The sequence below is a fragment of the Periplaneta americana genome, chromosome 7 (genome assembly GCF_040183065.1).
Source record: "Periplaneta americana isolate PAMFEO1 chromosome 7, P.americana_PAMFEO1_priV1, whole genome shotgun sequence".
In the NCBI taxonomy this organism is placed as follows: Eukaryota; Metazoa; Arthropoda; class Insecta; order Blattodea; family Blattidae; genus Periplaneta; species Periplaneta americana.
The window spans coordinates 162,382,332-162,496,581 of NC_091123.1; the positions used below are offsets into that span (position 1 = coordinate 162,382,332).

The 114,250-nt window shown below is 34.5% G+C and overlaps 1 protein-coding gene and 1 long non-coding RNA gene across 3 annotated transcripts; both read right to left on the reverse strand.

Moving 5' to 3' along the window:
* Positions 1 to 16,985: 16,985 nt before the first annotated feature.
* LOC138702747 (uncharacterized) lies at positions 16,986 to 38,477 on the reverse strand. Its single transcript, XR_011332894.1, has 6 exons — positions 38,435 to 38,477; positions 34,954 to 35,029; positions 33,355 to 33,407; positions 27,225 to 27,260; positions 17,314 to 17,419; positions 16,986 to 17,207 (listed from the first exon to the last, which is right to left on the reverse strand). It is a non-coding gene; the product is annotated as an uncharacterized lncRNA (long non-coding RNA).
* Positions 38,478 to 45,705: 7,228 nt separating this feature from the next.
* Positions 45,706 to 109,422, reverse strand: LOC138703659 (15-hydroxyprostaglandin dehydrogenase [NAD(+)]-like). Of its 2 annotated transcripts, XR_011333227.1 has the most exons (10): positions 109,218 to 109,422; positions 108,730 to 108,853; positions 104,911 to 105,017; positions 100,038 to 100,211; positions 96,255 to 96,409; positions 57,739 to 57,814; positions 51,796 to 51,848; positions 49,950 to 49,985; positions 46,058 to 46,163; positions 45,706 to 45,927 (listed from the first exon to the last, which is right to left on the reverse strand). XR_011333227.1 is itself a non-coding variant. In XM_069831721.1 (6 exons), the coding sequence occupies exons 1-6, from the start codon at positions 109,308 to 109,310 to the stop codon at positions 92,992 to 92,994; spliced, it is 768 nt and encodes a 255-aa protein (XP_069687822.1). In that variant the 5' UTR covers positions 109,311 to 109,419; the 3' UTR covers positions 92,534 to 92,991. The 2 variants fall into 2 exon arrangements, 1 of the variants encoding a protein (XP_069687822.1); XM_069831721.1 differs by lacking the exons at positions 45,706 to 45,927; positions 46,058 to 46,163; positions 49,950 to 49,985; positions 51,796 to 51,848; positions 57,739 to 57,814 and adding an exon at positions 92,534 to 93,106 and having other exon boundaries at positions 109,218 to 109,419.
* Between the last annotated feature and the right edge of the window lie 4,828 nt (positions 109,423 to 114,250).

Here is a 114,250-nt window from a genome sequence, read left to right on the forward strand (position 1 = left end):
AGAGAGAACATAAATCATCCCTATTGATTAAATTTAAGAAATACACAAAATAAGCTGTGTTTTCATCCCACAATCAACTGATAATAACAAAGCTTCTTATAATCACTACAGAATGCCTCGTAATTAGATGAATTTTGTTTTATCCCATGCACTGTTCTGATCGAAATGTCAAATTCTTGAGGGATGGCTCTGATTGATTCACCTTTTCTAAACCGTTCCAGTATTTGTAACTTCTGCTTCAACATAAGTACTCATTTTTTGTTCCCTGCCTCGCTGCCAACGTGTACCAGTATCTGCACACTACTGCACTGGTTCAACTGGTCAGCCCTGTGCAGCACGGGACAGGATGCGTTGACTTGCCTTGTATCGTGAAGTATACGAGAGTGAGCGTCTATTTGTGGAGTTCCACTGTACCTCAGGCGATGTATACCCATTGCGTAAATCATAGACAATCTCGCTATTGTTGATGTTTGTAAAAATGTTGAAAGTACTAACAGCTTTCTCTCATTACTACAGAAGTTGTAAGTTTTTATGTAAGGATCAGCCACGCATTCCCTTTTTATTAAAGTTCAGCATGAAATGAGAAAATCTGTTATAAACTGAAAGCTCTGAGTGAGAGGAGGTGGATTTGCCAAGCTGCAGCCTGCGAAGCTACGAAGAAAATAGTTCTTCACCAAATCCTACTCTCTTAAATTGACTGAGCATATTGGGAATTAAATCAATGGTTTTCCCAGAACACGACCTTTAGCTTGCTGAACTTCGCATTTCATTTCCTAGTATGTTCCACGTAATACCAAGTCACTAACAAAATCGTCTATCGATTCACGAAATGGAGTGTCATTTTATGTTTTTGTTTCAAATAAATAATCATTATTTTTTTAATGAAATTATTATGTTTTATGTAATTATTCACTCTCGAAAAAATTAATTTGTAGGTACTGAATACTGACAAAATCAGATCAATCTTTTCAAGGAACCACTATACACCTAGACCAGCGGTGACCAAAGCGGGTGTCGTGATTACATCGTGTAATCACAGACATTCAAACGGGTACGAGGAGTTTCCTGTACATTGCTGTGTGTTTCATTCACGTACTGAAGGAAGCAGTGGCGGTATCATGTCGCTCTATAAACTCTGTTTCTACAAGCAGTAAGATGTGGTTTCGTAAAGAATGAGGAGAACTTTTTTGTTGTTCTGTCGGACAAAACGTAATATGTTTACTTTGCTCAACGGTTCAATTAGGAGTATATAGAAACATTAATTCCCATGCTGAATAATTTATTATTATTATTACTATTATTATGATTATTATTATTGTTACTATTATCATTATCATTATCATTATCATTATTATTATTATTATTATTATTATTATTATTATTATTACTGACCACTAAGTAGGCCTATGTATTTCTATAATTCTTTTGTACGTGCATGAATATTAATATTTTTAGATCTTCTCCCTAGAAGTATAAAATAATTAGGTTTCATCTCAATTTTAATCTTCTTAATCTCTAGATGAGGGTAACTATTTATTAGTTATTCATTTAATAATAATATTGTAGAAAAACTGATTCAATATTATGTGCCAACGGAATATTAAACGCCAGGAATTGACATGTCTTAAATCCTAGCTAGAAAGAGAAAGATGACATAAATAAATGTAAGGAAGTCAGCTACCTAATGGGGTTTGAAATATCTCGTGCTCTAAAGCCTTTTAATACAACAGAATTCCTCAAAAGAGTAATAATTAAAATAGCTTAAATAACTTTTCCCTAAGAAGCTTTTAATTTTGGAAAACTACGAATTTCTCGACCAAGTACCGAGAGAAGAATTCAGAAAATTCCTGATTATATTCAAAAGGAAGGTTAAAAAAGAAGCAAGAAAAATCGTATATTATTCACTGGCTCTTGATGACAGCAGTGACATTACTGATACAGCAAAGCTTGAGATTTTTATCCGCAGGATTGATCAAGATGTCAGTACAGGAACCACCACTGGTTGTAGTTTTCATGCCAAGTACCTTTCCTCCGTCTCCTTACTTCATAGGCTGTCTGTCGCATGTAATCACTGCAGCTCGAGTTTTGGTCACCGCTGACCTAGACAAACAGATGATATTATGACCAAAGCTCGGAACTTGGGGACTTGTGTGTCGTGTGCATGGGTAAGGTTACAGGTACAACGTACACACAGCTCACGCTGCAAGCGCTCAGGGACAGTCGTGTGTACTAAGAAGTGGTCACATCGAATGACAGGAAGACGGACGAGGAAACTGTGTCGTGTCGAAAACAATGACATTCAGATAATTAATTAGAGGTAAACGGTATGTTTGAAAATAAGAAAATACGTATTATTCGAATGAGTATTGTATACGTTTGAAAATATATTTCTTAAAATTTAGGTACAGAATTTCGTGGAGGAATTCTGAGGAGATACATTATTTTCTTCGAATGGAGAGTTTATATTTTGTAACTTGTGTCAAACACAAACTAGAGATTGGAAACGGGCATTCATTGAAATATATTGCAGTCCCTTAAATCGGTGGAAAGTTTGTCCATAGCCATGGATCAAGTCGTAGTGGAACCTTCCCTAGTAATGACATAGAAATTGAAAACTATTTTCGAGACAAATTTAGGATACTTATCTTTCTCAGATACGAGATCAGCTAGCAACTACTGAAAATCGAACAGGAAACAGTGACAGTGAAAACATTCAATACTTTATTTCGGTCTAAGACTTTATAATACAATTACAAACCATTTTCCAAATTTGAAATTTTTTGAAATTGAAGCTTTAAAAAAATAAATTTGTAAAATTATCCACGATATAATATAATATTAACAAATGTATTTTTTACCTTTTATTTCTGTCTACTATATTCTTGTTTTTATTGAATATCACTGGCTTCTGTCGAATTGTCAATTTATATTAAATGTGTATTTTTCTCTCTTTTTCTCTTTCTTCTTTATTCTTGCTCTTGTGTTGTATTTATTGGTTTGAGTTAAGTTGCTTACTGTATTTAGTAAACTGTCCTTGTAAATTTTATGTTATATCATTGACTAAGACCACACCGTACACGAGCCTGGCTCTTACGGTAGTGGGTAGAAACATTTTTGTTTTATAAATGTAATTTGTATTCAGTAGGTAGCTAGTTAAAATAAATAAAATACAAAAATTAATTTTGCTCCGACACTTCATGTGACGTTGAAATAAGTTTCTTTCGTTTCAAATCATGTTTAACTAACAGACGAAGAAGGTATGGGTTCGAAAAATCTTCGAATGTATGTGGTCATACACTGTAATGAAATGTACAGAGCAGAACTGTAAATTTGATATATTTTGCATGTTTATTTATATATATGCTATAAAATTACGTGTTTCAACCTACCATAATATTATCAATATGTTGCTCCAGCCAGTAACCACTTTTATAGCAGACCTGACAGTACCTCCGTGCTGGAAGCGGGAGTTTGTTGACATTGAAGTCCGGTCGCTTAGCCACGTTCAAAGACACAAGTCCCCAAGTTCCCAGCTTTGATTATGACCAATATCACTTATATTTCCAGGAAAATCTCTAATTCCATTTTTTGCATCATCGCAATACTTTAATGGTCGTTTCAATCGTGAGAATCTTGAGTTGTGTTCCGAGACTGGTTTTCCTACAGCACGTAGAACTACAGCACAACTCCCACAATGCATTCAGCCGTTGACTGGTCCGTATGACTTCAACCTCTGTAACCAAATTCACCACAAATTGTAGCTGTGAGTGACACTTGTGGTCTAGTTCCTGTCTGCTGTGCGGGACTTCGTAAAATGGATCCGCAACGCTCTCAACTTCATTACTGAGATCTGGATCAGACTAGCAACGAGCGTCTCCAGGGTTGCCACACGTACGACTATTTTGACTAACTTAATTGTACGAGATATGACCGCACCACAGTCTACTATATACAGTCGCGAAGCTCAATATGTACTAAAAATTCAAACATGGATAGTTGCCCACCACTAGGATCGCTACTATCGCCTCATCATCGCAGATCTCTCTCCTAGCAGACGACAAAATATGTTACACTTTCGTTGTGCTCTTTTGGAAAAATTAACACCTTCCTTCCATTATTGAAATATTAAATGCATAAAGTTAATTTATTATTTTAATTAAGTATATTAAATTTCACCATAAACTCGAAGATACCTGCAAGAAATAGGTTAATATTATTTTTGTTTGTGCAAAACGAACTGAAATTTACTATAATCGCTTCACTCATTCAAGATTATAGCGATAATTAACTATGAAACCAATAAATATTAATTTGAATTTCCCTTTACAACAATAATAATGGAAATATGAATTAATGGAGTAACTTACGTGTACCGGTACTTGTAGTGTAGGCTTACGTAGTTAACAAAGTGGGATGAGGTTAAGCAATAATAATCACACCAGAATTGGAAATAAAACGTGATCAATAAATTTTATTGTAACAGACTTTTTCTACGTCTCTAATGAAGTAACAAATAAAAATAACAACAAAATTAACAGCTATAATTAAAAACATATCCTTTGAAAAAAAAAAAGTAGGCGTAAGCAATAATAATCCCACCAGAATTGAAAATAAAACGTGATCAATAAATTTCATTAAAACAAACTTAATTTTTCTACGTCTCTAGTAAAATATTATTATTCCAATTATTGTATTTTAGCCATTAACATTTTCATTACAACCAATAACGAACATTTCACAAGCATCAATGTGAAACACGCAACGAGCTAGCACTGGATGGAAATACGATTCAGTCCAATGTCGACCCTGGACAGTCTATTGTTTCTAGTTGCTAACCGCTTGGAGCGCTTTATCACGAGATTTGCAAAAAATCACCTCAAGCTTCGCGACTTTATATAGTAGACTGTGACCGCACTCTATGTCATACGCAATTTTGTACTCAAGGGAAAATGTATTTCGGAACTTATATTTGTTTATAATTAAAATAAAATTAACGGTTAATTCCTCATTTTTAGACCATTTCTCTCTATTAATTCAGTATGTCCTTGACTAACATGAAAGAAACATGATTTTAAGGGTAGATAAATATTTCGAAAATCGATATGGTGACTACGCTTGTCATGCAAGCGATAATAGTTCAGTCCTAGTCAATATTTTACATTCAAGAAAACGGCATTTGAGTTCATTAACCGTAGAAATTTTCATTCCCTAGTTCTCCTTTTCCAAGTCCTTCACACTTCTACACCTACCTACCTTGCCTCCGCTTCAGTTACCTATCATCGTATCATAACACATAATACATCATCGTATTCATCATCATACACAATGTCGCTATCACGCTTGTGAAATACTCTACCCAGTGACATTAGAGACTGTCGGAAATTAACAGTGTTCAAAAACAAACTCATTAAGCATTTTCTTACTGCGTAGAATGCAATGCAGTAAACTGAATATTCTAACTTATTGCAAATATTTAGAAATTGTTACCGTTTTATTCCATTTATATTTGCACAATCAGCTACTTCTAGATATTTAATCATTTTTCTTAATCGTTAATATATTAGGTAGACAATACATTGTATTAGTATCTTTTGTGCCCATTTTGATCTTATCTTCCTACTAGCATTTATTTATTTATTTACTTATTTATTTATTTATTCATTCATTCATTCATTTATTTACTTCAATAACAATGAAAATTAAAAAAAAAAACAAGAGGGAATTATTTCAGAAACTTGTTACGAAACTTAAATAACAAGGTGTCCATAACATTAACGTAGAAGTGGTTCGCAAAAAGATGAAAAAAAAAACTAAAAGAAACTTATTTTATTTTATTTATAAGAGCTTCCTCAAATTAGAGGCTGCCATTAGACAAAGCATACAAAACAATACAAGAACAAATAGATGATGAGAGCTAAAAGACTAAGGAAAAAGGCAAACAAATACACAAACAAACAATGGCAGTTTACAGAAGAAAAAAAAATTTCAAGTAAATAATCAATGAAAGCTAAGAAAGAAAAAGAAAAACGATAATGGTGCGTCAGTTTTTTCCATACACTGAATTAGAGTCCATATACGTGGTTCCGTAAAAGTTTGACTGACTCTCTAATTATGAGGAGGGCCAGTTCATTCAGAAAAGATTTGTGCAGTCCTAGGGTCTTACAGAATTGAGAAGAGAAGTTGGGTATCGTTCCTCTTGCTCCAAACATCAATCCCGTAACACTGATATCGTGAAGTTGGTATTTATCTTTATAATACGGGATGGTTGGAACGTAGATTGCTCGTTTCTCCTCATGTACGTCTTCGGGCTGTCCTTTGTACGTTTCAAACCTGATGGTGGGGTCGATTATCATACCCTGAGACAGGAATTCTCTAATGGCGATTATGTCAATTCGTCTGTTACTGCCATTGTACCTCGAAGCATACAGTATTCAGAGCGCATTTTTTACGTGTGGAATATGGTTTCAAGTTTAGTGTCTCCGTGTGATCACAATATGGTGTCAAGTTTAGAGGCTTCAAGCACTTGACTCCTATAAACTACCCCCGTGTAAATCAGGTATAAACCACGCGTGAGCCAGCTGGAATCTTCAGCGAAGTAATACAGCTTCGGGACAAGAACAGCGACGATAGTGTGGATTACCACTTCAAAGTCTACTACCAAAACTTCAGACTCAAAAGTAATATTGACATACGGACATTTTGTTTTAAGAAAATCGAAAAAGTTTATAATACCTCAATACGTGGCATGTCTCTTTTCGGGCATTAAACAAAATACTAGTGGAATATAATGCTTATTGAAAATAGCATGAATACTTTAACAATGAAAAGCTATAGCAAAAATGTTGTACGATATCTAAGTTAAATGTTCATGAATCTACTGATTCAAACATTTCACGTTTAACTGCAAGGAAGCGCTGCATTTCCTGGTTCTGAAAAGCTTTATCCTGTTACAATTTTATTTCCATACTTTGCAATTTACTTACGGCTTCATGCCAGTGCAGATTCTTCCATTCTTCTTTCACACACGAAGTCACTCATGTCTCTATTCCCGCGCCACTATTCCGAAGACAATGTCGCTTATCACTGCACGAAATTACACTGTTCACCTGAACCGTATACACTTTACTAGCATTACAAGTTTTAACTGTACTGCATTTCCAAGACGTTTCACTACTTATTAATTTCTTTTTCATACAATAACTGTAGCAATAAATGAATTAACAAGACCTGTCCAGTTTCAGACACGCGATGCTTCACTTCTATGATGGCACTGACTAGAAAACGAAGGTAAAAAACAAGGAGGTATAAGAAATCATAGAGAGTAGGGTAGTCCGGGCGAGGGGAAGTTCCCCTCCCTTACAACTGCTTGCGCCCGCTTTGCTTTGTGAGTCTGAATGTAAACAAAAAGAATTTAATTTCGTCATATACAGAGTATTCGGGTGAGTGTGGACAGATTTTGAGATGTGGTGTATGGTGTCAAATGAATCAACATTTGCTTATAAACTCATATCCGGCAAAGCTACGTACCGTTGACGGCAGCGAGTTTCTCCCATGACAGTTTCGACTCGTCCCTTTTCTGCATTAAATGCCTGGAATTACAGTAACCTGTTTAACGTATCTCCATTTTTGGTTGCGTAATACTAAAGTATTTCAGTTAGGTTTACCATCCGTCCGGCAAAAGGAGGACATGTCCTTTTTAAAATCATGTTATCCTGTCCGGCAGGCATTTAAAAAAATTGAAATGTCCGGCATTTCGCATTTCAACTAGTCTACAATTAATATGAATGTTGAATAATGTGCGATATTATGCATAGAATATCTAAACAAATAGTGAAAACTATGAAATAATTTAACTGCTTTCAATGGTTGAAACTGAAGCACATAAAAAAAAACATAAAATATTATGACTAGGCTTCGTAATTCAGCTACCTATAAACTGGAATGAGGTTGCCTGATACGAAGTATATGTGACGTCACAGCGCAGGTACAGGTACGTTCGTACACACCAGTGGCCGGCAGATGCTGCAGTTATGACGTAAGAGCCAGTCAGACCTCAAGAGCTTGGAAGAGCGAGCAGTTGAGTTGTATTACTGTTATCACGCACCAGCGCAGTGGCGTCAGTGCAGCAATGATACGACAGTTCTTGGAGATAAATTGATGGAATCACATTCCTGTATTTTGCTAGGGAATAACTACTCTGCGGTCATGATGGCAACATTCTTGGAAAATTCCCCTTCATTAAAAGAACGCATGTTCTTTGCAATGGCTAGTGAAATCCTATATCTTAAGCCTTAAGCTTACCATTGATTCACTGACAGTGTGTTCCCTAGCTTCACTTAACAATTTATCTTTCAATTGCTGCACTAGTACTTGTCGATATTCTCCCCCATATTTGTCATAATCATTTGTGTGGCATAGAGAATAATGGCATTGTATATTGAATTTCTTTACATGCTGAAACAGCTTGCCACAAATCAAACACTTCGCCATTCCTCCATACTCCATAACACAGTTTGATCTCGACAAAGCATTTAACTTGGGCACGGTAGTAATACAAAGTGATGGTGTGTTTCAAAAGTTGAAATATACTTCGCATACTACTCACCAAGTTAGGGCCTATATAGTTCAATCTGTATATTGTGTAGGAAAATGTCTGTTAAAAACACTTGAACTGTTTTCAAGTTTCCGAGTAGACAAAATGTTGTAGTACTGCTTAAATTATTTATTCCTGTTAAAAACACTTGAACTGTTTTCAAGTTTCCGAGTAGACAAAGTGTTGTAGTACTGCTTAAATTATTTATTTCTATATTTGTATATTTATAGCAGTTTCGGAGCCTCATTTACATAATGCGAACGCTTCTGCAGCTGGCTGTATTATGAATTTCATATTATTATAAGTACATTAAATTTGATTACAAACCAAAATATTTTGTTACATTGATTTATCACGGATGTACAGTTTTGTTTTCGTACAAATGTATTGTAATTGTGCTGTTCCCATACTATCTCAGACGAATGGATCGCGCTCTGTCATTGCATAGGCGCCGTACCACCACTGTTCAGTTGAACCTTCTCTCCTCGCTGTGCTCAGTATGCAGAGATTGCCGAGCAAAGAGCGTGGCGGCTCCGTGGTATGACGTCACTGGTATACACATCCTCTGTCCTCTTCCTCTAGAAAGTCAAAATCGGAACGCAGTCATAGTGAGTAGTCTTATCGATGACTGCTCATACTAGTCGTATTATTTAAATAACTACATCTTTGTGGCTGATTGAAGGTTCACAGCAGAGGTAAAATGCCTTAGATAAGACGCTCAAGCATGTAATATTGCAGGGCATAGTTGAGAATATTTCAACTAATATTTTCACTATCAATATAGACAACATTACATATAAAAGTATAAAGTAAACGTAAAAGTGACAAAAACAGTGCACTGCAAGACAATGCAATACCAAGAGACACAGAAAGTGTGTTTGAACGTAATCTAAAAGAACCAGTATCATCAAAATCTGAAAATTATGAAGATATTAACTCGACGTTTAGCATGGATTTGTGTAGCCTACCATGATGTTCAGTACCAACATCCCAATTAATAAATTGTGTAATCAAGATGTATAATAAATTTAATAATCTACATTTTAGGAAATTTCTAGAAAAGTACATAGAAAATTAGTGAGTTTTTAGTGATAAGCGATATATGCAATATAGTAATGAAATACGAAAAAATATCAGACAATAGGAATATCTTATACTATATCATGTACCAATATATGCGACATTAAAAAAATCTGATCCCACTAATCGATAGTGATCGATAATTTGTTGATGTAAGTATAGCTTCTTTAGTCATTACTTCTATGAATAGATGACGATGATAATAGTCGTACATAAATAAACGCGCATTATAGAATTCAATTTTTCATACCACTTTACTCATTGTAAAACAGTTGTAAACTGCTGATATTGTCAATTAAGAGAATAATGTATGCTTAATCTACATAATAATTTCCCCTAGCACCTTTTTAACGAGCCCAATAATGGTGCCACCTATTGAGAACTAGCGGAACTCTTTCAAAGTTTGTCAGTTTTTTTCTATCTTTGGTTCTGACATCCCGTGGTTGGAAAATTCGCTTAAACAATCACAAAATCGTTGGTCAGATATCTTTGATCGCAAGTTATTGAAAGAATTTCTTGCAATATAAAATCATTTCAAGTAACACCCGCATATGCTGAAGTTCCGTAACTTACGAATGCACGTTATTATTCACTGCAAAGATCACGACGAAAATGAACATCACGGCTCAAACATGAATTTACTAGCATAGCTTCAGAATGTCGGGAGTTGACTGTACTCCACGAACACGCAGCGACGACCTGTTTGTTTATATCTTTATCCGTTGCATTACCTGTGTTCAGCGTATACCCAATGTGTCCTTAACTTCAGCCTTTAGGTAGCTGGAATACGAAGCCTAATCATTATTATAAATATCCTCATTTGAAATTGTCACAAATTTTACATAGAGCTAAATATCCGTAATGTTTATCCAATGTTTTTTTTATCTTGTTTGCTACATTTTTTTCCTGTTTCGTGTTCCAAACTACTCGTATTCAGTTTCGTCACAATATCATTGACTGTATGCTATTTTATGTCTGTAGAAAATACACCTAATATCACATTGACAAGTATCAGCCTCATTATTTCACTATGTTAATATGATAGTGTATTACGTTTTTGTTTTACATAATTTTTCATTTCATATGTTGTTGCAGTGAATAACAAACCACATTTTCAAATTTTCAAAGGAGAATGATTGCCTGTTGCTAGAAAACACAGCCTTATATCACAGTCTACTATATACAGTCGCGAAGCTTGAGGTGATTTTTTTGCAAATCTCGTGATAAAACGCTCCAAGCGGTTAGCAACTAGAAACAATAGTCTGTCCACGGTCGACTTTGGACTGTGTCGTATTTCCATCGAGTGCTAGCTCATTGCGTATTTCACATTGATGCTTGTGAAATGTTCGTTATTGGTTGTAATGAAAATGTTAATGGCTAAAATACAATAATTGGAATAATAATATTTTACTAGAGACGTAGAAAAATTAAGTTTGATTTAATGAAATTTATTGATCACGTTTTATTTTCAATTCTGGTGGGATTATTATTGCTTAGGCATACTTTTTTTTTTTTTCAAGGGATATGTTTTTAATTATAGCTGTTAATTTTGTTGTTATTTTTATTTGTTACTTTATTAGAGACGTAGAAAAAGTCTGTTACAATAAAATTTATTGATCACGTTTTATTTCTATTCTGGTGATATTATTATTGCTTAACCTCATCCCACTTTGTTAACTACGTAAGCCTACACTACAAGTACCGGTACACGTAAGTTACTCCATTAATTCATATTTCCATTATTATTGTTGTAAAGGAAAATGAAAATTAATATTTATTGGTTTCATCGTTAATTATCGCTATAATCACAGTCTACTATATACAGTCGCGAAGCTTGAGGTGTTTTTTTGCAAATCTCGTGATAAAGCGCTCCAAGCGGTTAGCAACTAGAAACAATAGACTGTCCATGGTCGACTTTGGACTGTGTCGTATTTCTATCGAGTGTTAGCTCGTTGCGTATTTCACATTGATGCTTGTGAAATGTTCGTTATTGGTTGTAATGAAAATGTTAATGGCTAAAATATAATATAATAATTGTAATAATAATATGAGACAAGGAGGAGACGTTTGTAGTGCTATAAATTGTAGCAACAGTAAGAGAAAGAGGCCAGAGTTATCCCTTGTCCGATTTCCGAAAGATTCCACAAGAATGCTGTACAGAAACAAAACTCTTAATTTTGAAGTTCTTTGTGACTTTTAGAATACATTATATCCTTAAATTTCACAATGAAATGTTTCAGTCTAACCGAAAGGACATTAGATACCGGTTAAAATTCCGTCACTTAGGCTGCTAAATTTCCAGAGAAATAAAGATTAGGTCTACTTTTTTTTTTTCAGAGGATATATTTTTAATTGTAGCTATTAATTTTGTTATTATTTTTATGTTATTTTACTAAAGACGTAGAAAAATTAAGTTCGTTTTAATGAAATTTATTGATCACGTTTTATTTTCAATTCTGGTGGGATTATTATTGCTTAGGCCTATTTTTTTCAAAGGATATGTTTTTAATTATAGCTGTTAATTTTGTTGTTATTTTTATTTGTTGTCTTTACTAGAGACGTAGAAAAAGTCTGTTACAATAAAATTTATTGATCACGTTTTATTTCCAATTCTGGTGTGATTATTATTGCTTAACCTCATCCCACTTTAACTACGTAAGCCTACACTACAAGTACCGGTACGCGTAAATTACTCCATTAATTCATATTTCCATTATTATTGTTGTAAAGGGAAATGTAAATCAATATATTTATTGGTTTCATAGTTAATTATCGCTATAATCTTGAATGAGTGAAGCGATTATAGTAAATTTCAGTTCGTTTTGCACAAGCAAAAATAATATTAACTTATTTCTTGCAGGTGTCTTCGAGTTTATGGTGGAATTTAATATACTTCATTAAAATAATAAATTAACTTTATGCATTTAATATTTCAATAATGGAAGGAAGGTATTAATTTTTCCAAAAGAACACAACGAAAGTGTAACATATTTTGTCGTCTGCTAGGAGAGAGATCTGCGATGATGAGGCGATAGTAGCGATCCTAGTGGTGGGCAACTACCCATGTTTGCATTTTTACTACATATTGAGCTTCGCGACTGTATATAGTAGACTGTGCTTATATCTAGAGAAACTTCGTTCCACTTCTGCAGAAACAATAAGGACATATTTGAGATATTTTACACAAGCATTATTTATCTCAAAATCTGTATCATTATTACAAATTTTCTCATTTGAAATTGAAATTAAGTCTCAAATTCCGTCCTCGGCATCTTGCTATTATTCTTCTTTACAGACGTTGAATGTCGCCTGTTACGAGTAGCAGTATTCGGTCGTAATGTAACCGATCAACTGAAGTTCACTGCTGAACGAAACACACTGAAATCCGCCACCCAACTCAATTACGTACTGGTACCTGAAGTGAGAGGTGCATGAAGTGCAATGTAACGGCATACAATTCTTAGCCATAGTCATTAACAGGCTTAGAGACTTTAGACCCGATAGATGAAAACAGTGCGATTTCAAGTTGGATACCTGGACGGTAGTGGGTGGGGGCAGTGATGGTAGCGACCTACCTGTCGTCCCATGTGCTTTATTTACTCAGTCATAGTCATAAGGCAGGGAGAGGAAGTACTATTCTGATAATAAAAACAGTCCCGTACACCTAGTTCACTTTATCAGAAGAGAGGACAGAAGATAGCTAGTAGTCTAGTTTTGATCTGTACGTGTGGTTATGTATGTGATTAGTCTAAGAATATATGCGATATTCTGTGACATAAAAGACATGCTAGCAGGGAAGAAGTCTACGGACACTGCTGTGGAGCGAAGATAGATTTCAATGACTTAGTGTTTTTTTCGTTTTGCATTCATTACATCATCCACACCGTGGAGTAACGGTTACCGCGTCTGGCCGCGAAACCAGGTGGCCCGGGTTCGATTCCCAGTCGGGGCAAGTTACCTGGTTGAGGTTCTTTCCGGGCTTTTCCCCCCTCAACCCAATATGAACACTGGGTAACTTTCGGTGCTGGACCCCGGACTCATTTCACTGGCATTATCATCTTCATCTCATTCACACGCTAAATCACGTAAGATGTTGATAAAGCGTCGTAAAATAACCTACTAAAATAAATCCATTACATCATGTGATGTAGAGCGGAGCTTCTCCCAATATAAACTTTGTCTTGCCGACTACCGAAGAAAGTTTAGTTTTGAGACCTTCAGAATGTGTGTTGTAGTAGGCTACATTGTAACAGTACCATGCATTGTACTTCATAATTTGTGCAGAATTATTCTGTACGTTGAGTAAGTATTGCACTTGTGCTTATGACAGAAGCCAAAAGGAAATGCATATTAATTAATTTTGAAAATTTCGCATGATAGATTTTTCTATTTTAATCTATGTAAAAATTAATTTTTTGGTCCTGTAGAATTTTTCTCCTCTAACAATCATTTTATTTTAATGTTTGATAAATTAGTTGCCTTTTTTTGGAACGTCACTTTACAGTACCAGCAGACTGGACTGAACTTGGTTTCATGTACACATGTCTCTTCTTCTGCCGACTCCAACACAATGAAAAAGCTGCCTATAGTACGGACGTAGTAAACTTATTCTATCGGGTCCAAAATCTCGATGTCTGGTCATTAATAAACCGCGGGAGTGCGGGCCTTTTACCGTCAAGTTAAGTATGACTGGAGCGTTCCGTGGCGAGTGTACTGAACTCTCAGGTAAGCAACTCACTGTTCGTGCTTCAGAAGTACAGTCTTGAGTATATGAATTGCATACATACAATAATCATACATTTCGTACTTATGTAATTGATGCGATGTCGACGGAATTTTGCAGTCCGTGCGCCAGACAAGTTAAATGCACCATGTTGGAATACCGCTCTTTAAGTTGTTTCGCTGCCTTAACAATATATGGAGCTGCATCAGTGACAAAAAGAAGTACATTATTATATTTAATCCTTTCCGGCCATAAAAGGCGCACAGCCTTATAAAAAACTTGGACAATAGATGCATGGTTTACCTTTTCCAGTTTCTCTTAGCACAAATTTCTTTCCTACACATTTATCGGAAAGTATACCGACCACCACAGTTGCCACATATCTACCACTTACGTCTGTAGACTCATCAACTGAAACCCATATATTTTCTGATCGTTCACGCTTTCTCGAATTTTAGCAATCGTATTCTGGTACGAAATTGGTAAATATTCTTTACGTATTGTTGCTTCTAGAATATATTGATTTGTGTATTTTACCAGAAATGATCTAAAGTGGGGATTGTCCAAAGTTCTGAATGGAATGTTTGTGTGTACCAGGTTACATAAAACTATATTGAATTGTGACCCACTATTTTAACTCGATTGGTTTTTGTTTGAATTGCGTTCAACATTTTCCTTGTGTGTTTTACTATTACAGTGTCTTTCAAAATAGTAGTTCTTAGTTCGTAATAATCTGAAATTACACACGACACATACAACACATTCTCCTTCTATAATAGCCTAAATATATCGCGTCCGAATTGTTCCACTAAATTATTTAGTATTGCACTTCGTGAACGAGTTGTTTTAGGCATTGTAATATGCGTCATTTCACACCCACGCAACTCTTCAGTATGACAGCTAAACACACTCTGAATGTTTGCAATCGCCGTATCAGGGCCCACACTCCCGCGGTCTAGTCATTAATAATATAAAACATACATGTCATTAAATTTATTTCATTCTCAGTTATACACAATAATTTAAATGATAACCAATTCCTTAAAAATCTAAATATAATAACATATACATTTCACTCAATTACAGAGACCCTATGAATCCCCTTCGACTTGTTTTATTCGAAAGGTTATCAAGGGTGAAAGTGAAGGCGTAAAAATTAAGAAAAGGGAATGAAAATTATTAGGTGCCTATGTGTGGCATAATTCTAAACCCGATACTGCTGAGATTCCAAGTACATCGATTGTGGTCGATAGTTGAAAATGTCCGTAGTTCGAATTTTATAATCAACAGTAATCTCACCAGACGTTTTGATTTATCTAGAGAAAATCAAAACTCGAGTGGGATTTAATTGACAATTACACGATTAGAAGAAAGTATATAAAGATTAGAAGTAACGAAGTACTCCAATACAATAAAATATTAATTGACTTACGAAAATACAACTGTCTTCAAATGTATTATTGTACCATCTCAACATTACAAATATTACGCTAGATGCATGCTAGATGGCAGTAGTGAGCAGTGCCTTCTCGTCGAGAAGTTGTCGATCTATATACACGATGGCAATGTTACTAGTCAAGACGGCTTTGCTGATTCAGTTTCATTTTTATTAAAATGCAACATTCCACTTCAATTATCCGAATCCCAGTAATCAACGTCACTTGACAGATGATTTTCAATAAATCTTAATATTAAACAATCTCTGATACGTGACTATCCATAATATCATATAGCAGAAGCTATAACATAACCTAATACACTGTACACAAGTGTTAGAAAAGTTTTAATTAACGACGATGACATAAAAAATAAACATGAATAATTTTAAAAGCAATAATTATTGAATGTACAATTTTCAAATTTGAATGTGGTTGGTGGTTCAATTGATGTTATATTGGACGTGTGCGTAATAGAAGTGGAACTCGTTGATTTAGGCCTACATGGTGTATTCAACTTATTCAGAATTTCCGAATGAATAATTTTAAAAGGAATAATTATTGAATGTACAATTTTCAAATTTGAATGTAGTTGGTGGTTCAAATGATGTTATATTGGACGTGTGCGTAATAGAAGTGGAACTCGTTGATTCAGGCCTACATGGTGTATTCAACTTATTCAGGATTTCCGAATGGTGCTCTTCATTTATTTGTAAATCGGATTTCAGAAGATGCATAGGTATGATCAGTGATTTTTATTAATTCTTGTTCTTGAATGCCAATGCGAGTCATATTTGAAACTCCTGTGCATCGACTGGAGTGGTGTGTAATTTTATATATATATATATATATATATATATATATATATATATATATATATATTTTTTTTTTTTTTTTTTTTTTTTTTTTTTACTTCCAGACCAGCGCAGTTTCAAATGTTGGCAAACAAAGAAACAAATGCTAGGTACGCGATAAAATTAAACAAATGCTAGGGACGCGATAAAATTAAACAAATGCTAGGGACGCGATAAAATTGTGCGATAAGCAGCCATTATTGGTTGAAATACGTCCTTTCGTACGGTTTTATTGGTCAAAAGTAGTATGACGTAGTAGGAGTGTAATAGTCGCAATAAAAGTGTTTCCAACTATTGATAAGACTTACAGAGTTTATTGTGAACATTGCAGTGCAAATCATACAAGAAACGTCAAAGTTCCCCCTAAATAAGGAACCTTTTAATGACACAATTGTCCGTGTGCGTATAACAAATAAATTATGGAACTTATATGCCACATTTCAACTATACTCGTTTGGAATGAGTTATGAAGCACTTCCAGAGCTTCGCGCCGGTTTCACAGAGGTTATCCCCGTCTCTCACTGTAAAGAAATAATTGTTTTATATTTTCGTAAGGAATATTTTCACATATCGATAAAATATGAGCCTATATCAGAACCATTTGCATTCAATCGTTCATAAACTTACCATATCGACGACACACATTATAAAAACATCCAGATTCTTGTTTATTCCAACCGAAACTCTCGCCTCCTCTTTCACTACTTTCCTTCGTAAGCTTGCCATTTTTCAACTGAAATTGAAAAAAGTAAGTTGTCATAATTACTATACTGAACATTATTTTACTTTCATGTGGCTGACCACTTTACTTTTTAACTTCGCTTTAGAATATGCCATTAGGAAAGTTCAGGATAACAGGCAGGGTTTGGAATTGAACGGGTTACATCAGCTTCTTGTCTATGCGGATGACGTGAATATGTTAGGAGAAAATACACAAACGATTAGGGAAAACACGGAAATTTTACTTGAAGCAAGTAAAGCGATCGGTTTGGAAGTAAATCCCGAAAAGATAAAGTATATGATTATGTCTCGTGACCAGAATATTGTACGAAATGGAAATATAAAAATTGGAGATTTATCCTTCGAAGAGGTGGAAAAATTCAAATATCTTGGAGCAACAGTAACAAATATAAATGACACTCGGGAGGAAATTAAACGCAGAATAAACATGGGAAATGCGTGTTATTATTCGGTTGAGAAGCTTTTATCATCCAGTCTGCTGTCAAAAAATCTGAAAGTTAGAATTTATAAAACAGTTATATTACCGGTTGTTCTGTATGGTTGTGAAACTTGGAATCTCACTCTGAGACAGGAACATAGGTTAAGGGTGTTTGAGAATAAGGTGCTTAGGAAAATATTTGGGGCTAAGCGGGATGAGGTTACAGGAGAATGGAGAAAGTTACACAACGCAGAACTGCACGCATTGTACTCTTCGCCTAACATAATTAGGAACGTTAAATCCAGACGTTTGAGATGGACAGGGCATGTAGCACGTATGGGCGAATCCAGAAATGCATATAGAGTGTTAGTTGGGAGACCGGAGGGAAAAAGACCTTTAGGGAGGCCGAGACGTAGATGGGAGGATAATATTAAAATGGATTTGAGGGAGATGGGATATGATGATGAGACTGGATTAATCTTGCACAAGATAGGGACCGATGGCGGGCTTATGTGAGGGCGGCAATGAACCTTCGGGTGTCTTAAAAGCCATTTGTAAGTAAGTAAGTGGCTGACCAGTGACAATCTACTTGCATTACATTAGAAAGTCGGGGGAAGTGTGGGGGACGTTGCAGATGAACTACTCCCCAGTATCGGAGAACAACATTAAACCAATGAAGCTAATTTTTCGCAGTAATGAATACTGTATATCAGCCGTGGCGAAAATGTAATCGTGCGCCGAGCCACTGTGCAACCTGCAACGTGCATAGCACCTATGGAGGGAGGCGGACACCGGAAGGGGAAGTGAAGCAACTGTCTGACTAATTTACGAATTTTCATTTTCCTTACGTCAAGCACTTAAATATAATTTTATACAGTACAAGGCTTCAAACTAATGTTTAGTACGTGTAACGAAGAAAGAAATGAATAATAAATGAACAATGTCAGAACTTAAAATTAACTGTCTTCAGAATGTCTCTGCGACAGAGTTTCAAAATCAGGAATTGTGTCACTTACTGCCAGTCGTAGTTGATCACGAAGGTATTCGTCTGTCAGTCGTGATCTAAATTTGGTTTTTACTATTTTCATTGTTGAAAATATTTTTTCACAAACGTAAGTTGTAGCGAACATGGCTTCAACAGAGCAAGCGAAAGAACGAAGCTTCGGATATTTATTTTTTGGCTAAGATTTGAAAGTTCAACATTAGTCAAGTCCTTACATCTAGCTTTCATTTGACATCACATAGTAAATCAGTGAGTTCAAATTGAAGAGCTAACCCTATCATTCGTACATCTGCTGAAAAAGGGTCGACGTACACTTAACCGTTTAATGTTTCATGAGTGACATGTAGTATAATGCCGTTTTGTGTTATACAACCGTTTTCCTCGTAATACTCGTGAACAAATCATACATTTAATATTCTCATCATATTGGCAGCAAAAAAATACGTCCTCTCATCCTACTTGAAACTTTCGTACATGGTTTCGAGAGAGACATGGGGATTGAAGGTTGGGGGAGGTTAGAAGCAAGAGAAATACAGGGACATCATTTTATTTTTACTAACATTTTTAATATTAACCTGTCTATACCTTTAGAAAACCGGAAACACATTTTGCTATCCCCTTCCACGACTGTAGTTCGATGATACTGGCGTAAAACACAAACAAATCACTCTACTAGGTAGAGGAAGGAAGAAAAGTAGTTCATCCATTTACGTAAACTAGGAAATATCGCAGTTTTGAGTTTCATAATTTTCATTAGGTTTTTGTTTAATCAAAGTACAGTACTGTATTAAGAATAAGTGTTTTTACTCACGAACTGAGTTATCCATGCGAACGTATTCATTATGCAGTGTATATTATACTGTCTACAGCACATTAGCGTACAATATAGAGAATGAAGTTAAATTGAAAAATAATCATAATATGAATATTTAAACACAAGTTTGAAAATGGTAGCCGTTCATTTCAATACACGCTTCAGTTCTTTTGTGCATATCATCGCACTATAGACTACTGCATCTAATTCCAATTGGCAGTTTCGTCCTTCGTACTAGTAACTCATGTTGAAATAATTCTGTTCCTACTCTACGTACTGTAAATTCAATCTTCACTTCTGCCGGACCCGAAAATATAAAATTACTCAGACATGCTGTCTACTGTCCGTCCAAGTGATTATGCCGCAGGATTGTAGAAAGGGGGGAAATCACATGACAGTTAATTACTTAACGAGGCCCTTTTATTTAAGTTAAATTAAACAGCTGTATAATATTACGTAAACGTCCAATTCCAAACAGAAATTAATGTTTCCAGAAAAGATCTAAGACAGCCCAGCTATTACAGAGGGGCCAGCAGAAACAGGTGGGAGAAATCGGGATGCGACGTAGGCAAACGTACAGTACCTGTGCGAAAATATGATTCAATATTGAAAGCTCTTTCGTCACTGGAAAACGCGAACATATTTTTGGAACGTACTATACTCACTCAGTACTGCTTTCTATCTGCGGTCTTGGTTCTGTGTGGAGTTGGAACTTCATTAATAGAAGGGGTGGGAGTGAAGTACATTCAAAAAGTCAGGTACAATAAAAATTGAAGTAAAAATAAAATGATGTCCCTGTACATAGCTTTCATTGCGAGCCACAATGTCTCGCGAGTCACATTTTCGCCACGGCTGCTGTATATACACAGATAGTGGACGGGCGGTAAATCCCCTCCTAGCTCATAATTTTCCTCTGGAAGATTTCATGTACGAAAGTCATTTCATAAGTCATGGCAACTATGTTATATCTTCCGAATGACAGAAAATGTGGTTAGTTCAGTATATACGTTTGAAAACCTGTTGTACACTGTACGGGATGCCACCGTCAGATTGTATATATGTGTATTGGTGGCTAGTTGATAACGCACGAAAAAGTTAGTATTCTATCGACTGTGGTCCAAGACGGATGTAAGTAACAGTGGCCTTACGTGAAAATTGCAGTTCTTCGTAGCAGAAATTCTCGTCAGTGTCATTCTGAGCTACGAGAAGCATTGGGGTGATAGTGCGTTGGAACACACTCTCTACTCGCCTGATCTCAGTCAATGCGACTTGGATCTCATTCCGCAATTGGAGAAGCCGCTGCATGGGAAGCGGTTTGCAAACAGGGAGGACATCTTAACAGCGTTCCGAAGAGAGGTCGTACACATAGACGAATTGCACACAGCCGATGGTATTCAACGCCTGCAACATCGTTGGCAAAGATGTGTGGAAGCCTTGGGGGATTATTTTGAAGGGTGTTAGCTGTGAGTAATGTACAGGGACATCATTTTATTTTTACTTCAATTTTATTGTACCTGAGTTTTTGAACGTACTTCACTCCCACCCCTTCTATTAATGAAGTTCCAACTCCACACAGAACCAAGACCGCGGATAGTAAGCAGTACTGAGTTACTGAGTATAGTACGTTCCAGAAATATGTTCGCGTTTTCCAGTGACGAAAGAGTTTTCAATATTGAATCATATTTTCGCACGGGTACTGTCTGTTTGCCTACGTCGCATCCCGATTTCCCCACCTGCTTCTGCTCGCCCCTCTGTAAAAGCTGGGCTGTCTTAGCTCTTTTCTGAAAACATTAATTTCTCTTAGGAATTGGACGTTTACGTAATATTATACAGCTGTTTAATTTAACTTAAATAAAAGGGCCTCGTTAAGTAATTAACTGTCACGTGATTTCCTCCCTTTCTACAATCCTGCGGCATAACCACTTGGACGGACAGTAAATAGCATGTCTGAGTAATTTTATATTTTCGGGTCGGGCAGAAGTAAAGATTGAATTTACAGTACGTAGAGTAGGTACAGAATTATTTCAACATGAGTTAGAGCCTGTATCGAAATGAACGGCCACCATTTTCAAAATTGTGTTTAAATATTCATATTATGATTATTTTTCAATTTAACTTCTTTCTCTATATTGTACGCTAATGTGCTGTAGACAGTATAATATACACCGCATAATGAATACGTTAGCATGGATAACTCACTTCGTGAGTAAAAACACTTATTCTTAATACAGTACTGTACTTTTATTAAAGAAAAAGCTAATGAAAATTATCAAACTCAAAATCGCGATATTTCCTAGTTTACGTAAATGGATGAACTACTTTTCTTCCTTCCTATACCTAGTAGAGTGATTTGTTTTTTTACGCCAGTATCATCGAACTCCAGTCTTGGAGGGGGCAGCAAGCGGTGTTTCCGGTTCTCTAAAGGTATAGACAGGTTAATATTTAAAATGTTAGTAAAAATAAAATGATGTCCCTGTACTTTGCTTCCTTTTCTGCATAAGAAAACAATTATTTCTATTGACGTATCTTTTAATTTTCCTTATCTATTGCCTCCTGTACCTGGACTCAATTTGGTACCAGCATTACGAAGCACATTCCAGTGACCTTCAAACGCATATAGTGAATTTCTATTCCTGCAGCTTTATTGACTGATATAGGCCTAATATAGTTTCCAAGACTTATGAAATAACTCTCGTACATCTAAATTGTTTTACTTTAATTTAAAGCCGTATATAAAGATTGTTGAATTTAAACACCTAGATTTAAAAACGAATTAATCCGTTGTCTTTATTTTATAATAATATTATCGTACAACAATCTTTGATGGGCGATCATGAGAGTACAAGTCAAAAAAACTTATTTTACAGGAGAGCAAAAAATCTGTTTAACATCGTACATGATTTTGAAGATACGGTTATGTGCATCAGAGAATGCGGCGTTGTACAGCAGGTTTTGACTTGTACTCTTTTTACCAGACATAGATATCGAGCTGATGATGACGAAAGTGTACATAATCTCAATTTCGCCAAAAATTGACTTGTACTCTTATGATCGCCCATCAAAGATTTGGGGTGTAGAAAAGGGAGCATCTTCTGCGGACATTTGGAAAAAGAACTAAGGAAGACTAGTGAAGTGCTTTGTGTGGATTGTAACATTGTATGGACCAGAAATATGGACATTACAACGAAGTATAGAGAAGTGACTAGAAGTATTTGAAATGTGGATATGGAAAAGAATGGAGCGTGTGAACTTTACAGACAGATTGAGAAATGAAGCTGTGTTGGGTAGAGTGGGTGAAGAAAGAATGATGATAAAACTGATCAGAAAGAGAAAAAGGAATTGGCTGGGTCACTGGCTGAGAAGAAACTGCTTACTGAAGGATACTGTGGCAGTAATGATGAACGGGAGATCAGTTTGGGGCAGAAGAGATATCAGATGATAGGCGACATTAAGATATATGGATCATATGCTGAAGCTAAGAAAATAGGAAAGACTGGAGAATGGTGGGTTTGCAGTAAAAGACCTACCCTTGGCCAGAACTCTCTCCAAGCTTTTTAAAGGAAAAGCCTGCGCGCTAGTTGCCACACTATGCCGTCAGAAGTCAGCAGTAAGAAATATGGCGTTCAATAAACCTGAGCAGTAATTTTGTGTGTTGGAGTACCCAAGAACCTCGTCCGTTATGAGTGTGCAGCGACGATTTCGAACAGAATTCCAAAAGACAGCATCTGTTTTCAACAGAGTCAAGAAATGATATGAGAAATTTCGGATTTGCAAAACTGGCCGATGCCACAGCTGAATGAGGACAGATTACATATTTTCAGCAAAACGGCTGTCCGGCTCATTATCACAAAGACGTGCGAAGGTATCTCAATCAAAATTTGTCAGAAAGGTGACTAGAACGTACAGGACAAGAAGATGACGCGTTAATGCAATGGTCACCCCGCTCCCCGGATTTAATCCCTTGTGTTTTTTTTTTGTGGAGGTTTGTGAAGGACATTGTCTTTGTGCCTCCACTTCCTGCTAATCTGCACGACCTTCGCCGCTGTTGTGGCTCTGGTCGATCGTGATATACTGACATGCACATGAGACGAAATGGATTATCACACAGATGTCTGCTGCATTTTCAGAGCTGGACGTATTGACCATTTGTAAAATATGTTAAAAAGAAACTTGTTGAGTTTGTCTCTAAGTCATTAAAATAAAATTTGGTGTAAGTTGCGTAGTTTATTTCTGGTAATTTTTTTTAATGTTTCACGGACTTACTAACAATTTTGTTGAGTTATGATATATTGAATCTCTAACACTACCTCTGCTATGTACTATTATAGATTATATTGCTTAATTTAGTCATTTACAGCGCCTTCTTCTCCTCCACATAATTGATTACTACTGTTTTTCTTAGTTGGTTATTTAACGATGCTTTATCAACTACTAGGTTATTTAGCGTCGATGAAATTAGTGATAACCAAAGAGAGCAGATGGGATGCGTTATCAGTGGACACAAGTTTACTATACCGAGCTTTGATTACGTCACGAGGTGGGGGAAGGGGTCTTACCTACAAGGTACAGTCCTTGTACGCGCAGAGCCCTCTGATATTACACGTGCTGTCTTAGATAGTTTTCAATACCTGTGCATTTCCTGAGGTATTTGAATTTCCTGTTTTCTGCATATTCTACTTTATTGGTCCTTCTACACTATTTCCTGTATTCACTTTTTTCCTATCGCAGTCCTAATTAGTTCTATTTGTGTTTACCGTAAGTGCAAAGCATTTGTTTGCCTTTACATTACAACATAGTTTACGATATGCCGAAAGAAAAGAAGCCTCGGCATGTACAGGGACATCATTTTATTTTTACTTGCATTTTTATTGTACCTGCATTTCTGAATGTACTTCACTCTCACCCCTTCACTAATGTCCTTGCTCCCGTCAGACACACAAACTTACGGTCGCTGTTGCATTCGAAGTCTTCAAGCAATGAAGTAAACACTGCAGTGTATAGTGTGTTTCATAAATATGATTGCGTTTTCTATAGAAGAAAGAACCTATATTAATAATATCGTACTAAAAAATTATATTCAAGAAACGATAAATTCAATTTCATAGAATATGCTTCAAAATTTTTTTAATAATATGGGTACTGAATTGAAGCCTGCATTGTAATGAACGGCAACCATTTTCAGCAACTTGTTTAAAAATTCAGATTAGCTTTTTTTTTTAATTGAGGTGGCTAGAACCAAAGGAATGCTAGTGACATTTGTAATAACATGAGTTAAGTGCATCCAGTGTAAGAAAAAGTATCTAAAATTTTAGTGGCATCACACATTAAAATTTAAATAAAAATTTCACCGATTTTACGAAATCTTAAATATTTAAACCCCATTTTCTCAAAAGTAACTTAAGTGCACTTACAGCCCTTTACTTATGAGCCCCTCAATTTAAATGCACTCTCTATATTGTATTTTTTTTATTTTATTGGGTTATTTTACGACGCTGTATCAACATCTAGGTTATTTAGCGTCTGAATGAAATGAAGGTGATAATGCCGATGAGTCCAGGGTCCAGCACCGAAAGTTACCCAGCATTTGCTCGTATTGGGTTGAGGGAAAACCCCGGAAAAAAACCTCAACCAGGTAACTTGCCCCAACCGGGAATCGAACCCGGGCCACCTGGTTTCGCGGCCAGACGCGCTGACCGTTACTCCACAGGTGTGGACTCTCTATATTGTATGTTAACACCAATAATTAATATGCTAAATGAAGTAGACATTACATAACGAACATAGCCGCCTGAAAAGTTGAGTTTTTGAGACTGTATTTTGATAAATTCCGTAAAAGTGATGATCAAACTGAAAATCCTAATATCGTATTTCCCTACAACATAAATGGATACACTACTTTTCTCTCCTCCTATACCTAGTAGAATGATTTGTTTACATATTGCACTAGTAACATCAAACTCCTGTAATGGAAGGGGGTAACAGTGTTTCCGAGTATAGCCAGGTTAATGTTAAAAATGTTGGTAAAAATAAAGTGATGTCCCTGTACAATTGCAGCGATTTGTTGAGGAGTTCGGATCGCAGCACTTTCCTACAGATGGTGAAAAACTTACATGCAAGGTATGTAGAGTCGATCTACTGAGGAACAAGAGACACCATGTACAAAAACACTACAACTCTAAAAGGCACAAGGAATGCTTTAAGTTGTTGAATTCGAAAAAAATCGAAGCTATTCCCACGAGTTCAAATGTGGAATGTGATTTTTACCAATACTTGTGCCACATGTTCGTTAGGGTAAATATTCCATTTAAAAAACTGGAACACCCATATGTCAGATCATTTTTGCTAAAATATACAGGTAGAACACTACCCCAACAATTTACTCTGCGTACGGGTTATTTAGCAAAATGTTATGAAGATGTCTTACGTGAAATTAGAGAAACCTTAAAAGATGAAAAATTGTGGATATCTATAGACGAAACGACAAATATTGCAAACAGATCTGTTGCTAATGTTATTGTTGGGGCACTTCAAACTGAAGGTATGGGCAAAAAGTTTCTATTGACATTCGAAGAGGTAGAGAAAGTAGATCGTGCTACCATTGCAGCTCTGTTTGAAAAATCAATGCGATTATTGTGGTCTGACGAAATGAAAGCAGAAAAGCTTAATGAAGTATATTGTTGTGCACTGTAACAATTAATGTAGTCAAGAAGAAGAGCCAAGTAGTACAAAACAAAATACTATGTTTTATATGTTGTATTTTTATACAATATACTGTTCTTATGTAGCTACATTAATATGATGTAACACAGAACTATGTATGTTGTAATTAAATGCACAATATAAACAATAGGTTATTTAATATTACAAAGTGAAATTACTGAATAGTAAAGATAAATTGCTGCAGGAACTGTACTCCAGTCGTTGTTATTGTAGTGACACGATGACATTCACCCCCTCCCTTCCTTGCTCTCTAATACATCGCGATATAGTGCATGTAGAAGTTAACTTGACAGGAGTGGATCAGGACAGCACGTTTGCACATCTCCTTTTTATGTTAGGTTAGGTTCTTTTCAAACTGAAATGACGAGTGAAACGTACAGTTAAAATTACTCTAACCTAACCTAACCTAACCTAATCTAACCTATCCTAACCTAACTTAACATAAAAAGGTTAGGTTAGGTTAGGTTAGGTTAGGTTAGGTTAGGTTAGGTTAGGTTAGGTTAGAGTAATTTTAACTGTCCTACGCTTCACTCGTCATTTCAGTTTGAAAAGAACCTAACCTAACATAAAAAGGAGATGTGCAAACGTGCTGTCCTGATCCATTCCTAACTTAACGGTTTACATACACCAAATGCTCTCTCTGGTGATAACGAGGTGGTATTAGGCGATTTGAGGCCGAAGATTCGCCACAGATTACCTGGCATTAGCATTACGGCAAAACCTCGAAAAAAACCAACCCTGTAAACAACCCAAGCGGGAATCGAACGCACGGATAGGTAGGCAAGGATTGCTATTGCGATATGTACGAAATTAAATGAAGTTAGCATGCTGTATTTACTTACAAAGTCAACTCTCTCGAATATGCATCCTATGAAACACTGTAAAAATAAAAAGAAACAAGAATTAAGTTAGTAGGCCTATATTATAATATTACGTTTCTTTTCAAACATACTGTTTAAGAACCCATAGTTCAACCATTCGAAAATTAATTAGCTACGTCCATGAATGAACGATACACTAGGCCACATTTATCAAGTATTTTTTCGTGAAGTCACTAAAAAAATTCTGCTCAAAATGTTACAAATGATCGACTTACACATAACGGTCTTACTAATAAACCATGTATAAATTGTATAGGCCTACAGATTGGGGAATAGGAACCAAGTGTTTTTAAAATAATCATAAAACAGTTAGTTTTTGTTTTCAACACATTTTATTCGTAGAACAACGTTTGTGAGAACATACCATTTCAATTATGAGCGGAAAATTGCATCTGGCATGTGATGTCCGTCTGTGTTGGCGCATTGTTTAAGGCGCTGACGAAAATTCACCTCTATTCTTTCCAGGGGATCTCTGTTGATTTGGGTGATGTGTTGACGTACTGTGTCCTTTAATTCATCTAATATTCCGGGCTTATCTTCGTAAACACGTGCCTTTAGGTACTCAGATAGAAAAAAATCACGTGGACAGGTCAGGGGACCGAGGGAGCCATGGAACATCACCAAATCTCGAAATGAGACGATTGGAAAACAGGTCGCAAAGAACTGCCATTGACGCTCTGGAGATATGCGCCGTGGCCCCATCTTGCTAAAACCACCCATCTTGTATGGGTGTAAATGTAAATCGCTTTGCAAAATCCTCTTACCGTACGATTGCTGATTCCAAGTACAGCTGAATGTCTTCGAGCAAAGCGGCCTGGGCTGCGCAGTATCGCTTGTCTGACTGAAAATTTTCTGAGTACGCACTCTGTGTTGGGGGGCGGGCGATTTATTCTTCAGTATTGCGCCTATTTTTTTTTAAGATTTTTAACCCAACATAAGATTGTGTCCCGCACGGGAACAGAATCATTGCAATTAATATTGAATCTGTAGCAAAACTCGCGCCGTATCGAGCTCACCGACTCGCCATTTCTAACAAAACAATCATACGCAAATATGCGTCCACTGCTCCATGATGCCGACTGCAGGTGAAATGCTATGAGCCACGGAATGGAATGTCACATGCCGCACGTCTCTCCCTTTCATAATGACCGAGTACAAGCCATTCCAAAAACACTTGGTTCCCATGCCCCACCCTGTATAAAACTTATGTAGAGTTGGGACACAAAACTTTAAGCGATGGATGTATAAGCAGCGTGTACTATCACTGAAATTGATTCGCAGTAGTTGAGCGATCGAAAGTCCCTGTTTAAATATTATATATAGAGAAAAAAATGGCCGCCTTTTAACAGCTGTTCGTATCGATTGTCATTTTGTTTTGATGTTTGCCTTGTAGCCACTGAAGAACAAAACAAAGAGCACAGAATAATTAGAATAATATTGCTGTAGCTGTACTCTTTGATCAAAATATAGCGTGGTAATCGATCAGTCCCAGATGTACTATCGATACTTAGTGCGGCACACTAGCTCACACTATCGAGTACAATAGAAAATCTAAGTTATTCTGTTACCTTTTGTAATGAAATGACGAAACTATGACGTAGCTATGTAACAATTGTATTGTTATACACGACGTATGTAGTGATTATTAGTCAGAAATTTATACATGACTTACAAACGAGCTATTTGCTGACTTTTTATTGGTAAGACCGTTAATGCAGAAGTTAAAATTCATTCAGCGGCTTATCTTGCTACCAAACTTCTCCATCATTACCATATTGAAGCACCTCACGTTGTTAGGCCTAATAAGTCCTTATGTTAAAAGCATAGGTAGGCATGTAGGGATACGGCCCATAATTTACATTTACTCAGTGGCGGCTCCTGCGTATTTCTTAAGAGGAGGAAAGAAATTAACAGCACTAAATGACACTTTCTTGAATGAAACATGCTACAAATTAGCCTACATACATACATGTAAGACCAGGTAGTGTTGGGGTTGGCCTTCCCTTCTGTATAGCAATAATCTGTTCTTGTAAACTGAGTTTCCAAAATTGTCCAAAATATATTATGATTTCACTTCCATTCATTGTTGAATAATTGCACAAATTAACAATTACAAGGAAATTCACAACCTCGTAGCATTTTTCGAGCACACTACAGCATCACACGTGTTGGAAGAGACTAGCTACTAACTCGTAACCGGAACCGTTTTACGGAAAAATGGAAATGGGAAATAGTCTGAGGAAAGAGAGAACACCGCACCCACCCACGTGGTCTGTATTGCCACATGTACATATTACAAGTTCAGTATCACATACTTTTGAAGAACGTCAGTTCTTGTAAAGTCATACTACCATTATTGTTCAAAGTTGCCGGTGGCCGATTAATTTTTTTATGTTAAAAATTATGTAGTTTGGAGTACCTACTTTCAGTTTCAAATATATTTGTACAAAACTGACAACTTGGCTGTTGCCCTGTCTAGTAAACAATGAATAGAAGTGAATTTCAGGGGCCAACTACGTAAAACTACTTCCTCTTTGTTTTACATAAACCCGACTTTAACTTTCAAATATCCACGAAAGTTTCAAAGCATGAATAGTAGCCTATATAAAATGCAATGAATAATATTTTTGATTTATAATTAAAAAAAAAAGTTACATGGTGTCTTTCATAGCATTGCGTTAAAACTGTTTTTGTTGTGTCTCCTCCTAGATGTGTTATAGTCCGGTTGGATGCAACATCGTTAGGTGGCAGCGGTAGCGAGCTTGCTGCACGACCAGTCGATTTCTATTTCCCGCCCATGACTGATTCAGAGGAGGATCTCCTCCCTCTCCGTTCATTTACTTGCTTTAAAACTCTGCTTCTTTCTCTGGCCGCTAGTGCACTGTTGTCTGTGTGTGTTAACTGCAGTAGAGGAGGAATGGAGTGCCTTTCCTCTACACAGACAATCTCGCATCTTTCTCACAGTTTTCTAGCAGCACATGAGCGCGCGTCGTTTAAAACTCTATCAACCGAGTTTTTCTTATAGCTGTGAACTTAAAAATTATCGAATCTTCCTCCAATTTCAAGGCACATATTTTATTTGGTATTTACTTTCAAAAGAAGAAAATGTGAGGAGGACGTTCCTCCCTTCCCTCCCCCAAGGAACCGCCACTGCATTTACTACAAGCCTTAATGAGTGTTTTGTTTCTTATTGTAGTTCACTGTGTAGAGAATGTTGCAAGTCATTGCCACATTGTAACTGGAATGGGGAAGATTGTACAGGATATTATTGTAAGTATTTATTGAAACTTCAATATTCTTTCACACCACACACGGGACTGATGTCCGATTTGCGCTACCTTATTTCATAAACAAATGAAAGTAAGACATGGAATTACTTTACAAATGTACACGCAGCACACATTAAGTTTTAATTATTTTAATTTATTTTTATTCATTTTCGTAAACAATGATGCACAATGAGACCAACACAAAAAATTATCTTCGTACACAATTCAATCTATGGTTTGGAGTGATTTATTAAACAATATATTCAAGACTAATTTAGAAATATATTAAAGGAATTATTCTTACACCATATGCTCTCTGGACCGAATGATCCTATTTTAATTATTTTGATACAATGGCAATTAATAAACATGTTAAATGAATTATTCTTGCAGCAAAATGTATGCTACCTGGACCAAAATGAACATACGTATATTAATCATTTGGATACATTTAAGAAACACATTGAAGGAAATATTCTAGCACCAAAATGTATGATCCTTGGACCAATCGTATTTTAATTATTTGGATAGAATAGCAATTAAAAACATATATTAAAGGAATAAAATTGTCCTTGCACCAAAATATATGTTCCCTGGATCAAAATTATCGTATTATAATTATTTGAATACAAATTAAATTTTCACCCGGTATTTTATGACCGAGATAACTATTGTCAATAAGTTTACATTTATAATAATAGGCCCAAGAGGGCTTCTTTTGAGTCTGATTGAGTAGATAAGTAGGCTATTGCACTTGTGTTCAATTTTCGTACAAGCAACTATACTGGAATCCTATGAATTTCCACGCTCTATCATAGACTGTTCAACACATAGACTGTACTTCATTTTTAATGTTTTACTTACATAACAGTTTATACATGCATAATATTTTATCGATGTTTTAAATTTTTAAATAAAAAATTACATTTGTATTGACACACAGATGCTTGCATTTGGTATAATTTTAATACTCATTTCACATTTCATTGGATCACACACATGTACATATATATTTAAATACTAGCCGTACCCGTGCGCTCCGCTGCACCCGTTAGAAATAAATATAAAGTAATTACATAATTAAAATAGGACATTTGATCCAGGGAACATTCGTGTTTGATAGAAGGATAAATCGTTTAATATGTTACTTAATTTAAATTGCATTCAAATAATTAAAATGCGATCATTTTGGTCCAGAGACACTCATTTGGTGCAATGACAATCCCTTTAACATGTTTCTTAATTTTTATTACATGCAACCATAGTTTAATGAAGATTGACATCATTTAGATTTAATGTGTATATTTTATTTTACTTGTTATAGGTTTCCATTGAATTACGGTAATAACTTAATTTTAACCCTTGTTTTCTACGTATTCAGTAAATGGCGCTTGGCCCACTATGGTTCTGAACCCTTCAAATAACTTAAATTATATTATATAATATTACATATTATATTATATTATATTATATTATATTATATTATATTATATTATATTATATTATATTATATTATATTATATTATAGTATATTATATTATATTATATTATATTATATTATATTATATTATATTATATTATATTATATTATATTATATTATATTATATTATATTATATTATATTATATTATATTATATTATATTATATTATATTATATTATATTATATTATATTATATCAGAAGTTACTGTAATAACATTATAGCATTATGTCCATCTAGAGAAACTACACTTTCCAACGGTGAAATAATAATTAATTATACAAATCGGTTAATTTAGCTTCCGATATTACTTCATACAAACACAGAAACATTCTCTGTAGGCAATCTTTCATAGCTTTCGATTGTTGCTGTCCAAGGCCCCTTATAGACGAAGTCATTTGTTTTTTAATTCATTACACGGCCTCAGATGGCAGTTATTTTAATTTTAGAACTCATTTATCTCATTAAATATTAGTCCTATGAAAATTTTTCAAGGAATAAAACTTATCGCAAATTATTTTTAAAGAAACGTTTGTTATGTAATATTTTTCACAGAAATCAATAATAAACGAGATATTTCGATTTATTTAATTCAGGCCCCCTTATAACCCCCCTTTTAAATAATGTATTTTGAATGCGATATAGCCTAAAATCTAAGTTACAACGAACTTAATTTATATTCTAATTTTCATCGAAATACGTTCAGCCATTATCGCGTGAAAAGGTAACAAACATACAGACAGACAGACAGACAGACATACAAACAAAAATTTCGAAAAAGCGATTTTCGGTTTCAGGCTGGTTAATTATATATGTTAGGACCAATTATTTTTGGAAAATCGAAAATTACCAGAAAAATTTCGGCTACAGATTTATTATTAGTATTGATATTTATGTATTCACTGGTACAATTTGTGAAGATGACTCAGTTAAGTCGAAAACGTTAAATATTCATTAAACAAAATATGTACAAATAACTTCTAATTAATTGTTCCAAACAGATAAGAATAGACGGATATTGTGTATAACTTAATTAATCGCACAACAATGATATCAATAATGATTTGTTTTTGTGAAAAAGTATCTTTTAAAATAGGCTATACTATTTGATGTATCCGAGCGTTTTTTCGAAAAACATTTCCATTTATTTGTAGCATAAAATATTCGTGAATTTTGAAACGCATTATATAACTTTCTCAGTAATCACATCGTGTCTTTAGAGTGGTGCGTAACAATTGTGAGGTTACGTCCAATGAATTAATCAGTTTCTTTCTCCTGTGTTTTATGTGGAAGAATATCGAAGTTTCACCAGTTTTGAGATAGTTAATTTGAGGAAACTTACTTTTCCTGCTGGAGTAGTTGGATCACTTCTTGATAGGAAAAATTGGACTTCATCTGTGAACATGTATATTATATCAAATTAGGAACAGATGTATCATAGGGGCCACCATCCTGATTGGTTGAATGGCATGAGTATCTACTGACGTTACAATCGATATAGCCTCTAAATTCACCGATAGTTTGCGTAGAAATGTCATATTATATTACTGGTCAAGGGACTAGTCTTCTTTTACGAGTAAAATACGAGTGTTTTGTAAACGACGAGTATTTTCTCTGAACTAAAAGTGCTATACGAAGAATATAAAAATTAAATTTATTTATCTATCTATCTATCTATCTATCTATCTATCTATCTATCTATCTATCTATCTATCTATCTATCTATCTATCTATCTATCTATCTATCTATCTATCTATCTATCTATCTATCTATCTATCTATCTATCTATCTATCTATCTATCTATCTATCTATCTATCTATCTATCTATCTATCTATCTATCTATCTATCTATCTATCTATCTATCTATCTATCTATCTATCTATCTATCTATCTATCTATCTATCTATCTATCTATCTATCTATCTATCTATCTATCTATCTATCTATCTATCTATCTATCTATCTATCTATCTATCTATCTATCTATCTATCTATCTATCTATCTATCTATCTATCTATCTATCTATCTATCTATCTATCTATCTATCTATCTATCTATCTATCTATCTATCTATCTATCTATCTATCTATCTATCTATCTATCTATCTATCTATCTATCTATCTATCTATCTATCTATCTATCTATCTATCTATCTATCTATCTATCTATCTATCTATCTATCTATCTATCTATCTATCTATCTATCTATCTATCTATCTATCTATCTATCTATCTATCTATCTATCTATCTATCTATCTATCTATCTATCTATCTATCTATCTATCTATCTATCTATCTATCTATCTATCTATCTATCTATCTATCTATTTATTTATTTATTTATTTATTACATCTTATCGATAAACGATTACAGCTTATCGAATAGCCTACTAAAAACACCAACTTCTGCTGATCTGTGGTGATGAATGGCTCCTATTATTTATGTATCAAGGGTTATTAACAAACTCGTACAAAATGGATGAATGTAATATTCCTCAAGAAGGTTGTGAATTGGCTATTGAAGCTGAAAACAAATTATTACCTGACTGATTCGTATTTCATTTTATTCATCTCTGTATTTTGTATTTTGTTCAGATTCAGAAATTGTATAAATTTAAAACAATACTCTCTTGCAATGGCTTGTAACCATAGCAAACTGTATAGGCCCGTGGTCAAATTATAAATCCCTAATGAACCCGAGGGCGTAATGTACTGCCTTATTATATATTATCCAAGAAGTAAAACTATTACAGTATAATGTATAAGTAAGACAAAATACATCTGTTCTACATCAATATACTTGTCGATAAAAGTATCTTATGTTCATATTAATTAATTTATTTATTTTAACACGTAGCATGTCTTCTCTGTCAGCCATTTTTATAATAAATTACAAAAATATACACACATGAGTATAATAGGTATATTTATTTACCTTTTGTTTGTATTCCAGCATCGATAGCACAATATTTGACAATATCATCAAATTCTTCTTCAGTAAGACGTCCACCCTGTTAACATTACAAGTGAAAATATCAGAAAAATACATATAGGCCTAATTAATTTCCTTAAAATGATTTTCTAATATAATGCGAATAAATCCACGCACCCCAAGCGATTTTAAGTCAAACTTAATTTTTAGTTCTTGCACGTGAGACATGAAATATACAGGAACATCATTTCATTTTTACTAACGTTTTTAATATTAACCAGGCTATACCTTTAGAGAACCGGAAACATCGTCTGCTACCCCCTTCCACGAACTGAAGTTCGATGATACTGGCGTAAAACACAAACAAATCACTTTACTAGGTATAGGAGGGAAGAAAAGAAGTTCATCCATTTACGTAGACTAGGAAATATCTCAATTTTGAGTTCGATAATTTTCATTAGGTTTTTGTTTAATCAAAATGCAGTACTGTATTAAGAATAAGTGTTTTTACTCACGAACTGAATTATCCATGCGAACGTGTTCATTATTCAGTGTAAATGTATTATACTGTCTACAGCACATTAGCGTACAATATAGAGAATGAAGTTAAATTGAAAAATAATCATAATTTGGATATTTAAACACATTTTTGGAAATAGTGGCCGTTCATTTCGATACAGGCTTCAGTTCTTTTGTGCATATTATCGCACTATAGACTATTGCATCTAATTCCAATTACCAGTTTCGTCCTTCGTACTAGTAACTCATGTTGAAATAATTCTGTACCTACTCTGTAAAAGGGTACCTTACGATTCAATCTTCACTTCTGCCCAACCCGCACAGATAAAATTACTCAGACATGCTATCTACTGTCCGTCCAAGTGGTTATGTCGCAGGATCGTAGAAAGGGGGGAAATCACGTGACAATTAATTACTTAACGAGGCCCTTTTATTTAAGTTATTTTAAACAGTTGTATAATATTACGTAAACGTCCAATTCCTTACAAATTAATGTTTTCAGAAAAGAGCTAAGACAGCCCAGCTATTACAGAGGGGCGAGCAGAAGCAGGTGGGGGAAATCGGGATGCGACGTAGGCAAACGGACAGTACCTGTGCGAAAATATGATTCAATATTGAAAGCTCTGTCGTCACTGGAAAACGCGAATATATTTCTGGAACGTACTATGCTCACTAACTTAGTGCTGTTTACTATATGCGGCCTTGGTTCTGTGTGGAGGACAGTTGGAACTTCATTAGTAGAAGGGGTGGGAGTGAAGTACATTCAAAAACTCAGGTACAACAAAAATTGAAGTAAAAATAAAATGATGTCCCTGTACTTTATTCTGAATGTAAAATGTAGATTGATTATATTTGAAGAAAATGAAGTCTAAAATACAGCATTTGGAGAGAAATGTAAGACAGACAGATATGAGCGTATCATTTCATTTGTTAAACGATAACTTATTGACTACTGAAATATAGCAGTCGCACATGTCTATATTATAGGCCTAGGAACAACTGGATAATACCCACGGCAGAGCAATGTCGATAGTCCACGTTACTCGCTGGCCACTAGTCACCAGGCCGTACCGAGCCGTGCCAAACAAAACACAATCGAAATGGTGGTAGTAAAATTCTCGACTATATTCTTAAATAATTCACTGCATTAGTCAAGTGCAAGACTTCTGGCTTCTGATGCATTCAAACAATTATAAAATACGATAATTTGGTCCAGGGAGCATCCGTTTTTGATGCAAAGATAATTTGTTTGGTTTGTTTATTAAATAAAATTACGAAATGGCGTTCCTGTGCTTAACATTTAATAAAAAAAAGAAATATAGCAAAACTGTTTTGTCTCGAAACTCTCATCTAAGTCACGTTATAAGTGACGTAATCTACTTCAATATATTTGCGCAAATATATCTTGTAGCTAACAGTGGTGCTATCTCTCAGTAATGTTCAGAACGAAGGAGGTAGAGAGAGAAAAGAAACCAATTTCTCCCTCCAACGACGCCACACACCAACGTCGTGTTCTTATGTTGGCAAGATTGTGTATTTACTTAAATTTGGTGCTAAACGTAACGGCACGGTTCAAAGATACAGTGGGAATTCTCCAGTTTAGCGTAGGCCCTATATAGGAAACAAAAATCATAAGAGATACCATTCTTTATAATTACCTATTTATACACAGAATAGATATTGACATGTAAGTCTTATGTAGTTTCACTTTCAATGCCGTGAAGTCCGATGAAAGATTAGTTACTTTATTTAGAATATAATTTTTTAAATGCTATATAAATAAACAGAAGAAAAAATATTTAGTGAAATATTACAATATTGTTTTTTAACAATAATGTGTTTTCTCGTCGTTACAGAAAATGGCCGTCACGATTGAAAGTTGATTTTATTGAATTCAGAGTTGCCAACCCAGATAAGTTGAAATATTACAACTGCTCTAGAGTTGTAATGAAAACCACTGCCTTCTATAAATGCTACAATCCTACAATGGTTACGGCACCAATTTAACCGGAAAAAGCGTCCTCTTCGATCGAGGCAGTGCGTATTTCTTAATTGCTACGAGATCTTAGAGACTCAATGTAGGCTATTAATAACTAATTGATGAACTAGTGGACTTACTCATGTTAAATATGAAATATTTGTCCGGCTTACAGTTGTTTCAGTGCTTCACGCACCATCATCAGAGCCTACTAGATCGCGGCGACATCTCGAACTTCTCTGCCTGTTAGGAGGGTGTGTTTTATTGCTGGAAGGTGTTGAATTGTGGAGTCGAATAGTGTGTGTGTACTGAAATTGATCTGTGTGTTGAGGACTTGATCGGGGTGTACTTTAGTGTGTTTGTATATTTCATATTGTTCCAGTGTGTTGAGTTTTTGGTTCTTGGGTTATTGTGTGTAGGATTTCCATGTCCGTATTTATGTTATTGTATGTATGGTTAGCATTGGTTATGTGATCGGCGTATGTAGATGTATTGTGTCCTCTGGTTATAGCTGTGGTCGTATTTATTTGTTTGTGTTTTTTGTGTGTTGAGATGTCTTTGTAGTGTGTTTTCTGTTCTGTATGTTATGTTATATTTCTGTTTTCTGAATGAAGATGCGATCTTATGTGTGCTTTTGTTTTCATATGTTAGTGTGATGTATTTCTTGTGCTCTTGTGTTTGTGTTGTGTTTTGTGTATTTTTGTGTTTGTTAAGTTTTTGTTTTGTCTTCCTTATGATATTGTCTATTATATTTGGATTGTATCCGTTTTCTTGTGCTATGTATTTGATTGTGTTCACTTCTTCATTGTAGTGTTGTTGGTTCATGGATATGTTGAGTAATCTGTGTACCATTGTCCTGAATGCAGCATAACTAATTAATTAAGATTCATTTTTCTTTGTAACATAATTTTCTTAATGTAGCCTATCCTATGCCAATTTTGTATACTCTGCCTCATAATAAATCTGTAGGAATTGCATAAAACTTACCGCTGCTGAAGCAGAGATGGCTACAAGCAATATCAGGATGTGCTTCATATTGTAATTTGACATTCATTGGTTATGTATTTATATATAATGTTGTTATGATAAAAAATGCCTGACTCATCCCAAACACCTGTTTAATGCAGTTTTAAATTCAGTTACATAATTTCATAAGAACTATATTTTTCCACTGTGAAATATAAAAAAATTGGTTCTTCCGTTTTTGAAGCCTAGGCTATATTTATAATAATTATGATTTCGTAACCATGAGCTTTCAACATACTAGTAGTCACATTATCACAAGGGTAACTTAGAGGATGTGATTTCATATTTCCATTTAAATTGCAATTAACTTGACCATTATATATTTACGAGGCAGCTATTAGAATCATATTACAACTCTTACGTTAAAAATCACTTCACTGTATGGCGTAAATAATGCTTGATGATTAGACCGCGGAAGTCCTTGCAATTGCTTCAATTTAAAAGCCGATCATGTGTTATAGATTAATAGTACATAATGCAACGAGCCTATAATGGTAGTAATTAAGACGCGAGTATGTTTATGAAACGAGCGCAAGCGAGTTTCATAATTTTCATACAAGCGTCTTAATTACCATTATAGTCAAGTTTCATACGACTTTTTATGCTCGACCATATTGATTTTTTCCGGCAATTGGTGAAATGAATTTGCGGGAATGTGCTTTGTGAATGGCTGGAAGATGACGGTGAATTGATGTTAATTTGTGTGTTGTTTGTTTCGACTGAGTTTAATATTGTCTAATCTCGAGCTAGTTGTCTTTCGATTGCATATCCGAGAATAATCGATATTTGCGCTTTCATATTGCTACAATGGTATTTTTTGATTGGTGGAACACCTGAACTTTAATGAACAAGTGTACTTTAATGAGGTCCATTAAAGGGCTGCTACCAGGTATATAATTACTACATTTCGGCATGGTCGAGCATCAAATAAAGTTATGAAGAAGTTGTATATTTTGCATGTATTAACGTTGTTTGGCATAAATGCATATTTTAATTTATTTTGCATAATTAGGAGCATGTATATTGAGCGTTTTAGTCATTCGATCAATTTTTTTTTCCTTCTCGGAAGGCAAGGCGAGGCAATTGCTTCAATATTTCGTCGGGTATTGAAATCCTTTATTTGGGAAGTTGCGAACAATTGGGGACATTTTTAAATGGAGATTGTAATATTATTAGTGACATACAAACGTCAGTTCGTACAAAAATTTGCCAATCACTTCCTACGATGTTAAGAGAGCTTTCTCAGCATATACTGGGAAATTAGTTTTTATTGGCAAACAGAGGCACTCCACAATGGAAACCTCGAAAGTACATTAGTTGTATAGCCTACTGTCACACCAACTGCAGTTCTTCAAAAGTTGAGTCATAGGCCATTCATTACCTCATGAAAACTACCTCCGCGTGAGGGCAAGAAGAAAGTGGGAATTTTGTTGGATTGTTGAAATGCGTTTTTTTTTCTTTTGGTTGCAGGGTGAATTTTGGTAAATTTGAAATCTGACAGTGAAGGAGATATGGACATCTCAGGAGATGGCACAATGTGTATAATGATTTATCGATACACGATCACATACACAGGTGCAACGTCACGTCCGGACCCAATATTGAAGAAAACAGCCATCACGACCAATAATCCAGGAATAATAATAATAATAATAATAATAATAATAATAATAATAATAATAATAATGTTTGATTTTCGCTGGCAGAGTTAAGGCCATAAGGCCTTCTCTTCCACTCAACCAGCCTTAATCAATACAATACATAAATTTAAATTACAAATATTTACACTACACTTAAAAGGTTCTCCAGCAATATTCTTCACTACACATTTATTTAAATTTAGATAAACCTATAAGGTAAAGTAGTAACTTAATTTATGAGCTAATTTAATTCAATGAATTATAATTAATTTAATATTTGAGATAGCTAGTAAAATGATGAAAATTAATTTAATATAACCTTACTAGGACTATGTTACAGGGAGAATATACATATTTCTATTTCTATAATGAGAATATTAATGTAATTGCCATTAGAGGTTTTGTAAATCTATTTAGAAAAATTAATGATAATAATAATAATAAGAATGGACAGATGTTAGTTAGGAATGTTACCGACAATTTATGGAGACTGAGAATGTATATGTATTATTAGTCTATTATGTGCAATAATGAAAGATTTTTAATTTATAACCAGGTTTTACCATTGTAATAATTAAATAATTAAGGGTGACATTAGTACATTATGCAAGAGCCTATAATGATAGTAATTAAGACGCAAGTATGTTTGTCTATGAAACGAGCGCAAGCGAGTTTCATAATTTTCATACGAGCGTCTTAATTACCATTATAGGCAAGTTTCATACGACTTTTTATGCTCGACCATATTTCTAACTTGAAATTATTCAGAAGTATTTATTTTATTTGTATCTGACAGAAGATCGGAAGTGACCTTGTTCATAGCTCGTGAATTGTGAGATGTGCGCAGACGCGAAAGTATTGATTTTTTCCGAGGAACAATAATGTCATTGACCTTGATCTAATGCAGAGACTGTATAACCTGGATATTGATTTAGAATTGAAAAACGAGATGACAAATTGAATTTATTTGAATATTATTTACAATTAACGCTAATTATTATAGTAACAGAACATAACCTTCTGCGACAGTATTGGATTTCCAGCCTCCGTGACGTTTCCCTCGTCTTTCGATTGCATATCCGAGAATAATCGAAAACCTGAACTTTAATGAATAGGTGTACTTTAATGACATGCATTAAAAGACTGCTACCAGGTGTATAATTACTACATTTCGGCATGGTCGAGGATAAAATTATTAATACAACTATTGTTTTTAATATGTTTGATTTTAAATCTTGTTTAATTGTTAATCATTCACTTGTATATGCTAATATTTACACTTGTTTTCATGTACTATATTAGATATTGAATCCATTCCTGAAGTCGGCCTGGGTGGTGCAGTCAGAATAGCGCTGGCCTTCTGTGCTCGAGGTTGCGGGTTCGATCGCAGCCCAGGTCGATGGCATTTAAACTTCCATATCTCGCTATGCTTCCACTTGTAGCTAGCTAACTCACTTACCCCCACCATAATGTTCCTCTATTAAAACAGAGATGCAGAACTGAGAGAGAGAGAGAGAGAGAGAGAGAGAGAGAGAGAGAGAGAGAGAGAGAGGTGGAAGTATGGAGAAAGCAGCCCAGGTCGATGGCATTTAAGTGCGTTTAAATGCAACAGACTCATGTCAGTAGATTTACTCCTGCGGAACAAAATTCCGGCACACCGGCGACGCTGATATAGCCTCGGCAGTTGCGAACGTCGTTAAATAAACCATAATTAAAAAAAAATCCATGCCTGAAGATGCCATGTATGAAAACTTTTGCAATATAGTTATTAGCAGAGACCGGAAATTTGGCAGAATGCCTTTTTTAATGTGTTAAATCTATCTTCATTTTGAAAGTAAATCTGTACGAATTATACCTTTGTGATTGAAACGTCACAGTTTTATGTTGCCCTTTTCTCCCTTTTTAAATATAAGTGCCTAATTTACAAAATAAATGCTTTTTTTGCCTTTATTTGATTATTTATCTATCATTTATTAATTTATTATTAAAAATTGCCTACAGGTATATTTTAATTTATTTCTATAACCGCTACAATGAAAGTGACTTCACCGAATGTATATTATTGTCTTTCAGTCAGTTCATATTCTCCTTGCAACAATGAGTGCTGCCGTGCAAAAATGTGTAACAGTAAGCGTTTTAATTATCGCTTGTGTTTATTTGACAAGGCAACAATGAGTGCGGATCTAATGTTATTTTTAACGGTTATTTTTCTTTCAGTTTTCATTGCGACGTTGTTGTAGCTTTAGTCCCGTCGCTCTAATTTCCGGCAGCCAATCGCGTTGCAGGTCGGCTACATTTAAACGTGTGCGTCTTGTAATTCGCTGATGAAGACGTTATTCATTTCTTAAAGCTCGATAAATACTTAACATAATCGCCCGCCATTTTGGCTCTTTCGTTGGCATTCGCAGAAAGCACACGAAGGCGTTATTTGCCGTTCAATTATTTGTTAAATTACAGTGCGTTTGATTTATTATCATAGGATCTACGACATAATAATGTTTAACGGTGTGGCAAATAGATTCCTCGTATGGTAGCTCGGCAACGAAAGAACAAAAATGGCGAACGATACTACGTACCTAGACTTTATAGAGCCTTCACTTCCTAAGACGTAAGCAAAGAGGAGGAGTCACGCCGGGAATAACAGCGTCGCGACTATAGCAGCAAGATGCCGAAATTCAGTGTTCCTTTACGGAGTAAATTGCAAAGTTACGTTAATACTTTTGGATCCGACATATTTTGTACTGATGGTAAAGTACTTACATGCAGAATATGTGAGCAGTCAGTGAACTACGAAAAGAAATATTTCATATCGCAACACATCAGTACAACCAAACATAAAAATGCACTTTCCAAAGCTACTGGGAAGAAGATTTCTTTGCTTCCAACAGTAATTGCAACATCGAGTCGAAAATCTCAATTTGCATTCGACTTATGTAAAGCTTTTCTTGCTGCCGAAATCCCTTTGTGGAAAATGCAAGGTTTTTGTAATTGTCTTTTATTGCGTATTTTAGCTATTTATAATGCCTTTTTTGCCTGCCTATTTTAGCTATTTATGAGCCATTTTGCCTGCCTACTTTAATTATTCATAATTCCTAAACCTCGATCTCTGGTTATTAGCTACATTAACAAATTTATTTATGTCATAATGTTTATTTTTGTTAAAAACTTGATAAGTCGTGTTGACGAAAATATATACAGAATTAATCAAATATTATATTTGACTTATCGGAATACCAACACAATGTTCTTTAAGACTATATATTTTCGCCTGACATTCCATTAGTATTCCTGCGGAAATGGTGGTGGTGTGGTGGTGGTGGTGGTGGTGGTGGTGGTGGTGGTGGTGGTGGTGGTGGTGGTGGTGGTGGTGGTGGTGGTGGTGGTGGCAAATACCGGTATCCGAAATCACAGGGCCAGGATACGTTTTTGTTTAGAAATGCATCACTGGATGGGTTGATGGGTGGGTGGATGGATGGACGGATGGATGAATGGATAAATGAGTAAATAAATTCAAATTCAAATTTATTCACAATTTACAATTGAAATGGTACATATGAATAGACACCCGAAATGAGCACATGCTCGAGCTCGGGTACAGTCCAGTAGAGACTACGTAAATTTTACAGGGATCAATAATAATGTTGATGATAGAAATGATAGTGATGGAGATAATACAAAGATAGTAATACAAATTAAGTAATTAATTAATAACAATAATAAAAATATTAACAATAATAAAATAATAACTAAGACTGATAAAATAAAATATAAAACCACTTAGCGAGAGTTAACACAACTTATATAAGCATATAATAATCAGAAAAAGAAACAAAAAAAAGTTCGTCGTATCGCAGACGACAGCAACAGCCGTATTGACATTGTGTTATGCATTATTGGTAGGAGGGGGGAGCCGAAGGTTCTATATACACTCAGGGACAAAAAAAAAACCGGACACACTTATATTTGCTGGTATTTTGCAAAACATTATCTTCTCATACAATATTATGGTAGCCATCTGTTGTTATGGAGACGTGTATACATTGTTGATTGTTTTTTGTTTTATAAACAAGCCATTACAACCAAATATTCCAATTTTTCTTTCGGAGTCTCAGCTATAACAATTTTGTCTCAACCATTTTGTGCTTCATTATCGTTATCATTCGTTATTTCTTTATTTTTACATTTTCTGAGTTTAAGTGGGGTTGTAACATTTGTCTTAAAACAAGATGCGACCTGAAGATGTGGCTCGAGCTGTAGTCCTTTACGATGATGGACGCAGTGTACGTTACATTGCAAATGTTATGAATACGGCTAGAAGCACAACCCATGATAACCCATGATGCCATAAAACGGTATAGAGAGACCCTAGAATATACCAGAAGACCAGGTTCGGGTCGTCCAAGAGCTACAAATCCAAATGAAGACAGGTATATGGTGTTGAGAGTTCTTAGGGAGCGCAACCTGCCAGCTATTAATGTAGCCCAGTAATTTGTTAACATGCATGGACGCCCAATTTCGGCCAAAACAGTTAGAAGGAGGTTGAAAGCAAGTGGACTGATATCAAGTAGACCTGCAACTGGTCCCAGACTTCTCAGGATGCATCGAGTTGAACGACTGCGTTTTGCAAATGATCACAGGGATTGGAGAAATGGACAGTGGAGCTGTGTTCTGTTCACCGATGAGTCCCGTTTCAATCTGTGCTCACCTGATGGACGTGAAAGAGTTTGGTGAAGGAGGGGAGAACGATTTTCACAGTGTTGCATTTCCGAAAATGTGCCGTATGGAGGTGGTGGAGTGATGGTTTGGGCAGGAGTGTGTACGGATGTTCGTACAGAGTTGGTTTTTGTTGAAAATGGAAGACTAACAGCTGATAGGTATATAAATGAATGTTTGGCTGATCATGTTGTGCCATTTGGCCAATTTGTAGGCGATAATTTTGTTTTAATGCATGATAATGCACGGCCGCATATTGCCCATGCGATCGGAGATTATCTCCAAGAAGTGAGAATCCATGTTCTTCCATAGCCAGCAAGGAGTCCAGACATGAACCCAATTGAACACGTGTGGGTCATGCTGGGACGGCGTGTTAAGAATAGACGAATGAGACCAGAATCGTTACAAGAGTTGAGGCGAGCACTTGGCGAAGAATGGGAACTTATTCCTCAAGAAGACATTGCTAACCAAATTGAGAGCATGCCAAGACGTATGGATGCAGTTATTCAAGCCAGAGGGGGTAATACCCGTTACTAAAAAGAGTTTTTAATGTTTAAGGCACCATAAAATGAAAAAAACAGTTAGACCAAACGATGCCATAGTTATAAGCCCTTTGTAATTTTTTGTAAATTTTCTCATCAGAGATTTTTTTTTTCAAATGTTGTCGTATAAGGTGCTAAATGAAACATTATTTTGTTTAAATGGGTTTTGTTTCATTTTGAAATAATTGGCAACAAAATACAAGCAAATATAGAAGTGTCCGGATTTTTTTTGTCCCTGAGTGTGTGTGTATATATATATATATATATATATATATATATATATATATATATTACTATATATTTCACTTTCAATAATTTTACCATATAGTTTTTCTGATAAACAATAAACAAAACACAAGATTACCTCTTAACTACTGTTATGGAAAACATCGAAGTCCAATGTCTCCTCAAGAAGAAATATTTTAATGAGATACTCTTACATAAGTCTCCAATAACTCATTAAAAAATTTACATTTCACAACTTAATTTTCCGTATCAGACTTCATCATGCAGTTCCAGAGTTTAGGACCAGTGTCACAGCAGTTGTCTCCATTCCCCACTGTAAAAATACATATCGTAAATTAACTTAATTTAAATAGATTTCTTATATATTACCAAAATATATCCCTGCTTTTAAAATCAATTTACTGCATTTAATTTCTAAATATGTCCCAGAATCTCATACTCACCAGCCTGATGGCATGTTGCATATAAATATTCAGCCTTTTTCATATCTTCTCCCGCTTTTCTAGCCCATTCTTTACAGTTTTCTTCCGTGAATTCACAATCGTCTAACTGAAAATGAAACATCAATTATTAAAATAAACATTTATTTTTTTACTATTTTTAGCCATGAAATTTGACGTTTAACATTCACTACTAAAATTTTGTGTTTTACATATATAATATTATTACATTATACATTTTATTACCGGTACCTTAATCACCAGTATATACAGAGTGATTCACGAGGATTTACCGTCCCTTACGCAGCTTATTTCCGAAGACATTCTGAACAAAAAATGTCATATAAACATTTGTCCTAATCTCAATATTTTCAGAATTACACTAATTTGAAGTTGTCTGTATAATACTATTATTCTTGAGTTTTAAGGGTAAAAGAATATTACAGATAAAGAATGAACTATTGAGGAGTATCATTTCTTTAATTAGCTAATATTCTGAAGCTAAAAATGCGTTGTGAATTCCATAGTTGCTTCGTACAGAATTTTTTTTTTCGATTTTTAACTACAAAATTATATTTTCTTACGCATTTATCACAATTGTTACAAATCACGCCACTCTTGCAAATTCTGTAAGACTGTACATTAGGATGCATAATTAAACTATAAAGAATCAAGTTCCTAAAGTCGTATGATTTGTAACAATTTTTGTGATAAGTGCGGAAGAATGATATAATTTTTAGTTACAAATTGAAAAATAAAATCTGTGCAAAACAATTTAGCTTCAGAACACTAACCAATTAAAGAAATGACATTTCTGAATAGTTCATTCTCTATTTGTAATATTTTTTTACCCTTAAAACTGAAGAAAAAAGATATTTTACTAGCAACTTCAAATTAATGTAACTTTTGAAAATATTGACTTTAGGGCAAATGTTTATATGACATTTTTTTGCTCAGAATGTCTTCGGAAATAAGTTCCGTAAGGGACGGTAAATCCTCGTGAATCACCCTGTATAACAATTTCCTGGAAGTTTTCATACATTACTGCTGTGTTACTTTATACACTCAAATATATTTTAATTATAAAATTTTTCGGAATATATAATAACATATGATCAAAACTAGAAGAAGAAGTTGATAATCTGAATGAAGACTTACCAATAGACAAGCTTCTACAAAAAACATTATAAAATATTAACAAGAGAAAAATTATACACACGGGAAACAGAGGGTATGTAGACTATTCTAGAATGTCAAATTATCATGCGTTTCATATTCAATGCATCCGCAAACGTGGAAAACTTAAGGGGTTAGGTACAGCTTGCAGCAGTAAAATTTTTGGAAATATTCAATATTTTTTCCTCCATTACTGTATCTTGTAACATAATGAAAATTGGTATGTGTAAAACACTGTCCTTCTGTTATATGAAAAAATATATATATATATATATATATATATATATATATATATTTTTACGATTAAAAAAACTATATATATATATATATATTTTTTTTTTAATTCAAAATGGTCGCAGTTTACTGTGTAGTGATGAAGCATTTCCCTCATAACTCATAAACTTGTTAACTTTTTCATGTTATCTCCCTTTTATTTTATTCCTGAAAATCATGTTTACAATATCATGCTCTTTGAAGTACATTCCTTAATAAATAATATTTTTTTTTTACTTTGTGTTAAAAGAAAATACTGATATTCGAACATTTTTTAAAATGATTTTAGTTTTTATCAGACAATCTATCAAAGGTGGAGAAGTGAACTTGCATCATACTGTAGATATGACATGCATAAATACACACAAAATATTTTATCACAGAATGTTGGACTAGTTTTTGAGTTATATGGGAAATGCTTCATCACTGAAAACTGAACTGAATTAAAAAAAAATGTAAATATTTTTTTTAATCGTAATATATATATATATATATATATATATTTTCATATAGCAGAAGGTCTGTGTTTTACACATACTGGTACCAATTTTCATTATTGTACAAGATACAGTAATGGAGGAAAAAAATGTTGAATATTTCCAAAATTTTACTGCTGTAAGCTGTACCTAACACCTCAAGTCCAACAGCTCACATGCAATGCTGTCCGTCATCAAGAACACAAAGAAATTAATATAGCTATTACTTTTGAAGTACAATGAAAATCCACATACTGATACTCTACTTAAACCATATATTAGTTGTCAGAATTACTAAAGAAATGTTGAAAATGTTGCCCTCTGATGTCCACGCCTCTTTAAGGAATTGCCCATCGCATGCCTCGTGTAACTGAACGAATTTTCTTACGAATGTTTCCCTTAATTCATCTAGAGTTTAGGGATTTGTTCTCCTTTATAACCTATTTCTCCTGAGATAAAAATCTTATGGTGTATGATCAGAGGTCCTGAAGGGATCACAAATTTCTGCTAATTATTCAGTTCCCGAAAAACATATTGAAGCTCTAGATTCTAGAATACTAGTGGCTTGTGCAGCAAATGCTGCTCCAAAATAAGTTCGTTAGACGTTCAAATAAAAATTTTTCAGATTTATTTTCAATGAAGATTACTTGTCTTTTTGATAGTTATTTGCTTCCATAATAATGAAACATACTCCCTCTGAATGGATATTTTTAGGCCAAATACTTTTTCTTGAACCTATCCAACTTCAGTTTTTGAGTTTCAATGCGAAAACGCAAGTATCAATGTCAGGACGATAGCAGTAGCTATTTCAGGTCATTGTGGATTGTAGACAAAAGTTAAAAAAATGTCAGGTTTGCTAAGCTTTCGAACAATGGCATTTTCATATAGCTGCTGCATGTAGAACTTGAAATGTAGAGCGTAAAATCATTTTATCCCACTAAGAGATCTTGCTGAAATGATCTGGAGACTACAAAATTTTCTAGGCCTCTTATTTTATCAGTAAGTAATACCTTTTGATCTTTCCTTAGAAACTGTAATTTTTGCGCTCTCTCAAGCCAATACTGGAGACAATGACACATATAAGTATCTACACTACACCGCCATTAAGTATATGGAAAAAGACCCAACCCCACTGGGTTAATAAGTATAAAAATATTTGATTTTTAATAACAATATTATTATCTTACTTAAGTTTTGTAGTTATATATAGCAGCCACTCAGTAAATTATAGAAATGAAGATCTAAATTAAAATATTCTCTACATTTACTTACATAACCTCAAAACGTTTCACTTTCATGTCATCAATATTATATACAATTAATGAAAAATAGACGCATCATGATATTAACTATAATAATATTTCATTTCTAATGGTAATAATGTCATCAAACCACCTCAAGTTTCGTAGATTTGAATATTCAATATACAGCTGTACTCAGAAAATTATACACTGCAGAATCAGTTTTTAATAAATTGAATTGAGTTCTAAATATGTCGGCAATCCTGCAGGTCATAGCCTTCGTGTAATAGCCTATTGTTGATTGTAGTGCGTGTTTTGTTCTGAAATTCAATGAAGTCTGCCGTGATTCAATAAAATTATTTCTCAAAACTGAAACAGATGGATTTTGGAAAATAGGAAAATTATGTAGGAAAATTGACATTTCACTGAAAACTACTACTTTTCCGAAAAACTTTGGATGCCAGGCATGAAAATGAGGGGTCACCCATTAAAATCCGTTCAGCCGTTTTCCCGTAATTTCCATTACCAGTTCAAATTATATATATAGATTTATTTTATACATCTTCCTTGACACTCATTTACGAAATAGTGTAAACACGTAAGTTAATGCATTACTCTGTTTCATGCCATACTTGTATGTGAACCATCTAATAGAGCTGTGCTGTCTAATGACAATAAACTGTCCTGTTTTATTATTTACTTAGATAAATGCATATGATGTTTACTTACAAGGCCAAATTCATCAAGTAAACAGCCTGTGAAACACTGCAAAGAAATGACATCTTATTACACATTTTAAAAAGTAATAACACAGTATAAGTATTCATAAAGTAAGGAAAATCGTGAATAATATGCCACATTATTGTGCCAGAGCCGTAAATTATTACCATGCCAACTAAAACATCATGACTTCTATTATGACGGCATAACTTGTGCTATAAAGTTAACATTATGAAACGATTTGTCACGCTATAATATTTAATACATCATGTTGTCATAGCAACCTCTTTCTTCATAGACCATGATATGTTGTTGTTGTTTTCTAATGCCAGGCGTTTGACAATAAAGTCATTTAACCTCTTGCACTCCAATATTTTTCAAAGATATTATCATGACCAGCCACTGAAGCACAGATTTTGAGGTGTTCCGAATCCATTTCTTGGTTTGAGTTGCACAATGGGCAGTTAGGGGACTGATATATTCCAATTCTATGCAGGTGTTTGGCCAAACAATCATGGTCTGTTGCCAATCTAAATGCAGCTACAGACGATTTTTGTGGTAAATCGGGAATTAACTGTGGATTTTGATGCAGAGAGTTCCATTTTTTCCCTTGGGATTGTGTTATAAAATTTTGTTTGTTGAAGTCTAAGTATGTAGATTTAATAAATCTTTTCACAGAGTAATACGTAGATTTAGTAACAGGTCTGTAAGTAGCAGTGCTGCCCTTCTTTGCTAAAGCATCCGCATTCTCGTTTCCCAGGATTCCACAATGGGATGGTATCCATTGGAATACAATTCTTTTATTGAGTGATATTAATTGGGAGAGCATTTTAGTTATTTCTATTGTTTGAGATGAAGGTGTGTGTTTAGAGACTATTGATAGAATAGCTGCTTTGGAGTCTGACAATATAACTGCATTCCTAAATTTATTGATGTGGCATAGAAGATTCCTGAGACTTTCAATTATTGCAATGATTTCACCATTAAAACTTGTTGCTCCATAACCAAGAGATCTATAAAGTGAGAAGAGACAGCACGTAACACCTGCACCGGCACTTTGTTCTCTGGAGATCAAGGATCCGTCGGTGTATAAATGAAGTCAGTTTTGTGGAAGGTACCTAATATTAATTGTCTCTAAAGACAATTGTTTCAGTATTTCAGTGTTTACTTCTGATTTCAGTATTTCTTCTGTTAAATTTAGATTAGGCCTATATTCTATATTTAATAGAGTTAAAGGGTTTGGTTTAATTTGTAACTTTTCTTTTAAATTCGGGATATTGATTTTCTGTTTTAATTCTTGAACAATGGATATGAAACTTGTTTGAGTTTTCAATCTACAGAGAGGACTGTATGAATGCCAATTGTTTCCTGGTAATCTGATAAGTTTTTCATATTGAATCAGTGCTTTTTCTTCTGTCATTTAGATGCTGTTAATATTAGTGAAGAATCTCATAGAATCCATTGGAGTTGTTTTGATTCCACCAGTAATGAGTCTGAGAGCTTGGTTTTGAACATATTCTATTTCGTTTATGAAAGGTGAAATAATTAAAGTTTCTCCGCAGTATGTCAGCACTGGCTGTATAAACATTTTGTATATAGTGTTCAAAGCATTATAGACCATGATATCAAACTACCCAACATTACAAATCTGATGTTATTTCTTTATTAATTGTTGCTTTATGATGCTGTTGTGCAAAAAAATAGCGTATCACACTAACTTGTTTATAATGGTATGCAGTTGTTGCATTCGTCAAAATTAGGAAGACTCATGCAATAAAGAATAACATTACTATATAATTAAACTAGTTTCATAATACGATACATAATAGTTTCGTATATCATTACACATGCTTACTTTTCCTTCTGTAGTAGTCGGGAGACATTTCATTCTCATAATATTGAGGCCCTCTGTGAACAAACACAAAATACATGTTTCTCAACACTTAATGGTACCAGTACGTACATCAATATTCATACCATAAAGGCTCATTCACAATGAAAATTAAACATAACGTAAACATTAACATAAGCACATAAACATATGCCACAAACTTAAGTAGCCAAGGCCCATTCACAATGAAAATTAAACATAACGTAAACATTAACATAAGCACATAAACATATGCCACAAACTTAAGTAGCCAAGGCCCATTCACAATGAAAATTAAACATAACATGTGTGTGGAAACAAACATACCGAATCAACAAAACTACAGAATCTGTTACATAAAAATGGAGAATTGCACAATGACTGACGATGTAACTATTCAATTTATGTTTCTAATAACTACAATGGCATCAGTATATGGCTTTCAATACTTGAAATCAAAGAAACGGAGATGTAAAATAATCAACTTTTCGTCATATGATTCCATGTTGCGCGCCTAGCTATCATCACGGCCAATAGATCAAAATATTGTCTGTAGGCAAAGCCCATGAGATGTTAAACAAAAAGTGAAAACACGCTTTCCGCTTGTGTACTGTTTCCAAATCGCATAAACATAAGCATGAAAGTTTGAAGTTTGCAAACTCCCATGTCAACGTCTTATGATTAAGATTAAGTTTATGCTTATGTAATTCATTGTGAATGCTTTCATTAAATAACATGGACACAAGGTTTTATGCTTACGTTATGTTTATGTTTAATTTTCATTGTGAATGGGCCTTTAGCCTCTTTCATTAATCAGCTCTCTTCTTTGTTTGCATGTTTGATTTTTTTTTTACCTCATTCAGCTTTTAAAAACTATGGGAATCCTACGATCAATAAACAGACATTCAATTTTTTTGCATTATTTATTTTGATAAATCAGATAGCTGACATATATATAATGGCAATTATAATAATCTAATAAATTAAGAAATTAAATTTAACATCTATTTTCGATAATTCTTACTATAATAAAGCTAGAAGGAATAGGCAGCTTTCATATTAGCCCTTAATGATATCCCTGCTCTTAAGAAACCCTTGTTTCTCCTCAAAATCAGCTTTAAATGAATAAGTCCCAAACGTTATTTTTTTATGAAGATATCCACTATAATGGAGCCCACTTTCTTCCGACCAGTATCTTAGTTTAGTTTTCAAAGCCCTCTCACTGAATACTATATTATTCTGTAATATTATTTTTAAAATAAACAGAACTCCGAATATTTTAAACCAGTCACTAAATATAATTCCTTTGTCTGTGTAATTTTTACAAATTTACGCTAGTTTTTCTGTGTTGAATCTTTCGTACACTACTTTTAACACTTGAATATAAATAATTAAATTGCGATCTTACTCGTGTTAATTATGTAAGCATGTGCGGCTTACAGCTAGAACAATATGAAATATACAGACACACTAAAACATACCTTAATCAAATTCTCAACACACAGATCAATTTCAGAACACACACGCTATTTGACACAACTCTTCATCACACGAACGCACCCACACAACAGGCAGCGAAATTGAGATGATGCCGAGACACAGATGGATCTGAGGATGGTGTGAAGTAGCACCGAAACAGCTGTAAGCCGCACATGCTTACATAATTAACACGAGTAAGATCGCCATTCAATCAATTATTTAGTTTTTCTGACAAGTAGAGTACTGGGTACAAAATTCAATAAAATATTATCCAAATTCAACAACCAAGGAAAGAATAAGTTATTCATCAAAAGTTTCAGCAATCATCCAGAACACTTCCTTCTGTGATCTACCAATAGCCCATTCATTAGGAACGGTTTTGGCAATATTAACTGGAAGCCTTGTGTACAGTGGCGTGTGGTGATAAATAATCCTGGTAGTGCACAAATATTTATTATTATTATTATTATTATTATTATTATTATTATTATTATTATTATTATTATTATTATTATTATTATTATTATACTAATACATAACAGTACACAGTCATGCAGCGTTATTTTTACATAGTATTATAATAAAGAATTATGTCGCTCACATAGTCTATTGCAGCACATTGATATAAATTTAAAAACATGTGTTATTGGAAGAGGTGGTGCACTGCTCCTGTGCTCCTTAAGAGAAATCGCCACTGCTTGTGTATAGAAATACGATCATAGTAGGTGCAACTTTCCCACTAGCATTTGTGTTTATTAGCCCTGTAAGTGATTTCTTTTTATTGTTTCCAGTTATTTCGTAGATATTTTGGTGAAACGAGCGTTGAGCGGATTCCGCCGATTTTGGAATAGACACCGACGTACTTGAACTGCCAACATAGAAAACAAAAAATCACACTCAATCGCTTTCACCTTCATCTTGACGGCATAATAAAAGCCTAAACTAACCTAACCTAACCTAAGTGCGTCGGTGTCTATTCCAAAATCGGCGGAATCCGCTCAACGCTCGTTTAGCCAAACATTTTATTTGAATCTTTCATGATATCAAAGTAGTTTTCTTTTTTCAGAAATGACTCAATTGCACTAAACCATTCCCTAATGTTTGATTCCTTTACAGAGATTAATTTTTAAACCGTCTGTTTTGAAAAATGGGGATGTCGTTTCAAAAACAGTGACTCATTTTTTTTTTTTTTTTTTTTCCCCATTTGTAAAGGGATTTTTTATTCTCATTTCCTTAACAAGTTTTTCCACATATTTCGAGTCCCACTTACCTAACAGCTGGAAATCTTGCTTTAGTCATTTACTGTAGACTACAGATAATATTGTTATTGTATTTCTATACCAAAATGTATAATTGTGAATACACTTAGGATAAGGGCTGCAGTACCTTCAGTGGAAGACAGTTTGGCAATAAATAATAACAGTACCTTAATTTTAGACCTATATTTTACAGTGGCGTAGCATGAAATTTTGAGCAGGGGAAGCTAATTCAAGTTTTCTTTCATGCAATACGAGAAAACGTATTACAAAAATATAGTCTTAAAATAAATAGTAGTCAATATCAAGTCAGCAGTCGAAGATTGGTTGGAACCTCGTAAGTAACACCAATAAGGCATGACCTCAAATGGTACGTAGTAAAATATGATTTCATGGTTTACACATCAAATAGACACGTATAGTATAACATTAGCTCACTCCCTGTCATACTTAGAGAAATCACAATAGTAACGGTCAATAGATACAGTACGTAAGTATGCGTCTGTCTTTTGGTTGTGTCCTTCATTGACAGCAAGGGAGTCGGTCATTTGCTTTTTAGATCACACTTTTGTTCGTAAGTCAGTCTTGATAATAGAATTGTCCTAAAAAAATTCAAGTAAATTGGTATCAGGAACTGTTATTTCACTCATTATTTATTATATCAGACACAATGCACACTAACACTTCAACTGAACACAACTGGCGAAAAGGGATAACTCGGAAACTACTTATTTTCAATGTCAAAGCTAGCTTCCTGCGAGCCTTGCGACCAGGGTAGTTTAGTTACAAAGGAATGGAAAATCTGCGGGGTGGGTTACACAGAAGAATGAGTGTAAGAAACCAGTCTGCTTGGAAGCTGGTGTGAGCAGGCTTCTTGTTTACTGCTGCATCACAAATCGTCCTGAGCTGCCGCATCACAATATTTAACGCGTAAATATGAATTCTATTAAAAGTAATAAATAATTTTGTCCACAGACTGCAGGTTTATTATGAAATTATTATTAACTGGGGAAGCTGAGCTTTTTAGCTTACATTGACGCTACGCCATTGATATTTTAACACTGTCATCAGCTTCTGCTAAAACTACAGACAAAAATACAATACAATAATATTCAAATGGATCGATAAGAAGTTTCAGCTATAAACAGTAGGCCTAGGTTGTGACATGAGATATTCTTCTGCATCTAGTATAGCCTAAATCAGCGTTTCTCAAACTTTTTTGAAGTGCGGACCACTTTTTTAAGTCACAACAGTTCTGCGGACCACCTTACTCTTGTTCCCTTCGAAAGCAAATTTATCATTTTTGTAGCATATTTTAATGCCAGTATACATTTTAAAATGGAATTAATTAATTAGAATTAATTTATTTAAATTAATTTTATATTAGTATTAACTAATTAAATTAATGTTAATAGAAGAAAATTCATTTTAGTTTTTTTTTAATAATTAAAGTCGATTAGAGTTTGGATAATTTTTAACTGTTAATTAAAAAAATATACATTAATACAGTAATTCGACAGGTTTACTTTTTACACTTGTGTGTTTCGTCTCTAAGTGCCGTTTCAATTTAGTGAGTTTCATAAACTCGTTTGAAAGCACTTCGTAACAAACAATGCACCGAGGTTTTGGTTCACTCTCATTGCCACACCAAGTAAATCCAAGGTTCAAATAACTCTCGTTATATTTACGAAAGTATTTTTGTGCGAGATCGTGCGTATTTGCTTGTTTTCCGCACAGAACCAATACGCGGTAAGTGTGAAATACCACATTCAGCATTCCCAACGTAATACACATAACAATTTCCCTCTTTTTACCGCTTAAGCGCGACATTCATTTTACTGCTTTAGGCTTTTAACATATTATTTTTAGAGACGTTTAACATAGTAATAATTATAAATTGGAAACTTACCACTGCAATTTCACCTAAATTGCACTGTTAATTATTGTTTTTAAATATTTGCAAAAATTAAGTAAAGTCTACTACTCCACGAAACTTATTGCATTCCTGATACAAGTAACATTAAGGAAGCCGTGAAAAAAATCAACGAGATTCCAGATGCCGATGTTATTACTGCAATATGTTATATAAATAATATTGTTAAAATATTAAAATGGAAAATAAATCATTACATAACCTTACCATTTGTTTTAAGTTCACATTTATAGACTGGGGGGAAAAAAAGACAGACGTATATCACGGCCTGCTGGAGTATAGTAAACACAGAAAACATTTTATAGCAACAATGTTGAAGAAAGATATTTTGGTTTTCCGAAGTTGCCGTCATTAAACAGAAACCAACATGGAGATTTCATTGCAACTAATTAGAAATTCGTCTTTCAGGTATGTAATAAACGATCTTCGCACAAAATAATGTACGATACACGAGCAGTATGTTTGTTTTCATGTTCTCGGAAATTAAAAAAGCTAAACTACGTTTCGCTTTTTCAATCTTTTCCTCGACCATGAAAACGTCAACATACCGCTCTTGTAACATATATTACTATTTCTTTGAACAGCTACCACTAGGACTAGATACTGTATTTCTTTAATGGCACTAGAATCATTGATATTCATATCTTCACACACAGCTTCTGAAGTATTAGCACTGCCTAAATGAAGCGTATCATCACGTTCCTTTCTTTTCAAAGATGCATAATGGACACTATTTAACAGAGACATAGACAACTACTAGCGTGTACCACATAAGAAGGATTTCAAACAAGTAACAGCAAATGAATCAACAATACACAGAATGTGTTGTAAGTTACTTGTGATTGGCTGCAAAAAATATAATTAGAAAGGTATTATAATTTGAATTTTTGGATCTGATTCACCCGGATTTTAAAATAGGTGGAGTCTAAAATTTCTTATATCATCATCTGGAAAAACAGAAATAAAAAAAAATTAATACAGAAAATGTCCGATTTTCAACAAGTAAAAATGCAATTTGGCAAGTTCTATTATTGGTGTAACTACTGGGAGAAAAAATGAAAGGTGACTGCCATGTTTGTGTCATTTTCAAACTCTGAGATTTTCAGCTATGGTGTGACACACAATTCGTTTGAATTTTAATTTTTCTTCTGTCTTTTTTGAAGGACCACAAGAGCAGACCTCGAGGACCACAGGTGGTCTGCGGACCATAGTTTGAGGAACGCTGGCCTAAATAATATATATTATAAAATAAACTTCTACCTTGCGTGTTTACTCTTGTTTGAGCCATACATTCTTGCGATATTCTCTGCAGTCTATCAGCATTAGGAGCTCCACCCTATTAAAATTACAGACAAATGTGACATCAGCAATTTTTTAATATTCACTTTCATTAAATTATTGTTATTATAACAAACTCATAGGGAAAGATGCAATACACAAGAGCAAAATCACTTCAGCAAATTCACCAATATTATATACCAGTTTCTCATTTCTCTGGTGTTGACCCTGAAGAAGAATAATATTATCGTACCGGTATTATAAATGTTGTAATGTATGTGAAATAAAACAAAAAAAGCCAAGTTCCTCGATGATTTATTAAACCTGTATAGTTACTACCCACACCTGCTTAATGAGTGTAACCCAGATTTTCCCACCGTCCTTTTTTAAGGACAGTTGCAGTGCCTTCGGATATTATGTCATTGTTGGTGTTAGGGACATTTTATAAGTTGTGCGATAATGTTGGTAGTATTTGTTAGCTTTAGAAAATATACGTTCCTTGTTTCAGTTTATTTCAACATCATTTAACCGATTTTTGAGAGTAACTAATGTGCTACTGTATTTTTATCACAAACAATTTTTGGACTTATCTGGGTTAAGTCGAAGATCTTATATTTCGCAGCTGCATTTTAATGTTATTGTTTCTTTCCGTCTATCTCAGGCTTTGTCTCCTTCTCCTAAAAGAATCCTTATTTTTTTTCATAATAAAATTCCTTCAGCTTATAATTCCATACAAAGTCCCCTAAAGAAGTCTTTAATAATAATGAAAACTTACCGCCACCAGAGTGGAGATGGCTATAACAACAGCTGTCAAAATTAAAATCTGCTTCATGTTGTAATTTAACGACGTAATGGATACATTTATATTCCATTTTCACGAAGTAAAAAAGCTCCCCCTCGTCGCATTAAATACACCTGTATGTTTCGAGTGTGAGTTTCAATATGTCAGTCCATAATCATGTCATTCTTCCATTGTGAAAAATAAATTGCTGAGTTCCGTTTTCATTCAGTTAAATTTCGAAATAGAGTGGAAGCTATAATATTATAATGATAATGAAGTGGGGAAGGTCATATAAACCTCATCTCTTTCGCGACAAAGCACATATTAAAATGTAATTTCTCACTAAGTTCGGACTAAATTCTGAAATATTTGATGAGGTCTGGTGACATATTATTGCAATTATGTAATTTCGTCACGTGGTACAATTGTCTGTGTAAAAATTAATAGGCCTAAATAGGACCCCCAACTACCATTTCTCCCTTTTGTTACATTCAAATCACTACATTATATTAATTGCCCAATATGTTTTTTTAAACATTGCAATATATTTTCTAAACTTACAGAAATTAGGAATTGAAAACAAATATAGTGAACGTCATTTAATCTAAAATTATACATTTTTATGATTTTTCAGTAATGAATATTTAAATTATCATGTCTAAACCTATAGATCACTCAATAAACACATTATGTAATGGGCTTATATTTACTAAAAAAAAATTATCAAACTTAGTTATTTAAATGAAGATCTAATTAGACCTACTGGACGTCGGATATTAAGATCATAGAAAACCAAATTTAGACACATAAATATTTATTATTTATTTATTTATTCTGGTGTAGTTAAGGCCATCAGGCCTTCTCTTCCACAACAGGAATACAAATACAATAATAGAAATAAACGGAAAAAAATACACTATATACAAAGTAAAGCTACACAAGAAATAAAGACAGAAAGAAACAAGAACACTATAAACAAAGTAAAGCCACACAAAAATATACACAGGTTGCAGTCACACAAACTTTAAATGAGTGATTAAGTATCATAATTAATTGCATCCTAACTAATTAACTAACATAAACAAGAAACTTGCAATTTTAATCTAGATTAAAAAAGAAAAAAAAAACACAAATCAATACTTCTAGCAATACCTAAAAACATAAACTAAGACAAAATTTTCCAATTTAATTTTGAATTGTGATAAAGTCCGGCAGTCCCTGACGTCATTAGGTAATGAATTCCAGACGCGAGGTATTTCTACAGTATAGGAAGATGAGTATAAAGACGTTCTATGATGAAGGATAGAAAGAAGTGCTTGATGTCGGTTTCGAAATAGGTACCGTAATAAATTTATAGGTTATAAAAATGCCATTTTAGATATTCAAAATTATATTCTTCTGGCTTACGCATATTTTCCAGCTTCAATTTTGTCTTAAGGTACGATAAAATTTTCTTTTGTATTATCATATTATGTTTCTCTTTCATCCTCTGACTGAGTGAAAGAGAAGGCTTTACGATCTTAACTCTGACAATAAATAAATCATCATTATTATTATTATTATTTACTACTACTACTACTATCTAAAATGTTCGACCACTTACCTCTAACTCTTGAAGGAAATTTTATTTTTACATAGAACTACATCTTCTTACTTTCGTAACTTGAAAATTCACTATCACATAAAAAATGCAACTTTCTCTCTCTCTTTTCTTCTCCTTATATTCCCTTTGTTACCCCGGTATTCATCTTCTTTTCCATATATTCCTCCCTTTCCCTCGTTCTCTTTGTTTTCCACTTCTTCTTGTATATCCCTTGTTCTACTTGTTTTCCACTTCCCTCCTTTGTTTTCCTCTTGTTCTCCTCGTCTTTCTGTTCTTGTATCGCTCCTTTTCTCACCGTCTTATTCACACTGTCTTCCCCTTGTTCTCCTTCTTTAATTCTTTGCACCACCCACACACTATTCTACATAAGGATATACAGCATACTAAAGTTATGCACTCTCAACAGTTACATCTCAAGCTGGTCACTGAAGCAATCGTAATGCATGAATTCGAAAATGTCATTCCATGTGAGGTGACCTAGTAGAAATTACTTTACCAATTTTTTTTACTAACTGGCACCATCATGTCACCTGTATATCTACAACATGGATCCCTTGAACAGTCTCGAATTATAGACCATCAGGAGAAAGATCACTAAGACGTGCTGTGAAGAGATGGAAGAAAAATTTTGTAGACCAGAACAGTTCTTTTAGGACTATTACTTAAGAAGAAGAAGAAGAAAAAGAAGAAGTTATCTCAGTACAATTACCACTGAAAAGAAACTGGTTAAACAACTTGCCTTACTGATCAGAATTTCAAAGAGTGAGTAACTGATATTTTTGCAACCAAGAAGAATCGACGCCTAGACCTGTTGTATAAAAAATATAAGGTAAGCAGATCATTTCAGCCTACTCAGTATTTACACCTTAACTTCGCCACTGTTGTTAATAAATAAGACGCTAGAAAGAAAAGTCTCAATGCATTTAAAAAAAAAAAGCAGTAACACATTATAACTTCAAACTTTCACAGCAGACTTTACATCTGACAATTGTCTATGAAACCATAAGACCACCAACACCACCACCACCGCCACTGCCACTACCACCACCATGGTTGCTATGTCCCTCTTAATGAACATTACATCTCATTTTCTGTCACTATATAATAATTTATATAACAGTGCAATCAGTTATGCATTCCTCTGCAGCACATGGTTTTTCCTATGACTGTGGCTCCAGTCACTGGAAGGAGTAGCAATCCTGCTTGCTTACTTGTTGACGTAGCTGACTAGTCACAGTCGTAGTACAGCTGTTCTGGGTTGTGTTATGTTGTTTTTTTTTTTTGAGGTAGTACATTTATTGTTTATTGTTAGTAAAATAACATGTACAAAAATGCAGTCTTAATTCTTCCCTGAAGGAGTAAAAACTCGTGCTCAGGGAGTTATCTACTCGTAAACACATACTTAACTCAAACAAAGATAATTATTTGACACAAAGTGGATCAAGGAAAAAAAGATTATAGGAATAAATTAACTTTAAAAATACAATTTCAATTTTAACAATTTAACTCATACAAATACATATTAAATCAATATCTTTAAAAATTAAATTCCTAACCTATTTTTCAAATTTCTGATACTAAAATTTTTCAAATTTGGGTATTTTTCAATTATTTTATTATATAACCTTGGACCAAAGTAGGTACCATGGCTAAGAGCTGTGCTTGTGAAACACTTTGGTTCCTCTAGTTGTATAAAATCGGATCTTTTAGTTCCATATTTATGATACAATTTGAATTTATTGCGATTTTTATGTATAAAGTTTAATAAGGCAATATAATAAATTTATTTAATTTTCAAAACATTAAAATCAGTGAACAAAAGCTCGGATGAGTAATCAATTAAGGCATATTTTAATTATTCTTTTCTGAATAAGTATTAATGGAGTGAGATTAGAATTACAAGCATTTCCCCATCCTAAAATTCCATACTGGAGAATGGATTGAAATAAAGCTAAATAAATGAGGCATAAAATATTAACTGGTAAATATGACCGAAGTATAACAAAGATATAAATTGTTTCACGTAATTTATTGTATAAATATGTAATATGTTTATTCCATTGTAAGTGTTGGTCGATTGTAATGCCTAAATACTTAACTTCTGAGGATTCGGTTAATATGGGACATTCACAATTTTGAGAAGAACAATCAGAATGATGAATTTTGAACTTAAAAGAAGATTGAGGAGATTTAAGACCACTGAACCTTAGTGAAAACGGAACAACAGTTGTTTTGAATGTGTTTAAGGAAAGAGTTTGAATCAAACCATTCTTTAATTACCTGTAATCCATTATTCGCATTACTGTAAGTGCCTTTCCAAGTTTAATTAGACAGTATACATAAAGTGTATTATACCCTGTGAGTTCACAATGGGTGTCTTTATTTACATTCATATGTGATAACTCAGTCAGCTTGTGAAATTCGAAGATGATTTCAAGAAAGATTCCTGGGTGTAGATGCTCCAGACTGTAAAACAGTCCATAATCTCCATCATAAATTTCAGAAAACTGGAAATGTCCAGCTTAAGACACCAAAACAGCAGCGTAGGGTTCTCATCAAAGAAAGATTACATGACATTCGTAATCGTTTAGAAAATTCTCCTAGAAGATCTCTTTGTCGTCTTGCACAACAAGTGGGACTTTCATATGAGTCTGTGCAAAAGGCTACTAAATTATTGCACTTCAAGCCATATAAAATAACTGTAGCACACGCTCTTCAGCCAGATGACCCTGTATGTAGGCGCACATTTTGTGAGTGGATGCTGGAAAACGTGATGAATAATTTGCTAAAGAGATGCGAAAAATGTGTAGAGAATGAAGTTGGGCACTTTCAACATCTCATTTGATAATTTGGTAAGTAATGAACCTCTTAAATTTGTTTGTGTACTGTTGTATGGTTGGTTTCTTTTATTGTTTTACCCTCCTGCTAATCACCAAGACCCAGCTAACTGGCTAACCAGCTAACAAGTGGCGTGCTCGCCCATAGGCAAAACACTCTGGTGGACAGCAAAACTGTTCGCACTGTATAAGAGGATAAAATCTGTGTGCTATACAATATTTTATCCATTGGTATCTAAATTTAAATTGTGCGTATTTTCTTTGTAATGCATTGTTTGTGAAGAAATTTTAAATAAATGAATGAATGTATGTATGTATGTATTTATTACTGCTAATGTGTTAGTTGTCATGGAGAGAGTGATTTAAAAAACTTTATGCTCGACCATGCCGAAATGTAGTAATTATACACCTGGTAGCAGCCCTTTAATGTACCTCATTAAAGTACACCTATTCATTAAAGTTCTGGTGTTCCACCAATCAGAAAACACCGCTGTAGCAATATGAAAGTGCAAGTATAGATTATTCTCGGATATGCAATCGAAAGACATCTAGCGAAACGTCACGGAGGCTGGAAATCCAATACTGTCGCAGAAGGTTATGTTCTGTTACTATAATAATTAGCTTAATTGTAAATAATATCCAAATAAATTCAATTTGTCATCTCGTTTTTCAATGTCTAAATCAATTTCAAGGTTATATCAAGATTAATGTTTATTTTACTCTCTAGATTATATCAAGGTCAATGACATTTGTTTCTCGGAAAAAATCAATACTTTCGCGTCTGAGCACATCTCACAATTTACGGGATATTGCACAAGGTCAGTTCCGCTCCCCAGTCAGATAAGAATAACATGAATACTTATGAATAATTTCAATTTACAAATATGGTCGAGCATAAAAAGTCGTATGAAACTTGACTATAACGGTAATTAAGACGCTCATATGAAAATTATGAAACTCGCTTGCACTCGTTTCATAAACATACTCGCGTCTTAATTACTACCATTATAGGCTCGTTGCATAATGTACTATTAATTCACTGCTGTGAATACAGGCATTGTTTAGGTTGTATTTATTAGTATTTAGTATTAATTTATTTAACCTGGTAGAGATAAGGCCGTCAGGCCTTCTCTGCCCCTCTACCAGGTTGCCAAGGATAGTGAAGGAAAGGCCAGTTTAGGTAACAGTTATGGATAAAAATATACATAAAAAAGACATTGTGCATCATTTAATTACATAATCACCAGAAACTACTGATTTATACTATTAAATATAGTGCCTTATAGCACAATGTTTTCAATAAATGGATGATACGGGAATAATGACTCCAGTTAAAATTTTTATTTAATGACAATTTTGGATTTAAACACGTTGTTACATACAGAATTTATATAGTGCTTACAGTATATCTGTTACAGAATATATTATATAAATGCAATTATCTTTAATTTGTAGGTAAAATCTCGATTATCATTATTAAAAGGTTTTCTTTTTCTGCAAAAAGATCACACACGTTTATTTCATTCTGAGCTCAGAAAAACATGCTCTTTAAAAAAACACTTATCACAATTACAAGTTACCTCTAAATCCGAGTTAAAATTAGAAAGTTTTAATTCCAGAAATCCTAAAGCCTAATATCTGTAAATAATATCACAATATATATTACACTTGATATAAAAGATTAAAAAACATATTTATTTTACTCTCCTTAATATCAAAAATGCTAATTTAACTGTTTCAAACTACAAGACAGCAAATGATTTGATTTCACACTAACAGAATGTACACTAGCCACAATCTGCAGATAAATTAAATAACAACACTAATGCACCATCTCTAGCTGCCTATGACAGGGTTCCCATTCTACTCTGATCTAATATGGACAAGGATACTACTAACATTGCATTTTTCACTCCTATCTTGTGTAACAAGACACATACATTAATTTCCATCTCCTCACAATCTGGCAATTAAATTTAAGAAAATATTTATAAATTAAATTGGAAGTATCTCAAATGCGGTACTGGAAAATACAGTACCTAATAATTGACTTATGGATGGGAAATTTTATTCCTAATGTAATGTTTTTTTGTAACCAAGTACATTAGAAATTATAGGTAAAAATATTGATGCAATAGAAATTATTCAATTGTACACTTTGAATAATGACAGTATCACTTATATTTTACATTTTGATTTTTATTGCAGGTGGACTAAACATGATTTGTGATTACATTACCAATAACAAAATTATCTGGGGTTTCACAAGTGTGCGTTCAATTTCGCTCCAATTTCATAAGCCATATTAGGGGTTATGGGTGATTGCGAAATGCCGCATTTCACACAAGTTACTTTGGTCTCATACTTGTCCAGCCCAGAAAGTTTCGTGATGATTATTGTCGGGAGTCCAAAGCTTTCCCTTGTTAGTGGAGAATTAGACAGGAGACAGTTTGTCCCAGTCATGTCAGCCTTATCTTACTATTGTTGGACCATCAGATCTGTGCCCCCATAAGATATGCGAACTGAACCCTAATTCCTTCTCAACCTCGGTAATTCATTTCTCTCCCTGCATTCCTATCTCTCTCCCTTTCTCTTCCCCACTACTCATAATTTTAGCCTTCTTGGGGACAGTTTATTTGCACTTGCAGTCCAGTGTTGTCAATTCAACATGAACACTGTAGCAAGGAGTGGCGAAAGAAATATTATTAAGCAAGTACGTAATAACATTTTGCAATGAAGAGAAACAGATCAATATCTGTTTCCTATAAATCGAGCAACGAAAAGAGCAGCTGCGATCACAGGTGAGGCTTATTTTATTTCAATTGATTACGTATTAAAATTATTTACTTAACTAATACTAATAATACAACATTTTTATGTAATTTATATAGAAAGGTCAGAGCTCCTAATAAAGAAAATCAGGAGAGAGGGAGTCTGTGCAGGAGATGAAAAGCTAGAATCACCAGGGAAAAACAGACTGAGGGAACCTTTAATTCTTGTAGATGATATGAACCGATGTATTTTAAGAAGAAAGATACAAGAATTTTATACCGTGCAGAAAGAAGCCCCAACATTGAAGAAATTACTGAAGGTTGCGAGAGAAGCAATAATTTCAAAGGTTGGAGAGAAAAGCTATGGAAAGTGATTCGAGACATAGGATTTAGCTTTAAAAATGTAGAAATACAAGATATATTTTGATTGAAAGAAATGATATTGTAGCATGGAGGACCAGTTATTTATGACACCGTTTGATGGAAGTTTGGCAACATCCCTATTCGGCAAGGTTCGTGGGCTGCTGTTTGAAGTGGTGGGAGGAAAGTGGGTGGAATGGAGTGAGTACAGGCGTTAATTTTTCCGAGAACGACGATAGCGCTGAAGGGGCACAGATCTGATGGTCCGACAATACCATGTTGTTAGTATATCATTTAAACACCTTTCAAATGTTATACAGGTCGAATTTGTCTTAACTGTCTACATCCAAACATTACATACACGCCAAATACATCAAAATCATATTTTTTTAAGAAATTAGGCTTCTCAAATAATTGACTTAACTGTAATCTGGACGTAAAAAAGCATCATGATCCCTCTCTCCCATCCTCAGTTCCAGCAAAGAATTTTGTTTTTAAGTTTGAAGCATCTCAGTAAACCATTTTGTATGGTCTGGAAGATCGTGGTTTGATTCATAAGAAGGACAAGAATTATTTTGATTATTTTTTCTCTCAGAATATCTCTGGCATTTACATACATCTTATAACAGTGATCGTCTTTTCATGTTAGCAAAGTCAAAACTAGACAGAAATCCTCCTTTCCATTTCAAGTTAATGTTAAAAATGAAAGATCTCAACACACCTTCAAAAGAATGAAGAAATGATAATATCCAGGTACAATTTATGAAGTCAATATGGAATGCTTCCTCACAAAAACATAACTGTAGGACAAAAACAATAGATATAATGACGGAGATATAATAATTTCCCATGAAGAACAGGAACCCTGTATTACATGTCTAGTTAACTATACAAATGCTTGCAGTATTTGCAAGCACAATTATGGAATATTAGCTTAATAAATTTGCAATATAATTACAGGAAATTGCAAATACAAATTCTACCAAATCTCATTAACCCATTATTACAATTTAAAATACCAATGTTTTATATTAATATCTTGTAAGAGATGTTAAGCTATAATCAACCACAGTATTAACCTAGATACTAAATAGTTCCAACATTTGTTGTCAAAATTTAATTAAATGCCACACAACTTTACTAATTCGTTACCTCTAGAATTCAGCAACAAATATTAAATGTTGTTAGTAATAAATTTTATGACAATGACTGCCGTTTCAACTTACGAGTTTACTGTTTATAAAATCTGTTTTCCCAGAGGATTGATTCTATTTTTGTTCTTATACAATATACTGGTATGGTTCAAAACATGCTCTTCATAAAATAAATTTTAAAATACTTACGGTATACTTACAGAATGTGCTACATATCCCTTTAAAGTCTTGACAATTTTATTGATGGTGTGTATTTTTTTATTTATATATATGCTTCTAATAGAGAACTAATATATTTTTTAAAGAAATTCAGAAACTTATTGTGTCAATTCTGTCAGAACAAACATTGCCATTATTATAAGTCATAAAGCAACATTTCCTATACATTATTCGTCAATTAACATCATACACAGAATATCAATATGCAAGCAATAATTTGTTAAAAATAAATTACATAGCACCTACTGCTTAGTAACACTCATTAAGTTCTTACTGAACTTAACAACGAAAGCAAGTCTTGGGACCATGCATAAAGAATTTGCAACTGCACTGTTATGATTACTTTACCTTCAGAATTAACGTAAACATAAATTAAAACTTACTACAAATGGTCTCAGTGAATAAAAAAACATTAACTAATAAGGTTCCAGATATTAAATGTTCAGAATGTTAAATTATGTAAAAATCGGCGCATTTTATACACAATGAATCGTAAGTAATGTCATTAATTTCAGAGTGTCATTCTTTGAAATATTTCAAACAAAAAAATTTGATACAATTTTGCTCGTTTTTGCTCCCTTTTCGAGATAAAAGCTGTTTCATAAGAAACATTTCATAACGTGTTTTGGGAAAGCCACTGATTTAATTTCCAATATGCTCCGTCAATTTAAGAGAGTATTTAAATGTGCAGAAATTTTACCCGAACAAATGTAACTTTTCGTCCTGAAAAGAAATTTTAAAATGCTACATTTGTTGAGATCAAATTTCTGCACATTTAAAGGACAAAAATTAAATTCTTTTAATAATTTATTATTATAATACGGTGCTCTCTTATAATAATATTAAACTGCCCCCCATTGAAGGTAGCCCTTATGAACTCAGTATATCCCCAAAAAAAATTATTATACATATGTAAACATAGATATTAAATTTTAAAGAAGGGAAACAAAGAAAAGGGCGTGAAAAATTACAATTGCTATTAATGTGGCACCATGTGATTAATTAGGATTTGGCAGGATTTTTTTAACACAATTATCACAATGTCATCCCTCAGAGATGTTGGCAGAGCAAACTGCCATCGAAATTCTTCGAAAAAAGCTGATATAGTTCCTCGAGCACCTATGAGCAAGCCGAATACCTCAACGTGAATTAAGGCATATTTCAGCTTGAAATAGTTGACTATAGGCTCATAGATCGACTTCTTCTCAAGGTGGACCTCGGCTGACTGATGACATTCTACTTCAAAATGTATCGTGGGGTCCACAATGATGCCCTGTTTAGTGTCAGCATTGTACGCTAAAATATCTACTCGTCTCGTTGACCCATTTTCAGCTAGACAGGAGATTTCTTCTTCTACTATCCAGCCCTTATTTCTTAATGCGGCAGCAATTCTGGATCTTACAAGATGATGTCTAGAGTTCCTCAAGAGCAATCCCTGTTCACAGAATCCCAAGACGTGTGCTAAAGTTTCAATCTCCGGTCAGCCATGTCTGCACCAGGTACCGTCGAGAGATTTGCCAGGAACGGAACGAACAGCTGCTAAATTTGCTGTCATTTTCAGGCTAGATATCCATTCACTAGTCGAAAGTCCTTTCTTGTTTGCAATCCAACTGTTTGTGGCTGTTACTTCGCTATACATCTCAACACCGTTTCCCCGTCCTGAAAGGGTCTTCCATGATTCATATGCACGACCTCGCAATTCTTCTCGAAAATTTCGAATTGTAGCTTTAGTAAAGTCTTCGGGAAAAGAAAGGCAGAGGGAATCAAGCAAATTGGAAATTCAACCAATGGCTTTTCCAAACAACGGTATGAAATGTTTCATATAAAACAATTTTTTTCTCAAAAAAGAAACAAAAAAACGAACAAAATTGTGTTAGACTATTTTGTTTGAAATATCTCAAAGATAAACCCCTGAAATTAATGACATTACTTATGGTTCACCCTGTATGTACCACTGATCTGGTACTTGCTTCCTGAAGTTGACTGGAAGGGAGTAGTTTGTAATAGTGTATACAAGAACATTTCACATCTGCAATCTAGAGTAAAGCCATTAAAAAATAGATTTCCTTTGTGCGTATGTGTCTGTATGTATGCACACAGGTGCATGGGCATGCACATATTATGTGTATACAGTAAAACCTCTATTATCCATGGTAATCAAGGGGGTGAACTGGATGGCTAATCGAAAAAACGGATAAACTGTATCATAAAATATTTCTGTAAATTAAGTGCATAACACAGTTTCATAATTTCCACCGTGGTCTTGTGTTTAACATGCTAGATGGTGAATCAGAAGTTTACCGGTAATAATTTAAGTCCGGTTGTCAACAATGGTTTTATAAGGGCCAAGTAAATTCCTTGCGTTGATTCTTTGTGGAAATATAGGAATAGTAAAGGTTTCTTTTTGTAGATTTACAGATTTTACACACTTCATTCATGTTTTTAATTAAATCGCGCACATTTGTAATGCCAATCTTGTATTCTGATGTGAGAGGAGCCACGATTTCTCTTTTCCCAAACTGAACAATTATTTATTTGTATTTTTATTTTGATACTTAGTAAAACACTTTTGACACCTGTGGAATATATTTTGGATAGAAATTATGAAGTACGAGCATTCGAACAGTAGAACAAGGACTGGATGCTGCATAGGTTTGCTCTAAATTTTGCAGAAGTTTTTGGGACCATTTCTTTGAAAGCAGGTAGTGATTTTACAATTTGGGGAAAAACCTTCAAGTAGGCCTACCAGTAACGTTCCTATTACTAGCAGTAAGCTTCTAATATGTAAGGATAAAGGCTTATGATAACAGACTCTAGAAACGAATAGGTACTAATATAAGATATAGCACTACATACTTTTTTCAGCAGCAAAGAAAGAAAGAAAGAAAGAAAGAAAGAAAGAAAGAAAGAAAGAAAGAATAAAGTGAGAGAAAGATAGTCTGATAATCTGCTGATTGGATAATAGGGTGACGGATAATTGGGGTTCTACTGTATTTATATTTAATATTTTATGATGTATAATAGTGAAAATTGGAGAAATACAAATTGTTGCAAACACTCTGGCAAGTTAACTGATACTAATAAAGTTTTCTTCTTTTTTTCCTTCCCTTCAAGCGTTAGGTCCTACGGGCTGATATGATCTCACAATTGAATTTTCAACCCAGTGTTACTGACAAATTAGTCTCTCTCCATGGTGTCTTGGTCTAAGACATCCCGCCTAGGGCTCGCATTACAGAATGTATGCTGGTTCGAGTCCTCATGGGGGAAGAAATTTTCTCATCAAATTTTGGCAAATGTATAGGATCGGTGCCCAGCCAGGATCGTGATGAACTTGGGGAGCTATGATAGCGAAATCCGGTTACGAAAACCAGCTATAATGGCTAAAACTACGCAATTCCTCTATTCTGGTTGGATGATCGTCCACCTCTGCTTCGGCATGTGGAAGTGAGGCCATCAGCCGGCTGGTTGGTCTGAGCCTTTAAATGGCTCTAGTGCCACGGATTATTAGGCCTATTATTATTGTTACTGACAAATTACCATGAGAAATCAAGAAAAATGTTCTCTACACAGAAGTACACATGCTGGTAACACTCAACTCCGCAAATTCACTGGAACATTACGATTGTAAACAGCATAGTTATAATATGACTATAATAATGAACATGACAATTTTGACAATTAAAATGTTTGTATATTTCCATTATAGTTGTGTGATGTACTTTCAGAATTTAAGAGAAAAATAGCCTAAAGCAGTCATACAAGCTCGGCCACTGATGGCAGCTGCCACAAGCTCAGGTCCAGGGTCTCTCGTGGCCCAAGCTGCTAGCACAGTGCGTTGGCAGGCGGAGACGTAAGACGGAGATCTTATGTAGACTTGTAGCAAATCATATACAGGGCATATCAAAAGTCCGGTAACACTTTCAATATTTTATACACAAAAACTACAAATGATAGCACTTTCAAACACACGTCAGTTTAAAGTCAAACTCTCAAATACTACCGCATAGTTGCATAATTTCCGACAGTTGGCGTTAGTTACAACAATGGCGAATACTGGCGCTGAGCGAGCTTTCTGCGTGTCACAATTTCATACAAAACAAGAGTCCTACCGATGTGCAACGAAAATTACGGACCAAGTATGGAAAAGAAGCACCAAGTAGGAAGGTAATTTACCATTGGTATCGTAAATTTGAAACCACGGGTTGCTTGTGTCCGCAAAAGAGGAGTGGCCGTCCCAGGGTGAGTAAAGCGAACCTTGAGCGAGTCAGAGAAGCATTCGTAAGGAGCCCAAGGAAATCAGTCCATAGAGCGTCCCGTGAGCTTCAACTTCCTTCAATGACTGTGTGGAGGATTTTGCGTACGAGGCTGGCTATAAAGCATACACACTGCAGCTTCTGCATACGCTAAATGACAATGACAAACACAAGCGCTACGAGTTTTCTTGCCAGCTACAACAACAGGCAGCAGACGACGATGACTTATTCGGCCGCTTAATTTTCAGCGATGAAGTGACAGTCCATACGAGTGGGAAAATTAACAAGCACAACTGTCGTGTTTGGGGTACACAGAAACCTCACAGAATCATTGAACATGAGCGTGATTCACCAAAGGTGAATGTTTTCTGCGCGTTGTCACAACGAAAACTGTACGGACCTTTCTTCTTCATTGAGGCTACTGTGACTGGACATTCATATCTGGACATGTTGGAGCAATGGTTGGTGCCTCAACTTAGACAGGATCTCGGTGACGATTTCATCTTTCAGCAAGATGGGGCTCCACCACATTTCCACAATGCAGTTCGTGTTTACCTGAATACGGAGATGTCTGATCGTTGGATAGCACGTGCTGGAGTAAGGGACAGATGTTTCATGACATGGCCACCAAGGTTACCCGATATGACTGCATGTGACTTTTTTCTATGGGGGTATCTAAAGGACCATGTGTTTGTACCGCCTTTGCCACGTGATTTAGAGGAACTAAAAACCAGAATTCGAGAAGCTGCCGCCACGGTCACAGAGGATATGTTGAAAAGGGTATGGGAAGAGTTTGATTATCGTTTGGACATCTGCCGAGTCACTCATGGTTCACACATTGAATCTCTATAAGGTGTAAACAGAACTTTGAGAGTTTGACTTTAAACTGACGTGTGCTTGAAAGTGCTATCATTTGTAGTTTTTGTGTAATAAAATATTGAAAGTGTTACCAGACTTTTGATATGCCCTGTACAATGCAAACAGTACTTCATAATAAAAAGGTACAATAATATAAAATGACATTACGAGTTGAAACACCATGCGGACTATGGAGGATTTGCAGGAGAAGAACGAGTCGTTCTAGTTTCAAATTCTATTGATCCTAACATTGAAAGATTGGGAAATGCTAAAAAGTGCCAGGTGTCAGCTGAGATATGCTTCCTCAACAAAATATAATTTGAAAAATTTGTGTAGGTGTACGGTGGCAATGACTGGCCTGAAGAAATATCATTACTGAAATAATAATGTGATAAATCTATTAATATAATGCCACAACATAAAAAATATGTTATTCGGGTAATATGCAGTTGCAACAACTGTGTTTATGAATGGTCCTCTTAGGGGATCTATTACAACAATTCAGAAAGCTGCACTATCTCATAAATCTCAAAAATTCAAACATCATTATACGCCACTTGGACACTATCATAAGAGCCACATCAAACATTTAAGACTGTGTGTTGTATCAGAATGCATGCACACTTACTAAGAGCATATCAAATGCAATGTGAATTAAATTACATAGATACATCTCACTCACTCAAAAACAGACTAGAACAACGTTTGATTAGCCACATGGCAAGCAAAGATGAACCATCTCCACTCTGTGCGTTTCACTTGTACTAAACACATGGAGTAGAGTTGATAAACACTCTCTTCCATTCTCTTGGGTTTTTCTTAATTTGATATTCTACATTCCAATATAATAGCCCTGATCACATATATAACAAATTGGCCATCCCCATGTTAAAAATGATAATAAGTGGAAGAGAACAACCACCAGGATCGCCACCGTCGATTGGGAACGAATGCTAAATGGAAGTACAGCTGCTCTGTGCAATTGAAATGAGAGTTATAACACAGTCTGCTATATACAGTCACGAAGCTTGAGTTTTGAGGGTGCTAGAAACAATAGACTGTGACGGTTCTATTTTGCATTGCCTGTAATGAGGCGATAGTAGCGATCCTAGTGGTGAGCAACTATCTAATGTTTGCATATTTACTACGTATTGAGCTTCGCGACTGTATATACTAGACTGTGGTTATAACGTGACTTCTTATGCAGTAGCTAGATAGCAGCACAGTGAAATTGATCAAAGTTGTTGCCGTCAACCCCTATAAGGCAGAGCAATCTGTTATATGTGATCTGGGATAATATCAATAACCATAATAATCAGAACCATCCATCCCCCTTTTAAGGGAAGGCACAAATTTTTCAAGATTTTTTATACTTTTTTTTAATTAAGAACTCTTCAATTTTACTTTCAACATATTGTACATAGTTGGGCTAGTCAAGAACCACATTAAAAAAAAACTGTCACAAGTTGCAATACATGTAAGTGCTTCCTTTCGTATTCTCTTTTATATGGACATCAAAGATAAGTAAACTTAAAAAAATAATGATTTTGGCGGAATTTAAAATTTATTTTAACACTTTAAAAAATGCAACACCATTATAATTTGATACAAAACACAGAGACCAAAATCAAAATACGATATCCGAGTCTTATTCTCCAGTCTATCAATGACTGTAGTAGGAAAAATTAAGTTAATACCTGAGTACATCTTCATCGGAAATTTGGCTTATATTTCCAGCAATTTAACCCATAGAACATAATTGAGGGGTTGGGTGCAAGAAAGGCACTTCTCTCAAATGCAAGTTTTGGGAAAATTGATGTTGAAATTCAAACCGTAATAATGTTATCTATGCACGCCTTTACATTTTGGGTACTCCTGACCTCTATGATCACAGTATTGAACTACAACTTGGTGATCATATGCATAACAGATCAGAGAACACAGTAAAGTGTTTTACTCACAAAGGGCACATCCTCTAAAATGCCATTCTTGCACCCAGGACCTCAATTGTAATTTGAAAATGTTCAATTAACTTAAACACTTTAAATTCCATAATTATATTAAATTTCAAAATTAGTTACTTATTCAATTGATACATACAGAATGAAACAAAAAAACGTACCTAGAAAAAGTACAATAGAGTACTTTTCCATTTCTTTTTGATTGTTTGTTAAAAATACCAATTTATAATTCTGTGGCCGGGAGGAAAAAGATCTTAAGTAAAAATTTTATACTTTTCAGGAGACCAGTAGAAAGACTGAAATTGGTGTCAATTATAGAGGTTTTTCCTGGATATTATTTTTTTATATTTCTTCTCAAATAGGTAATGTTGCTCATTTACCAATTTTCTTAATTATTTCCAAAAATAGCCGCACTTAAGCCCTTTTAAGACAACAACCCAAACTGAGAAGAAGGGACTAATTTAAACATAAGACCTTTTTCATGGCAAAATAAATGGGAAATGTAAATTATTAGGAATGAAAAATAGGTCTTAGACAATATAGGACTGTTTACCTGCTCCTTAAAGTTTTAAAAGGAAAAGGCATCAGTATGTGACAAAATAGCTAAAACACAAGTTAGACCTTTTTAATAGGAAATCATGGAAAGTAAACACGTGATGTTTGTAAGGAATAAAGTATTAAATATTCTTAAGTCCTCTATTCTGTGTGTGCTCGATTGAAAAAGTACTTAGGACATTTGGTAGCGCTCTATAAATCCAGTCAAGAGTCTTATTTGACTTTAACAGTTTTACCAGATCGTAGAGAATTGTTTCCGCTTTCAGAATATATAAAAATCTCATTTTCATAAAAAATTGACTTTATACCTTTTTCGTCCTGGCCACAGAATTATTCCTGATCATAGTTTCAACCTTTCTGACGAAACTATTGTTGGGTTATATGGTACAATGCAATGCTGGTGAGACCAGAGAAAGAATCCATGTAACAATTGAAGGGTTCAGAGCCATAGTGGGCCAAGTGCCATTTATTAAGAACGGAGAAAGTAAGAATACTAGAGTTTAATGAAGACTGGCATATCATTTAGTTTTAATGCGCATACTTTATATTACTTCCTTCTGGAGTGTCAAAATGGGTTTAGAAAAGGAAGATCATGTGTAGATCCATTATTTAGTATCAAACTATTGTTAGAAAAAAAGAAGAGAATTTAATTTAGAAACCCATATAGCTTTTATTGATTTTTTTTATAAAGTCCGAAGAGACCTTTTATTCGACATATTACAAGATAAAAATATTCCAAATTTGCTATAACAAGATATAATAGAAATCTACACAGACAGCAAAATAAGTGTCAAAATAAATAACTGTATATCCGAAAGAAAATTAGTTAATAATGGAGTTCGACAGGGTTGTCCACTATCACCAACTTTATTTAATATTAATATAAATGAAATTATTTTAAGATGGAACCAAATGTACACATCAGGAATCAAAATAACCAGTGCTCTAACATTAAATACCTTACTCTATGCCGATGATCAAGTCATAATTTCCAATTCAGAGGATAATTTACAAAGAGGATTATATACATTAAATAAAATATTAAAAGAAGATTTTGGGATGGAAATTTCAGCACAAAAATCAAAAGTAATGGCATTTTTAGGACAAGACCCAGTCAGAAGTAAGATAATACACAATAACCAATGCCTCGAACAAGTACAAAATTTCAATTATCTGGGTTGTGAAATATCTTATCAAAATGAAAAAGATGTGAACAAGAAAATTACCAAATTTACACAAATTCTAGGAATAATAAACAATACAGTAAAAGCTAAATTAGTACAAAAATCTACAAGAATAAAAATATATAATACACTAGCATTACCCTCCCTTTTATACGGAAGCGAGATTTGGACATTAAAGAAAAAAGACATGAACAGAATCAAAGCAACGGAAATGAAATTTTTCAGGACAGCAGGATATACTCAATTTTAGACCGAAAAAGGAATGAAGAAATTTTAGAACAATTAGAAGTAGAGTCAGTAGAAGAAAAAATCAGCAGATACAAATTCAATTGGCTAGATCATGTAAGAAGAATGGAAAATTCAAGAATCCCAAAAATTATGATGCAGTATAAACCTAGAGGACATCGTCGACCAGGAAGATCTTTTAGAAGGCTGCTAGATGGGGCCGAAACAGGTCTACAGAGGCCTAATTCGTGAAGGATGATGATAATGATGATGACTTTATATTACTTGCTATATGCTTCAATGAATTATGGCATTCATTTAATTTTAACCTCTGTTTTCTCAGTTTTTAATGTATGGCGCTTGGGCCACTATGGCTCTGAACCCTTCAATTACAAGTTAGATTTCAGGAAAAACCATGAAATATAAAGTACATTTTCAATACTACTGACGAAACACGAGACTTCTAAATATTAATCATACTGAAGTAGCAGTGGTATCAATATCACATTTCCAAAAATGTGATGATTTGAGGAACAGAAAACAATATGATAGGAAACAATGTTCACAATTCAAACAAAACTAATACAAAATCAATACAAATCTTAGAATAATCAGTCTCGAAAATCAAACCCTGAACTTCCAGAGTATTAAGACAACATATTATAGCAGCCAGTCCATTCAGTAGGCCCTACAAGTTTCTGAATGTACTTTTATTTTTACGAAATAATGGTGGTGATTTCTTCCTAATTTTAGTCATGTCTTCTAGAATGTGAAGAATTTCATCTTTTTCAGGTATGGGCATCTGTTAGATGGAATTAATAAAATTGCTCTGAATGAATGATAATAATGATCGCCAGAAGATAAAAGTATGATATAAGCGAGAAATGATCAACAAGTGTTGTTCATTTCTCTTTTCTTCAAAGACAGAGTTTTCTGTATGGAATAAAATTATTAAATGATACTTACAGCTTCATTTTGTTCTGAAGTGAACTCAATTAAGAATTTATCGCAAAATCCAATGCCCCTCCCCATGACTTAACTCTTCTGATAGCCTCCCATTCAAAGGTAAAGTTTTTCCTACATATAACAAATACATGATATCAATAGGATTTATTACCATTATAAATTCAATGCCACAGGCCAGGTTTGAACTCTTTTACATGCTAACCCCTCATTCAAAACAATTTTTCTATACTGCCTTTTTGAAGTCACACAACAATCTATATACAAGGAGAGACCACGCACGCACGAACACACTCTCTCTTTCTTTCGCTCACTCTCAGAAATTTTCAATTTCAAGGGCATTTCTTGCTTTTCTTTTGATGGTAATCATACACAGGAAACTTATTTTTTCACAAATACGAGAGTGGAAATACTACCAAAAATTCTTTTGCAAGTTCGGGGAATTCTTTCATTCTTTTGATTCAAAACTTGTCTATGCTCTGCGAAGAAAAGTATAGTTTCGACATTCCACCAGTAGACAGATACGAGGGGTAGTCATAAAGTTTTAATTATCACCTCGAAAAAATGAAGTTGCGACCATGAAACTTGGTGATGGTGTTAGTCCTTTCCTACATATTCACCCTTCAACGTGACACATTTTTCCTAACGATGGATGACTTGATGGAGGCCTTGGTTGTAGAAGTCTGCATTTTGGCTGTTCAGGAAACATTCCACCTCAAAAATCACTTCGTCGTCATTCTGGAAATGCCTGCCACGCAATGGTTTCTTCATCCAAGGAAAGAGGAAGAAGTCACTGGGTGCCATATCAGGAGAATACGGGGAGAATACCACCGCCGAAAAAGGCGAAGACCCAACCATCATCGGGCAAGTTGATGCTGAGTGTTTTTTGGGATATCCAGGGTGTGGTGCTGACAGATTATGCTCAGTAGGGACAAACCATCACAGGAGCATACTACCGAAATCTCCTGACAAGGTTACGGGAGGCTATCAAGACGAAGCGTCACGGGAAGCTGTCCAAGGGGGTCCTTTTGCTTCATGGCAACGCCTCAGCTCATTCTGCACAGGACACAGTCACACATGCTGCTTCTTTAGGCTATCAAATTTTGCCTCGCCCCCTGTATTCTCCTGATATGGCACCCAATGACTTCGTTCTCTTTCCTCGGATGAAGAAACCATTGCGTGGCAGGCATTTCCAGAATGACGACGAGGTGATTTTTGAGGTGGAACGTTTCCTGAACAGCCAAAATGCAGACTTCTACAACCAACACCTCCATCAAGTCATCCATCGTTGGGAAAAATGTGTTGCGTTGATGGGTGAATATGTAGAAAAGGACTAACACCATCACCAAGTTTCATGGTCGCAGCTTCATTTTTTCAAGGTGATAATTAAAACTTTATGACTACCCCTCGTATTTCGAGTCTCTCTTTGATATTCTTCACAATTTCAACCAGCTGAAAGCAACTGTCTAAAAACCGGAGTTTCTTCCAGGAAATTCTAAAAAGAAATCTGTTCTTTAAAACTGTTCAAACTTAATTGCATGTCCGTCTGAAATCAATAGTATTTGCAGTAGCATATGATACTGCATTGTAGCTAAATTTTTTAAGAGCTTTTTAATACATAGGAATAAATTAAATTTATTTTTGTCAAGTGATGTCGAGCAGAAATAAAGTTTCTTTTTAAATCCGTCGATTTTATCTCTGCTTATTATGTTAATATCCTGACCTTGGAAATTACTATTCAATGCGTTTAAGTGTTTGTTCGAAAAAATATATCGGCAATGAATGCCAGTCTAAGAAACAAAAGAGAATTGGAAAATAGGTTTACATATTTTGATTTGTCTTGCATTAGAAGTCTGACAGTATCAACTGGCTTTGGGTAAAATTATTGTTCTTCCCGACTGTAGGGGGATTTGTACTTTTCGAAGAATGGAGTTAAGTACTGGTACAGCAGTGCGAGGTCGAAAACAAAATTCTCGTTCAAAAGTAGGTCGCACCTTCATAAAGTTTGGAAACCAATGAATTAGATCAATGAGAAAAATCCATGACCCCACTGGGAATCGAACCTGCGACTTTCTGGCTTGTAGCACAATGCCATAACTATGTTATTGTGCAATTCTTATGTGAAAACTTAGTAACTGAGAAGAATATGTCACAGAAAATTTCCTAATATTACTAGGACCACGAAACAGAGGACTGCACATAACACAGAAAGTAGTGAGTTCTTTTTAATAAGAAAACAGAAACATGTGAGGTTCTAACAAAAGAGAAGTTATATAAAATTGGAAATCTCTGTCCTGATCTCACACCAGGTGATGTGTAGTGAGAATAAATTTGAGGAACAAAGTGTGTATGTACAATTTTCCTACAAAGACAATATTAAGAGAAAAATTTCTCCCAAAAGGATCGAACAATTCCTTTGTTTAAATTCGAACTTTTTAAAGACAGGTCGAGTTATGACTAGATGTAAAAGGACATTTCCAACAACTACTATGAAATTGGTAAGTACTGTTGTTGTACAGTATAATCCCCCTTAACCAGCACCAAAGGGACCAGGCTAGTTCCGGATACGAGATTTTGCTGGATAATTGAATAAATACCAGTATATAAAAAAAAAGTTCGTATTTTATGGTGCCAAATGTTGAAACTTCAGCCATGTAAAGCTTATTTCTCTATCACTTGCTCATAATTGAATAAACATAAAAACTGTGTGGATTTTCATTATTAAAACACATCACATAACACAAATAATACACTAATTTTAGGTTCGAAGATTCACTGAAAACGAAAGTTCGTGCGAACTTCCTAATGTGGCAACACTGACGGCTCAGACTGTGGCAATCTGGTAGATTCAAACTTTTTTTTTTGTGCAGTCAAAAGTGCCGTTGTTTTGGTATTGCCGGTTATTTAGGTGTCAGTTACGAAAGATTTTACTGTATTAATAAAAATCCAATCTTGTCGTTTTTCGACCCAGCATGACATGCCACATTTTATGGAAGAAGCAAATGCCATTATTGGTACAGTGCATGGTTGCAATCTGTTATGTGTTTAAAACAGGCAGTACAGTATATATGCCATAAATATATAACATGGCACATACAGCTTCACTTCTCTTCTGAAAAGTTATGTCAATGTTTTGTCACTCTTACAATATAATACTCCTGGCCAAGTGTGACTACTGACACTTTTTAACTAGACCACGGAGGACAGATTCCATTATTATGAGATGATATCCAATAATTTTTATAGCAGAGTAGTAGGTTATTATTTCCTAACAAGGAGAGGACACGCTCTTTATATCACCGAATGGAATAAGATTGTGTGAGATGAAAGTACAAGACGTACTGTTTAAAGTCATACCTCATATGGGTGGCCAATGACCCCTCGTTTTGGAAATATTGGCTATTGTTTGTATTGTATTAACTAACATTGTACTGTAAAGAATAAATAATGAAATACTGTTGACGTAGGAAGGTAAGATGTGTCACTGGTGTCTGTTCTATTTCTGTAGCAGCTACTCCATTTCATTTTGTACCCGATTCATTATGATGCATAAAAACACACAAAACATAGATATTTCTTGCAACATGCACAGCAAATGAAAGAAGGTTGTCCACAGTCACACACATTTTTCCGCACTTCTGCTGCGAAACAGATATCATTCACATTCACAAACACTTCCCGTTCGTTTATCAATTTTGATGCATACCACGCATATTTCAACATGGCTTTGAATATAGGAACTGACAACTGAAAGTGAATTAAAATAATAATAATAATAATAATAATAATAATAATAATAATAATAATAATAATAATAATAATATCAAGCTTTAAAAAATGAAAAGGCATTAGGATTCGAACTCGGGTTGCCTGGATGACAAACTCAGCATCCAACCATATGAGCTACGCTGTTACACAGTCTAATAATTCCCTATTAGGCACCTAACGGAAGTATGTCATAAACAATAGCCAATATTTCCAAAACGAGGGGTCATTGGCCACCCATACCAGGTATGACTTTAAACAGTACTTCTTTTACTTTCATGTCACAAAATCTGATTTAATTCGGTGATATACAGAGCGTGTCCTCTCCTTGTAAGTCAAATGTTTGATTTCCAGGACTGATTATCCTAAATGGAGTTCTGTATGTATTAAATCAGTCTTCATCATTTTTTAAATGTCATAGATGCTTCCTTTTACATTCCTTTCTCGACAAAAGTTATAACCATGTTTATTATACAACATAAAAATAACCTATTAAAAGAACTAGTAAAATTGGTAATCATTATGTCTGTAAAGTGGAGAATCCATGTTAACTATATCTACTACACTTTGTACTCAGTGGGTTTTGGTAACTCTCATCTGAAATGGATGCAAAGTCATAAAATACCAACATTAGGAAATATGACATGACGATCATTCACAGGTATTTCATCATAAAGATATAAATGTTGCTACAAATAGGCCTACAATGTGCTTCCTGACTGTTAGCTACTTATGTAAATAAGTTATTGTTTATGTAACTGAATCTCACAAAACGTATTATATCAGCCATTCTAATACGTGGTACAGTCATTAAGTTATGACACTGACGCCTGAAGGGTAGGCACCCACAAGAATCTGGATGTCTCAGAAGATGCCGCGTGATACGGCGTACACTTAAACAGATCGACATCCTCCCTCAATATAGTTGCCGTTGGCCGCTATGCACGTCTGCCAACGTTGGTGTAGCTGCTGGAAGCACCGCTGAAAGATGTTGGCAGGAAGATGCCGTACGGCTTCTCTTGTGGCAGTCATGACCTTTTCGGCCGCATAAAAATTACGCCCTCCTAGGATTGATTTCATGAGGGGAAAGAGAAAAAAAATCGCATGGTGCGAGATCAGGTGAGTACGGAGGGTGTGGCAAAACAGTGACCTGTTGCCTTGCAAGTTCCTCTTGGACAAGGATGGAGCGATGTGCAGGGGCGTTGTCGTGTAGCAACAGCCAATTCTTCCTATGCCAAAGCTCAGGACGCATACGACGAATTGAATTGCTTAAACGGCCAAGAATCTCTTTGTAGAGGATCTTGTCCACAGTTGTACGTTGTGGGATGAATACTATGTGAACAATTCCATTTGAATAAAAAAAAACTGTTAAAGCATCACCTTGCCTTTTGACCTGTCTTGTTGCGGATTTTTCTGTCGTGGAAATAATGGCATTTTCCAGGTGGCAGATTGTCGCTTCAGTTGCGGATCGTAAAGGAAACACCATGTTTCGTCTCCAGTTATGATCGGTTATAGCAGTTTCGCCTAATTTCTGACAGAACGTGACGTTTGCCCGTTGCTCAAACTGCAACATACTCGAGTTCCGAAGCGTGCATTCAAATCACCGTCACAACAAAGACCGTAGTTCTGCCTACAGTGCATGCACTCAACTGTCTCTTGTTGGGTCGAGAGACTGACAAGGTATCATACCATGGCGCCACCTATGCGCTATAGTGCACCACAACGCCACTATGCGCTCAGTATTAGAACTTAATGACTGTACTACGTATGAACTGTAAAGGAAAATAGAAAAAGAAAAGAATACTCAGCTTACACTTTCACAGATGCTTGCTCACATAGACCCATACATAAATACAGATTGGTACTGAAGAGAAAATTGTTCAGTGTACTTTTAAGGGTTTTCAAAAATAATTTTAGCAATAAAATTTGATTTAAAAAATATAAATTTAAAAGTGAAGACCCCTATAACTCTTCACGTTCATATCATATGAAGAATTTGTGATTCATAATTACAAAAGAAAAAAATGAATCCAAATACAGTGAAACCTCTCCTTATGGACACCTCCAAGATACGGCACTTCTCAAATACGGACAGATTTTTAAGTCCCAAATGAAATAATATAGAAATCATGATAAATTTAACTCTCGCTTACGGACACTCTTAGACACGGACACGGACACGGACAGCTGTTTCACAATCCTACAGCTTGTTTTACCATCTGACTGCGGACAGAACATAGATTTCAAGACCTAATGTATTGAGAACGGTACAGAAATTCCTTAACATGAAAGAAAACTATAAGGGTCTCGTAGGCTACCACTAGCCCAGCCAGCTACCCCTTGTTAGCTGGAAGCGGGTTGATAAACAAAATCATAAAACTTAACCTGATGGGTCCAAGGTTTTCGCGATCATGAAATGTATTCGACACATGATAGAGTTAGTAGGATTATTCTCTTCATTTCAATCAGTTGTTCTGTTTCGAGAGACATGGCACCCGAACGTAAGGGTTAAGTTGAAAACTGTAAATTACAGTACAGCATAACTGTAGACCTAGAATAAAATTACATGGCACTGTAATTCCCTTTATCAGTCTGATCTACTGTAGTTTAAAGTTGCAGGGAATTTACTGTAGTACAGTACACTGTATTTAGAATTAAAATGCAGTAATATATTTCATTTAAAACGTGAAGGGATACATAATGCATATTATATATTTACTGTTAGATTGGGGAGCCTCCCTCCCAATAAAGGACACCTCCCAGATGCGGACAGATTGTTACGTCCCTTCGATGCCCGTAAATGAGAGGTTTCACTGTATACTTAAACACAAATTAGAAAAATATTGTAAAGACAATATTACGAGAGCAGCAATGTGATTTCCGAAGAAAAAGAGAATGTATGGATGCTATTTTTACTTTACACCAATTCATACAAAAAAGAAGATAATACAATTTACCATTTTCAATTTTATTCATAGACTATGAGAAAGCCTATGACAATGTAAACTTTGGAAAATCATTATTGAGAACAAAACACCAGCAAACTTTGATTCTGATCATAAAAAGTTTATATGCTAATTAAAAAATTCAAATTAAATATAATACTTAACAATATAACAGAAACAATACGCAATAATGAAGAGTAATACATGGTTGTGGGTTATCCCCAATACTATTCAATATTTATATTAATAAGATCACACGAGACCAGGGGCAGCTTTTGGGGTAGTGCCAGTGTGCCATGGCACTGCCAATGAAAGAAACAAAAAATAATATCGTAAAAAGCAGTTGTAATAGTTTATTTCTACACATTTTATTCGTATTTCATCTGAACGAGCGCGTGCACAGATCGGGACGCACTCTTGCAGCGTTTCTCCGTACGTTGGAGCCACTTCAGTGTGGCACTGCCTACGTCCATATAACACTGTACAAAAGGCTACTGATTCTAGTTTATATACGTTTCTTATGGCAGACACTGAGCCGAATTCGATTTGACTCAGTAGTTAATATTCCTCCTGCTAGAGCACAGTAATGCAGAAATTTTGCTAGATGGCAGGATTGTTGGAGACGTTAGACAGGGAACCATCAACCGCAGACTTGCACGAAAACACAAGTTAAAGTTCCGAGCAAAATGTTAATGTAATGTTGCCATTTCAAAACTAAAGCACATAACTTGGATTTGAATGTGTAAAGTATTATCCATTTAACTATATTAAATGCAGAGATAGTCATGGTTCTTTTTAGAAAGATAAATATTTTTTCATATTATGTAAAACTGTTTGTTAATGTCGTGTAATATTTGTTTTATTTTGCGGCAAATAAATATCGCTACACTGTTGCTATAGTATTGATGCTTCTGTTAACGATACACGAGATCTGTGCAGGACATGAACATGTGTTATTCAGGCCTCTGTCTTGGATTCATCAGCCTGTTAAATAAAGTGCAAACGTGTTCGTTTATTATCTATATCACTGTTTCTCTAGTGTGTTTTTGCCAGTAATTTTACTAGTTATAAAAGTTATTTGTATTTGACTAACAATACTGTGAAAGTATTGCATTATCTCTATCTGTAAATTTCGTTATTAGTTTCGGAAATGTTATTGTAACTGTTACTAGATGCATTATTAACTGTACACCTGGTAAAATAGCTGGTTTAATTAATGTTTTATTTAACATAATGTAAGCGTGAGCTGCGATTATCAATTTCACTAGGGTAATTTGCGTACAATCTTTTTTTCATTTTTGGCACCACCACCAGAATGCCTCACTGGCCGCCACTGCACGAGACTGAAAAGATAATAACTTGTGGTATCAAATTATCCATTAATAAAGTAATTCCACCCATTATAAGTTAAATGCAGATAACTAAATCATAGTTGCCACATCAGAAGATGAACTTCAACAAACAGCTTACAATTTAAATAAGATAGCTAAACAATAGTCAATGAAAATTTCAATGCATACAACTAAAATTATGGCTATGCATGATAAAAACATAATGTGTTAAGATTGAATTAAATGGTAAAATAACAGAAGAAGTACAGTAAAACCTTCATAAGACACGCCCGCTTATTACGCTATCCCATGTAATACGCTTTTTTTGTCCGGTCCCTGCACATTTCATATATACAGACGTGGACAAATTATTAACAAAATTGACGATTTTTATGATAATTCTGTTTACAAAATTTGACTTTTCAATTTAAACTACAGTTGACAATTTTGCATATTTCCATCATTACAGTAGACAGAAATATGCAAAAATGTCATCTGTAGTTTAAATTGAAGAGTCAAGTTTTGTAAAAATATATAATAAAAATCTTCAATTTAGCTAATAATTTATAAATTAGCAAAAATTTCAACTGCATTGAAGAGCCAAATTTTGTAAAAATATAAAACAAAAATCTTCAGTTTTGCTAATAATTTTGAAATATCCAAAATGTCAACTGTAGTCCAAATTGAAGAATCGAATTTTGTAAAAATATACAATGAAAACCTTCAGTTTTGCTAATAGTTTGTCAATATGCAAAAATATCAAATGTAGTCCAAATTGAAGAGTTAAATTTTGAAAAATATACAATACAAATCTTCAATTTGGCTAATTATTTGGAAATACACAAAAATATCAACTGTAGTCTAAATTGAAGAATCATATTTTGTAAAAATATATAATAAAAATCTTCAATTTTGCTAATAATTTGTCCATGTCTGTAATGTCTTTATAAAATACCCCGTTTGTTGTGCTCAAGTCCCGCATAATAAGCTGTTTTTGTGGAATATTTTCGATGTAATTTTCAGCAATGTACTGTAACAGCAATGAAACATCTTGGTCGTTGTACTCACTGGTATCATTAACCTAAAAAGTATTGATATTCGACCCTCTACCTGCACATTTAAACCTTCATACTTCATATCTTAGTATACCCCACCCTCTTGTTACGCTCTCTTATTCGACTCCTTATCTGTGTGGTTAAAGCCTACATACAGTTACAATACCTCACCCTCTTGCTAACCCTCTCTCTCAAACAGCATTCCTCACTCAGCCGTAATATAATTCTGGAAATTTTTGCTGGGCAGTTTGTTGTCCTTTCGTGTATTGAAGTGTCTGCGAATCTGATTACAATGAGTGTTAAACAAAAAGCGCTTTCTGTGTCGGAAAAATTGGAAATCTTACGAAAGTACGATGAGAACAGTACTCTTACTCAGAAACAACTCTCTGATTCATTAGGAATCCCATCATCGATCCTAAGAACGATAATAAAAAATCGCGACTCAATCACTACAGCTGCGATGTCGGGAGGATGTAATCGCAGAAACTGAAGTGTGGTAAACTTCGAAAACACGCACACGGCAAACAACTATAATTTTTTTTTTTTAAAGAATTAAGTACAGTACATAATGTAAATGACTTTGACGTAGAGTACAGTAATTACATAATGGAGTAATACTGTATTACCTTTCATGAATCATGTATTTCAACAAAGAAAAATGCTAATAGATACTGTATGTAAGTCAAAATTAGTGTACTCTCCTAATATGCGGTTCCGGTTAATACCCGTTTTACACCCGGTCCCTTGAACAGCATCTTATCGGGGTTTCACTGTAACTGAAATTGTAATTTCGGAATACAAATCAGATTTAGACATCAACATCAAAAAATATAACATTTTAATTTATTAGTCTGACCCAATATTTTTGGTTTGCCTTGTGATACAGAATAGCTCAAAATAAAATTTAAAATGAAAAATTATATAAGCAGGTTTCAAACAAAAGAGATTAAGACATAAGAAGAAAAAAAACAAAACCTAGTACAATTTAAATTGAGTGTACACCATAAAGATGCTGGCGAAATATCGCTACAGAAAATTTTATTATGGTGGGACAATGGCATCTTGAAGATCTCTCTTCAGCTTGCATTTTTCCCTCCGCTTTATGAAAGTTTTCGGAATGGTGCCTCTCACTCCGAAGAAGAGACCGGTGTGGGATCAAAAAGAAGTTTCTGTATATTTTTAGTTGGTTATTTAATGATGCTGCATCAACTACTAAGTTATTTAGCAACAATAAATTGTAAGATAGTGGCAGGGTATTTGGCAATGAGGCTGAGAAATTGTCATGGACTATCTGGTACTTGTCTTAGTTGGAGAAAACCTCGGAAAAAATCCAACCTAGTTTTCAGCCCATGGGAATGGATCAGCAAGAAAATGTGCCCACTATCTCAGCTATGCCAGTGGAAATTTCTGTATTATTTGAATTTGAGTTAACATAAATCACCATATTTTACCTATATGAGGAGCAAACTTTCAAAACCTGACATGTCCATTTTCAGAAAATACATTTCAGATGTCAAATCTAATCTAAAAAAAATTGTACAATATAAAATTTGAATAACAATAGTTATTTCATTCTGAAATCTTTCTAAAGTTGACCAACATGGCATATCTTACAAAAAAAAGAAAGAATTGAAATTCTAACTATGACTGGCTATGGTGATGGGAAAAGAACCCAAAAGGAGGTTAACTACCTCGTTTAATGATGGGCATCAAGAAAGAAATATTACTCTTTCTGCAGTAACTAACATTTTAAAAAAGTTCAGTAATACTGAAAGTATAAAAATAGGCACAACTCTGGAAGACCAAAACGAGTTACAGATGGTGCCACTGCACATTCTGGAAAGGAGACTACAAACTGCTTGATCAAGAGTTTCCAGGAAGATGGATTGGCAGAAGAGGAAGAACTGAATGGTCCCCAAGACCTCTAACCTAAATTCATTATATTTCTTACAGGGTCTAATGAGGAGAAGAATCCATCGAAACAAGCCAGATAACCATAAAAGTCAAGACCAGCTATGAAATGCAACAGATCAGTGGGGAAAAAAATGTTGCTGAAAGTACCAGACAATTTCAAATATATATAATTTGCCCCGGTTGCCTTGTTCTGTGCAGCCGAGACTGTTGGGGCTTGTATCAAAGTCACCCCATAAGGTGGGGTGAATTTGATACACTATAACTTATTCTTTTTCTTTCAATAAAATGTAAGAAAAGCTTAGTAAAGTAATAAATTTCGTAGTACCCAGTACTCGTTATATAAGCCGTTAAGTCAGCCATTGCTGTACTCTAAAATCCCTTTTTTCGAGGGAGGTTTTCAAATATTTTGAATTTATTTTTTTTTTTTTTAATGTTGTAATACTCTAATACCGCCGACGCAGGTTGTATTGGTGACTGCGGGCCCTGCTCCACCTTGAACGGGCAGTTTGCCCTCTATGTTCACGATCTATCTCCTCTCGGATGATTTCAATATATACTGCCGCAGTTTCTACATCATTGAACGATCTGTCCAATCTTCGAATGCACCTGTACGCATCTTTTAGATTAGAGAATTGAGGTTTTCAAATATTTCAAATTTATAATTTTTTGAAAAATGTTGTAATACTCTAATTCGATTTCAATTATATACTGCCGCATAGTTGCTACATCATTGAACGATCTGTCCAATCTCTGAATGCACCTGTATCCATCTTTTAGACTAGAGCATTGAAGAGGTTTTCAAATATTTCGAATTTAACATTTTTTGAAAAATGTTGTAATACTCACTCTAATTCGATTTCAATTATATACTGCCGCATAGTTTTTACATCATTGAACGATCTGTCCAATCTCTGAATGCACCTGTAAGCATCTTTTAGACTAGAGCATCAAAGAGGTTTTCAAATATATTGAATTTAACATTTTTCGAAAAATGTTGTAATACTCACTCTAATACGATTTCAATTATATACTGCCGCATAGTTTCTACATCATTGAACGATCTGTCCAATCTCCGAATGCACCTGTACACATCTGTTAAACTAGAGTATCGAAGAGGTTTTCAAATATTTTGAATTTAACAATTTTTGAAAAATGTTGTAATACTGACTCTAATACGATTTCAATTATATACTGCCACATAGATTCTACATCATTGAACGATCTGTCCAATCTCCGAATGCACCTGTACACATCTGTTAAACTAGAGCATCGAAGAGGTTTTCAAATATTTTGAATTTAACATTTTTTTAAAAATGTTGTAATACTCACTCTAATACGATTTCAATTATATACTGCCGCATAGTTTCTACATCATTGAACGATCTGTCCAATCGCTGAATGCACCTGTATGCATCTGTTAGACTAGACCATTGAAGAGGTTTTCAAATATTTTGAATTTAACATTTTTTGAAAAATGTTGTAATACTCTAATACGATTTCAATTATATACTGCCGCATAGATTCTACATCATTGAATGATCTGTCCAATCTCCGAATGCACCTGTACACATCTGTTAAACTAGAGCATCGAAGAGGTTTTCAAATATTTTGATTTAACATTTTTTTAAAAATGTTGTAATACTCACTCTAATACGATTTCAATTATATACTGCCGCATAGATTCTACATCATTGAACGATCTGTCCAATCTCCGAATGCACCTGTACACATCTGTTAAACTAGAGCATCGAAGAGGTTTTCAAATATTTTGAATTTAACATTTTTTTTTTAAATGTTGTAATACTCACTCTAATATGATTTTAATTATATACTGCCGCATAGATTCTACATCATTGAACGATCTGTCCAATCTCCGAATGCACCTGTACGCATCTGTTAGACTAGAGCATCGAAGAGGTTTTAAAATATTTTGAATTTTACATTTTTTGAAAAATGTTGTAATACTCTAATACCGCCAACTCAGGTTGTATGCATGACTGCAGGCCCTGCTCCGCCTTGAACAGTCGGTTTGCCTTCTACGTTCACCATCTATCCCCTCTCGGACGATTTCATTTATATACTGCCACATAGTTTCTACATAATTGAATGATCTGTCCAATCTTTTGAATGCACCTGTATTCGCATCTTTTAGAGCATCAAGGATGCAAAAGATTACCTCTGCAGTTCGCTGTAAGCGATCCATTGTCTCTATAAATCCAAAATAACGTGCTTTGAAACATTTCTCGAATACTTTCAATCATGAAAGAAATATGGCGTACGTGTCCTGGTATATTGAGCAACGGCTAAAGACAGGAACGCATTCCATTATGTACACATGCGCGGAAGTGACGTCACAAGAAGACGATATGTTAGCCACACAGACGATACCAGAACTGTGCGTGCCATTAGCCTATCATATGACCACTGTTTACGCATGCCCCGTGTATGACACAGCTCACAATATGGGTGTTGCTTGTTTATTATGCAATAAGATTTTTTCAAATCAAACAAATGTCAATGTCTGGAGAGTCTATAAATTGATTTTAAATGTTATGATATTAAACAATAATTATCACTGTCTTTTAAATATGCTGCATGTAAGTTACAGGCAAATTTGTCATGTGATGTTCACAAAACTTTGCACCTCCCATCTTAACTTGGCTACGTCTCTGTTACTAAGCCTACTGATTTGCAGTCAATGCTATTATAACTATTAATAAATCCATAAATTATGTTACAGTGTGAGCCTACAATTGCCTACGTGCTTGATCGTAATGCAACTATAAGCACGCGAACTGCGTTTGACATGCATTTTACCTTTAAATACTTCGTATTCCTGTTTATTTAAATTCAATCGTTAAACTTTTCATTAGGTGTATAGGTACGAAAAAATCTTCACAACATTTGAAATAACATAAGTGAAACAATAAATAGTTAAAAGAGCACTTAACCAAGTCAACAGCATTTAAGGGTACTTCTAAAATCATTCAAAATGAGTTGCGTGACTGCATGTTGAAAGTGCACCATGTACAAATAAAAAAGAACTAATGATTACAGAATATGTTTCTATCATTGTTTACCATATGACTGATTTTTCAACTCCTCCTGCTATTACATTACTAGCCACTGGCGTAACTCTGTCAGCTAAGGCGTTTGCCAGCCGATCCGGAGTTGCTCTCGGGCACAGGTTCGATTCCCGATTGGACTGATTACTTAGTTGGGTTTTCTTCCGAAGTGTTCTCCAATCATAAGGAAAAGTCAGGTAATCTATGGAGAATCCTCGGCCTCATCTCACCAAATATATCATTATCACCAATTCCATGGACACTAAGTAACCTCGTAGTTGATACAGCGTCATTAAATAACCAAGTAAATAAATAAATTACGTTATATTATTGATGGAATGCCTGTGTAGCGGACAAGTGTACATTTTTCTTCTAATTTGTCTGGATTGTGTGTACAGTTGTATACATTTTGGCGAGTTTAATAATAATAATAATAATAATAATAATAATAATAATAATAATAATAATAATAATAATAATATCACTACTGTTAATGTTAAAGTTTATCTTTATCTCTGGCACTAGGCATTAAATGTTTATGAGCCACCACTGGTTCAGGGTATGATTTGCAACTTACTGCAAACTATTTTCAGGCTGCATTTGCACTGTCGAGTTCATAACTTTATAGCAACGTGTTTCTACTCGTATCGTACTTATCTTGTTGTCTCGGCTTTGAATTAATTTAACCTAAGACTGCTAATAAATTAAGGCTGAACGTTTATTTAAGACAAAATTTAGTAATTCAACTTAATAAATACGAAAAAATATAATTATTTTAACATAAGGATATAGCGGAACGTGCAATGTTTGGAAGTGATCACAGATCATTTTGAACAATGTTTATGATTTCACACATTTTAAGACCAGGAAAATAATAATAATAATAATAATAATAATAATAATGATGATAATAAATATAGTATGTCACTTAAAAAATTACATTCTTTTACTGATACTGTTAAAATGAAAAATGACTAGTTCACAAACATGTGCACAACATTTTTCAACAAAACTAAAAATTAAAAGTTATGAGGAATGTTTCATACTCAGACTGAATTAGCAATAGCAGACATTCAATTCTCTTCAATACCAAATCTACAAATAAGCATAAGAAACACACTTTATTGTAAGCTGAGTTTACACATAAAAATCAGTCACGGCGATTCAGATTTATTCAACACCCTGTTACGAATGATGAAAAGTACCTATTCTTACATATTATTAAAATGTTAACATTCTTCCACACTATGCAATGTACAGTACACTAGCAGGATGCATTAGCAAAAAATTAATAATAAAAAAAGTTGTGTGCACTTCGTAACATGACGGACTGTCACTCAATACGATGATGATGACATGTACGATATTGAATGGAAATATGTGTACAGTGGACTAGAGAAGCATGAGCACGTGCTGACAAATGATGAATACTAGTTTTACTGCCTGGGGATGTTGATTTCCCTTGGTGGTTGGCTGTTTTCAACCATCCACACCGAGCCACTGGAAGCTTTCTGTAGAATGTGTATCAGGGCTCTAGCTACATGTTCTGGCCTGAAAAGTAAAGTGGTACAGTTTCATAGTATTTACTCTTTTCTTCAGTAACGTACAGTAGCTGGATAGCTTTGTTGCATTATCATCCAATGGGCAAATGAATTTCGTAATTCGTTTGTTTTGCTGTGTTGCAACATTCATTTTTCAGAACTCGGATTAGATTTGAACTAGATTAATGCAAACCAACTTCAGTATTATACAGTAGCGTGCAAATTAATCCGAACACGACATATTTTTACATTTTCTGTCATTGTTGGCCTCACAGCTGCTCATACCGCTTTAATTGACATCTGTAGTACGTGTAATTCCATTGTTGAAGGTCTGTCATTATTTTCTTTATAATATGTGACATTTTGCCTGTCGTTTTGTACTTATAAATATTTCAGTTGTGTTGAAGACTTAATACTGCAATCCTGTGTACATTCTGTTGTCTTCACAAATGGATACAACTCCACGAAAACGGTCTAAAATTATAACATTAGCAGAGCATTCTTCTATGACACAGAGGCAAATTGCTGCAGAATGTCACATCGGTTTGGCTACTGTTAATTCGATCATAAAACGATACAAGGAGACTGGATCCATCACACCCCAGAAAAAAGGAAACTGTGGCCGGAAAAGGAAGACTTCACCTGCAGATGATTGTTTAATTGTCAGGAAAAGTAAATTAAATCCTAGATTAACTGCTGTCGACTTAACCCGCGAGTTAATGGCTACCATTGGGGCGAATATTCACGTCACAACAGTGCGGCGTAGGCTTTTGGAAGCTGGACGAAGGGCTCGTAAGCCTATTAAGAAGCAACTGCTAACCCCTGTTATGTGCAAAAAACGCTTAATGTGGGCAAAATTACATAAACACTGGACAGTGAATGACTGGAAGAATGTACTTTTTTCCGATGAGTCTCATTTCGAGGTCCACGGCCACCGTGTTTCTTACGTATGGAAAGGATCCGAAAAAGTAACAGCAGCTCATCTCCAACAAGCACCCAAATACGTACCCCCCTAAAGTAATGTTCTGGGGTTGTTTTACACATGAAGGGCCTGGAGCATTAATACCTATCAAGGGAATGATGAATTCTGACAAATATATTCACTTATTGGAAACCAGAATCGTACCTCAGCTGCAAAAATCATTTCCAGATGGCGAGGTATGTTCCAACAAGACCTGGCACCATGCCATACGTCTCGAAAAACTACAGAATTCTTCAACAAGAAGAATATTCAGGTACTCCCCTGGCCAGGCAATTCACCCGACATCAACCCCATTGAGAACTTGTGGTCAATTTGCAAAAGAAGAAAGCAAAAAATGGATTATTCTACAAAGGAGAAGATGATTTCTGCCCTCATTGGTGTATGGTTTCACGATGAAGAAATGAAGAAGATTTGTGGGAAATTAGTGGAATCCATGCCAAATCGTCTCAGAGCTGTTATTAGGAACAAGGGAGGCCACATAGATTACTGAGGTATGTCTTAGATCCTTTTTTATCCCGTTTGAGTGTTTTTGCATAAGTAATTACGTTGTTCAGATTAATTTGCACGCTACTGTATGTATGATTAGAACTTTCTTGTGTTAAATTTTAACGTACCTTTTAACATGTTTCGACCTATTTTCGGTCATCTTCGGAACTGGTCATTGTTGGTCTTGGCGCCTCTTGTTTCCTGTGTGGGTGCGTTCTTAGTGTAGAGTCATAGAGTGTATTGTTTTGAAATAGTAAATAAAATAAAAGACAAACATATCCCACACAGTACAACATTAGCAACTTTCGACATAACTAAACTATACACAAACATATCCATAAAAGATACACTACAGATACTAGAACAAATGCTCAAAAACAACAACACACAAGAAAAAATCAAAGAAATCATCCACACCACAGACATCATCACAAAACAAAACTACCTCACATACAATAACAAATATTACACACAAATCGAAGGCCTACCCATGGGATCGCCCATTTCCAGCATACTAGCAGAAATATTCATACACCACATAGAACAGACATACATACTAAACAAAGACAACAACAAACAAGCAGACAACATCATATATTGGCACAGATACGTAGATGACATACTAATACTATACAAAGGAAACAAAAGACAGATCCAAAACCTGCATCAACACAAACAAAATACACCCAAAGCTACACTACACATTAGAAATTGAAAACAACGAATCCATAAATTTTCTAGACATCACAATAACAAAAGTAGACAACAAACACACATTCAAAGTATACAGAAAACCCACCACAACAACAACACACATACACAACACATCTAACCAACCCACACAACACAAACAAGCTGCATTCCGAACAATGGTACACAGACTACTCAACATACCAAAGAACCAACAGGATTACAACGAAGAACTAAACACAATCAAATACACAGCACAAGAAAAGGGATACAACCCCAACATAATAGACAACATAATACGTAAGACAAAACAAAACCACAAAAAATAGAAGAATACAACACAAACATAAGAACACAAAAAATACATCACACTAACATACGAAAACAAAAACACACATAAAATTGCAACCTCATTCAAGAAATTAAACTACAACATCGCATACAGAACAAATAACACTCTACAAAAACATCTCAACACACAAACAACACAAACAAACAAATACAACCACACAGGCGTATACAAATTCAACTTCTACATAGGACAGACAGGCAGATCAATTCAAACACGTTACAAAGAACACATCACAGCCATAACAAAATTACAAAACACCTCCACATATGCAGAACACATCACAAATGCCAACCACACCTACAGAGACATCAACACAGACATGGAAATACTGCACATCCAACCAAAAAGCCAGAAACTCAACACATCTTTGACTCTACACTACGAACGCACCCTCACAGGAAACAAGAGGCGCCAAGACCAACAACGACCAGTTCCGAAGATGACCGAAAATAGGTCGAAACATGTTAACAAGGTACGTTAAAATTTAACACAAGAAAGACTTATCATACATATTCCGAAGTGATACAGTGTTAAAAGTTGTGTAATCAAGATGTATTATAATAAACCCTGTTATTAATTTCAATATCATAGGATGTAAAAGAAATTTAGCCAACACAGTAGACCTAATGTTTAGCATTTAACACTTACTTTTGCGGGCTAGTGTTAGCTGTATCATGTTGCCAAGCCTTTTCATACTCAGAGGAAAGAAGCTGCTTTTTCACATCTTGAACAAGACCTGTTTCTGTTGCACCAGGGCAGATTGCTATCACACGTACACCCGTTATATTCACATGATAAGAATCCTGCAACAATTTCAACCAAGCCCAACAACTTCAAAATGCAACATGATCCATACTATAACTACTTTCTCACGTTCAAAAACTGTGATATTCTTAACAATGCCTTCATGCTATGATAGAAAATGTATGGGACCTACGAAAATGCTTCAATTAGATTTATGTAGAAAAAAAGCTAATAAAAACACCCTGTATGGACTTTTAATATTCGAAATACATTTAAAATACAACGAAACTTCTTTTATACCTTTCGCATTTCACACATATGTTTTTCACACTTATTCTTCACACTTATTCGTTCTTTTCTGGAGTCCTGCCAAAATTTCATACTTTCCATGTTAATTTATTCTGGATATATATTTTTCGTTTATTCGTTTTCACACTTGTACAGCCATATTTTAAACCCCAGAAGATACAAAACGTCATTTATACATTCCAAATCAATTTGCTTACCATTAGGTTTGCAGTGAAAATGTAAGAACATGAACACATATCACACTTCGACAGCATGTTTATTCCTTAGAAACAAAAGCAAGCAGCTCAAAATAAGTTATTTTCTTTCTCAAATAATCACATATTATTAAATGAAGATGACACAGGAAGACCACGATACGTACTAATTTTTTTTTTAAAGACATATTGGTCTGACAAAGTTAGCATATAAATAAAATAAGTGTAAAAATCCTTCACATAACTGACTTATTCAAAAATGGCCGTCCCTCTAACAGCTGTTCGTATCGATTGTCATTTTATGATGATTATTGCCTTGTAATCACAGAAGAACAAACCAAAGAGCTCAGAATAATTAGAATAATATTGCTGTAGGCCCTAGCTGTTCTTTTTGACCAAAATATAGCGTGGTAATCGATCAGGCCAGTTATACTATTGATATGCAGCGCAGCACACTAGTGCATACTATCGGATGCAACAGAGAACGTCAGCTATTCCATTACCTTTCATAATGAAGTAATGACGAAACTATGACGTAGCTGTGTAACAGATGTACTGTTATACACGACGTATGTAGTGATTATTAGTAAGGAATTTTCACACGACTTATAAACGAGTATTCACTGTGTAGTATAAGATAGTTAAACATCTGTATAAGAGTTTTTATTAGTAAGACCGATATTGTACAACAGTATTTCTGAACAGTGCTTTTCAACACTATTATAAAGAAAAATTCTACTCATATATTGAACACAATTAAAAAAAAAAATTATTATGTTCCATATGTACAGTATCATTCTCTGATTGAGGTTCTGGCTGATATGTAGGCTACATCTATTATCAGGCAATATATCTCACTTGACGATATGTGTCAGAGGAAGAACAATTGCCTGTTTGCATCTGAAGATGATTAATGTAATATGTAGCTAGTCGGCGACATATGCAATGGAGGAGGAAAGAAACTGGCCACCCTACCTCATTATCTCCTGGCCTAGTTGCCTCATAAGTGATGCCTTCCCAAAGAAGTAGGGAGGCCCGAATTGTCGGATGCATCATCTATATTTACAGGTGACACAAAGCAATGCTTATTTGGGAAACACATTCAAGAGTGGTTAGCAAACGCAAGAAAGTTCTATGAACAGCGTCTTGAAGGTTACAGATGGCAATGGGTGGTGACATTAATTGAAGCATGGCTCTATCTTGATGATACCAGTAAAGCCTCGTTCACACTTTTCAAGTAACTTGAAAGACGAACTTGAAAAGTGTGAACTATGTTTCAAGTTGACTTGAAATCAATTAACGGCTTGAATTCAAGTTTCAAGTGAAGTTGGATCCCATTCTACTTTTTACTTGACTTGAAAGGATACTTGAAAAGTGTGAACGTCACTTGATAGCTTGAATTCAAGGAGAAAAGCGCGGGAATTCAAATTAACAACTGTTTTAAGAGCATTAAATTAACAGCTGATTGTTTTTCTGTTCTACTGGGAATGCAAAAATAATAGGAAACAGTAGTAAATGAAATAATGACCAAGTATTTGAGTTTCTGAAGTTGTATAAAATTCACGAAGGCCTGCGGATTATAGAAACAGAAAAGTTTCGTAATAAAAATGCAAAGGAAGCTGCCAAGGAAGGAAGAGTTCATTGTAGATTTTAACGTGGACACACGAGATAGCCTATGAAAGGCAATAATAAAAACCATTAAACTGTAAATAGAGGAGAAGTGAGGAAGATACGAGAGATTAAGAAAAGAAGAGCGTTGCTTGAAGGGATGACATTTATCGCCGAAACTGGCACGGTTCAGTGTGGTTGATAATTTTTTTTGGGAACTTTAACAGCTTCAAGATAATCATTTTCAATTATGGTAAATCAGACTTGCTAATATTTTATTACATTTGCGATAAGAATTATCAAATCTGCTTGAAGATTTCACTTCTTCTATTTGTAATGGTCAATGGTCGTGTATTTCTCTTTCTAATCTAATTCCTAACCCATACTGAATAACGCGTCTTCCATTTCTTCAATATATTTATCATTTCCCTGGCACGGAGGTTTGCTACTACATAAATTCGTAATTGCACAACATCCATCGACGCCATTTTATCCTACTTGAAAACAAAATAACTTGAATATGTCTGAACTGAGACTTGAATTTAGGTTACTTGAAATCACGTGACTTGAATTCAAGTTACTTGAAAAGTGTGAACAAGGCTTAAGCCTCGAGCCACATTTTATCAAGAACATGGAAAAAAAAGGCTACTCTAATTTCATAAGACAATGCAAGGAAAAGTTTTCTAAAGAGTTTATGGTGGTGGCTGGTTATTGCTCCCGGGGTCGGCTGAAAATTAAGAGAGTGGCCAGCAGAGCTAAGGTCAATGCAGTTTACTTCCAAGAGGAGGTGTTGAGATCAGTATACGTTCAAGATATCCCATGGGTTTATGGCAGAGATCCTAGTAAATGTATACATTCATATTGAGAAGGCATCCAGTCATACTGCGAAATCATTGATGCTGTTTCACTGCCAAATGGAAGCTGAAACCGGAATAAAGATGATTTCTTTCTGTGGCTTTGGTCTACTGAAGAGAGGCCTTTCTAGTAGGAGACCTAAAAATATTGAACGGCTATGGAAAGCCTGTTGAGAAGTGTGGCAAGATATTCCCTTTGCTTATCTCAGGAGGAGCCTGTTCAGTGGAAACTGTGGTCAGCACATCGAGCACAACTGACGGTGACAACATGAGATTTCTTATACTTTTTACAGGTTTAGATGTGTTTACTTTTATCTACCTCAACCTACCTTTATCTACTTAGGCTACTACCTGTTGAAAAATAACTGTTCCAGAACTCTTCTATCTGATATACTTACAATTCACTGAAAGTAACCTAACATTTAGCTCTTTTTCAATGACAAAATTATTCCGGTATAGAAAGTTAAATTTTAGTGATGCTAATTAATGATTTGTACACAGAGAAATAATCCTTACAAACGTAAGAATTAATTTTTGACATTGTAAACATTTTTCTGATGCTAGTACCAAGTAAATAAAAGTATATAAACAGTAACATAGCCCCTGGTGTTTAAAATAAAGATTTAAATTAATTTATGGCAAAGGATTTGAGCACTGCTCCAAACTAATGGATACATATATTTAAATATCAACTTGAGACTTGGTTTTAACAAAATACTCACCCCATAGGCCCTTGTGAAACCAACAATGGCATGTTTTGTAGCTGTATAAATGGGAATGCTAACATATGGATTCAAGCCTGCATTGGAACCTGAATTGATGACTGTTCCTCCACGCCCGCCTCGATCCTTGCCCAGAAATCTCAGTGCAAGGAGTGTACCTCGAATCACTCCATTCTGTATGGGCATAAGAAGACATGTTATATAATTCTTGAAATGAGGAGCATCGTTTCAAAACATATTAAGTCCCCCAGTGGACGAAATTAAATTTGTTACTTTCTATTTATTTATCTTTCATGCTGTGAAGTCTGATGGTTCCAAGTCGTCATATTTGTAAACTGTGAAACCAGTACTTAAAAATGGTTTTGTGTAGTGTTTTGAAAACTTCTCTGGTTTATGAGTAATCCAGTTTTTCGTCGTTCGTGTAAAAAAAATTGTAAGTTGCACATAATACGTTTTGAAACGATGCTCCTCAAATAATAGTTTATTTTGATCATTACTAAATTGCTTGCCATTTGATATGAATGAAGTGAAGAAGAACTATTTGAAGAAAAAATTAATCAAAAGCTCCAATTCTACTTCAATTGTGAAATGAGTGAAACTGAGACAAGCTTTTGTGGAAAAAATTACTCAGCTTCACATATATATCAAACTCAACCTCGTAGATCTTTAATTTCTACTTAATCAAATGAGCATGTGATTTGCAAAACTGTCCTTATCCATCATGGACGATTTGCCACTGAATATGAAAATCTTCTAATACGAGAAATTTATGTGTTTAATGAAAGGAACCTCCTTGTGGTGTAAAATTACAATGAAGGACTTATTTTCAGATGTTTCATCAATATTCTCCTAAAAGTTACAGAGTTATTTCAAATAATATTTTTGAAAAGGGCAGTTTTGTAGCAAACTGGAGGAAAAGGACAGTTTTGAAAATAAACTCATCGAACTAGGACTGCTTTGAAACAGAAAAATCAGTTTCTAATTATATATTTATTAATATGGTGGTCTTCAACTGAGTGTAATTTCTTAATGATCTCTTTCATAGCAGTTCTCTCTAATACATATATTTTAGACAATTTTTCACCATCCCTGTTTTCTTAGGAGACAGTCTACTACTTAAATGTTTTCTGCAAGTTTTAGACAAGATATGTGGATATCCCCAGATAACACAAGAAGGTTTTAGCATACACACTACGTATATTGGCCCTTGTTTAGTTCTGATGTAGGTACTTGTTTGCTGATGTTTTACGAGAACTATATGGTACTTTTACTCAAGATGTTCTATGTGGAATACTCTGAAAAGTGTACTTCAAAATACAACAATTTACATTTACTTTGTTCAAATTTGCATAAAAATAGTGACAGAAGAATACCCACAGTGCCAGGAGCTCAGTTATCAATGGTTGCTATCGCCGGCCACTATGCAACGGGCGACTCAACAGTGAAAGGCACTGTACAATTTCTTTTATGCTTAAATGGTATTATACAGAACATACGTCTAATTGTAACAATACTACATTTCGATAACACTTAAAATGTATATTTCGTAATGACTTTTATCCACTTTCATTATGTAATGTGGACTTTACATCACTAATAAAAATGTTACATGTAAACAATTCATTATGTAGGTAACTAGTTAGATACAGCTCGATTCAACGTTACTGGCCCCTGTCTTTGGTTGTTTGGCCAGTGAGTGAGCTGTATGTTGCGTCATAAGAAAGATATTTAATCACAAGTATGAATAGGAAGGGAAGAGGGAAGAGGAAGAATGAAAATAATATCTATGCTTGAAGCTGAGGGACACTCATGTCAAGCAAATGTAAGTCATCATGACAATGTTTAGTCAACAGATGTAATGGTTAGTAATGGGATGTGTGGAACAATATTGTGTTTTTAAGGCGTAGTGTACCGTGACATGATAAGAAGGCAGTGTTAGGTGTTATGACTGCGCAGTCTGACCTGTGACCCAGCCCGCCAGTAGTGATGAGTAACTCGCTCTTAGTCTGTCTGCTTACTTTTTGCAGAGGCCAAAATCCCAGAATCAAGCTGTAATGACACTTCTATTGCGCAAATAGTTAGGTAATGATACTTATATTAGCCAACTAGTTAGGTAATGATACTTCCATTACACAACTAGTTAGATAATGATACTTTTATTACGCAACTAGTTAGGTAATGATACTATCACCTCCTCCAACACACTTTCTACATTCTTCTTGGAACATCAATCTTCAAATTTTTTATATTCCAGTTCATATCTTATGTGAGATTTCGATGGTACTAAACATTCCATTGCTGAATTTGCACCATTTTCAATATCTGAAGCCTCGTTTGAATCACTACGACAATGTTTGTTTGTTTCTCCTAGTACTGCTGTTCTTCTGTTACAAACAAAAACCTATCGTGTTCAAAATGAATCGCCTCTTGCAGGAAGAAACTAATAATAACATAATCACCTCTCCACAAAATACATGTTCAGAACTAATAATAATTATACAATTACGGGTATTTTTTATTAAAAAATTAAATTTTTATCAGAGTGGATAAAACGTTGTATGATATACAGTTGGGACGTTCGTTCTGTGCCGGTGAGAATCATGTGGTAGCTAGCCAGTGAGCCTACACTCTCGCGCATGCGCAGAATATGGCAAGTGGCCAGTCTCGCAGAAAGCCTTGGCTGTGTAACATCGTCCTGCCACGTGCGTGATAATTGCTGTTTGTTAGTTTAGTTAGTTCATATTCATATTGTTTATTTATTATCGTGGCAAATTGCAGTTGTGTGTGTTTGTGTAGACTAAAATCCCTCCTATTCAGTCTAAACTTGGCGCAAAAACACTGCATAGCCAAACTCGGGAAGTTGTGAACAATATACATTCTTTCATGAAGAGTGAAGCAGCTTCTGGAGACTTTTTAATACCGCTGAAAAAGGTGCAAGAACGAGTGAGTGCAGCAACTAAAGTGCCCGAAAGAACAATAAGAAAGATAATTAAAGAAGGGAAACAGTGTGAGGAAGAAGGGACCTCTTTTGGAACGCCCGGTAAAGTTCATCGTGTACCGAAACGCATCACAGATGTTGATGATTTTGATAAAAGAGTTATACGACAGACAATTTATAATTTTTATATAAATGACAAAACAGTGCCCACTGTCAGTAAACTGCTACCTAAACTAAAAGATGCCATAAACTTTAACGGGGGTAGTACAAGTTTAAAGATCATTTTACGTGATATGGGGTTTAAATGGAAGAAGACAAGAAATAATAAAGCGGTATTATAGGAAAGGCATGATATTCGAGAACAGCGCGTATCATATTTACGTGCAATAAAGAAATACAGAGAAGAAGGTAGGCCTCTAATATACGAGGATGAAACGTATATTCATAGCACGCATACAAGACCAAAAAATTGGAGTGATGACAAAACCTCAGGTTTACTGGCGCCTATTTCGAAAGGACCTAGGCTTATTATTGTTCATGCAGGGGGTCGAGCGGGTTTTGTACCTGGCGCATTTCTGATGTTTAAATCGAACAGGAAAACTGGAGACTACCATCATGAAATGAATGCCAACAATTACCAGAAGTGGATAACGGAAAAGTTGATTCCGAATTTGCCCCCTAGATCTGTTTTTATAATGGATAACGCACCTTACCATAACGTGCAGTTGCATAAAGCTCCCTCAAGTAATTCAAAGAAAAGTGATATGCAGGACTGGCTTAGAAGAAACAATGTGCAGTTTCAGGAAAATATGCTGAAAGTGGAGCTTTACGGGCTCATTAAAACACATAAGCCACTTCATAAAACTTACGTGATTGACAATCTCTTAGCTATGAATGGACACTGTGTACTCAGATTGCCGCCGTATTCACCTGAGCTAAATCCATTGGACTTGATTTGGGCAGATATAAAGCAGTGGATAGCCGGTCAAAACACAACTTTTAAATTAGAGCAAGTGATGAAATTGTGCCAACAACGGGTTGATGACATCAGTGTAGAAAAATGGGAAAAAGTATGTGAACATGTTGAAAAAATCGAAGATGAATATATTGAACAGGAAGGAATTATGGAAAATGTAATTGAAAGCTTCATAATTACGGGCGGAGACAGCAGTAGTGAAAGCGACGACGATGAAGATGATGATCATAACGAAAATCACGACGACAATGGTGGTGATATATCTGGTATCGAAAGTTTGTCTGATGATTAGATATATTGATTGCGTCTGTTTCTCTTCATTGCTATATAATTGAACCATGGATATCATGTTATGTTTATAATCAGTTTTTATTTATTATGATAACACGTGTGATGTAATAAGTGATACTGGACAACTGTGAGTGGAATGCGCCGTTCATCGCACATCCTGGAACCAACTGCGCATGATGATGTCACTACACGCTGCAGATCCCAGCCGAGGCGGTAAGTCACGTGTTTCTATAAACTCACTCTGTTGCTCAAGTAACCAAGCACACCGGCACAGAACGACCGTCCCAACTGTACTTACCGTAACTTCATATTACAATACTCAACTGGTTATCAAACTTGGTCTGTGGCCTCATTTGACAACTTTACAATCTCGTATTGTAATATAAAATGTACATAGTTGTTCAATTTGCAATTTTTGTACTTTTATGTTGTCTTTCACAAGTATATTTATATTTGTAAATTCAAATACTATATTTCTCACCCGACTGAACTTACAATCAGCATGTTTGTAACAAGCATACAGGTATTACAACTCCACCTGTCCCTTCTTACTATAGAGGGGAATGAACCATGTTCAGTTAACATAGTGAAGCAGGGTAGGTATCTATGTCCGAGCTCTAGTCACAAGTGTCCACACTTTTAACCTAACAAGAATGAACTCTCCTTACCAGGTTTATATCTACTTCAAGCTCCCAAAAGCGATCATTCATAATTCCAGCATTATTGATGACGATGTCAAGACTGCCAAATACTGAAACAGTTGTTTGGAATGACTCTGAAACAAGTACCAAATAAATTCAATTGCATGTTGTTCAATTTACTCAGAGTAAGCAATCTGTCATTTCTTCACCGTTTCTCAAAACACTTGCATAGCCATGAAATGTCTGTAGAACTGTATTTAAGGCATTTCGGATTTCCAAACATTACAGCAAGAGTATTCCTTTGTCAATTGGTCTTGCTATAATAGGATATATAGCCTAAGTTATCACTTACCAGCAAGCAAGTGGTCAGATCCCAGTAACAAAAAGAGTCACTGAAGACAAGAGCCAATTGCAAGTGAAACACTCTACATTAGAAATACATGTTATTTGGCATACACACTTCCCATGTAGTAATCTCAAGGATAAAAGATTAATTTTGTTATGTAAGTATTATATTCATAAAACCAAGAAATGGCACTTAGATATAATCACAAAAATAAATAACAGAGCTATGTTTTGAAATTATTGTAACTAAGGTTACAATAATTTCAAGAACAAAGCTGAAAGAAAAAAACTTTTTTTTATACTATACAAACATTTAAATTTATTTAACAATGATTTTCAACAACTGAGATTATTTGGATACATAACTACTGAGGGTAAAAGAGTAGAATCACATTAACAGTAAAACTCTAGTGCCTCAGAGAAGATACAATTACAGCATCTAGATTATTTTACAACGCTTTATCAACTTCTTAGGTTATTTAGCGTCTGAATGAGATGAAGATGATAGTGCCAATGAATAAGTCCGGGGTCCAGCATCGAAAGTTACCCAGCATTTGCTCATATTTGGTTGAGGAAAACTCCTGAAAAAACTTACCCTGACCGGGAATCGAACCCGGGCTACCTAGTTTCGAGGCCAGACGCACTAGCCTCTACTCTACAGATGTGGACTACAGAATCTTCTAGAAATTGAAGTATCTTTTTGACACGCACACGCACATGCACACACACAACCCAAATGTATTAACATCCTTAAATTTATAAATCTTCTCACCATTCGTGAGCTGCCACAAGAGACAAAGAGTACTTAGCCACAGAAATTTTTACAAGTTCATTGAACCATTGATTTTGTTTTAACAATGAAATTCCTACAAGTACCTAGCTGCAAATAATTTTTTTTTTTTTAGATTAGTGGGAATATACCTATTTTTAGAGAGGTAAGTGTTACAAAAAAGCAAAGAATGCTACTGAACTTGGTTTGATTTCGAATATAGGTGATTCTTCAGGAGAGCAATTGGCCCTTTCAATGCATCTAAGGTTACAATCGGAATAATAGATGTAGGTATTCCAAGCCTCTTAAACACATCTTTCATGAAGAGAGTAGCGGTACCTCTTGCTCCAACCAGAAGTCCAATTACTTCAAGCTCTTTTAGCTGGTATTTTTGTAGGTAATAGGGAATGGTAGGATTGTAGATACTCTTTTTTTCATTATCCACTTCTGCTGGCTGTTCCTCACCCATTTTGAAATGCACAGTGGGATCAATTATGTATCCAGATCTTGTAGATTCCTTGAAAGCTATTATATCTATGCGCCGTGTACTGCCAGTGACGGAGAGACCATGTACTTCTTCAGTAACTATTGCAAGTAGGATCGTGATTTTTGTCCATATCGATAGAAAACCTAATAAAGAATCATTTATCCCTCTGGCATATTTCAACAGCGTGAACGGTTTTCGTGTAAATTTAATTTAAGAAGTGCTAATTTGAAGCCAGTGAATGGTGCGATCAGGTCGCAACGTTGTAGTTCACCTTGTCAGACAGATCTAAGTTTGACTTCTTGCATCTGTATTACGAGAATAAAGAGCAGTGTGATATTGGCGATGTTGCCAGACTGCTAAAACTTCCAACTTAATTTTCTAATTAACCATGCATTTAATCACAAAATGTATTATAACATCATTCTCATCCATTCCCTACACTAAACTTTCACGAACAGATACACATACACTTACACGACATAACTCTTCACATCTACAGTGTGGTCCGCCAAAATGGTGTGCAAATGGAAAATGGGTCATAGTCCTGCCATCTATCCGCAATATCCGATACTCGAATCACGCAAGTGAAGTGGATAGGCATTAGATACACACACATTTTCAGTAAAGAACGCGTTACATTGTGAGCCATTATTAGCGATGATGTTGGTTCCTTTTTCCCGGTTGCAACATGAAGTATAGGTAAGTTGCCATACATCTATATTTTGTACAGACAGTTTATATTTTACGACTGATATCCGTGTCCATATCATAGAAGTAAAAAAGAAATGGAACCTATTACATAGCCTAGTAACCAATGGTAATAGCCACTGTTTTGTAATGTAGGCTATTTTGGTTTCAAAAATACATCAAAGACCAAAGTACTGAATTCACAGATTACGAAGCTCAAACATAAATTCATCCTCCAGGCAGCTAAACAGAAACTAGCAATATTCATCAGTGAAGATGAAATGAAGAAGATTAGAAGAGGATTTCGAAGAAAATATTCTGAACTTTTATTACCAGTACATTTCATATCTCTCGAACCTGGAAGGCATGTTTTGAGGGCACTGAGCAGTTTTCTTGGATTCAAATAGGTTCAGGTTATGAATTACACTGGAGAAGTGTCGAGAAATCAGCTGAGTTTATAAATTTACTCGTTTTTAATCCTAATTCTTCCAACATTGACAAACTTTTTGATGAGATTGTGCTCGTGAATCTTTAAAAAATCTAAGGAATCGTGGAGAAGCAGTAAGGGGGAAGGAGGGGAAAGATTCGAACAGAGAACTGAAAGGTGTAAATCTATAATGTATTTAAGTTTTCAACAATTTAAAAGGAAGTGAAACGAAATTTAATAATTTTGAGAGAGTCTTAAAATTCCCTAGTCTCCCAGAACTTCTAGCCTACATCTGTGGAGAGTGTTTTCTTTCATGAAAATCATTTGGACACCTGGAAGGAATGAACTCCAGAAAAATAAGGTACGTAAAAGCATCGCTTCAAATTAAAATCAATTCAGAGTTTTCATGCGTGTATTTCTATGACCTCATCAATGAAAATACTGTATTCTAAAGCTTGTTATTACATTCTTCCCAAAAGTATGAAAATGATGATTGACAATGATGTGTAGGCCTATGTTTAAATCACTTATCAGATTAGCATAGTAGGCCTATCTGTTTGTAACTAACTTATCAGAATACTAACTTTATGAGAGTAGAAGTATGACATCCGTATTTCTGTATCTAGAATTATGGCAATCCTAGGTATAGTGAAAGGCACGGAATGGGATGTGATGGCTCCGAATGCTACTAATTGCTCTGTATAAATAAATAAATTATGATGGATACAGGCCTACCATCTTGACGTAAAGTACCAGTAAGCATATCCATACATTAATGTTTATGTTACATTACTCTTGTATATTAGGGCAATTTAAATATTTTTCTAAGGCAAGTAACTTGATATAATTAAAATAAATATAAAAGAACTTTCACAAAAGTTCTCAAGAGGGATAAATTTCAGAACATGGATTCCTTCCTTTCCCTCTTACTTCAAAATTCCAACCTTGTGCACACAAAATAAATTATTGGCACTGAAAAGGTCCTTTTCGTAAGCATGATGATGCGCATTCAACAAACGCAGACAAATCTGCTCTTTTTAGTATTTCAAGATATAATTGTCAGTTGAGGGATCCGTAAGTTATACTGAAATTTTCCCAAAAATAACAGTTACCGGAATTGGAAATTCATACCTTCATACTGTGGGTAATCCGTGACATCACATTGGCAAAAGATAACCTTATCTTTGCCATATTTAGTTGACAATTGCTGAACTAACTGTTCTCCAACCTCTGTATTAATATCGCAAATAGAAACCTGAAACACACAGGGGCGTGGTCTACTATAATCAAACTTTCTTTACAATGTAAACAACAATTAGGTTATGTACAATATAAAACGTAGGTTGTGCAAATTTAAATAATATTATTCATATATACATCGATACGCATATCCATACATTGTAAGTAACCTACAGGTTTTACCCTTAACAAAAACTGTTCATCACTTAATTTACATCAAAGTTAAGGATAATGTTACATTTTAGTAACATTTTGAAAACAAACCGTAAAAATTATAGTTTAAGAACTCTTTTATGATCAAGTATATCAAACAATTCATTCGAATATCAATTATTTCTGATGGTATTTGTGGAAAAATATCTATAAATCTGCACCCCTACCTTAGCCCCATGTTTTAGGAGTTCTTCGCAATAAGCTCGACCAAGACCTGCTGCACCACCAGTTACAAGTGCAATTTTCCCCTTTAAATCCATTATTAAAACGTTGACTCAGTCGAATGTAAATTAACGATTCATAATTTAGCTATTGAATCCATATCTTTCCACCCTCCGTACACGCACAAAAAATGTACTGCTGCTGCCACCTACTGAAGATGGTGTTTGGGGCTGGAGTTGAAACTCATAATGACGTACGCTTAACGATAAAACTATGTATGGTTTTTAAATGATCAGTTATTTTTATAAAGCGTAACAACAATAATTACTACAAGTACATTTATCTAATTAAAGTGAATAAATAACTACACGAATGATACGCTATGTAGCGCTACACGTTTCACGGCTTACTTGATAGTAATATGTAGTAGTCTATTAATGTGACACCCCTGATTCTTCACAATGCCAATTTAATACATTGTTACAAGTAGGTGTAAAAACTAATAGGCCTACAATTAATTCGGATAAACATTATGTTCGTTGTGTAAATTACAAGTTATAAACAGTACTATTGTGGGGTCAGAACGCAATTCCGATGAAAATGTTAATACAGCAGATACCATAGTGTTCTAACAAAAATAATGAATAGCGCAAACAGCATTTATTACTGAATAATTCTAAGGAAAAATTGTTCCGGCGCCGAGTATCGATCCCGGGACCCTTCGCTTAGCGCACGAATGCTCTACCGACTGAGCTATCCTGGGACCCTTCATTTAGCGCACGAATGCACTACCGACTATTCGTGCGCTAAGCGAAGGGTCCTGGGATCGATACCCAGCCCCAGAACAATTTTCCCCTTGAAATTATTCAAACCTGCTTCACAGGGAGCTTCTACCTGAAAGCCAGATCTGCATAGCATTGATTACTGTACTATAATAATAAGGTACCTACAGTATGGTAAATATTCCATTGTTAAAACATAGAAATTTTAGAATAAATCAAATTTCTTATTAAACCTTCAATAAATCATTTAATAAGAAATTTAAAAGGTTCATTACAAAACCTATTAAACCAATTGCTAATACAGCAAAAATTATTTCTAGATTTCCGAATTCATGTTTTTTTTTCTCTTACATCAAAAGTGTCATAATTGTTCAAAAATATGCAACAAAAAACTACCACTCATAAAAGCATTTTAATTTGTAATATTACTGTTAAATTATTTTCATCATTATTGCCATCGATGTTCTAGCAAAAAACTTCCAAATTAAGTAACGTAAATAATGAATAGGCTACCATTAGGATCATACAGGTATCCTTTGTTGATGTCGGCATTGTTAAAGGGACAGCTAAGGATTAAAAATATACTTTGTAAAAAAAACCTACAGACCTATCATTGGACAGCTGACTAAAAACAACCATACATTATACAAAGAATCAGATATTGTGGCAAAAATTAAGAGCAAATACCGGTATGGTAGTTCAAGTGGATTGGTCATGCCATGAAGGCCTCCCTCGAATCACAAAATTAAGCAAGTCACAGAAGAATTTCCAAATGGAAAGAATCCAAGCCCCAGAAATGTGTTGTATGAGAAAAACTGCCGGATTTACAAGATGCCGAAAAAAAAAATGAAAATCACCCCAATGTTAGAACATATTATCAATAATTACAGACAAAATTAATCGAACATGTTCGCACAATGAGAAATACAAGATTATCTAAACAATTAATCAACTACCGAGAAACAGGTAAAAGAAAGAATTGGAAGACCAAAGAAAAGATGGTATGAGAGTGGATGGGCCACTTGGACTAAATCCCCCGATAGGAAGATGACGACAACCAAATTTCAGTTTGCTTCTACTTAATTTATTGCTGCACATTTGTAGGCTATTCAATAATTGGGTTAATAATTCTGAAACTATATTAAATAGACTGAAGAGATATGAAATTTTAAAAAATATCAGAACTTTTGAAAGATAGGCCTACAGCTGCAAACTAAAATGAAAACGTCAATATGCGTGTTATATCACACTTTCATATATTAATCATTTCCAATCATACACATTAAACAATGCTGGCAATATAAATGAGCTCGGGCGTAAAACATGGTAACTGACATTTTGGTCAAAAATTAGATATGTATAATATAGTATCTTACGTTTTGCTTCTAATGCAGTAGTTAGTTTTCCAACATCTCAACAGATGGCAGAAGTATACAGATTTTACTTTCCTGGTAACTATTTTATATACAATCTGTTGCATGTATAAATGTTTATTTACGTAATAACTTCAAAACACTAAAACGTCACTTACCATGTTTTACTCCCGAACCCCTCAAATGTAATACATGTAGGCCTATAGCTTTATTTACTGTTCGAGTCAAATTAATGTTATTTGAGACCTGAAAGAAACAAATATCAAGATCCTACTTTAGAGTAGGCACTGGTACTCATTATTATTACATTAACACACTTTATTCAATATTATGGATCTTTTCTCGTCAGAATCAGTTGACATTTTAATGTGCGGATACTACAAAATCAACAATATCTTCATTTGTCATCATAGCAACAAACAATATTTTCTTTAGTCATATCTCAAAATGAAAAGTTGTATACTTACATGATATTCTGAAATAATAATGCCTCTACCAAGACTGTCAGCGCAGTGTAACAAATTGCACCTATTCTCAAGGTATTCCACTTTTCTTATTTTTTTTTTTAATTGAACAAAGGCTAATTCTTCCTCAGTAATATAGGTCCTATATACAGCAGACATATGCAGTGTTGATATTTATAATGAAAACTATTATTTTTGTCTTTGCTTATTATATTTTCTTCTAGTTTATATACAAATCATTCAACTCAGTTCCTGGTCTGGAACATGCACATCAGTCATGCTTGCATGGCCAGTGTAGACTACATCATAATTGATCCATAACCTCTCGCTTATTTTTACTGAAATGCAACTTCGATTAATGGTAGCATGTATGATAACCCTTTATTTATAATGAGTATTAAATCTCTGTTATACAAATTGTTCTCACATTCTGACAACTTTTGCTGGAAATGTTATTCATACACAAAAGTTTTATGTAATTTCAGTAATACTTGCAATCTCTATTCTTATATTGTCTCTAAGTTCATCTATAATGTGAGAATTACTCCCATATACTGATTTTTTTAGACTTTTTTAAGATGTGAATAACTATTTCATCAAAAGATGTTGGAAATGTGTAAATGCAGGCAGGCACCACTTTGAACAACTCCTATAATCTAGGTTAGTAACAGCATTCATTAGAAAATAAAAATATAACTGTGTAGTACGTGCTATAATTGTTATATGAGTGAAAATACACAGAAGATTATGGATTGATAATGATGCAAGTATGCCGGCCATGTAAGTATATCTGATGAATGTATTCCTGTGCTAGGATCAGAGAGTTTTTCATTCATAAAAAACAAAGCAAATTTAAATTGAATTCAGACTACCACACATATCAAACGAGAATATCAAATCCTACCCATTTGTCCACTCATAGAATTACCACAAGTCTTAAAAGTATTTTATGCTCAACCATGCCGAAATGTAGTAATTATACACCTGGTAGCAGTCCTTTAATGGACCTCGTTAAAGTACACCTATTCATTATAGTTCAGTTGTTCAGCCAATAAGAAATCACCATTGTAGCATTATAAAACCGCAAGTATCGATTATTCTCGGATATGCAATCGAAAGACAACTAGTGAAACATCACAGAGGCTGGAAATCCAATACTGTCACAGAAGGTTATGTTCTGTTACTATAATAATTAGCGTTAATTCTAAATAATATTCAAATAAATTCAATTTGTCATCTCGTTTTTCAATTCTAAATCAATTTCCATGTTATATCAAGATTAATGTTCATGTTATTCTCTAGTTTATATCAAGGTCAATGACATTCGTTCCTCGGAAAAAATCAATACTTTCGCGTCTGCGCACATCTCACAATTTAGAAGGTCAGTTCCACTCCTCACTTCGATAACTATAACATGAATACTTATGAATAATTTCAAGTTAGAAATATGGTCGAGCATAAAAAGTCGTATGAAACTTGCCTATAATGGTAATTAAGACGCTCGCATGAAAATTATGAAACTCGCTTGTGCTCATTTCATAAACAAACATACTCGCGTCTTAATTACTACCATTATAGGCTCGTTGCATAATGTACTATTACATAGAGACATAAACGTGTATAATAAAAATTCAAGCTCCATAATAAGCAGTAAACAAAAAAAAAATTAAAAGCATAATCAACAGGTTGCTGCTACATCTTATGCCATATCATTGGCTTACAAGTCAAAAAAATTACCTCTGAGAAAAAGGCGTTTTGAAAGCTCTTAACAAAACTGAATACTGAAAATATTATTTTTAGTACCTGGTAAGTTGTTTCTAAATTCTAAGTTTGTACACATACACTATGTACATTATAGGCTACACTGTAGGCTACGCTTTTATTCAGGTAATTTTCTTTACTTTATGTGTTTTGTTTGTAAACAGATGATATACTGTAGAGGAATTTATGTCTTTTGCTCAACTAAACATTGATAACTTATTAACAGAAACATTAAATTTTGACTGACATATAAGTAATCCAAAATAAATACCGGTACACTAATTTCACTTTTATATTGTTTATTTTGTTTTGTTTCAGGATTTTATTCTCAGCTTACAATGTACACGGAACTAAAAATATACACACACAAAAGCCACGTCCAATAACAAAACTAGTGTGGTACGGTAATTAAAATAAAGATACCGGTATATGATTTATCAATTACTTTAGAGAATCCAATCTGTGGTTGCAATCTTCTTTCTTGATTTTGTTATGTTATATTAGCTGTAGCCGTCATATGAGTTTGTTATACATTCTGAGTACTTGTGTAGATTAGTATCCAATACATATAGTTTTCACTTCATTTTTAGAAAAAGAAAATGTAACTTAGAGATATGTGAAATCATATTATTTAGGAGATACTGGTATAAATAGCACT

Coding starts and splice junctions, on each gene's coding strand:
- LOC138703659 (XM_069831721.1), bottom strand. CDS start 109,310: ATGGATTTAAAGGGGAAAATTGCACTTGTAACTGGTGGTGCAGCAGGT. Junction 108,854..109,217: donor TCCTAAAACATGGGGCTAAG/GTAGGGGTGCAG, acceptor TGTGTGTTTCAG/GTTTCTATTTGCGATATTAA. Junction 93,107..96,254: donor GCTAACACTAGCCCGCAAAA/GTAAGTGTTAAA, acceptor TTTACTTTTCAG/GCCAGAACATGTAGCTAGAG.